General features: G+C 55.1%; 6 protein-coding genes and 1 long non-coding RNA gene across 22 annotated transcripts; 5 read left to right on the top strand and 2 right to left on the bottom strand.

The window, feature by feature from the left end:
- The first annotated feature begins 31,642 nt into the window (after positions 1-31,642).
- METTL27 (methyltransferase like 27) lies at positions 31,643-34,754 on the top strand. 6 transcript variants are annotated; one of them, XM_054084684.1, is made up of 5 exons: positions 31,643-31,815; positions 31,899-32,293; positions 32,372-32,464; positions 33,167-33,433; positions 34,247-34,754. In XM_054084684.1, the coding sequence occupies exons 1-5, from the start codon at positions 31,660-31,662 to the stop codon at positions 34,737-34,739; spliced, it is 1,404 nt and encodes a 467-aa protein (XP_053940659.1). In that variant the 5' UTR covers positions 31,643-31,659; the 3' UTR covers positions 34,740-34,754. The 6 variants fall into 6 exon arrangements, with proteins under 6 accessions (XP_053940659.1, XP_053940664.1, XP_053940661.1 ...); XM_054084689.1 differs by having other exon boundaries at positions 31,899-32,027; positions 32,158-32,293; positions 33,167-34,389; XM_054084686.1 differs by having other exon boundaries at positions 33,111-33,433; positions 34,247-34,385.
- A 184-nt stretch (positions 34,755-34,938) lies between these two features.
- Positions 34,939-40,139, bottom strand: LOC104060321 (uncharacterized). Its single transcript, XM_054084691.1, is given in 6 exon segments — positions 34,939-35,729; positions 38,770-38,937; positions 38,939-39,022; positions 39,025-39,066; positions 39,069-39,170; positions 39,172-40,139. Coding segments are annotated over 6 exon segments (1,347 nt in total). The 5' UTR covers positions 39,469-40,139; the 3' UTR covers positions 34,939-35,075.
- A 7,457-nt stretch (positions 40,140-47,596) lies between these two features.
- On the top strand, positions 47,597-49,473 carry CLDN3 (claudin 3). The gene has a single exon (XM_009562104.2). It carries the CDS (start codon positions 48,426-48,428, stop codon positions 49,068-49,070), a length of 645 nt encoding a protein of 214 aa, XP_009560399.2. The 5' UTR covers positions 47,597-48,425; the 3' UTR covers positions 49,071-49,473.
- A 744-nt stretch (positions 49,474-50,217) lies between these two features.
- ABHD11 (abhydrolase domain containing 11) lies at positions 50,218-54,999 on the top strand. 4 transcript variants are annotated; one of them, XM_054084693.1, is made up of 6 exons: positions 50,294-50,775; positions 51,447-51,582; positions 52,158-52,335; positions 52,735-52,901; positions 53,902-54,083; positions 54,390-54,999. In XM_054084693.1, the coding sequence occupies exons 1-6, from the start codon at positions 50,309-50,311 to the stop codon at positions 54,526-54,528; spliced, it is 1,269 nt and encodes a 422-aa protein (XP_053940668.1). In that variant the 5' UTR covers positions 50,294-50,308; the 3' UTR covers positions 54,529-54,999. The 4 variants fall into 4 exon arrangements, with proteins under 4 accessions (XP_053940670.1, XP_053940668.1, XP_053940667.1 ...); XM_054084692.1 differs by having other exon boundaries at positions 52,162-52,335; positions 52,731-52,901; positions 54,390-54,990; XM_054084694.1 differs by lacking the exon at positions 50,294-50,775 and adding an exon at positions 50,895-51,023 and having other exon boundaries at positions 52,162-52,335; positions 52,731-52,901; positions 54,390-54,963.
- Positions 55,000-55,296: 297 nt separating this feature from the next.
- LOC104060329 (caspase-1) lies at positions 55,297-62,712 on the bottom strand. Of its 4 annotated transcripts, XM_009562110.2 has the most exons (10): positions 62,251-62,710; positions 60,966-61,019; positions 60,260-60,532; positions 59,794-59,930; positions 59,405-59,581; positions 58,981-59,215; positions 58,734-58,886; positions 57,630-57,739; positions 56,704-56,809; positions 55,306-56,031 (listed from the first exon to the last, which is right to left on the bottom strand). In XM_009562110.2, exons 2-9 carry the CDS (start codon positions 60,970-60,972, stop codon positions 56,717-56,719), a joined length of 1,185 nt encoding a protein of 394 aa, XP_009560405.2. In that variant the 5' UTR covers positions 60,973-61,019; positions 62,251-62,710; the 3' UTR covers positions 55,306-56,031; positions 56,704-56,716. The 4 variants fall into 4 exon arrangements, 3 of the variants coding, with proteins under 3 accessions (XP_053940672.1, XP_009560405.2, XP_053940671.1); XR_008453079.1 differs by having other exon boundaries at positions 55,297-56,031; positions 56,704-57,739; positions 62,251-62,712; XM_054084697.1 differs by having other exon boundaries at positions 55,303-56,809; positions 62,251-62,711.
- A 245-nt stretch (positions 62,713-62,957) lies between these two features.
- MTMR4 (myotubularin related protein 4) lies at positions 62,958-123,195 on the top strand. 4 transcript variants are annotated; one of them, XM_054084681.1, is made up of 19 exons: positions 62,958-63,029; positions 84,268-84,341; positions 95,365-95,454; positions 99,267-99,383; positions 100,033-100,115; positions 100,325-100,491; positions 102,176-102,272; positions 107,367-107,480; positions 112,696-112,892; positions 113,148-113,276; positions 114,760-114,871; positions 116,002-116,197; positions 116,688-116,873; positions 117,609-117,779; positions 117,884-118,038; positions 118,377-119,619; positions 120,029-120,139; positions 120,430-120,518; positions 120,935-123,195. In XM_054084681.1, exons 2-19 carry the CDS (start codon positions 84,339-84,341, stop codon positions 121,110-121,112), a joined length of 3,438 nt encoding a protein of 1,145 aa, XP_053940656.1. In that variant the 5' UTR covers positions 62,958-63,029; positions 84,268-84,338; the 3' UTR covers positions 121,113-123,195. The 4 variants fall into 4 exon arrangements, with proteins under 4 accessions (XP_053940656.1, XP_053940657.1, XP_053940658.1 ...); XM_054084682.1 differs by lacking the exon at positions 62,958-63,029 and adding an exon at positions 63,610-63,817; XM_054084683.1 differs by lacking the exon at positions 62,958-63,029 and adding an exon at positions 67,584-67,795.
- A 6,844-nt stretch (positions 123,196-130,039) lies between these two features.
- Positions 130,040-134,033, top strand: LOC128854153 (uncharacterized). Of its 2 annotated transcripts, none has more exons than XR_008453083.1 (3): positions 130,040-130,172; positions 130,479-130,623; positions 133,912-134,033. It is a non-coding gene; the product is annotated as an uncharacterized LOC128854153 (long non-coding RNA). The 2 variants fall into 2 exon arrangements; XR_008453082.1 differs by having other exon boundaries at positions 130,063-130,230.
- Positions 134,034-137,141: the final 3,108 nt, after the last annotated feature.

The following is a 137,141-nucleotide window of genomic DNA, read 5'->3' as shown; positions in this document are numbered from 1 at the left end:
GTAAAGGAAGAGGAAAAAGAAGGATGTGGAGAGAAGGCTGCCCAGCTGCGCTCATTCAACACCTGGGAGCTAGAAGCCACACTCCTGCATGGTTCCCTCCATGGGTTGCTGCAGATCATTTTGAGCCCACTGGTCCCACAAAAGTCACTGGTCTGGCAGATTGTGGCGTTGTGGCTTCTGCTCACCACTGCTTCAGGGTGGCCAGAGGAAAGCACACATCGTGCAACCACAGGGCAGGGGCCTTTCCCTGCAGACTCACACTCACAATTGAGGCGTTGGGTCTGTGGTTTCAGTTTCCTCTCTCACTCTGGGCCCTTATGCCTGCAGACAGGAGCTTCCAGTAGCCCTGCTCAGCAAGAAGGGTCCCATCTCGTGAGACCCCGACTCAGATCTTGCTGCCCACAGTTCCCCTGAGGAGAAACTACAGGTTTCTAGAGAAAATCACATCACCATAGAGGCATGGCTCCTGTCTGGTGGCCCGGCCTGAAGGAACTTGAACACAGAGGTAGAGGATGTGGCTAATGAATAATAAGGTGCTAAGCAAATCCCATGAGAACAAACTGAGAGAGTTTTGGTTGTTCAGCCTGGAGAAGAGAAGGCTGTGGGGAGACTTTAAAGCAGCTTCCAGTACTGAAAGAGACTCCAGGAAAGCTGGGGATGTGCTCTTGATCAGGGAGGGCAGGGACAGAACAAGACGGAACAGTTTTGAGCTGCAAGAGGGGAGACGGAGATGAGATCTTAGGAAGTAATGTTTTGCTGAGGGTGGGGAGGGCCTGGCCATCCAGAGCAGTGGTGGCTGCCCCATCCCTGGAGGGGTTCCAGGCCAGGTTGGATGGGGCTTGGAGCCCTTGATCCAGTGAGAGGCGTCCTCGCACATGGCAGGGGATTGGAACTGAATGGGCTTTGAGATCCCTTCTGACCCAAACCATTCCATGATTCTAAATATCGTGGTTTCTCCTGTGGTGCCTGCAGCTTGGCAAAAAGGGAAGAGCTCATCCAACTAGGGACATAGTCCCTTAGCACTCAGTCCAGGCCTATGGACTCATTGTTCTCCTTACAGCTCAGATACCAGGGGCTTGGCTCTGACCGTGCCCTCTCTAACAGGAATATAGAACCCACATGAACCTTTTCCTACCTTTAAAACACCCACATTTTGCCTGGGGAGGGAAAGAGAGCATGTAAGATGTGAGATGGCCACTGATGTGGTTGTGTGACTGCCTGGAGGCAGGCAGGTGGCTGATGAGCATCATTGAGCAGGAGCCAGCAAGAGGGCAGTGTTGCTGTGCTCATGGTCTTTCAGGTGCACTGAATTTATGGCCATGAGGCCACAAATACGGCTTGAATATCAGAGGCCTGACAATGCTGCCTTGTGACCACGAAGAAAAGGAACTATCTTTTCACTTAAGATATACTGCTGGAAAGGTGGTGTGTCTGCATGTGACGATGTGAGGAGAATTCAGCCTCTATCCTCGGAGATTCATTCCGGTTACGATCAGGGTCCTTGTTTGAGCAAGTCCAGATTTGACACCCAGGTTTGGGGTGTCAAATTAATTTTCATATTAATTTCTCTGCTTCACCTGGGTCAGGGCAATCACAAGCACAAACCCAGGCTGGGCAGAGGATGGATTAGGAGCAGCCCTGAGAAGGACTTGAGGTGCTGGGGAAGGAGAAGCTCACTACGAGCCAGCAATGTCCGCTCACAGCCCAGGAACCAACCGTGTCCTGGGCTGCATCCAAAATAGCGGGACCAGCAGGGAGGGAGGGGATTCTGCCCCTCTGCTCCACTCTGGTGAGATCCCACTTGGAGCCCTGTGTCCAGTTCTGGAGTCCTCAGCACAGGAAGGACATGGAGCTGTTGGAGCAAGTCCAGACGAGCCCACAGAGATGATCCGAGGGCTGGAGAACTTCCTGTATGAGGAAAGGCTGAGAGAGTTGTGGTTGTTCAACCTGGAGAAGAGAAGGCTGTGAGAAGACCTTAAAGCAGCTTCCAGTGCTGAAAGGGGCTCCAGGAAAGCAGGGGAACGGGCTCTGGATCAGGGAGTGCAGGAATAGGATGAGGGGGAATGATTTTGAGTTGCATGAGGGGAGATTGAGATGAGATCTTAGGCAGAAATGTTTTGCTGTGAGGGTAGGGAGGCCCTGGCCCAGGTTGCCCAGAGCAGTGGTGGCTGCCCCATCCCTGGAGGGGTTCCAGGCCAGGTTGGATGGAGTTTGGAGCCCCTGATCCAGTGGGAGGTTTCCCTGCCCATGGCAGGGGGTTGGAAATGGATGACCTTTGAGGTCCCTTCCGACCCAAACCATTCCACGATTCTGTGAAATAAAAGAACTTCAGAGTACTTATTTCATGTTTTGATTTTCAAGGAAGCCAGCCTCACGCAATCTTGTGTCTGTTCCTTTTATCTTCCCAAGGTGTGAAGCCAACTCAGGCTGGTCTGTGGAAGGCTCTTTGAAGGACTTTTTTGAATTAGGCAGGTGTGGGGAAGCATAGAAACCCTGCAGGTTGCTCTTCCACTCCATAAAATTCCTCCAGGGAAGAAGGTGGGAAAAGCTTTTGTTGGTTTCCACCTCTTTCTAGGGCAGATGGTCTGGAAGAGCATATGTTACTCAGGTCTCTGTTAGCTCAGCTAAAATATTGACCCTCCAGGATACAGCCCTTTGGAAACATGCATGGAGCAGGACATCCAACCCACAAGCTCATCAGCCCCAGTAAGGAACAGTCCTGCAGGCTCCCATCCAGCCCCAACTCTGGCTGCTGCTCCTCTCCGCAGTGCGTGGTGCACCGTGCCTCGAGCTTTGCTGTCATGGGCAGCACTCGCTCCCCAAGGTCTCGGTGCCTCGGGTAAGTGGAGACCTCAGAGACCTCTCTCTGCCTGAGCAGCGCTTGGATGCTCCCACTCCCTCCAGAGTTCTGCATGCACTGCTGGCTTTTGCAAAGGGGATTTTCCAGGATAAACAGCTGAGATGAACTCATGGAAAGCTGGGGCTTCTTAACCTTCAGTAACGGACACCGGCTGGTGCCTGGGAGCTTGGGGGCCCTGCAGGGTGCAGACTTGGGGAGGTTTTTAGGGCGAGATGCTGGGCACGAGGGGCTGCGCGGGTGAGCCTGGCGATGCGGTGGCAGGGCTGGACATCCTGTTCTCCAGTCTTTCAGCCCAATTAACATCACCTCAGAATGAGGTCATTGTAGAGGCCAGACAGTCTGGGAAAACACTTTCACAGCTCCAGGAGGATTTCCTTTTTCCTCTTTTCAATTGTTCCTCTGTAGTGTTCCCTCAGCTCAGCCCTCCCCATCCATGTCCTCAGGCCTCCTTTGCACTTGGGCAGAGGGAGGTTTCTGGATGCTGCACTCACGCTCTTCCTTCAGGGTGGCAGGAGAGGCAGCTGCAGCTTGCAGAATGGCTTCTTGGGTGCCGGGGGAGACCTTAGCTGCTGCAGTGGATTCTGCTCTGCACATGCTGTTGCGTGGCCACGGGAAGGAGGCTTCTGGTTGCCTCTGGTCAGTCCCAACAAGCACGTCCTATCCCTGGATGTGATGCGGAGCAACACGTCCAGTTGCTTTGCCGTTATCCTCCTCTTGCTTATCTACTTAGGACAATGATGTCTGCTCAGTATGACAGAATGGAGGAACTCTATACTTTGTCATCAAGAACATAGAAGTCCTTGAAGATGGAAGTCTTCAGAGGAAATATTTATCAAAAACTTGCCTTGCATCAGGATTTGCCAGGATTGCAATGAGGGTCCTACTGCAAGTCTCAGATCTAGGGGTGTAAAAGTCTTGGAGATGTCCCTCAAGGTCTGTCTGTGTGCTCCCCTGAAGTTGTTTCTGTGTGTCTCCTCCAGAAACCCTGTGACCACAGCAGCCGCTGCCCTCCGGGACCAGGATCGGGCACCTGGCTGCCCACACTTGCTTGGGCTCCCTCTCCTCTGGTGTCCCTTCCACACCCGCACATGGCTGCACAGCCACACGTCCTCCCTGGTTCACTCCTTGGTAGGACCTAAGAGTTACTCCTACATTTAACAGTGACCACCATGTCCTCTATCCCCATGGTGCTGGGTGAGCAGGATGTGTCCTTGTGCAGGTGCTAGGTGATGCAGGACCACGCTGCAATGGAAAGCCCTTTGTGGGTTGGGAGCTAAACTGGAGGATAGGAATTGTGCAAATTCATTTTCCAAAGGACCTGCCAGACATGTCCATGGCTCCATCATGGCCCCAGGCTTTTGCACTCAAAACGCACTGCTGCCTCATCCTTTCTGCACCACGGTGTTTATTCCTCTCAGCCCCATCACCTCCCCTCACCTTGGAAAGTGCTCCCATATGCAGCATTGCTCTCCCCTCGAGCTCACTGCCCCCTGCTCCAAGAAAGCATTCCAGCGAGGCTTTGCCAAGCTGCCGTTAGACATGACCTCAGGCCAACGTGCTGCTTACTCCAGAGGTGCCTGGTTTCCTCTGGGGAGAATCTGCGGCACAGCTTGGATACAAGGATACACAAAGCCGGCTGATATGTTCAAAGAATTACTGAGCATCTGCAAGGAGAGGAAAAGAAAAACAAACAGGCAGATGAAAGGATTCCTGGAACATGACAAAAAGGAAAGAAAAGGAGACAGGGCTGAATAAGGCCACCCAGACAGGTCCCAGGCTATTCTGGGAGGGCACCATCCCCTGGAGGAGAGGTCCCTTGGCACCTCCTCGGTGGCCAGACTCTCGCCACCCGCCTGTATCCTCCGCTCCTCCTCTGAAAGGTGCATCAGACAAACCATTTTTTGCCACTTTACCGGTGAAGAGTTTTTCCTGCAAAGCAGGGACATTACTCCTTAACCGCCTGACCTCTGCCCTGGCCACTTGGAGCAGCTCATGGTTCCACAGCTACTAAATGAGCCTCATAGCTCATCCTGTCCCTCTCGCATCCTCCCCAAGGATTTTGCTTTCTTTGCACACAACATGCAGTCCAGGGCAGACTTTTCCTACTGTCCTTCGCACCAATCACATCCCATATCCACCCATCCTTCAGTCTCCCAGGGCTCGCTCCACTGATATTCGGAAGTCTCACAAATACTGTTCCACAACTCATTTTTCCTGTCTTATTATAAAACACGCGATTCCATTCTTAAAATAAAAAAAAAAGAAAATGAGGACAACCTGTGGTTTTGCAGGGAAACAAGAGGAGCCACAGCTCTGGCTGTACCCAAGGAGACCACTTGAGGAAGCTGTTGAGAGTGGTTTGCATCCCTCAGGAGATGCTCAAGACTGGTGTAAACCTCCACATTGCAGTGCTGAGTTCCCAGGCAGGGATCATAGAATCGTGGAATTGTTTAGCCCATCCTTAAAGCCCATCCAGTTCCATCCCCTGCCATGGGCAGGGACACCTCCCACTGGATCAGGGGCTCCAAGCCCCACCCAACCTGGCCTGGAACCCCTCCAGGGATGGAGCAGCCACCACTGCTCTGGGCAACCTGGGCCAGGGCCTCCCCACCCTCACAGCAGAACATTTCTCTCTAAGATCTCATCTCAATCTCTCCTCTTGCAGCTGAAAACCGTTCCCCTCATCCTCTCCCTGCACTCCTTGATCCAGAGCCCCTCCCCAGCTTTCCTGGAGCCCCTTTCAGCACTGGAAGCTGCTCTAAGGTCTCCCCTCAGCCTTCTCTTCTCCAGGCTGAACAACCCCAATCCTCTCAGCCTCTCCTCTGATGGGATCTTAATGCCGAGCTGCTGCTGTGTGGGACAGTCCTGCTGCTGCCGTACGGAGCCAAATAATGGAGCTGAACCACCTGGAAGCTGTTCTCTCTCAGGACTGGTTTTCAGCCTGTGCTGTCTCAGGGTGGGATTGGATGAAGGTGCAGGTGGATTGGAAACAGTGAGGGAACAGAGTTCTTGAGCAAGGGAGGGGCACAGACCCATTCAATGGCTTTAGCCTTCAGAAACAATTTACTGGCTTGTAAAACAAATCAGAACAGGCTTAAGAGAGCTGTCAGTTTGGGAGCAGCTCTGCCCAAGAGACTCCATGGAGGCTGGCTCTGGATCACAGGATTGCAGCATCAGCACTGGGGAAAGAGAGTCGGGTACGGACAAGCACCAGTGGGACATTGCCCAGTCCCTGGGAGCCAGAGGCTGTGGGGCACATGGGGAACGCCGAGGCACGTGGGGAACTCTCCATAGCCCTGTGTGCAAGCCCAGGGCTAACACCAGGTGCAGGTCCAGGTACTGTTCAATGTACACCTGGACAGCAGATGCCACTCAAAAAGGGGCAGAGGGCAGAGCATGCCTCAGGGTCTGGCTGGCACAGGCGATGGGTCCTGGCAGGGAACTTGTCCCCATCACCTATTGCCCATGTGCCCTCTCTACATGGACCTCTCCACTCCCTCCCCAGAGAACCCTGCGCTCACCTTTTGTCCTTTTCCCCACTGGGACTATCTGCCCAGATGTATTAATCCAGCAATAAGCTGATCTCCAAGGGATGTTGGGTGGCTGCAAAGCCTTTTTAGAATCATAGAATCATGGAATGGTTTGAGTTGGAAGGGACCTTAAAGCCCATCCAGTCCCACCCCCTGCCATGGATCAGGGAAGGTCTCATCTCAGCCTTCTCTTCTCCAGGCTGAACAACCCCAACTCTCCCAGCTTGCCCTCTTACAGGAGATGCTCCAGCCCTTGCATCAGCTCCGTGGCCTCCTCTGGACCCGTTCCAACACTTCCATGTCCTTCTTATGCTGAGGACTCCAGAACTGGACACAGGGCTCCAGGTGGGGTCTTACCAGGATGGAGCAGAGGGGCAGAATCCACTCCCTCCCTGCTGGTCCCACTGCTTTGGACACGGTTGGCCTTCTGGGCTGCAAGTGCTCATTGCCAGCTCATAGAATCATGGAATCATAGAATCATAGAATATTTTGGGTTGGAAGGGTCCTTAAAGATCATCTAGTTCCAAACCCCCAGCAATGCTCATACTGAACGTCTCATCAATCCGCACTCCCAAGTCTTTCTCTACAGGGCTGCTCCCAATCACACCATCCCCAGGCTGCCCAGGAAGGGGGTGGAGTCACCATTCCTGGAGGGATTTTAAAGATGGGTAGATGAGGTGCTTAGGGACGTGGTTTAGTGGCAGATAGGAATGGTTGGACTCAATGATCCAAAAGCTCTTTTCCAACCCGGTGATTCTATGATTCTGTATTGAACCTGTGGATTGCCCGGACCCAGGTGTAGGACCTTGCACTTGGCCTTGTTGAACCTCATGAGATTCACACAGGCCCACTTCTCCAGTTCGTTCTGGTTCCAGCTGTTTTGGTGGGTGCTGTTTGACCCCATGAAGTTGAGATCTTTGATGTCCTCTCCTGGCAGGAATGGGAGGAATCATGGCTGGGTGTGGTGTGCAATGGCAGTGTCCGCTAGTGCCAGCACAAGACAGCCTGAGCACTCCAGCTTAAGGACGACATTGGAGAAAGCAGGACATGGCCAGCACAGCTCGTACTGAAGCTCAGCGGCTTTGTCTGGGCTGCACAAACATCGGTGCTCCTTTTCCCAGGTTTGGCTCTTGAGTCAGTGAGCACCAGGACCATTAATAGCTCAGTGACTGTATTTAAATTGGAGCTATTACAACTGCAGACACAATAACTCCTTGTTCCCAGGAAACTGATTAGCAATGGCCCCACATTTTCCATCACCCTCTGTGGAGCAAGTGAGGGATGAGACTGGAAGGGAAAGTGTGCAAAGTAGACCCCTGTGGCTATGTTCTACCCTGCCATTGCCAGGTCCTCCCCTACCTCCCACCCTGCCATTGCCAGCTCCTTCCCTACGTCCCACTCTGCCATCACCAAGTCCTTCCCTACAGCCCATGTGGCCATCACCAGGTCCTTCCCTACATTCCGGTCTGCCTTCTCTAGGTCCTTCCCTATGGCACACCTGGCCATCACCAAGTCCTTCCCTATGGTCCACTCAGCGATCACCAGGCTCTTCCCTACAGCCCACCTGGCCGTCACCAGGTCCTTCCCTACATCCCAGCCTGCCATCATCAGGTCCTTCCCTATGATCCATCCTGCCATCCCCAGGTCCTTCCCCACATTCCACTCAGCCATCCCCAGGTCTTTCCCTACATCCCACCTGGCTATCCCTAGGTCCTTCCCTACATCCCAGCCTGCCATCCCCAGGTCCTCCCCTGAGGTTGAGCCCCAAACTCTCTCCCTCATGTCCGACCACTGCATCCCCTTCTGCAGAACTTCAGGGCTGCGCTGGGACTTATTGCAGAGTGTTTACTGTCATTGCCAGGGAGACATTAGTTCAGATTATGTCAAAACAAAGTTATTCCAAGCTCAGTCCTAGAGAAAAATATTATTGTAAGCAGTGATTGGCAAGGGGCGGTGTGTCCAGCGCCAGCAATCCTAAAGCCCAGGGGATGGGGGGAGATAGGATCTTTGTTTTTAAGTCAGGATCCCAGCCAAAAGCAGCCAAAGCTGAGGTAGAAAGGAGATGTTGTGAGGCAGCCAGCGAGTCAGGTCAAAGCTTCATTTTCTCAAAAAAAAAAAAAAAAAGAAAAGAAAAATTAAAAAAAAAAGCCCTTTAAACTGTAAAGAACAAGTCCTGTTCCAGCCCAGCCTCATCCAGGGAGCATCTGTGCCACATTGTCCAGGAATTGAATGTGAGGAATCCAGATATGCCATGTTATCCAAGAATCGCAGTCAGGAAATCCAGAAGTGAGTCGTTATCTAGGAATCGCATGCTGGGAAGCCAGACACAGCCTGTTCAACAGGGGCTTTATGCAAGGAATCCAAATGTGGCACATCAGATGGAGGCTGGATACGAGGGGTCCAGATGTGCTGCATTATCCTGTTGCTGCAGGAAGGGAGGAGGAACAGGCAAACATGTGCAGGCAGCACCAAGCCCAAAAGTGCAGGTACCCAGCTGGCTCCAACCTTAGCTCAGAAACAGATGAAAAGCACAAAGTAGCCTCAAAACCAGGGACTGTGAGTGGGGCCAGGCCAGGCACGAGCGAGCAGGGTGGGAGAGTGGGCAGGCAGCAGAGAGGAATGGGCTGGAGACAGCTCTGGGGGTTCAGAGACCAACTCTGGAGATGGGGGTCAGCAGGGACAGGTGATGGTCCTTCTCAGAAGCATCTCGGACATTGGCCCCAGGGCCACCAAAAGAGGTGCTGGAGAAAGAGGGGCCTCAAGGGCAGCTGTGGGAGGGAAGGAGATGCACCAAGTGGAGGAGAGGATGAAAGGCTCTAAATGAGCCTGAAGAGGTGCAAATAAGGACAGCAAAGTGCAGGCAACATCTCAGGAGACATTCCCAGACGGTGAGATAGAGCGGGCAGTGGACATCTCTCCCCAGCGCTGTAAGGAAATGGATGGGAGCTACAGAGCTGACTCCCTGGAGACAATGAGGGGACAGAGCTTGAGAGCAGCCTGGCGGGGCAGGACACCTGGCTGTAGGAGCCTGGGGAGCTGCATGGGGACGTCTCAGCAGGGTGGTCACCAACACTATCCCAGGTCCCATCTCAGGCCAAGTGGCGGGGCGTGGGTGGCAGCACCCGCTCAGCCAGAGGTGCAGGCACAGCATGAGGCTACATCTGCATAGGCGATCTGGCACAGATGCTGCCAGCACCCTGGAAGCCCTTCCACTACTCTGGGCTCCTGGAAGGGAAAGGAGACTTTCCCCAACATGCGTCCCTTGGGACCACCACTTAGTTCAGCTGGAGGGAGACACTTTTTGCAGAGGCACAGTCCCACTCCCAGATCTTCCTGGTGCTGCCAGGACACCTGCACAGAGCTTAAAAGCACCTGCTGCTATCCCTTGGCTACTGAGGTTCATCTGGTCCCACACCCAAGAGAGACTGGGAACGAGCCCTGTTGCCCCAGTGTTGGGGCAGCTCAGTGCCAGCCAGTGACCCAGAGCCTTGAGCTTCCCGTAAGTGCTCTACGGGGCCCAGCGTGCTGCTCCAACCACATCTCCTCCCCTTCAGGACCTGTTTTCTCATTTGCTGTTTCTCTCAGCGTGTTTTTGTTGCTCCTTCCTGCCCGTGGAACAAGAGTCACAGAAACAGAGCACTGGAAGCAGCCAAAGCAGGAGCTGTGCCCATGGCACCAGGCACAGTGCCAGGTACAGTTCTGGTGCTGGAAAGTGCTCTTTAGAGACTGGCCAGAGCCCTCCACTTCTCCAGAGTTCCTGGACTAAAGGGGACCCCCAGCATGAAAGTAAATTGTACCCCAGCCCCAGAGAAGCACAAATCCAGCAAATCCTTCCTGGTTTTTTGAGGTCAGGTCATAGGATGGGGCAGAGGAGGAGGGAGCAGGCGGTGGTGTGACAACAAGGATGCTCCTAGGCAGATGGGCAACATATCTGAGTACCAGGAGATGTTCAGGGAAAAGAGTTGCATCCAGTGCCTGATCCTGCCCACCCTCCTCTTGGGCATCACCACTGGGTGATGATGGGCAGATGTGGGACTGTTCCTCAGGCTCAGTGAGTTCCATTTGTAGACGCACGGGTGGCTGTCAGCACCACGAGCTGTGCCCTTGTCATAGAATCATAGCTGGTGGCCAGGGCCAGGGCCTTCCCACCCTCACAGCGAGACATTTCTTCCTATGATCTCACCTCAGTCTCCCCTTTTGCAGCTGAAAACCATCCTCACCAGAGAGGAAGAGGACACAAGCAGGCACTTGCTCCTGCTCTGGGAATCTCCTCCAGGCATGGTCTCGCTGCTATTGCTGGACAGCTTGGAGTGGCTCTCAGTGATGTGATGGTGCTGTGGCTCAGGAGCAGACTCCATGCCTCCCTCGCCTCTGCAGATTTTGGCCTCCCACTGCCTGGAGGAAGCATTCCCATCACCTTCCAGTTCAGCTCAGGTAAGAGAGCTGGCACCCTTTAACTTGTGTGCCTGCAGTGCTTTGCACGTGAATCACAACAGTGGAGGGGTGACAACCTGTGTCTCATCCAGTCTCGGAGCTAGGTCACGGCACATTTCCTCCCAGCCCTGGGAGCTGCAAAGTATTCACAGATCCTCCAGTTTAAGCATAACACTGTCTCTGTAACTTCCACTCTGGTGCTTCCTGGAACTCTAAGGTTGCTCAGAAACCTTCTTTTAACAAGAAGCTGTGTACACAGCAAGCACACCAGCTGGTTCCTCACAAGGACAGTAAAGGAACAGGATGAACACCACCATAACAGGACCAGCTGAGGGACATGGGGCTTTTTAGTCTGGAGAGGAGGAGCCCGAGAGAAGACCTCATTCCTCTCTGCAGATCCTGGAAAGAAGGTTGTGGTGAGGTGGGTGCTGTAACAAGTGGTGGGATGAGAGGAAATGGCCTCAAGTTGTGCCAGGGAGGTTTAGATTGTTTTTTAGGAAATATTTCTTTACTGACAGAGTGGTGAAATCCTGACAGAGGCTGCCCAGGGCAGTGGGGGAGTCCCCATCTGTGGAGGGGTTCAAAAAATTTGTAGACTTGGTTCTTTGGGACATGGTTTAGCAGGCATGGTGGGGTTGGCCTGACAGTTGGACTACAGGAGCCTAGAGGATTTTGCCAGCCTCAGTGATTCCATGACTCTATGATTTGATCCTCATCAGCAAAGGTTACCTGGAGAATTTCTCCTACAAGCTTGCCCAAAACCTGGCTTGCAGGAAGACATCATGTCACAGCGCTAAAGCTCCAGGCAACCATGAATCCTCTCGGCATCCAAAAACCTCCTCCAGTGCCTGGTGAGTATTGAGGAGTGGGAAACTACAACTTGTTTCAAGGATGAATTTCTCTAAATGAGGTTTCCAGCCAGTGGAATGTAGTGTACATTTGTCAATTCTCCCAAAAGCCACCAGGAAACATCTTTTTGTGCAAGTACCTATAAAAATGATGATGTCACCTCCCAGGCTTCTCTGACTGAGCACGATAAACCGAGCTTCACATCCTGCAGTTCATTTCCCAGCCCCCAAGGCTCCGTGAAGAGTGGACACCACATCAGGTTACATATTCCCCTCCCTGGGCCATCAAGCCCTGGCTCCTGGAAGGTCTCCAAGCCCTCGGTACTATCCTGTCTTTCCAAAACTTGTTCAATGTCAGCATTTCATGGACTCTTCCAGCAGCTCATTCCCAGCTCAAGAGTGTGAATGAATGGGGCCTGTTGGTCTGCAGTCTCACAGCTCCTCTGTCACAGGTGTTAACTCTGACCCCACCACGGCTGAACACATCTCTCTGCTTTCTCCTCAGCACAGGCTCTACTCATCTATTGAATATCTACGGGTTTGCTTGTTCCAGTCTGACACCATTTGTTTTGGGAGGGCTGGGATCAGGGGCTGGCTTGGTTTGATCATCCTGAATATGCATTTTCAAAGACTTCTCGCTGCCATCAGCCAGCAACAGCTTGTTGGTTTATTTGATGTCCCCTCCTACCACCTGCACTCTTTAAGCAGTGTTTTATTATGTCACTGCAGCCCTCCCTTTTCCCCATCCTCCTCGGACTGTTCCTGCATTTCCAGCCCATGAGATAGACATTGGGTTTCGACACATCCTAGGTTCTCAGCTTCCATGTTATCCATGCAGGAGGAGATGTATGCTACCTGCTCTACACAAGAGGTGGCAGGATAAATGGGAGCATCCCACAGACCAGATAGACTCTGAAATGCTAACCCTGGGTATTTCATTGTCTCACCTACAACTTTCTCCTGGACTGCCATGGAGCTGTGTCTGACTTTTGGGGATCTCAGGAAACCGAGTTGCACTGTTTTGGTGCTCAATAGCAACAGATGGGAGTGGCAGCCCCTGTGTCCGTCCACAGCCAGGCTGCCAGATCCCTTCCCAAGGTGGACAAGAGCTTGAGCCACAGCTCTTCTTGTCTCATCACACCTCTCTGATGGGACAGAGCAGCCCAGGGAGGAGGCTAGTAGCTCCTCTGGGTCTAAAGGCAGACCCCTCCTGAGGTCTTCACCAGCTGCCATCGACCTGTGATCCCAGGAGAGTTTTTTTTCTCATCCAGTGGGTACTCTGCTCCACACCATCAGCCTTCCCATCACCTGACTCTGGCTGCTCAGCCTGAGCCACTCCTCCAAAATGGATGGGTGAAGAAGAAGAAACAGGATGAGACAGAGAGGAAGGCACGCTGCCCCCTCTGAGACAGCAAAACAGAGTGAACGCTTCAGCCCTCATCCAGCTTCCTTCCCTCTCCCCCAGCTGCCGGCCAGGCTCCTGCCTGGTTCCCACCTGCTGCATCACTCTGGGCAGAGTCCTCCTCCTGCGGCTGGAGGCCACCACACTTACACATCCAAACCGCCTCTGACAGCTTCTTCCCTGGGAGAATTATTTTGGTCTACGAAATCATGTTTTTTGGTGCACTGCTAGGATGTCCCTGAACGAGTCCCAGCTTTTGCTAACACCTCCCACTCTAAATTTACAGTCCCAGCCAGTCATGCCAGCAATTGTTTCGCGTTTTCGCGAGCTGACCTTTCCGATGTCCAAATAAACACTCTGCTCATTGATGGCCAAGGCAGCCACGCTGCTCCCTAGTGCCTACGGATCCCCTGCACCTCAGCCCAGCAATTAGGCTGTCATACGCTGAGCACAGCCCACTTGCTTATTGTCCTGATGGTGTCCAGAGCTTTCTGTACTGACTGTCTCTTATCTGTGATGTTGGGAAGTTATGGTGCTGCCTGCACAAGGCATCCGCTGAGCCTCTACCAGGCATCTCCAGGGAAAGAGCTCTTTCCCTCCACAAGCCTTTCCTGTAAGCTGCAATCATGTTTCCCCTAAACAACCCTGTCTCTAATTAAAGCAGCTCGGCTTCCTGTGTGCAGATGCCAGAGCTACAGGCGATGGTGCCCGGTCCTCTCCTGCCCCTGGGTTGAGTCAGCGCATCCCCTGCAGCTGCCAGGTGCCCGGGGTCATGACTCTTCCCACAGTTCCAGTGCTTGAACATCCGTTGTTGGCAGCAGTGCTCCATTCATCCCTCATTCCAGTTCTCACTCCCTCTGAGGCAGGAATAGACTTTAACTTTGGGGTGGGTTTTTTTTGCCACAGCCAGTTCTACAAACACCCTGAGTTCAAACTGGTCCTCTGCCATGTTCTTGGCAGCCCTGAGCACCGAGACCCTCCCAGCTGCTCCTGCAAGCTGGTTTGTGTGCCGTGACTTGCTCAGTTCCTGGCGATGCTTTCACTAAACCAGCTGTTGTCACTATATTTGTGCCATGTGTTGGGCAATAGAATGAGGACACTGCGTGTTTCTAAAACCAGCTATTTTTGGGACATGTGTAGCAATGCTGTGGCTAAGATGAGACATCGTGGAGACTCTTCTACCACATCCCCCCTCATGGGATGTGCTCCGACACGCTTGTGCCCAAACCTGTGCCAAAGGGCTCAGCTCATCCACACAGGTCACTCACAGTGAGAATCACATGGCAGCAGCCAAACTGGGGTCCTCTGCCCACCAGGCTCCTGTCACTCACACATGGTCCACACGAAGCTCTCAGGGCCTCCTTGATCTCCCAGGTGGTAGGACCAAAAAGTTGGCAAGGTTAGGATGCCAGATTTCTGAAGTCTCCACATGGTGGGTGCTGGGCACACTTCTCTAGGCACTGGAGCTGGTGAGGTTAGCGCTTGCTTGTTGGTCACAGCAAGAGCAGTTGCTCCAGCAGGTGTCAATCCAACACTGCCTGCTGTTTCCCATCTCCATGTTACACAACAGCACATGTTCAATATCTTTATCAATGACCTGGATGAAAGCATTGAATGCACCCTTAGCAAGTTTGCAGACAAGCTGGGAGGAAGTGTCGATCTGCTGGAGAGTAGGGAGGCTCCAAAGCGATCTTAACAGGCTGGGCTGATGGTCTGAGACCAATGCCCTAAGGTTCAACAAGGCCACATGCTGGGTCCTGCACTTGGGGCACAAAAACCCTATGCAGTGCTACAGACCAGGGAAACCTGCACAGAGGAGAAGGACCTGGGGGTGTTGATTGACTGAACATGAGCCAGCAGTGGCCCAGGTGGCCAAGAAGGCCAACAACATCTTGGCTTGGATCAGAAACAGCGTGTCCAGCAGGTCCAGGGAGGTGATTCTGCCCTTGGAGTCAACACTGGTGAGACACCTCGAATCCTGGGTTCAGTTCTGGGCCCTCACTGCAAGAAGGATGTTGAGGCTCTGGAGCGTGTCCAGAGAAGAGCAACAAAGCTGGTGAGGGGGATGGAGAACAAGTCTTATGAGGAGCGACTGAGGGACCTGGGGTTGTTCAGCCTTGAGAAGAGGAGGCTGAGGGAGGCTGACCTCATTGCTCTCCACAACTGCCTGAAAGGAGGGTGTAGAGAGGTGTGTGCTGGCCTCTTCTCCCAAGTGACAGGTGATAGGACAAGGGGGAATCGCCTCAAGCTGCGCCAGGGGAGCAGGAAGGGTCATGGGGCACTGGCAGAGGCTGCCCAGGGAGGGGGTTGAATCACCGTCCCTGGAGGTATTTAAAAGACAGGTAGACGAGGTGCTCGAGGACATAGTTTAGTGGCAGATAGGAATGGTTGGACTAGATGATCCAAGAGGTCTTTTCCAACCTGGTGATTCTATGATATGTGAGTGGTCCATCAGCATTGGTGTAAACCTGACTCCAAGTATGTTGCAAAGACTTTTCCCTCTCAATGCATTGTCTGCGGCACCCAGACGCCTCCATGAGGAACAGACAGGTCAGAGATGCGGTCACTTCCTAACCCATGGAGCCACATCTGCACCATGACGTTCTACATCAGGCTGAACTTTCTGCACCATGTGGGAGAAGGTCAGATCCCACCACACCAAAATGGGCACTGCTGAACTGATCCTCCCATGAGTGGGAGGACAGAGGCCATAGCATCCCCTGGACCTCCTTCCCACACGTGCAGAGGGGACGGGAAAGCCCGTTGGCTCCAGCATAGTGCTGAACTTCTCCAGGAGAGCCCTTGTCCTGCAGGACAGGCCATTTACCTTGACTTTGCCTTCACCCTTTCACAGCTGAGAGCCTGCCAAGCTGTCAGACCCTGGGAGGAAAACCTAGGTACTGAGGGTGAGGTGGCAAGAGCCATGCAAGCTGCTGCTGGCAGCTGACAGGGATGTCAGGGGGGTTGTTGATCTTGCCAGATGCTGGTGTCCACCCGAGCTCCCCAAAGCCATGGAGCAGCTCCGTTCCATGTGTCCACAGCACATCTGACACGGAGCAGCCCCTGGGCCACAGCAAGGGGTTTTGGAGGTGTTGTGAGTGGCAGTGCAGGCATTGGTGACTCATGGAGTGAGAACAGGCAGTTCTGCAGGACCGGGGAGACCAGGGAGACAACAACAGTCTGAGATTTATTCCACAAAGCAGCCTGAAAACAAACCCGAGGAATGTTTATTATTTTTCCTCTGTGGCAGGGAAATAAAGCACGATTGTCTCTCGCCTGGAAATACTGGCATCGACACACATGGCTCCTCTGCTGAGATAGCGTCCACAGCTGGACACTCCCAGCCCTGAGTCAGGGCTGCCTTGCCATGGTCCGCGCCACAGAGGAAGGGAGATTTATGGAGTGACTGAATCCCTGGGACAGAGCCCAATGGGAAAGGTCATCCTGAGCTGCAGGAGCACCTGCCATGGATGTGGCTGCTTGGATTTTCTTTCCCTCCAGAACAGCCCCCAGGCTGGAAGTGATGGATGTGCACCAAGCAGGGAAGCCAGCACCCCTTCCCCAAGAGCTGGATCCCCCCTCACTGGAGGAAAACACTGGTGGCACAGACAGCTGGGACCTGCTGTGGGGCTGCCACATCGGGATGCTTGTGTCGAGCCCACACCACACATGCTGCCTGCTCCCTTCTTCGGCATTGTCTCAACCCACAGCTCTGCTCCTTCCCCTCCCTGCCCCCACTACTCCTCCTGGCTCCAGTAAAGGTCAAGCAAGGTAATGCTCGGGATACCATTGATCAAACAGCACCCACCCCATCCCAGATCCTCTGCAACCACCAGCCTGCAGTGCTGGAGCCACTGGGCAAAACCTCAGAGACACAGGCTGAGAGACTTGGGGTTGTTCAGCCTGGAGCATGGAAGGCTCTGAGGAGACCACCTTAGTGCAGCTCACAGTCCTGAAAGGGGCTCCAGGAAAGCTGGGGAGGGGCTCTTGATCAGGGAGGGCAGGGAGAGGATAAGGGGGAATGGTTTTCAGCTGAAAGAGGGGAGATTGAGGTGAGATCTTAGAGAGAAATGCTTGGCCGTGAGGGTGGGGAGGCCCTGGCCATCCAGAGCAGTGGTGGCTGCCCCATCCCTGGAGGGGTTCAAGGCCAGGTTGGATGGGGCTTTGAGCCCCTGATCCACTGGGAGGTGTTCCTGCCCATGGCAGGGGGTGGAACTGGATGGGCTTTGAGGTCACTCACATCTCAAACCATTCCACTCTATGGCATTGTGAGGAAGACCAGGACACATCCAGCACTGATGCACAGACACTCCGCAGACAGAAGATTCACCCCAACACCCAGCTGGTCTTGCCCAACACCAGATCCCATCCAGATCATAGAATCATAGAATCATAGAATCATAGAATAGTTTGGGTTGGAAGGGACCTTAAAGATCATCCAGTTCCACCCCCTGCCATGGGCAGGGACATCCCACTGGATCAGGCTGCCCAAGGCCCATCCAACCTGGCCTTGAACACCTCCAGGGATGGGGCAGCCACAACTTCCCTTGGCAACCTGTGCCAGTGCGTCATCACTCTCATGGCGAAGAAATTCTTCCTTATGTCTAGTTGAAATCTGCCCTTCTCCAGTTTATACCCATTGCCTCTCGTCCTGTCACCACAAGTCTTTGTGAACAGTCCCTCCCCAGCTTTCTTGTAGCCCCTTCCAGGTACTGGAAGTTTGCTATAAGATCTCCAGATGCTCTGCTAATACCTTATTTCTGCATCCTTTCCTGGAGTGCCATTCTCCAAAGGTACCAGGGCTGCAGACTCCTGGGATGTCATTCCCTAAGCTGCCCCCTTCCTTCCCCAGGAAGAGGAAGAGCAGCGCTGAGACTGGTGTGAATGGGGTGTGCATGGGCGTGGGGTGCAAGCACGGGTGGGAGAAGCGCTCTGGGAAGGGCAGGTGTCCGCACCACTGAGATTGTCGTCTCATCAAGATGCCAAGACATGTTAGCGTAGCCTCATCCAGGCTGGGAAACCGAGGAGGGACTGCTCAAAACAGGCAAATTGAACCCACTAAAAGTCACTGACAGGAAAATGAGGAATGGACTGGAGTGGTAGAACTCCCAGGTGAGGCGATGGGACCATCAGCAGCGCCTCCACCTTATGTTTTCCAGAGGTGGGTGAGGATGGAAAGCAGAAAGGCTGTGGGCACCGCGAGCCCCTTCACACTGCCTGCAGCTGCCCCCAGCTCGTGTTTTCCCTACGCTGCCGTCCCCTTGACAAGCCAGCCTGCGAGCCAGGTTCCTGCTGGCCAGGGGCCTCCACTGCGATGTGGTCTTGCAAGTTTTTCCAGCTTTGAGCTCAGTCCCGCTCAGCACACACAGGCCTTGGACGGCTGGAGCCTGTCCCGCTCCCTGCCCTGTCTCGCAGGACCCAGCCCTTTGCACATCAAGAACGTTTATTTTAAATAATTAACCCCCCCCCCTTGCACGGAGCTAGGGAAGCCCTGAGACAACAAACGAACATGAGTGTGAGACTCAGCTTCAAAAGGGCAGGCAGAACCAGTTTGTGCCTCATAAAATAATGAGTGAGTATTAGGAAAAGAGCCTTAAATACCACAGGAAACGAAAAAAAGCAAAAGCATCTGGCATGAACCGTTTGCAAAGAACATCTCTCGCCTGAGAAACTTCATTGTTTTGTCAGGAAGAATTACTGTACGAGGCCAATTAGAGCTGGGTTTTGGTTTGGTGCCTGCTCCGATGGCCTCAAAGATTAGCACCCACATGCATCCCAGTGTCCCAGGCGGCGTCACACCAGCTCTGGCCCAGCACATGGAGAAACACCTGCCGGGAGGCACAGGGCTGTGTCCTGGTTTCTGTGGCCTCCCGCCACCCTAGAGGGGGCACAGGGTCCGTTCCTGAGTGCCAGGGACACCAGGACCATAGGGGCTGGACTGCTGTTGCTCAGAGACAGGAGGGGAGCAGAGCAAAGCCCTTGACCCCTGGGGTCCCACAGCCACTCCATGGGGAAAGGATCTGGGATACCAAACTGTGGAAAGTGGTCCTGAAGCCTGGAGAGGGCAGTAAGGAAAGGCAATTTTGCACTGCGACAGGGAAGCAGGCTCACCCCCAAAGCGTGGGTTTGCACTCCCAGGTGTTGTGTGTGGGAGCAGCCCATCACAACCCATACTGGTATCCAGGGGAGGGTGTGCAGCTCCACCAGCACAGCAATGCTGGTGGGTTAGGACCATCCTGGTGCTGGAGCCAGGAGCAGGGTCACATCCCAGACAGGTATGCTGCAAAAATCAGGTTTAACTGGAGGCTGCAGTGAACAGACTGGGACTTGGAAACAAGACCAGGTTCCTGGGGCACACTTGGATAGCATGTGCCATCCTGAACTTCTCCACCTTTTTTCTTCAAACCTCCTTCATGGTTTGCCCCTTCTTTGACCCAGCGGTGCCATCTCTCAGTGCCTTCAGGAATGACTGTCACCTCACTGTGGGATTGTCCCTGTCCACAATCAGAAAACAACTGGGTAACTGAGGTTGGAAGGGTCCTGTGGAGGAGTCCAGCCCAGCCCTGCGCTCCCTAGAACAGCAGCTCTAATGGGATCAGGTTGGCTGGGGCCATATCCAGTCAGGTCCTGAATATGTCCAAGAGTAGATGTCCCACCAATCCTCATTCCCGCCTTTGACCACTCTCACGGGGAGGTCATCTCATTATGATTCCCCATCTTGCAACTGGTCCCCATCACTGTTGGTTCTCCCGCTGCAGCCGGGCAAATCAACGCTCCCAGACTGTGTGGGGCAGGGAAGGGGCAGCCCCCCACGCCCTTTCTCTCCATCTTCTGTCCTCCCCCTCACCCCCATGGTCCTGCTACCTCATCCCAGCCAGGCTCAGGGCCAAGAGAGCTGAGGGGACAGGTGCTGGTGGGAGCACTTGCCCTCGTGTTGGGTCTGGGTTTGCATGTGCAATGCACAGCTGCTTTGCCCTGACTGCACTGCAGGGGCTTTGAGCTCAGGGCCAAGGGGAGCCCTGAGGTCTGTGGGGGCAGCGCAGGAAGTTGAAAAGGGCAGAGACATGGAAAGATTTGGAACAGCTCTTGCTGAGGGAGGCATCCATTCATGGCAGACTGCAACCCAAAGTGTGATTGAAACCAGACACTGGCGGAAAGATAAGAGTAATTACAGTGAAACTGGAATTCCAGCCATGGCTTGTGATGGGACAAGGGCAGAAAAAAGTAACACAAGAGCACATGCACACAGCCCCGGGCATGGTCGGGCACTGTCCCAGAGAGCTGACCTCGGCAGGACAGGGGGTCATGGCCACGGTCAGATGGGGCTGCTGGCACCCAGGGAGGCTTTCGTGGGGTTGCTCATTGTGTTGGAGCTCTGCAGAGCACTGCCAGCCTAGGCAACACCCCACTGCACCCCAGGGGCTATGCTCACTGCCCCCACTGTGGGTAAAAGAGGGGTCTGACACCCCACACATGGCAGGGCTGAAAATGGTGCCCAGGACCTCCTTTATTTATTTAACAGCTGGAATTCTTTTTGCATCACCAGTTACAGTCGTGGGGTTGGAGCCCTGACAAAACACATCCCTGGTGCTTCCCAGGCCATGGTTGGTGACCTGAGGCAAATTTTTCCTCCAGGCTGCACCCCGTAACTGCACAAATCGCTGCTCTGTCTTTGGCACAAGCAGGAGGCTGAGGGCCAGGCAGGGCAGAGCCAGGGCGCTGAGTCCCCCATCAGCAGGGAGCAAGGGGGCAAGTGGCCGGGGGCTGGCAGGGTGGGAGCTGGAGTGACAGGGAGGAGAGAGCCTGTCCTCCACCCTCACTTCAACCTCAAAGCACCTTGGGATGCAGTCTGGAGCTCAAGCCTTCCCCTTGTTTCATACTGGGAAGGCTGTTGGTCAGGGCAGTGGGGAAACCAGCTGCCCCAGCCAAAGCCCCATCAGAGAGCTCAAAATGCCAACAACCCCAGTGGCCAGCAGGTCCCCAGTGCTCACTTTCTGTTGCAGTCCTGCTGCTGTGGCCTCGCCTCCTCCATATCGTCCATAGGCAATCAGCTGACAAGCCCAGGGACAGCAAAGCCCCTCACTGACTTTGCTCTGAGAGAAGCAGAGCATCCGCTGTGGCTGCACTGCCCTGAGCTGTGCCTCACTGGCATTTTTAGACTCTCACAACACCGCTCAGGGCTAAGCATCGGCGCCCACCAGCCCCACACCCCAGCACAGCACCCACACAGCAAGTCCTGGAGCAGTGTGCACCCCTGCACAGCCTGTCCCCCCATCCTAGGACACCAGACCCTTGCAAACAGTTATGCATCGGTGGTGGCTTCCCTGGGCAGGTTTCTGGGCTGGGAAGCACCCACCCTACCAGCCTGGGAACAGGGCAGCAAGGGGGCTGCACATTTGGGATTACAGGATGTATTCCTGGGATGTTGGACCCCGGCACTCTCATTGTGGGACAGGAAGCATAAAGTAGTCCCTGGGAAAATATGTTATAGAACCACAGAATCCCTAGGTTGGAAAAGACCGTTGAGATCATCAAGTCCAACCACACCTGTCCAGTACTAAGTCATATCCCTAAGAACTTCATCCACCTGTCTTTGAAATTCCTCCAGAGGTGGGGACTCCACCACCTCCTTGGGTACCCTGTTCCAGTGCTTGCTAACCCTTTCAGTGAAGAATATTTTCCTTGATGTCCAATCTGGACCTTCTCTGGCACAACTTGAGGACACTCCCTCTCGTCCTATCACCTACCACTTGGATGCAAAGAGCAACACCCACCTCTCCACAACCTCCTTTCAGGAAGCTGTAGACAGTGATAAGGTCTCCCCTCAGCCTCCTCTTCTCCAGCCTTCTCTTCTCTATTGAGGAGGAGGGTGCCTCGTCACCCCGACTCCCCAGGGTGGATAGGAGGCTGCCTCTCAGGCGCAGGGTGGCTCCATGGGCATTATCAGCCACAGGTGGCCACGAGCTCCCCTCTCACTGCAGGAGCACATGGTCCCAGGATGTGCTTGTCAGGAGGAGGAGAGCAGCCCATAAATCATTCCAGCTGCAATGGGAGCTGGGCCTTGGCCATGACTGTGGCAGCCCCTTTTGCTCCCCTTGCCAAAGGGAACAAGCAGGGCATGAGGGTGCTGGCTGCGCTGCCGCACGACGCAATCCGTCTGCAATGCTGCTCGTCCAGCCAGGGGGCTGGGCAGCGGCCGTGAGTATTTATATCAAACAGGGGGAAGGGTTGTATTTTTTTTAATTGTGGGTTGGTTTTTTTTCAGTACAGCAGGAAATAGCTGGGATGGTTATATACCTGGCGAGATAGCCAGGGGACCAGGGGCCAAGAAACATAGAAGATCTGGCATCACCCAAAGCATCTGAGCTGCACACAGCATGCAAGCATCCAGGGCTGTGTGTGTATCTGCGTGCCTGAGAGGGGAGCGGAAGGTCACGGTGGGGACCCCTACGCTTGGCCAACACTCTGGGAGCTGGTGGTGAGCATCCAGCTTGTGCAAGGTGTCCTGAGGTGAAGTGCTGAGCTCCATCCTCCCAGCAGTGAAGCACAGCTCTCCAGCGGGCTGCAAGCACATCTAAAAGCCTAACCACGTTCCCACCAGGGAGCAGGCTCAGACTCCCACCCACCACACCAGATGTATCTGCTGGCCCACAGCCCAGGAAGGGACCAGGTTTCTCCATAGCCAACAGGACTGTAGGAGAGAGGTCCAAAGCAGGAGCGCAGAGCTCTTGTGCTCCCTCCTGTCCCAGCCAGGGATGCTGCCCTCGAGCAGGTCACCATTCCTGTGCTGAGAGGGTGCTGACCACTGAGGCCCTGCACGGGACTAGGCATCAGGCTGGTCTCTGGTGGTGGCAATAGTAGAAAGTTGAGCTAGGAATCTCCTGAGGCCTCTTCTGTCCTCCTCTGCTGTCGTTTCTGTCCCACATGCAGCACAGTGAGCTCTGCTGTCCATCCTGGACACCCCATGGTGAAGCCCAGAGGAGACATCCCCCTCCAAGATTCACCATGCCAGGCAGAGAGTTGCTGCTTGCAGACCGGACATGGTGAAGGTCACCTGGCTGTGGCACCGAGGAGGGACCTCCCAGCCTCAGCCTCATGGCAGGACAGCTCCAGAGGAGAGCAGATGTGAGTATGGCTCAGTCTGTGAGAGGATGGCTGTCACTGGCTTGGCCAAGCATGTGATGTCAAGTGGTTAATGCCCAGGAGCAGGGATAGGAGGAACCTGGAGAGACCATCCTAGAGCTTTGAGCACAGAAGTCTCCTCCAACACTGGGACTTCACTGCTGCCTCTAACTCCTCGTCCTACCAGCTAAGGAAGCATGGTCTTCACTTCAGGGTGTTGAGGACTCCTCTTTGGGAACCACATTTGCACACTGATAGAACAGTCCCAGGTGATCCATGCTCCCTGCTGACCACTGTGAAACAGCATCCAACACCCTCCAGCAGGCAGTGATTGAGCATGGGCCTTTTCCACTTGCCTTTTCACATGCTGCAGAAGGAGATCCCTTGCCTTCTCCCCATGCTCAAGGGTGGGTGCAGTGCCCCAAGGCACCACGCATCCCCATCTATCACCACTGGCAGAAGTGAACGACAGAAACCCAGGACGCACACAGGGTGACACATCCTCAAATACTTTCCCAGCTTACAGCAGTTTGCAGCTCATGGACCTCCTGAGCCAGAGCTGAGCCTTTTTAATGTGTTAATCCCTGGGGGATTTTTCTTCCATGAACTCCAGCTGAACCCACCCTCTGAACCCACGTGAGCTCCTGGTTTATTTGTTCTCAAAGATAATCCACAGACAAGACTTCTTCAACTAGAGTTTGAAGGACCATGAGACAAAAAGTCCATCATTGGGCTTTAGAAAACACAGGGTTTACCTGAATGCCCTTCACCCAGCCCTCCAGCCCATCCAGGCTGAGCCCTGGGCCCCGCCAGGAGGAAGCTGTCTGCGCTCCCCACCCAATGCCAAAATAGAAAATGAAAGAAACCAACAAGCCATTCCAGAGCCAGACATTGTCACACCTCCCCAGGACTGCTGCGACCACCTCCACCTTCTTTGTGCATCCTTGGAAACACATCAGCGACCTCCAGCAGGTCAAGCTGCATCTGCCCACGCACTCGTGTTACCCCGTCTCTAATGATTTAATGCCGTTTCCGCTGTCTGGGTGCCTCCTCCTTGTTCTAGAGATAATTGCTGAGATTTCCATTTTCCTGGATTCCCAGCCTCTCTCTGAACTTACTCCCTCAAAGCTGTTTCTGCAGGACCAGGCAGCTGCCCCGCAGTGTCCTCCCTCACACATGCTTCTCAGGAGTTATTATGTAGCAGCTCGCAGTCCATAGGCTTCATTTTGCTGCTCTCACTCCTTCCTTTTCCAAGACGTTAATTGCACATCTTCCAGCTGCAACTGTGAGTTGGGATAAACCCACCACCAGACTAACCAAGTCATTTGAATCAGCATGGGCTGGAGAGTCCTGCATCCAGTTCTGGAGTCCTCAGCACAGGAAGAACAGGAAGCTGCTGGAGGGAGTCCAGAGGAGGCCACAGAGATGATCCAAGGGCTGGAGAACCTACTATACGAGGCCAGGCTGAGAGAGTTGGGGCTGTCCAGCCTGGAGAAGAGAAGGCTCTGTGGAGAAATGAGAGCAGCTTCCAGTGCTGAAAGAGGCTCCAGAAAAGCTGGGGAGGGGCTCTTGATCAGGGAGTGCAGGGGCAGGATGAGGGGAACGGTTTTGAGCTGCAAGAGGGGAGATCGCAATGAGATCTTAGAGAGAAATGTTTTGTTGTGAGGGTGGGGAGGCCCTGGCCCAGGTTGCCCAGAGCAGTGGTGGCTGCACCTGGAGGTGTTCCAGGCCAGGTTGGATGGGGCTTGGAGCAACCTGATCCAGTGGGAGGTGTCCCTGCCCATGGCAGAGGGTGGAACTGGATGGGCTTAGAGGTCCCTTCCAACACAAACCATTCCATGACTCTAGGATTCTCAGCACATTGCTCTCTGCTGGTCCACCCAAACTCAAAGCAACTTCTTTCTCTGTCTGTCCCTGAGTGTGTCACATGGTCCCTGCCCAGTAATTTGGTTCCAGTTTGAATTGGCAAAGCTCAGCCTAGGTTCAGCTCAATTAAATAAAACAATACTGGTTTGACATATTTGGCTCCACTCCCGTAGAGAACCCCACGGTTTGGGCAGGATGGGCAGGGAGTGAAGCAACAAAGGGATCTTCCATCCCTTCTACCAAAGGGTAGGTGCTGGGCCCCCAGCATAGCTGGGATTCACAGATGCCCATAAGAAAGGAACACCTGGGCTCCAGGACACGATGTAAAAGCCTAAGGATAAGATAAGCCAAAGTGCAGCAGCCCATCCTCCTTCCTGAATATCTATGGAGTTGAGTGCAGGCAGGAGGAATTACAAACTGCCTGTTGAGATTCAGATGCCCAAATGCCACGTAAGTCCCAATGCAGACAGAGTGGAGCTGGTTTGACCTCATCAGGTGTGCAGAAGTGCTCTAGGATCATCAAGATGGACTTCAACAGATAAGGTCCAGGCTCACCATGATGGCTGTGTGGGCTGCACCCAGTGTCACCAAGAGTACTGAGTCATCTCGTACAAGTCACAAGATATTGTTTGTTTATGACTGCTAAGCTGCTCATTAATTCCTGCTCCAGTGAAAATTTGTACCTTATTACTGAGCTGAACTGGCACTGACTCCAGCTTCCAGCCCTGGATCCCATCCAACCCATCCCTGCTGCTTTCCCAGGAGGTGGCAGCCACTTCCTGAGAGATGTGGGCAAGCCAGGAGAGTTGCATGAATGAGATCTTGGAGACGGGATGCTCATCTTGGGGTGGGTATGGGGAACTGCTGGGGTGCACCTGACAAGGGACACCAAGTCACAAGGGTGCTGTCTCATGAGGGACACTGAGTCATGGAGCTGAGGTCTGCCAGGTGTTCACAATGCGATGGGCCTGGGAACAGGAGGTGGCAGCATGGGGTGTGTGGCTGCACGAAGGGCTGGAAGGGAGGGGAAATGTGTAGGGGGCGTGATGGGGTGTGACAGAGCAGGTAGGTCTTGTGTAGGAGCTGAGCTGAGGGAACGGGCACTCAAGGAGTGCTGGACATGGCCAGAGTGGGAAGTGAAAGCTCCTGGTCAAGGGAAGAAAGCAGATGGCAATGGGGACAAGAAGAAGCAAGGGAGAAGGGGGAAAGTACAGTTGGGGCAGGCATGGGAGTGAGATCCATGGCCCTGGGGGCATGAGGTGAGCACACTACCTGTGTGGGGCTGCTCAGCGGTGAGGAGAAGGTTGAGCTGGGCAGCAGGAGCTCCAGCGAGAGCTGCAGGAGGAAGAGTCTATGCTGCAAGTGAGCTGCTGGCATTGGGGATAGGGAGGGAGGGAGAGAAACAGGAATGGCACCAGTGCAGGAGCATCATGTCCCCATGATGAACTGAGGTGAAAGTGCTGTGTGCTGGGGTGCAGGAGGGATGGAGCATTGTGATTTGCGGAGCAGGAGGATGGAGCATCGTGCACTGGGGTGCAGGAGGGATGTATTGGGGGTGCAGGTAAGGCAGGAGCACCATGACCAGAGGACATTCTCTGCATGTTGGGGAAGTCCTGCTGCGCACTCCCTGTGGAGCAGCCATGCGCAGATCCCTGCAGGGTGCAGGTCTCAGCCAGAGAACGTCGGCTCCCTGAAGGCTGCATGTGGCATGGGCACAGTGGATCACTGGCAGGAGGACAACCCTTCTCAACCACGCAAACAGCATGAATCAGCTGTGTGAGCTGCTCCCCGAGTCTGTCTCCCTGCTCCACCGGGCTGATCTCCAGCCAGCTCTGTGCCATGCCAGGATGATTTACATCTCAGCCTCCCCTTGCTACCTGGTCCTGAGCCATGCGGGTGTTGGGGCTGGTGCAGATGGTCTGGGACAGCAGCCCTGGCTGCCATCAATCATTGCAATGCTGGGATTTACGAACTGAGAAGTCAGGCAGGAGCCCAGCAAGCTGGGGGTGCTTGTCCTGCCGAGTTGTGTGTGTTAAGGGGTAAAATCCATTTGTCCCTGCACACCAGAAGGCTGGGTTTAGAGGATGACTGGACATTTCAGGGCTGATGGACTCTGACCACATTTGGACATGAGAAGAGAAAACGCTGAGTTCTTCAAGCATGCAAACATGGATTCGTCCCAGCCCGCAGCAGTGCTGGTGCACGTCACCCCACCAGTCACCCTGTTCATCCTCCTGTCCACTGCATTCTCGGCCACAGGGGGGTGCACCCTCCTGTCTCTGCCTCCCCATGCAAGCTCTCCAGGTCCCACCTGGCTGGCCCTGGCCCAGGTTGCCCAGAGAAGTGGTGGCTGCCTCATCCCTGAAGGTGCTCAAGGCCAGGTTGGATGGCACTTTGAGCAACCTGATCCAGTGGGAGGTGTCCATGTCCATGGCAGGTGTGTTGGAATTATATGATTTTTAAGGCTGCTTCTACCCAAACCATTCCATGATTCTATGATGATCCTCTACCCTCCCCGTTGAGGAGTGATGAGGACTCCCCACCACAGCAGTTGCACTGAGCTGGCCCTGCTCCAAGGTCCCAGCAGGATGAAGTGATGCACCCCATCCAGCCAAGGCACAGACAGATCCCCCGTTCCTGGGCAGGGGACAAGGATGTCACCCCAGGGACTGCACCATGGCAGCAGCACAGCGCATGCTCAAGCTGGAGCCCTCCAGTGCCAGGCCACATGCTAGGACAAAGTCTAGCCTCAGCACCGGCCATGGGGAAGCTCCAATGTGCCACAACCTGCTGCAACCCCTCATGGTGGTACTGTCGCATCCTCGTGAACAGGCTGGGTCTTCTGGTCCTGGCACCAGCTCTGGTGCTTACTGTGGCTTGTGGACACTGAGTCCAAGCCAGCTCAAAGCTGCTGTGCCGCAGGGCGAAGCTGTTTGCACAGTTGTGCACAGGGTAGCGGAGCAGCAAGCACCAGGACGGTGGTGTTTGAAACAACCCGACCAATCTGGGACAGGATCCACGCAGGTCAAGGCCCAGCCAAGGTGCAACACAGCTTGGAGTGGCTGAGGAAGGGCAGGGAGGGGATGCTAGTGGTACACACTGCCACGGGTTCCTCTTGTAAATGAAGGTCGGGCTTCATTAGTGGTGGAAACCACATAATCATGGAATGGTTTGGTTTGGTTTGGTTTGGTTTGGTTTGGAAGGCACCTCAAAGCCCACCCCCTGCCATGGGCAGAGACACCTCCCACTGGATCAGGGGCTCCAACCTGGCCTGGAACACCTCCAGGGATGGGGCAGCCACCACTGCTCTGGGCAACCTGGGCCAGGGCCTCCCCACCCTCACAGCAAAACATTTCTCCCTAAGATCTCATCTCAATCTCCCCTCTTGCAGCTCAAAACCATTCCCCTCATCCTGCCCCTGCACTCCCTGATCAAGAGGCCCTCCCCAGCTTTCCTGGAGCCCCTTTCAGTACTGGAAGCTGCTGCAAGTTCTCTGCAGAGCCTTCTCTTCTCCAGGCTGAACAACCCCAACTCTCTCAGGTCTCTCAGCCTGGCCTCGTACAGGAGGTGCTCCAGCCCTCAGATCATCTCCGTGGCCTCCTCTGGACTCGCTCCAGCAGCTGCATGTCCTTGCTGTGCTGAGGACTCCAGAACTGGATGCAGGACTCCAAGTCAGGTCTCACCTGAGCGGAGCAGAGAGGCTGAAGCCCTACCCTTGACTTGTTGGTCCTGCTGTTTTGGATGCAGCCCAGGACACAGTTTGGCTTTCTGAGCTGCAAGCGCAAGCTGTTGGTTCATGTTGAGCTTCTCATCCACCAGCACCCCAAGTCCTTCTCTTCAAGGCTGCTCTCAATCCATTCTCTGCCTGTCCTGTTACTTGTGCCTGTGATTGCCCCAAACCAGGAGCAAGACCTTGGCCTCGGCCTGGTTGAACTTCATGAGGTTCACATGATCCCAGCTTCTTCAGACTGTCCAGGTCCCTCTGGATCCATCGCTTCCCTCCGATGTTTCCACTGTGCCACTCAGATTGATGTCATCAGCAAACTGGCTGAGGATGCCCTCAATCCCACTGTCCATGTGTGCGACAAAGATGTTAAACATCACTGGTCCCAGTTCTGACCCCTGCAGAACATTACTCGTCATTGGTCTCCACCAGGACATGGACCATTGACCACAATTTTTGAGTCCCAACCACACCGAGAGGGCAAAAGCCACCACAAGAACCCCAGCCCCAAACCTGTCTGGTGTCTGTGAAGGAGGTCCAGAGCTTGGGGACAGGACTGGACCCACGTCGGTGGCTGCTGAGGTGACAAGGTGCCTGTGTGCGGTGGCCAGAGCTGTGGCATGACTGCAGCCCACGTTTCCCCTCCCAGAGTCTGACCCAGTCCCACACCACCCCTGACAACCCCGAGGGACCTTCCAGGATGCCACCGGGTGCTGCTGGCCCAGTGGTGGCCAAGCGTGGGTGGAGGGCTCCCTCTCGAGGCCCCCTGTCACCACTGCCCAGCCAGGGACACGGCCAGGGACACGCAGGACCACAGGGCACAGCCACCCCCACAGGTGAGCATGGGACACATCCAGACCCACTCGTGACCAGGGACACGTGCAGCCCCATGGGTGACCATGGAACACAGCCAGCCCCATGCGTGACCATGGGGCAGAATCAGCGCCATGCTTGACCGAGCATACAACCAGCCCCACAGGTGACCATGGGGCATGGCCAGCTCCACAGGTGACCAGGAAGAAAGCCAGCCCCACACATCACCGTGGGACACAGCCAGCCTCATGGGTGACCACGGGGCACAGCCACCCCTGCAGGTGAGCGTGGGACACATCCAGATCCATGTGTGACCATGGGCAGGCCTGGGGCTCCCAGAGCAGCTGGGTGGAGGCAAAGAAGCTGGGGTGGTGGCCAGGAGGATGCAGGGGCAACAGAAGAGCATCATAGCATCATGGAATCATGGAATCATTACGGCTGGAAAAGCCCTCTAAACTCATCCAGTCCAACCATCAGCCCAACCCCACTGTGCCTGCAAAACCATGTCCCCAAAGTGCCACATCCACATGGTTTTTGAACCCCACCAGGGATGGAGACTTCACCACTGCCCTGGGCAGCCTCTGCCAGTGCTTCATCACTCTGGCAGTGAAGAAATTGTTCCTGATATCCAACCTAAACCTCCCCTGGCACAACTTGAGGCCATTTCCCCTCATTCTATTGCTTGTTCCTCGTGAGAAGAGACCAGAACTCCCCTCACCACAACCTCCCTTCTGGGTGCTGCAAAGAGCAACAAGGTCTGCCGGTCTGCCCTGAGCCTCCTCTTCTCCAGACTAAACTCCCCCAGTTCCCTCAGCCACTCCTCATAAGACTTGTTCTCCAGACCCTTCCCCAGCTTCTTTGCCCTTCTCTGGACATGCTCCATGGAGCTGCACGAGGTGCCAAGCAGAGCAGGAGGTGATGAGAGCCACCAGCTCCTTCAGAGGACCGTCATTTTCATTAGCGGACGGGTTTGTGTGCTTCACTCCTGGAAAAAGCCAGAAGCCATGTGACGGCTCTCAACAGTTGAGGGTGGTTTTACAAGCCAAAGCTTCTCCTACATCCTCCACTGTGGACATCAAATTTGGTGTAGCAGAAGACCAGAGTCACCCCCAACGCAGCACAGACTCATTGAGTGAGTGACTTCCCATGCACAGCACCTCCAGTTGGGGTCCTTTCTACCCAAGAGTTAACGAACATCTCTTGTTAGTCAGCTGGATATGGCATGTTACCAGGGCTGGGCACCTGGAATCAAGGCAGAAGGCACCTTATCACATCCTCGTGCATTATCTTGGCACTCAGTGATGTTTCTTCTCCTGCTTCCCATGAGCAAAACCCAGACTTGATACAGCCAAGACGTTCTACCTCCTGCACAGCCATCCTGTCCTCTGCCCCTGAGCTCTGCCTGCTGCTACACCCCTCATCCACCGGCAAAGGGCAGCGCAGAATCACCACCCCGGCCGGCAGGAGATGGGGGGACATACCAGGCCACGAAAGAGCTGCCCTGGCGGTGGGCACCGTCTCCCTCGGCGGTGGGAGAGCTGCTCGGGGTTCGGATGTCACCGTTTCATGTGCTGGGACAGGATGGGCTCACCTAGGGACCGGAGCGCGGTCACTGCTGCTCACACGGGGTGGCGGATCGGAGCGGCAGAACGGCGGTGACGGGCAGCGCCAGGGCTGTGGGACCCGGACAGCGGCTGACCGGGGGGTGACCTCGGGCACCAGCGTGAGGGAGCCCTGACCCGGGCAGCGGATGGGACAGGGGACGGCCATGGCGCTCTGGGTGCTAGCTCGCCAGGGGCACTTGGTGCCATGATTCCCGCACACTCGGTCACCCCTTGGAGCACTCGGTGTTGTCCCCACGGGGCGCTCGGTGCTGCCCGCCCACCCCCCTCGGTCACCGCCGGGCGCGCGGTGGCCCCGTGAGGCACTCGGTCCTTCGCGCCCCCGTCTTCCCCCCCACTTGGTCGCGCCCAGCTCAGCGCGCGCCCCCCGGAGCGGGGCGAAACCAACGGGGAAGGGGGAGGGAGGAAGAGGGAGCCGGGACAGGACGGAACTCAGGGATGTGGGGGAGGGCGGAAACCGGAAGCGGAAGCGGCTCCGGGGTGGTGGCGATGCTGCCCGCGGCGGTGCGGGAGCGGGTGGCGGCCGTGCACGGCGCGGCGGCGCTGCCCGAGCTGCTCCGTCTGTACGACGGGTGGGCCGCCCGCTACGAGCAGGTGCCGGGCCGGGGCCGGGGCCGGGGCCGCCGCCGCCGCCGCCGCCGCCACCGCCACCGCCGCTGAGCTCCGTGTCCCCGCAGGACGTGGCCGCGCTGCAGTACCGGGCGCCGGTCCTGGCCGCCGCTGCGCTCGCCGCCGCTCTGCCCGGGCCGCCCGGCGCCGCCCGCGTGCTCGACGTGTGCTGCGGCACCGGGCTGGTGGCGAGGGAGGTACCGGCAGCGACCGGGCTCGGGCGTTGGGGAGGAACCGGCCGGGACGGGAACCGGGGCGCTGGGGCGCGGGAGGTGCCGGTCAGGTTCGGGGCCCGGAGCCCGGTACCGAGCGCGCCCCGTCCCGCAGCTGCGGCGGCGCGGGTTCGGGCTCCCAGACGGCGTGGACGGCAGCGCGGAGATGCTGGCGCGGGCACGGGGCGCGGGGCTGTACCGGGAGCTGCGGCGCTGCGTGCTGGGCTCGGAACCGCTGCCCGCGCCCGCAGGTACCGGCGGCACCGGGACTGGGGACTGGGGGCTGGGGGCGGGGTTGAAGGTCCCGGTGACCCCGCGAGTCCCCATAGGGCACTACGACGCCGTCACCGTGGTGGGGGCCCTGGGCGAGGGGCAGGTGCCCAGCGCGGCCGTGACCGAGCTGCTGCGTGTCACCCGGCCCGGTGAGCGGCTGCGCCCGGCGGGGCACCGGGGGGACGGGACGGGGTTGGCTCTGACTGCTGCCCCAGCCCTGCCCTATCCCTTGCCCACTGGCCTGACCTGCCCCGTCCCTTGTCTCGTCCTCCCCTCTGCCCCAACCCGTGTATCGTCTCCTGCCCGCTGACCTCATCTCCTGCTTGGTCCCCTGCCCCATACCCTGCCCCCTGTCCCTCTGACATGCCTTGTCTGGTGTCCCTTGTCCCATCCCCTGCTCTGCCCCATTCCATGCCCCATTCCCTTCTTGCTGGCCCTGTTCCCTGCCCTGTCCCCTACCTGCTGGCTTCCTGCCTTCTCCATCCCCTGCCATGATGCCTGCCCCATCCCCTGCCCACTGGGCTCATCCCGTGCCCTGTCCCCTGCCTCAACCCGTGCCCCATCCCCCTGGCTTCCTCACTTGCCCCATCACTGGTCCCATCACTGGTCCCCCCTGCCTCGTCCACTGCCCAATGCCCTACCCTGTCCCTTGCCCCGTCCTCTGCCAATCACCTGCCCTGGTCCCTGCCTGCTGGCCTCATTCCTGGCCCATCCCCTGTCTGTTGACCCTGTCCCCTGCTCATCCCCTGTCCATTGGCCCTGCCCCATCCCCTGCCCTGCACATGCCTTTTCCAGGGGACACCGTCTCCAGCAGGGACACTTGCCATGGGTGCCCCCATCCCTTCTGGCAGGAGGCATCCTGTGCCTGACGACACGGAGCAACCCCTCCAACCTGCGGTACAAAGCAGAGCTGGAGGCCACGCTGGAGCGGCTGGAGTCTCAGGGAGCCTGGGAGAAGGTGCTGGCACAGGAGGAGGATCGCTGGGAGAGGGCCACCTCAGAGGAGGAGAGCACCCAGGGCACCGGCTACATCTCCGGGGTGGTCTACATCTATCGGAAATGCCCTGTCCCCTGGCTTCCCGAGAGCTGAGAGCCAACGTGGGTCTGCGAAGGGTGGGGTGAGTGCTTGGCCCCTTGGAAACCAGCCCAGCCATCCCCCTCCTGGAGCTGAGGGAGACCAGGTTTGTTGGGGACAATCAGAGGTAGAATGTCACCGTCTCCTTGCCCTTGAGGTCCATGTGGGCGTTGTCTGCTCCTCAGCATGGGAACTGTCCCCTGGTTTCACTGGGGTCTTCTGGGTGCTACCATGAACTATGACATTCTGGTACTGCCCCCCATACCTTTGTCTTCACCACAGCATCTCGCAGGCCCACCTGGCTCTTCATGGCTATCTCCTCTCTGGGGTGCCTTCCCCCCACCATGTCCACCTCTCAGCCCTCAGTTAAAAATCTACATCTTTACCTTCCCAAACCCCCACGGTCTTCACCTGGGGACCATTCCATGATGATCCCCATCACCATGTCCTGTACTCTCCCATCCTGGTCCTCCCCAGTAGCCAACCCAGTGCCCCCTGAGGTGCAGGAGACCCCAGTGTCCCAGCCAGGAGCAGCTCTGCCAAGGTGACACACAGCTGGAGAAGCTTTCAGACTATCACATCCTCCTTTCATCCCATAACTCATTTTCCTACAGCTTTGTAGTTCGTGGTCAGGGTGGGAAATGAGGCTGGAAGGGACTTGAGGAGCCGGTGGTTGCTCCCCACCCAGGAGCCTTGCAGAGCTGCCGGCTCTGCCTGTTTCCCCAGCCGTGCTGCCTCCACCCTCCTCCACCTTGGGAAGGTTTTTACCCAAATCTCAGGCTGGGATGTTTCCTCTTCTCTTCCCCACGCCTGTTCCAGCTTCTCCCGTTCCCACGGGTTTCTTCCCTCCCCTCAGGTGCTCATCCCAGGCAGGAGGTGGTGTCTGTCCCTGTCCTCATGTCCTCCGCCACATCTCACATCTCCCACCCTCGCCCTCCCCATCACTCTTGCCATTCCTCGATGTTGTCCCCCAAGGACTCGGAGTCCCTGTACCCATCGTGGGAGCTGCCCTGCTCCTTGCTCCCCCCATTTGTCCCCACCATTGTCCCCTGGGCAGCTGCAGGCCATGGCTGCTCCCATCCCACTCTTGGCTCTGTAATAAACCCCGTGCTTGCTTTGCCTGCTTTGCCTGCCTTGTGTTGTTCGTGCAGCGGTGGGGCTGGGGATGTGCAGGAGAGGGCAGCAAGGACTCGGGGAGGGGGGATTTGGCCTCACTCCAGGGACCCCTTCCACCACTGGTGCGCTCAGAAGAGCTCTGGGAGCTTAGTGTCCCCCCTTGCACCTCTTGGCACATACTCCTTGCCTCAGTTTCCCTGCTGGGGGGATGTGTTGGGGAGTGCTATGGATGACCTCGACTGGACTCTTGGACTTGATGTTCTCAAAGATCTTTTCCAACCAAATGATTTTATGATTCTGTGACCCCCCACCACATCCCTGTGGGGACACATCAGGCACTGGGTCATCATCCCCTGAGCTGGCAGCAGCCGGGCAGGGCACAACAGCCATGGGACATGTCCCCATCCCCACATCCCCACACTGCATCACAGTGAGCCAAGGCAGCTTTGGTGTCACCAAGGTGTTTATAGACGGCAGTGAGCGCAGCCTCATTGTGCCGGGAAGGGCACAGGGACACAGTCGACACAGGGACGGGCAGGGCAAGGGTAGTGGTAATGCCCAGGGGTGACTCACACATAGTCTTTCATGGGGTAGCCCATCGGGCCACAGGTTTTCACGGCTCGATACTTCTTGGGGTAGGGATCCTGCTGGGATGACGGTCCTGAGTAGCACAGGATGCCCCCGCCAAGGAGCTGGAGGGCACTGGAGGCCCAACCGATATAGAGGGCAGCTCCCAGCTCCCTTTTGAGGGCCTCGGGCACCATGGGGTTGTAGAAGTTGCTGACAATGCTGTTAGCAGACCAGGAGACAGGGATGAGCATCATGATGCTGGCCATGACAAAGACGACACCTGCCACGACGGAGACCCTGGTCTTGTTGCCTTCGTCATCCATGCAGCGGGTACAGTCGGCGCCTGACATGGCAGTGAGGAAAGCGAAGAAGGACACGAAGATGGAGGTGACCACCAAGGCGCGGGCTGCTTGCAGGTCAGAGGTGAGCTCAAGCAGGGAGTCGTAGGCCTTGCACTGCATCTGCCCCGTGCTCTCATACACACAGTTCATCCATAGCCCTTCCCAGAAGACCTGGGCCACCACGATGTTGGAGCCGATGAAGGCCGTTACCTTCCACATGGGCAGTGCACAGGTCAGGATGGAGCCCATCCAGCCCAGCATGGCCAGTATCAGCCCACCCAGCTGCATCGTCATCGTCGCCATTGGTAGCACCTGCGGGGACAGGGCACAGCTGTCACGGACATGGGGCAAAGGGGCTTGTGGAAGAGAGTGACCTTCATGCGGGGCTCATCCTGTTCTGGATGGGAAAGGCTGTGGGATGGCACAGGGACACGTGTGGCATGGGGCATTCCTGCAGGACATCACGGGGATGCGTGTGGCATGGGGTATTGGTGCAGGACGGCACGGGGACGCGTGTGGCATAGGGCATTCCTGCAGGACAGGATGGGGACATGTTTGGCACTGGGCATCTCTGCCAGACACCACAGGGCCACTTATGGCCATGAACACCCAGGTGAGGTGCAGGAGCTCTGTGTGTCACATTACCGGCTCAGTGTCCCCAAAGCTCAGGGCTGCCCCCTGCCCCATCCCAGCCGGGCAGCGGGATGGATTGTGGGGAGCCAGACGAGAGGCTCACTGTGCCCATCCCAGCGTGCTCCAAAGCACAGGACCCCTGCCCCATGCTAACCCCATCTCCTGCCAGAGCAGCCACCCCACAGCACTGCCCCACTGCCCTGAGCATTGCACTGGGGGCATGGGCAGGAGAGGCAGCCCCTGCCCTCGCCGCCGCACCAGTTGCTCCTGCTTGAGGGCCAGCTCTGCTTCACCCTCAGCAGCTGCACTACAGTACCCTTTGGACCCAGGATTTCCGATCCGGAAGCTGGAAATGGGTCAGAGCTCTGGTTTGCCTGTGATCTCACCACAGTGCTCAGCACTTTCAGCGATACCCGCTCGTCCTTCACCCCCAGGAGCAGCACTGAGAGGGCACCTGGTGGCATGGGGACTACAGAACTACAGAGCCTGAGGTCACAGCCAGCATCACCACCGCAGGAGGGGTGGCCAAGCTGGGGGACACTGGCCAACATCTCCACTGTGGTCACACATGGCCACCGTGGCCCCAGGCTCAGCCCAAATGGCTGCTCCGCCCCATGCCAAGCCGAGCCCCTGTGCTGCCATGGGGCAGAGTGCACCCATCAGTGCTCGTGCCTGTGCTTGGCAGCCGAGACGGGCTGAGATTTTATGAGCCCTGAGAGGCAGGCGGGTATCGGCTATGCCTGGCACACCCTGCGGCACTGTGAGTTTCACTGTCCTTTCCCTGGTCCCGGTTTCAGTTTCTCCAACCTCTCCTTCCCCATTGCATCCCCACTCCTTCCCCAGCACCTTGGCATCCTGAGGGACACTCAGCACTGGGACTTTCCCTCCTCTGCTTCATGAAAGCTCTTTAGGGCAAAAATAAAGTCCCTCTCACTGCCAAAGGGCCACCAGCCTCCCAGGAGGCCAGAATGATGGGAAGCCATCCCCAGCCAGCAGGACACGGACCACCAGAGATGCCCAAACACACCTGCAGTGGGGATGAGTGGTGGCCCTACGGATTCTGACAAGGATGTGGGCTGGAGCATCATGCTCCCATTCCCACCTGGCCACGAGCACCATGGGGCTGCAGGAGCATTCCCAACATTGCCACTCCTGGGGGAAGGGATGGGGGAGCTGGGAGCCCTCAAGCCCCCAAACTCACACGAGGCACCAGCACCCTGAGGCACAGAGGCAGGGTGTTGCAAGCTGGCATAGAGCTGGCTGCACCCGGACACAGCTTGCTGTGCCAGGACTGAGATAGGCAAAACAGCCGGCATTGCCCACGCCGGCCCCGGGGTGCTCCCAGCCGGAGCTGCTGGGTGGCCCCAGGGCCAATGCACCCCAAGGTGCCCTCACCGCGTGGATCACTTTCTTCCTGCTCAGGCGTGGGGGAGCTCGTGCCAGGGTGGGTGTGGGACAGCTCCGACACCACCGCCGGCACCCGCTGTCAGCCCCTGAGGAGCCCAGGGAGACTCAGCGAGGGGAGTGTGGGTGATGCTGGGGCTGGAGCAGCGGTCACAGGGCAGATGGGATAGTGGGAGGCTCTGGAGAGCAGATCTGGGGGATTTCAGCAGGATGAGGGCCACAGGAGCACCAGCCCACGGAGGCAGCTGCTGCAGAGGGCAAAGAAAACGAAGCACAGCAGGGTCCGAGCGGCTGCCATTTAATGGGGGGAGGCTGCGATGTGGGTACGGATGGCAGCTGAGGGCACCAAGAGCCACCCTGCCCTGCCCTCAGCCCGGGGCGGCGAGGGGGCCGCGGGGCTGGGTGCACGACAGGACAGGGTCGGGTCCGGGAGAGGCACAGCCCCGCTCTGCTCCCTGCATCCCGACTGGTTCTCCCAGCCCAGCCACTGCCTTCCCACCCCAGGTTAATGATGCCCCCGCCTTGAGGAGCCGCCATGAGAAATCACACGTCTGCACAGCTGCTCCGAGGCCCGAAAGTAGGTCAAAGTTAAAAATGTGGAGACAAGCAGGTGAGAGCCCTCGCCGGCCCTCACGATCCTGCCAGGGTTTGCAGAGCCACCGCGTCCCCATGGCCACATGCGACAGGTTTGTTGTCCCCACTGACACCATCACCCGCTCCAAAGGACGTGTCCGGGGGGTGTTACGGGGCGAGCGCCCTGTGTCACCCGCGGGATGGGCTCCGGGAGCACCAGGAGCTGCGTCACCATGGGCACACCCCTATACCAGGGGCCAGAGATGCTCTGAGGGAGGACAGGGGGATGGTGGAGAGAAGATGCTGCACCGGAGTGCTGCGGGGGGAGCGTGGCCCCAGATGCAGGGGGCAGCCAGGACAGGATCTCCCTGTTCCCCAGCTGAGACTAAAGAACGAGCTTCAATCCCTCCGTGAACAAAGGCAGCTCTGTCTGCCTCCCTCACACACTTCCACCCCCCCTCCCCACCTAACACCCCCCTCCCCGTCCCGGCACCCAGCCAGCCCCAGCCCGGCCGTCAGCATCTGTGGGTCAGGAGTGGCCCCAAGAGGTCCTGGCTCTCTGGTGGGGCTGGAGGGGTCCAGGAGGTGCAGTGGCCTCCTCAGACATAATTTGCTGGCTGGCAGCGAGCGCGCAGCGGTGAAACTTGGCAGCGTCTCTTCGGGCTTTCTCGCCCTGGGGCGGGCAGGAGCAACAGAGGATCCCCCCTCCCAGCAGCAGGAGCGCAGCGGCTGCCCAGCCTACGTAGAGTGACGACCCCAGGTCCCGCTTCTGGGACTCAGTGACCATCGGGTTGTAGAAGTCCTGGATGATGCTGTTGGCCGACCAGGAGATGGGAATGAGGATGAGGATGCCAGCGATAACGAAGATGATGCCGGAGATGATCATGACTTTGGCTTTGGCGGTGTCATCCTTCCACGCAGTTGGTGCACTTGCCACCGGCGACAGCGAGCAGGGTGCCCAGGATGGCCAAGACGATGGCCACCACCACCATGGCGAACGGGCGGCTTGCAGGTCCTGCGGCAGGGCCAGCATGGAGTCTGTAGACTCTTGCATTGCATCTGCCCCGTGCTCTGCACCACGCAGTTCATTCCAACAGCCCCTTCCCAGATGATCTGGGCCACCACGATGTTGTTGCCGACAAAGGGCTGTCTCCCGCCACATGGGCAACGCGCAGCAGAGGATGGAGGCCAACCAGCCGATGACAGAGAGGGCGATGCCCAACACCTGCAGCCCCATGGAAGCCATCACTCGACGCTGGACACCTTGCCCACCTCCCGCAGCGCAGTGCTGGCTGCCGGGACCATGGCAGGTATTATAAGCCTTCGCCAAGGGAGGAGCCACCACCACCGCCGTCCTGCCGCTGGTACCGGAGGAGGGGTAAAACCAGTTTCCCAGGATTCCTCTTCTTGCATTTCTCCCCGAAGCAAAAAGACATTTCATATCCCAGCTGCTCCCACGGAGGAGGATTCAGGGACTGGGATCAGGCCACCCAGGTGCAGGAGTGCATCTACCATTGCCGTGGGCAGGAGATGCCCAGGGCAGCTGTCAGGGCTCAGTGTGGGATGCTCAAGGGGAAGAGTCAGTGTCCAGGCACCAGAATGTCTCTGCTATCACTGCCAGCACCAACTGTTCCATCACTCGGATGGGGTCCCTTCATGATTCCATGCCTCAGTTTCCCCCCAGCTCACGGGATGGCTGTTCCTGAAAAAGCCCAGATTCTGGCGCAGCACGCAGTCCCTGCCCCGCTGCTGGGCTCCGTGCCCGGCAGGACACAAGCAGCTCGTTTGTTCCTTGGCGTCAGTACCAGCGCTTCCCAGCCCTCCACCAGGCCTCAGGCAGGAGGTGTTGCCACTCAGACCCACAAACCAGTTGGAGCAGCTGCTTGTGGAGGAGACACGGCACTGCCGGGGCAGGGGCGGGGGCACAGACCCCAAAATCCAACCTACCTTGCGCTCCAGCACTGAGACGGTGTTCACTGAGACAGCGGCCTTGAATCCCAGCCATGCTGCCAGCACTGCCAGCCAGTGCGGGGGGGTCGGAGCTGCAGGCACAGAGGTGGCCCGGTGTGACACCCTAACCCGTTGGGGACAAGGGGAACAGGCGCAGTGGGACAATGGGGCCAGCAGGGACACAGGGGCAGGCAGTATTTTTGGCACAGCTGCCCTACCCCCTGGCCAGGCTGTGCCGAAAACAATGCTGGTGCTGACACCAATGCGATGCCAAGATTTGTGCGCTGCCAGACCTCTCCTTCTTTAATTCACGACCCTCTCCATACCCTCTCCCTGCTTTTCCTCCTGAACTCCCTTCCAGCATCCACACAGGCACAGCGCTAGACAGAGCGCAAGGCTGGACAGACGGACATTGCACTGTTTCCCCACCCCAGCCTAATCCCAGGTCCTGGATAAGATAAGCCTGAGATTATCTCAGTTTGCACTGAGTGCTGCGGTTGCTGATAGGATCCAAAGCTTGTGCTCACTGGGTGACAGGAGCAGGAGCTGCGGCTGCCCCACGCTGGGATGTCCCAGGCAATACAACCCAACAAGCTGGGCTGTCTGTGCCCACAGTGCCCCACAGTGCCGCTGAGGATGGGGATGCCAGGCTGTCCGTGCCCACAGTGCCATGAGGATGGGGATGCCGGGCTGTCTGTGCCCACAGTGCCGTGAGGATGGGGATGCCGGGCTGTCCATGACCACAGTGCCATGAGGAGGGGGATGCCGGCTGTCCGTGCCCACAGTGCCATGAGGATGGGGGAGTGCCGGGCTTGTCCGCTGCCCACAGTGCCATGAGGATGGGGATGCCGGGCTGTCCATGACCACAGTGCCGTGAGGATGGGGATGCCGGGCTGTCCATGCCCACAGTGCCATGAGGATGGGGATGCCGGGCTGTCCGTGCCCACAGTGCCATGAGGATGGGGATGCCGGGCTGTCCGTGCCCACAGTGCCATGAGGATGGGGATGCTGGGCTGTCTGTGCCCACAGTGCCATAAGGATGGGGATGCCGGGCTGTCCATGCCCACAGTGCCATGAGGATGGGGATGCCGGGCTGTCCGTCGCCCACAGTGCCATGAGGGTGGGGATGCCGGGCTGTCCGGTGCCCACAGTGCCATGAGGATGGGGATGCTGGGCTGTCTGTGCCCACAGTGCCATAAGGATGGGGATGCCGGGCTGTCCATGCCCACAGTGCCATGAGGATGGGGATGCCGGGCTGTCCGTGCCCACAGTGCCATAAGGATGGGATGCCGGGCTGATCCATGCCCACAGTGCCATGAGGATGGGGATGCCAGGCTGTCCGTGCCCACAGTGCCATGAGGATGGGGATGCCGGGCTGTCCGTGCCCACAGTGCCATGAGGATGGGGATGCCAGGCTGTCCGTGCCCACAGTGCCATAAGGATGGAAATGCCGGGCTGTCCATGCCCACAGTGCCATGAGGATGGGGATGCTGGGCTGTCCGTGCCCACAGTGCCATGAGGATGGGGATGCTGGTGCTGGGTGCAGAAGGAGCAGGCAGTGCAGAACCCAGATGCTCAGGGATGTTCACATCCCAGCACAGACCCTGACCCGTGGGGACAAGTGGCGGTCCTGCCTACCTGACCTGTGCAGGAGGAGCCGCCCACACTGGAATGCTGTGTTCGTCTGTCCATCCACTGGAGGCCCACATTGCCTCGCATTAGCAGCGTGCCCACCCTGGGGCCAGATCCTTGCAGTCAGGGACTCCCTTTAATCTTTGGGGTTCCAAGCACCCTGCCAGGGCCAGAGCGTGTCGTTGGCCTCCCAGCCACCTGCTGTAACCACCAACTGATTTGGGGTTGGAGAAAGGCAGGCGCCCACGTGCGTGCATACCTCGCATGGGCTGTTGCCCAAGGCGTGTGGGGACGTGCTTCCAGCTGGGGACAAATGGCAAGGTGGGGACAGGGAGTCCTCCACACACAGAGCATCAAATGCCCAAGCATCTCATCCTCCCCTTGGAGCCATGTCAGGCACCAGCACAGCCCCTTGAAAGCCAATTACTCTAATTAAAGACAGAACGTGACGTACATGCAAACCAGTGGCTGCCACCCAAAACCAGCCCCCGTGCACTTCCCCACAGCCCCCAGCACTGCCAGCACAGCCAGACCTGTGTTCCCAGGTCTGCTGGCCAGACAGACATCGGCAGAACCACTGCTGACGTCTCAGAGCACCACCCTGTCCCAGTCCCACTGAGCCAGAGGGTCAAGGTGCAGCATGGGTTGGAACACAGCACCACTGGGAGCATCAGCGTGTGCTGTTCACAGCTGCCACCACAGGGACATGAGCCCCACAGCCCTGAGTCCCATCCTGCACCTCCCAGTGCAACCCGCAAGGGGACACAGTGCAGGACACATAAAATTCTAGAACTGTTTGGGTTAGAGGGACCTGAAAGCCCACCCAGTTCCAACCTCTTCCATGGGCAGGGACACCTCCCACTGGATCAGGGGCCTCCAAGCCCCATCCAACCTGGCTGGAACCCCCTCCAGGGATGGGGCAGCCACCACTGCTCTGGGCAACCTGGGCCAGGGCCTCCCCACCCTCAAAGCAAAACATTTCTGCCTAAGATCTCATCTCAATCTCCCCTCTTGCAGCTCAAAACCGTTCCCCCTCATCCTGTCCCTGCCCTCCCTGATCCAGAGCCCCTCCTCAGATTTCTTGGAGCCCCTTTCAGTACTGGAAGCTGCTCCAAGTTCTCCCTGCAGCCTTCTCTTCTCCAGGCTGAACAACCCCAACTCTCTCATCCTGTCCTCATATGGGAGGTGCTCCAGCCCTCGGATCATCTCCATGGCCTTCTCTGGACTCACTCCAACATGTTCTGATGGGATCTGAGCAGGGAGCTCCTCCACCCCAGCCTGAGTGCTTGCCCCATCCTTAGCCTTTGCCACCCAGCACCTGCCCCAGCACCCGGCAAATGTGGGTGCCCTGTGCCAAAAACTGTGGGATTTTCAGGATGAAGGGAGTTGAGGTCCCATCACTGCTCCAACCGCATGCTAGCAGGGCTGGCAAGAGCAGAACTCCATCCCAGCACACCAGGCACTGGCTCTTCCATGTTCTGGGAATCTGCCCTCCACCACTTGTCCCTGCTTCATCAGGATGAGGGGCATGCTACCACCCCACTGCTGAGCAGTGATGCCTCCGTGGATACAGAGGTGGCATTAAACCCGGTGTCACCATGATGCTATGTGCGCAGAGGAGCCTGCGCTGCCCTGACCTACACAGGACAGAGAACATACCCAGAGGAAGAGCCGGGGCATGAATCTTTTCTGCCAAAGGGCTTGGGCACATCCCCACCTGGGACATGGGCGATGTTCCAACCTCACGCCCACCCCCAGCACTGGCCCAGCCCCCTCATCCCCCAGCCACCCAAACATGAATTCACCACTGTGGCTCCCTTCAAGGTCCCCCAAAAAGGCAGGTGAGACTTGCCAACAAGCAGTGAACCCCCAGGATCTCTGGTTGCCAGCAAGCAATGATGCAGCACTCCCGCTCCTGGAGATGGGCAGCCTCTCCCGCTGGCAGGCAGCGGATGAGTTCCAGAGACTGAATGTTCCCAAAAAAAGCCTTTGCCCCACATTAAACCCTCCCAGCCAGGTCAAATATGTGGAGTAGGTTTGTTTCCTGCACAGTCTTATCGGCATGGTCAGAGAGGAGCTGGAGCTGCATGGGATGCAGCACCGCAAGAGCCTCTGTGAGCAAACAGGACCTTTGCCCTGAAGTGGCTCTGAAAATACAAAGCCCTGCCGATTTTCTGAGTACGAGCGGCTCTGAACAGCAAAAAGGTGCTCAAGTGCTGCTTGTCAAAGGGGTAGGGGAGAGGGTGGCTGTGGCTTAGGAAAGGGGGTGCAACAGGGGATGCCCTCAAGGTGATGCTCGGATGCTGTGCAAAGCCTGCAGGGAGCCGGTCGGAAGCTGGCAGGGATGCCCCAGGCACGGAGCTGCCCAGTATGGACTCATCCAATGGGCTGGGTTGGAAGGGCCCATGAAGGTCATCCAGTCCAACCCCCCGCAGCAAGCGGCCCCCCAGGTGAGCCGCCAGCCCCCTGCCCTGTCCCGCCAGCTGTGCCCCCCAGCTCCATCCCCGCCCTGCCAGCACACAGAGCCACCATTGATGCTCGGAGCTGCCCTACCTGCTCGCTGCCGCTGCCGCCGAAGAAGTTCCAACAAAGAGGTGCCTGTGTGCCCTGGCCGGGGCAGAGCCAGCAGCCCCGCACCTGAAATATAAGCAGTCAAGGCAGCGTTCACTGCCCCGGCCCTGCTCCCCCAGGGGGGAACGATGCCGTCACTGCCAAGACCACAAAGGAGAGGGAACACCCCAAACGCTGTCCCGCTTCCTGGGCACGCATGAGCCGGACGCAGTCCCACAGCACCTGGGGCAGTTTCTGTTGTCACCTCCTGCTCCCCCCTCCAGGGCATTCTGGGGACACTGGGGACATGAGAGTGCCCGTGGTGATGTCCCCTCACCAATGCAGGTGTCCTTCTCGCAGCGGGGGACACCAGAGCAGTGACGCTCCTGTGCCCGTTGGATCTGACCTTCAGCTAGGGTCACCACGGCACAGTGGGGCAAACCTGGCTCCAGTGGCTCCCCGTGGCACCCCACTTTGTCCCCAGTGCAGACAAAGGTCCCCATCCCTTCCCAGCTACAGGGGAGAGCAGAGGAGATCTTGGCTGGGTGGGCTTCTGCCACCCCATGGCACCCCAAAACTCCTGTACATGGGCTGGATGAACTTCTGCCACCCTGTGGCACTCTAATCACCTCTGGGTCATCTGGGAGGGAAAACAGCAGAGGGAGGGATGGGGAGCATGACAGGAGGGATGGGGGGCAGATCGGGGGGGGATGAGGGGCATAGCAAGGAGGGATGGGGCGCACAGCAGGAGGAATGTGGGGTGCAGAAGGAGGGATGTAGGGAACGGCAGGAGGGATGGGGCAGATCAGGGGGGATGGAGGCATATTGAGAGGGATGGGGGCACGGCAGGAGGGATGTGGGGTGCAGCAGGAGGGATGTAGGGCGTGGCAGGAGGGAATGGGGCAGAGCAGGGAGGATGGGGGTGTAGCAAGGGGGTTTGGGGGGCATGGCAGGAGGGATGGGGGGTATGGCAGGAGGGATGGGGGGCATGACAGGGGGGACGTTGCTGCTCCTGAGCCCCCGCCGGGACGCTGGCCCTGCTCGCTCTTTGGAGCGCAGGAGTTGGCCGATTTACTGGCCACAAGAACGCACCCCGAAACCCAGTGATTTTGCCCCTGCCTCGGCCCTGAGTCAGGCAGCAGCAGCCGCCCGGGGCCGAGCTGCACCCACGCAGCCTGTACTTTGGACAACTTGGAATGAGGGAGTGGGGACGCGGTGCGCGGGCACTGATTGCAGGGTCGGGGGTTGTGTGGTCACACCCCATTCCTGCCCCACGGCATCCCCCACTGCCCACCTACCAGAGGGTCTCCCCCTGCCCCTCTCCCTGCCCCACACACTCCCCCTTCTCCACAGCCCTGACTCAGACATCCTCCCCTTCCCCTGCCCCACAGCCCTGTCTGGCTTATCCCCTGCCCCACAGCCCTGTCTGGCTTATCCCCTGCCCCACACACCTGTATGGGGTATCATCCTGCCCCAAACCCCTACCTGTCAGGTCCCCTCTGCCCCACACCCCTATCTGGAGTGGCTCCCTGCCCCACAGCCCTGCCTCAACTCTCCCTCCTGCCACTATCCCTGCCCCACAGCCCTGCCTGGGGTCTCCCCCTGCTCCTTCCCCTGCCCCACAGCCCTGCCTGGGGTATCCGCCTGCGCCACAACCTGCATAGAGGGCTCCCCCCCACCCCACAGCCCTGACCAGGCATCCTCTGCTATCCCTGCCCCACAGCCTTTCCTGGAGTGTCCCCTTGCCCCACAGACCAGCCTCAGGGTCTCCTCCTGCCCTGCAGCCCTACCTCAACTGTCAGCCCCACCACTATCCCTGCCCCACAGCCCTGCCTGGAGTGTCCCCATGACCCACAGCCTTGCTTGGGGTCTCCCCCTGCCCCACATGCCTGCATAGAGAGTTCTCCCCATCTGACTCAAGCATCCTTCCCTTCCCCTTTCCCTGCTCCACAACACCGCCAGGGGATCTCCTCCTGTTCCCTCCCCTTCCCCACAGCCCTTCCTGGGGTTCTCCTCTGCCCCATACACCTACCTGGGGTCTCCCCCTGCTCCTTTCCCTGTTCCACAGTCCTGCCTGGCTCATCCCTCTGCCCCACACACCTGTATGGGGTATTCTCCTGCCCCACACCCCTATTTAGGGTGCCCCCCCTTGCCCCACAGCCCTGCCTCAAACCACCACCACCACCACCACTATCCACCCATCATGTTCCTGTTTGCCTCTCCCTGTGTATGTTCATCTGTCTGTGTCTGTCTGTCTGTCTGCGTGTGCAGCTGTGTGTTGGGGTGTCCCTGCCAGCAGAGGGGGTGTGAGTTTGTTTGTGTGTGTCCACACGTGCGCCTGTGCACACCTGCACCCCGCGGTGGCTGCCACAGCACTCTCCAGATCTAACTCTCTTTGGGGTGCCATGGGGGTGGCCAAAACCCACCCAGCCTAGATACAGGGAGTTTTAGGGTATCATGGGTGGCAGAAGAAGCCCACCTGGCCAAGACACAGTGGGTTTGGGGTGTTGTGAGGTAGCAGAAGCCCAGGCAGCAGATACAGGGAGCTTTGAGGTGTCATGGGGTGGCTGAAGCAGATCCAGCCCAAATACAGGGGTTTTGGGGTATCATGGGGTGGCAGAAGCTGAACCATGCCAGATACGGGGATTTGGGGGTGTTTGGGGTAGCAGAAGCCCAGCCAGCCCAGATACAGGGAGTTTGGGGTGCCAGGGTGTGACTGAAGCACATCCAGACCAGATACAGGGGTTCTGGGGTGGCAGAAGCCTGTCTGGCCAAGATACAGGAGGTTTTGTGGTGCCATGGGGTGGCAGAAGTCCAGATACAGGGGTTTTGGGGTGCCAGGGTTGTCACACACCCACCTGGTGATGACACAGGGGGGCTTGGGGTGCCATGGGGTGACAAGAGCCCACTCAGCCAAGATACAGGGAGAGTCAGGGTGGCAGAAGTCCACCTGGCCAGTATACAAGGGTTTTGGGGTACCATGGTGTGACAGAAGCCCACCCAGCCCATATACAGGGGTTTGGGGGTGCCATGTATGCCAGCAGCTGACCTGACCATATTTGGGGTGTCAGGGTGCTGTGGAGTGGCACAAGCCGATCCTGCTGCCCACGGGAGCTCAGGGCACCCAGACAGATCGCGGGTTTTGGGGCACTGTGGGGCACCCGACCCCAATACCCTCTGGCTCTGGGGTGTTGGGGGGCTGTGGGGGAGTTGGGGGGCCTGCCCCAGCTGTGGGGGCTCCCCCTGTTGGGTGCCCAAGCAGGCAGGGCTCTCTCGGCATCACCGGGTGCCAGCATCCCGCTGTGGTTAATAAGTTGTAGGGGAGATTTCGGGAACATGAGCCTGTGTCCGACCACATTCCAAGGCCACGAAGGGGGTGGGAAGCGAACTACAAGCATGAGGACTTTTAATGGGGGGAAAAACCTGCCCCCCAGCAACCATAGGGCTGCGAGGTCAGAGTGTGCCTGCCTTGGGGTGGGTTTTCTTTTCCCTACGCCAGCTCGGGGTGACGAGGTGACGCTGCTGGGCGGTTCCACGTGTTATTTGCTTCCTTCAAGGCCAAAATATATGAGCAGGATGAGTAAAGGCATGGATCACGCAGGGATTCCCAGCAGGGTGGGAACAGTAGGGGGTCAGGTCAGCGGGTTCCCCCCACTCGACCCCCTCCTGCACCCACCCTGCCAAGCAGAGATCGCCCATGGGTGCCCTTCCTGGGATGGCAGCGTCGGAGCAGTGAGCATCATGGTGAGCTTGCACTTTGCACGGCCATGCAAAGGTGTGTGGTGTTCACCGAACCCTGGTTAAACGTGAGCACTGATAAGGCAATCCAGAAATAACCCAAACCCTGACTCGCCAGCACCTGCGGCACAGGGGGTGGGAATTGCAAAGCCAAGGGATTTCCAGGTACCCAAAGCAAGGTTGGGTGAGTGCAAATGAGCCCGGTAGCTTCTGAAACCACGGTGGTGGCAGGTGGCATCTCTCTCCCCCTCCCGCCCTCCTCCGGTAACCAGGCGCCATCTCTGCAAACAAAGGGGAGGGTGTGGGACGCGGGTGATGGTGACGGAAGAGCAGAGAGGAGCGTCCAGCAGTGAAACCCCACCCGGGGCGGGCGCTGGCATTGGCCCCGCCAGCCCATATAAAGTGCAGGTGCACCCAGGTGTAAGCTGATCCCCCAAGGGCTGCGAGCAGCGAAGGGTGACGGTGACGGTTTCGGTCCGTGAGTTCCTCTCCGCCATCGTGAGGAGAGAGGCAATCAAACCGACCACCATGTCGATGGGCCTGGAGATCGGCGGGGTCTCTTTGTCAGTGCTCGGTTGGTTATGCAGCATCATCTGTTGCGCGTTGCCCATGTGGAGGGTGACGGCCTTCATCGGCAACAACATTGTGACGGCTCAGATCATCTGGGAAGGGCTGTGGATGAACTGTGTGGTGCAGAGCACGGGGCAGATGCAGTGCAAGGTCTACGACTCCATGCTGGCCCTGCCGCAGGACCTGCAAGCTGCCCGCGCCCTCCTGGTCGTCGCCATTGTCTTGGCCGTCCTCGGCATACTGGTGGCCATCGTGGGCGCCCAGTGCACCCGTTGCGTGGAGGATGAGAGCACCAAAGCCAAGATCACCATTGTCTCCGGCGTCATCTTCATTCTGTCTGGCATCATGACGCTCATCCCCGTCTCCTGGTCGGCCAACACCATCATCCGGGATTTCTACAACCCGCTGGTGCTCGACGCGCAGAAGAGGGAGCTGGGCACCTCGCTCTACGTGGGCTGGGCAGCCTCCGCCCTCCTGATGCTGGGGGGGGCCCTGCTCTGCTGCTCCTGCCCCCCCAAAGACGACAGGTACCCCACCGGCAAGGTGGCCTACTCGGCCCCGCGCTCCGCCGTCACCAGTTATGACAAGAGGAACTATGTCTGATCCCCGCCGGTGCCCCTCGACGGCCCCTGCACCCTAACCCCACCCTGGCACCCTCATCACCCTCCGTGGGGAGCGGGGGACGGGGACAACATGGTGGAGGGGGGGCGCAAAGGAGGGGACGGGGCAGCCGTGGGGTCAGGGCTGGGCTGTGTAAATAGAGACGGTTTCGGTTAAACATGAGGCGGTTTCGGGTCGGCGGGAGAAGTGGTGCCCGAAGGTGTCCCTGCCCGACAGGACAGGATGGGGAAGGGGACCGTTTCCCCCCCCTTGGGTCCCCCCTGTCGCCGCCGGCGCGGCTCCGTCTGTCCCTGTTACGCGTGGTCTGTACGGTTACATTGGTCAATAAACCTGTCCTGTTTTGGTACTCGAGTGTCCTTGGAGCTGGGGGGGCAGATTCCACCGCGGGGGCAGCAGATCCCACTGGACAGGGGGTCAAGACAGGATCCCACCAGGTCCAGAGGTGGGGGCAGATCCTCCTGGGTGGGGAGGGGGGATAGGATCTCACCAGTCTGGGGTGGGGGGAAGGAGAGTGAGACAGGATCCTACAGGGCGGAGAGGCAGATCCCACTGGATTGAGGGGCTGAGACAGGATCCCACTGGATCTGGGGGGAGGGGGGGGGCAGCAGGATCCACTGTGTCTGGGCAGTGGGGGACAGGGTCCCACCAGGTCAGGGCACAGGGGGCAGGATCCCAGCAGGTCAGGGGGGGTGGAGCACGATCCCACTGGATCCAGGAGCGCCAGGATCCCATCGGGCCCAGAGGTGGGGAGGGGGACAGGATCCAACCAGGTCGGGGGGAGGACGGCAATACAGGATCCCAGTGGTTCTGGGGTGGGGGCAGGATCCCATCAGGTCCTGAGCAGTGGAGAAGGATCCTACCAGGTCAGTGGAGACGGGGTGTTGGGGGGCACAGGATCCCACTGGGTCCAGGGAGGGGGGCAGGATCCCACCGAGGAGTCGGGGGCGGGGGAAGAGAGGACAGGATCCCACCGGGATTGGGCAGGGGAAGCAATATCCCATTGGGGCCAGGAAGGGGAGCCAGGATCCAGGGTGGGGGGCAGGATTACATCAGGTTCTGGAGGGGGTGGCAGGATCCCACCAGGTACGGGCAAGGGAACAGGATCCACCGGGTCGGGGGCCGGCAAGCAGGATCCCACAGGGCGCAGGGAAGGGAGCCAGGATCCCATCAGGTCCTGGAGGAGGGGGCAGGATCCTACCGGATCCAAGCTGGAGGGGAGGATGACGGGATCCCACCAGGTCCCGGGGGACACAAAACACCCTCCGCTACGGCAGCGCTGGTGGCCCCGGGGCTGGCTTGGGCAGCCCCTGCCCGGGGGTTTAGGGGTCCCTGCCCGGCTTTGGGGGGTTCTCTGCCCGGGTTTGGGGCGTCCCTGCCCGGGTTTGGGGGGGTTCTCTGCCCGGATTTGGGGGGTCACTGCCCGCGCTGGGTCCGGTCTCGCAGCCCCACGCCCGGTCTCGACCCAGCGCGGGTCCCGGCGCGCCCCGGGCAAAGTCTGCAGCGGGGGGCGCGCCCCGGGCACGGCCGCTCCCCGGGACTCGGAGCCGCCTCCGCCACGCTCGAGCGGGCGCGGACAAAGCGGAGCGGCGCGGCGAGACCAGAGCGGCTGCACGGGGGTGGGGGCGCTTCTCCCTTCGGCCCGGCTCACCGATCGCACCGGGTGCCGCCGGGGCGGGGCCAGAAGCCGGTAACGGCGCTGGCAGAGACGGGGCGGGGCGGGGCGGGGCGGGGCGGGGGGAGGGGGGGGGGGGAGCGGCACCGGCGGGGCGGAAGCGAATGGCGCGGCCGACTAGGAGAGTGGCCGAGACAGGGGCGGGGCCAGGGGCGGAGCGGGGCCTACTCCCGCCGCGCACGCGCCGCCGCCGCCGCCGCCATGATGTTCTGCCGGGTGCGCCTGCCCCCGCGGGCCGCCGCCGCCGCCCGCTCTGTCGTGACGTAAGGGCCCGGTCGAACGCGAAGGGGGGGCGGCGGGGCCGGTCCTGGGATTGAGCCCCACGTATCCCTGTGCCCCGCTCACAGCCCGCGTGCCGCCCCGGAGCCCCTCGGGCATCGCCATCGGCGCTGGCCGCGCCCCCTCCGGCCCCGGCCCCGCCCCCGCCGCCTCTGCCGCCCTGGCCGCCCTCTGCCGCTCTCCCTCAGCGCCCTGCCCCGCTTCCCGCGCCTCGCCCCAGCCCTGCCTGTGGCCACGACCCATCCTTGGCCCCGCCCGCCCCTGGGCCCGTGCGGGGGTCACGGCCCTCAGGCCGCGCCCCCCGCCCAGTTCCTGCCCTGCAAGGCCGGGCCATGACCACGCCCTTCCCTGCTGGCCACGCCCCATCTCTGGCCACGCCCCCTCACCGGCCCCGCCGTGTCGCGCAGGGCCGTGTCGCTGTCATACGCCGAGGTTGGCTCCGGCGGGGCCCGCCCGCCTCTCGTGCTGCTCCACGGGCTCTTCGGCTCCCGCGTCAACTTCCAGAGCGTGGCCAACGCGCTGGTGCGGCGCGGCTGCGGCAGGGTGAGGGGAGTGAACAGCCCGGGAAAGGGGGACTTGGAGCCAAAGGGGGGGCACAGCCCTGGGGAGGGGGGACACGGAGCCGGAGGGGGGCACAGCCCCAGGGAGGGGGTGCACAGCTCCAGGGAGGGGGGCACAGCTCCAGGGAGTGGGGCACAGCTCAAGGGAGGGGGGACACAGCTCCAGGGACAGGGGGCACAGCTCCAGGGAGGGGGTGCACAGCATTGGGGAGGGGGGCACAGCCCCAGGAAGGGGAGGCACAGTTCCAGGGAGGGGGGCACAGCCCCGGGGAGGGGGTGCACAGCCCCGGGGAGGGGGGGCAGAGGGGGGCACAGCTCCAGGGAGGGGGACACAGCCCCAGGTAGGGGGTGCACAGGCCCAGGAAGGGGGGCAAAGCTCTAGGGGAGGGGGTGCACAGTCCTGAGGGTGGGGGCACACCTCTGGGGCGATTAAGAGTCCTGTGTTGGGGGGTGACAGCCCCAGGAAAAGGGATCCCAGCCCCACAGGGAGGGGGGTGACAGCCCTAGGGAGGGGTCCTGGGTGGGTGATGGCCATGGTGACGCGGTACTCCTGTCCAGGCAGGTGCTGATGCTGGATGCCCGGAACCACGGTTGCAGCCCCCACAGCCCCATGATGAGCTACGAGGCGATGAGCCTGGATGTGCAGCACCTCCTGCACCACCTGCGCATCCCCCAGTGCATCGTCCTGGGCCACAGCATGGGTGGCAAGACTGCCATGGCCCTGGCGCTGCAGCGGGTGGGGTCTCCTTGTCCTCTGCCCCACGGGAGGTGGCTTTTCTCCTCCAGGGTCTCCTTGCCCTCAGTCCCACAGGAGATGGCTTTTCTTCTCCAGGGATTCCTTGCTCTCAGTGCCACAGGAGATAACTTTTCTCCAGCAGGGTCTCCTTGCCCTCAGTCCCATGGGAGGTGACTTTTCTCCAGCAGTGTCTCCTGCTTTAACACTAAACCAGGCTGCAGGAGCAGGAGTGAGGCTGTGTCCACTAGCTCTGTCCCTCACTGAGCTTGGGGACCTCACGTGCCATGGCATAGGGACACAGGACCTCAGGAGGGCCTTGCAGAGGGGAGGCTGGATGGGACCAGAGCCCCATTCCTGGTCCTGCTGGCACCCATCTGCCCCACTTCTGTCCCCAGCCAGACCTGGTGGAGCGCCTCATCTCTGTAGACATCAGTCCCGTCTCAACTGCCTGCGTCTCAGAATTCTCTGCCTACATCGCTGCCATGAAGGCGGTGAAGATCCCGGATGGTGTGTCCCGCTCTGCAGCCCGCCAGCTGGCTGACAAACAGCTGCAGCCCGTGATACAGGTAGAAAGTGCTGCTTCTTGGATGGGCTTTCTGCTCCCAGCTCGTCCCTGGAACCAGAGCACAGAGCTTCAGGGCCACTCGTTCCATCCCTGCTCCCGCACTGCTGGCCTGGGCAGCGGGAGGACATCTTGGCAGAGGCAAGGGGAGGTTCAGTGAGGCCAAGTGCAAGGTCCTACACCTGGGTTCAGTACAGGATGGGGGACAATGTGATTGAGAGCAACTCTGAGGAGAAGGGCTTGGGGTGCTGGGGGAGGAGAAGCTCACCATGAGCTGGCAACATGTGCTCACAGCCCAGAAACCAACCGTGTCCTGGGCTGCATCCAAAGCCGTGGGACCAGCAGGTGAAGGAGAGGATTCTGCCCCTCTGCTCCGCTCTGGTCAGACCCCACCTGGAGCCCTGTGTTCAGTTCTGAGTCCTGAGCACAGGAAGGACATGGAGCTGCTGGAGCGAGTCCAGAGAATGGCTACGAGGATGATCCAAGGGCTGGAGCACCTCCTGTTTGAGGCCAGGCTGAGAGAGTTGGGGTTGTTCAGCCTGGAGAAGAGAAGGCTGTGAGGAGACCTTAGAGCAGCTTCCAGTACTGAAAGGGGCTCCAGGAAATCTGTGGAGGGGCTCTTGATCAGGGAGTGCAGGGATAGGACCATGGGGAATGGTTTTGAGCTGCAAGAGGGTAGATTGAGGTGAGATCTTATGGAGAAATATTTTGCTGTGAGGGTGGGAAGGCCCTGGCCCAGGTTGCCCAGAGCAGTGGTAGCTGCCCCATTCCTGGAAGTGTTCCAGGCCAGGTTGGAAGGGGCTTGGAGCCTCTGATCCAGTGGGAGGTGTCCCTGCTCTTGACAGAGGGATGGGCTTTGAGGTGCCTTCTGACCATTTCACAATTCTATGGTTAAGACAGCATGGGCGCTGGGCAGAAGGGGCTGCAGGGCAGGATGGGGCGCACCAGGACATCTGGAGCACTTGTTGGTTTTACTGAAGAATGTACAATCCCCTGTGTGGCAGGTCCCGCAGATCAGGCAGTTCCTCCTCACCAGCCTGGTGGACGTGCAGGGCCGCTACGTCTGGCGGGTGAACCTGGAGGCCATTTCCAACCACTTGGCAGATATCATGAACTTCCCCATGTTCCACAAGCCATACCCTGGCCCTGCACTCTTCCTGAGAGGATCCAACTCGCCCTATATGAGGTAGGACTGGAAAGAAGCGTTTCCGGGTCTGTGGTTTGATCCCTTGTACTCTTCTGCAGTTGCCAAATGTGGGAGGAAGTCCCTGAGATGGGGGAGGTTCCTGGAGGAGCTCTCTGCCTCCAGCAGCCGGTGACACCAATGTGCTGGAGAGCAAGGGGAATGGGGACAACCCCAAGCTTTCCCCACAGGGAAGGGGATGTGGTCAGACCTGGGGTCCCCCTCTGCTTGAGGATAGTGAGAGAAGGGTGGATGGACCTGGCTGGACCTCTGACCATGCTTTCCATGGCATGTTCCCCTGTCCTGCAGCTCCAAAGACTATCCAGAAATCCGGCGCCTCTTCCCCAAGGCCAATGTCCAGTTCATCGAAGGTGCGGGCCACATAGTCCATCAGGATAAGTTTGAAGAATTCATCACTGCTGTCCTTAACTTCCTGCCACCACCGTAGTGTGGGGACCCAGGCATCTGCAAACACCATGTGGGACCTGTGGAGCTCCGGGCAGTGACACAGGACTCCATGAGGAGGGGTGCAGCCTCAGTCGGGTTTGGATTCTGCCGGCAAAGCCTTCTCCTACATCAGGTCACCTGGAGCTGGAGAGGAGGGGCACCTCCATCCCACTGAGCATTCCTGCCACCTCGTCTGGTGGCACCAGGACGCTGTCCCCCCTGCACAGCCTGTCCTGCCTGCGCTGGGGTCTCTTGGAGGGGGCAGGAGAGCCCCCTTGTTTTCCTGCTGCCGGACCCACCTGTATATAGATCTGGTTGGGACTTTGCAAAACGTGTAATAAATCCAAGGCAGAAAATGGTTTGGGTGTGGCCATGGAGGTGAAGGGGCTGGAGCACAAATTCTGTGAGGAGCGGCTGAGGGAGCTGGGATTGTTGAGCCAGGAGAAGAGGAGGCTGAGGGGAGACCTCATTGTGCTCTGCGGCTCCCAAAAAGGAGGTTGTGGTGAGGTGGGAGCTGAGCTCTCCTCCCTAGTAAAAGGTGATGGGACAAGAGGAAATGGCCTCAAGTTGTGCCAGGGAGGTTCAGATTGGACCTGAGGAAAAGATTCTTTACCAAATGGGTTCTGAGGCACTGGCAGAGGCTGCACAGTGGTGGAGTCCCCATCCCTGGAGGGGTTTAAAATACGGGTGGATGAGGTGTTCAGGCATGGTTCAGTAGTGGACAAGTACAGTTGGACTCAAATGATCTCAAAGGTCTTTTCCAACCAAATGATTCCGTGATTCCATGATGGGGAGGGTGGTGGGAAAGGGCTGGGCCCGTATGAGCTATGGAGGCAGTGCAGCAGGACACAGCTTTGGAGATCTTTCCTGGCTCCCAGAGGAAGTCCTGTCATTCCTGCAGACTCCGGGGCAGACAGAGGGTTGAGTGGAGAGGAAGCTGTGTCCTGAGTAGGAGATGCTGCAATCCTGCCTGGGGAAGGCATGGAAATGCCCCCAGCATCCCCTCCTCCATGGGGTCCCTGCAGCAGCTCCTGTGGGCTGTGAGGACCCACAGAGGCTGCAGGCAGAGTGGGGGCCTCTGCCATGAAAATCCCTTCATGAGATGGGGGACAAAGCCAGAGATGGAGCAAAGCGACTGTGGGGGTGACAGATCATGTCGCAGTGGGGACAGGCTCTGGCCGGGGATAGCTAAGAGAGAGACGCTGCCCAGCTTTGCATGTGCTGCCTCAGAGCCAGGTGTCTTGGCTGCTCCCTGCCAAGAGCTCACTCAGCCTGTGGTTGTTTGGAGGCCACAAAAGGCAAGGAGGAAAGGAGACCAAAGACTGTTTTATTCAGTCAGTTTGAAGTGGCCTAGCAGAGGGTCACAAGGGGCTGGGCTGGGCTGGAGATAGCTTCTGACAAGCTGCTCTGGGCTTTTCCTCTTCTCTCTCACCTTGAGCTTGAGCATTCTGCTGTGTGACCTCCAAATCCAAATGCTTTTTGTGTACGTCTATTATGGTTTTGCCTTTAAAGAACATTAGACCGAGAAGCTCCTGAGACATAGGTGACTGAAATGAGTTCCTTGAGTGTGGTCATCTGGGAGATGGGGAGATGGGGATGGAGCCAGGCCACTGCCCAGCGCTGGCTACCAGCACACAAAGTCTCATGAAGAGCTGAGGGCCCTGTGGCTGTCTAGCCTGGAGAAGAGGAGGCTGAAGGGAGACTTCATCGCGCTCTGCAGCTCCCAGAAGGGAGGTTGTTGTGAGGTGGGTGCTGGTCTCTTCTCCCAGGCAACAAGTGAATAGACAAGAGGAAACGGCCTCAGGTTGTGCCAGAAGAGGTTTAGATTGGATATTAGGAACCATTTCCTTAACAGACAGAGTGGTGAAGCGCTGTCAGAGGCTGCCCACGGCAGTGGGGGAGTCTCCATCCCTGAAGGGGCTCAAAAACTGTGGCCGTGGCACCTGGGGATGTAGTTTAGCAGGCACAGTGGGGATGGGCTGATGGTTGGACTGGATGAGCTTAGAGGGCTTTTCTGATACTAAGTCCTTTGGGTTACTGACTGAGCTGTGAGGTCTAGAGCTCAGGAGTGGTGGGGAATTTGGGGAATTTCTCCCTGCTCCTCCTCACTTGCTGGGTGCAGGGTCTGGGGCACAGACAAGAGGCTGATGAAGAGGCATGAGGTGAGGAGACTTACTGTGGGCAGGAGATCAGCATCCTGGAAAGAGATAGAACTTGCGAAGCATTGTAACCCGTTCTTGTGCTGGCAACTGCCGAGGGAATTTTTGAAAGGAACGTTGGACCTGGGGTGAGAGAGAGTGGAGAGAAATGACAGCAGCTCTGTTCCCAGCATGCAGGCAACCAGAAAGTATCCTCAGGGGCTTCCCCAGGTGTGTGTCTGGTAGCACAAGGGTTGCCATGGGCTGTGCCAGCATGCCGGGCTCCTGCATGCCCACCGTGTGGCAGGGTACTGATGCCTCCAGAGATCCAGCTGACTCTCTAGGCTGAATCATAGAATCACTAGGTTGGACAAGTCCCTTAAGATCATCAGTTCCAACCGCACCCATCACTACTAAGTCATATCACTAAGCACTTTATCTACCTGTCTTTTAAAACCCCTCTGATGATGGGGACTCAACCACCTCCCTGGGCAGCCTCTGCCGGTGCCTGAGAACCCTTTTGGTGAAGAAATTTTTCCTAGTGTCCAATCTAAACCTGCCCTGACGCAGCTTGAGGTCGTTCCCTCTTGTCCTATCACCTGTCACTTGGGCGAAGAGACTAACACCCACCTCACCACAACCTCCTTTCAGGCAGTTGTAGACAGTGATAAGGTGTCCCCTCAGCCTCCTCTTCTCCAGGCTAAACAACCCCAGCTCCCTCAGCTGCTCCTCATAACCCTTGTTCTCCAGCCCCTTCCCAGCTCTGTTCCCTTCTCTGGACGCACTCCAGACCCTCAATATCTTTCTTGTAGTGAGGGGCCCAAAACTGAACCCAGGATTCAAGGTGTGGGTTCACCAGTGCTGATTACACGGGCAGACCCCTTTTTGACAGAGCCTGCTCCTGAGGGGCCTCTCCTGCCTGACATTGTGCTCTCAACACCTGCAGTGAACTACAAAGCCGCACCTTTTGGAAGAGCTCCTGTACGTCGTTGTTCCAGGCATGGTTTCGAAACTGCTCTATCAGGCGCTGGATGAAAATGGAGCCGGTTACTGAGCTTCTCCAGGAGACAGTATCTGCGGAGACAGAATGCCATGAGTGATTGCCCTGGTGTCCCTCTGCCACAGCAATGAACGCTGAGTGCTGGAGCAGGAGATTGTGGTGCCCTCTCCAAGATTGTTATATTTGGCCCACCCAACCCACAGCATGGGCAAAGGACAGGGCATCCCAGGGAAGAGAACACCTGAAAGACAGCACAGTCATTGCTCCCAGCCAGCAGGAGTTCACAAGAGGAAGGGCCTGCTTGACAAACTCCATTTCTTTCTAGTTGCTTCTACTTGGAGGAGACTGAGGGGAGACCTCATCATGCTCTGCAGCTTCTCTGTGGTGACCAAGGACAGGAGCCGAGGGAATGGCAGGAGGCTGTGCCAGGGGAGGGTTAGGTTGGACATGAGGAAAAGGTTCTTCCCACAGAGGGTGGTGGAGCCCTGGAACAGCTCCCAGGGAAGCAGTCACGGCACCAAGGCTGACAATATTCCAGAAGCGTTTGGCCAATACCCTCAGCCCCACGGTGTGAATGTTGGGGTGTCCTGTGCAGGGACAGGAGTTGGACTCAATGAGCCTTGTGGGTCCCTTTCAACTTAGGATGTTCAGAGATTCCAGGAACACGGAAGTGACATGAATATTCTCTTCAGGCCTCTCTGCTAGCACGGCCTGGAGCCATCTGTGACCCAGAAGAAGACAGTTTTCCCCCGCTAGCCACTGCAGAGAGATAAGTTGGCTAGGGAAGGAGTGTGGGCAGAGCTGGTAAGGAAGACTGGAGATGGGGCAAGGGAATGGGCACAAAGCTCTGACCCTGGTGCCACTCAGAGGGATCTGTGGGTGTCCTGGTGCAGCCTTGTACCCTGGCATCAGGGGACATCATTGCCTTCTCCAGAAGCTTTATTGGAGCAATGCCCAAACAGGTCAGAGGGGACCTGCACCACGGAGGAGGCCCATGGCATCAGGAAGGGGAGTCCTGTGGCCCTCACCTGCCTTTGGGTGTGGCACCTACCTCCAGGGGCTGCTTACCAGGTGTGGAGGAATGTAAAGTGGCGAAATCACTCTCCAGGTGGACTTCACAGACTGCATCATCTTCCAGCCCTGCAGGGATTGTGGGAGCGGAGCTGGGAGCGGGCATGGCAGGGTCTGCGGAGTCACTCACCATCACGGATCCTACGCGGCCTGGGAAGGCAGGGTGGGCGTCAGCAATAATGGGGTGTTCCGTCCCCGCTTGGGGCTCACGTGCCCCAGAAGGCACCTCCTAGCGGGGCCTCACCTCCACGGCAGGCCTGAATAATGACGACTTTGGGTTTGCCCAGCAGCGCCTGGCAGTGCTTGTTATTAAATTCTTTGTAGATGGTGTCGAGGGAAAGGATGTCTGTGGTCTCGTCTCTGCTCTTCGTCCCGCATAGCCCAGCCCTGACCCCGTGGGACATGAAGACCAGGAAGGTGCTGTCAGAGGTGAGGTGCTCTTTGCAATTGGCAAAATCCTTCATGACCGTAGCCATCTCCTACGAACCAGCACAAGGAAGGAACATCAAGATGCGTGGAGGCCCAGCCACCAGCTGTGGGCAGCAGCCACTGCCATAGGGGAGAGAGGTGTCCCCAGGGTGCCTGGGCCCCCCCATCACCACCACATGGAAGGAAGGTTTCTGTGCCACTCCCAGGGCCATTGGCAGCTGCTTTGTGCAGCCCTTTACCTGAGAAGTTAAGTTGAGATGGATGTCCACCATGTAGCCCAGCCCTTCCAGCAGCTTCGTCATGCCCTCCACATCCACTTCAGCCCCACTGCGCCGGCTTAGGTGCTCAAACTCAATGTTGCAGATAAGCAGGGCCCTGCGTGTTCGTGTCTCCTGGGGTAGATGGATGGGATAGATCTGCGAGGAAGGCAGCACTTAGTGGGGAGTGGATGCAGGGCACTTTTCGCGGGGGGCAGCTAAGAGCAGAGAAGGCCCATGGGTGTAACAACCACATTGTGTTGTCCCAGGGGCATCTCCCCACATCTGCCCTGCTCCTGGGTCAGGGAGGACCCTGGCTCCCCTCAGAAGCCACTGCCTGCTCCAGCCCCCCTCTCCTCTGCCCGCAGCACCTGATCTGCCTGTGTCTCCCTGAAGCGCTGGTACTCGCCCGGGCAGCACTGCTGGATCCACTGCTGGCCCTGGGAGCTGGCGCGGGGCTCAGGGGGGACCTTCGGGTAAGGGGAGGCCAGCTGCGCACCCGGGGGCCCTGCAAGCAGAAAGCCCCACCGTTACACTGGGAAGCGCCTGCAGCCAGACGGGAGACTCGGAGGGTCTGGACAATGGAGAGCTGCTGGGCTCCACCCCATGGGGGACCCCGTTCAGCCCCACTGGGGTTGGTTGCTCCTGAGAGCACTGTAATTGCAGCACAACGCGGGGCTTGGCGCCACAGGGACACCAAGGATCCCCAACCACCCCTTCCCTTCATGCTCCGGCAGCTGCCAGGGCCAGCTGCCCTCCGGCACCCACCGGAGGCACTGGGAGCCCCAGTGTGGCTGGATGCACATCATGGCTTTGCATCGGCTCTGCATCTCTCACCCATGTCATCAGGCAGACCCAGCTCCTCTGCCAAGGTGCTGTCATGATTCCTGAGGCTGGTGATGAAGATCCTGCTGGCCTTGGAGCCCTTGCGGCGTACGCTGTCGATGAGGCAGCGGGCCTTGTCGGCGCGCACCTTGTGTTCAGCGCGCACCTCGTCCACCTCCTCGAGGTTCAGCACCCGGTGCTGCAGCAGGTCGTCCAGCAGCTCCAAGATCACCGCCCTGCTCACGCGCTCCACGAAGGACTTCCGCACCTTCAGGAGCAGCTCCTCTGCAGGGTGGCCCCATCAGTGCCCAGAGCCCCCATGCCACAGCTCCTGCTGCCCCACCACCCGCTCTGGGTGCTCCCCTCCCCTGTCGCCTCCCTGATCCCTTCCCTATTGAATGCCCTGGCTGCCGATCTCTCTCACCATGCACCCTGGCCGCTCTTTTCCCCTCATTGCTCACCCAGCGCGCTGCTCCCTCCTTCAGTGCCCATCTGGGGGGTTCCCCTGCCATCACCCATCTCCCCCTTTCCCCACAAACCCACCGAGAGCGCCTCAGGGAGCACATTGGCATGGAGCAGGGCCCCAGCTACTGAGGCATCTAGTGTCCTGCGTGCCAGACCGTGTCCTTGGATGAGCAGGATCTGAGCAGGGTGGGGGCACGACCCTGTCCCATCACACTGTCCCACCACCCAGCCCCAACCCGATGGCTGCACTCACCCGCCATTGCCTCTCAGCCCCGTGGAAGAAATGGCAAAGTTTACTACTGCTGCGCTGGGAAAAACGAAACCAAATGGAAAAAAAAAAAAAAAAAAACTGCTTTAGCTTCACTTCCTTCCTCTTTACTCACTTGTCTGGGCCTGTGCTTCGGGGCCACTGCCGTTCCACACCCACAGCCCAGCGCCACTGTAGCCCACTGACAGCTGGACCCGCGCTCCTTGCAGCCACGCTGGAATTTCCCCCCGGACAGTGGGACAGAATGAGCGCCTGCAACTGGTCCCAGTGCTGCAAACTGGGGTGAGGAGGGACCCTCAGCCCTCCTGCACTCACAAAGGCACCAAGCAGTGCTGCTCATGGCCCCAGTGCCAGGCAGAGGTGGCCGGGCTCTGCTGGGGACAAACGTCCCATTATCATGGAATGCTTTGGGTTCAAAGGATTCAAGGTGTGGCCTCACCAGCACTGAGGCCAGGGGACAATCCCTGCCCTGGTCCAGCTGGCCACTCCATGACTGATGCAAGCCAGGGTGCTGTTGGCCCCACCGTTCAGCGTGATGCCTGCATGCACCAGGGCGCACACAGAAGGAAAACCCCGCAGAGTGGCCTGTGTCACCGGAAGGGTCACTCCACCGAGCTCTCTTGAGCTCTCAGAGTCTCTCCCCACTGTTCAGTGTGATGCCTGCATGCACCAGGGTGCACACAGAAGGAAAGGTCACACGGACTGGGGAAAAGCACAACTGGCAATGGAAGGGGAATTCTTCACAGTAAGAGTCATTGGGCACTGGCAGAGGCTGCCCAGGGAGGGGGTCGAGTCGCCTTCCCTGGAGGTGTTTAAGGAATGGGTGGATGAAGTGCTGAGGGACATGGTTTAGGGAGTGTTAGGAATGGTTGGACTCGATGATCCAATGGGTCCTTTCCAACCTTGTGATTCTGTGATTCTGTGATTCTGTGAAGAATTTTTTTCCTAATGTCCAGTCTGAACCTGCAACTTGAACGGTGCAACTTGAGGCCATTTTCTCTCATCCTATTGCCTGCCACTTGGGAGAAGAGACCAGCACCCAACTCACCACAACCCCCTTTCAGGCCATCGTAGAGAGCAATAAGGTCTCCTCGCAGCCTCTTCTTCTCTAGGCTAAACAACCCCACCTCTCTCAACCACTCCTCACAAGAGTCATTCTCCAGACCCTTCCCCAGCTCCGTTCCCTTCGCCAGACATGCTCCAGCCTCTCAGTGTCCTTCTTATAGTGAGGGGCCCAAAACTGAACCCGAGATTTGAGGTGCGACCTTACCAATGCCAAGTCCAGGGGCACAATCCCTGCCCTGGTCCTGCCGGCCATGCTGTTTCTGATCCAAGCCAAGATGCCATTGGCCTTCTTGGCCACCCAGGCCACTGCTGGCTCACATTCGGCCACTGTCAACCAACACCTCCATGTCCTTTTCCACCAGGCAGCTTTCCAGCTGCTCTTCCTCAAGCCTGGAGCTCCACGGGGCTGTTGTGGCCCAAGCGTTGTACCCAGCAATCGGCCACGTTGAACCTTGTACGCTTGGCCAGAGATCCAGGCTGGAACATCGATGGGGGAACCCGGTGGCTGTTTTTGTAGCACCCCTGCTTCACGGGGCAGGGCGAGAACAGCCTGGGAATGGGAGGCTCAGGGTGGGAATGGGAGGACCAGCATGGGAATGGGAGCCTCAGGATGAGTATGGGAGGACCAGCATGGGAATTGGAAGACCAGGGTGGCAGTAGAGGAACCTAGATGAGAACGGGAAAAACAGGATGGGAGCGGGCGTCACCGGACACACCGCCCCCTGCCTCCACCCCGCGGTCCTGTTGCTCCGGGCCGGTCACGTGACCCCCCGGTCGCGGGCAGGGCCGCACCGGCGCTGATTGGCTGCAGCGGGACGCGCTGTGATTTCTCATTGGTCGTCGCGCTCTGGCCCCGCCCCCGCCGCGCCGCGATTGGCCGCGGGTCGAGGACCGGCGCTGGGCGGGGCCTCGCCCGACGCTCTCATTGGCTGCGGCGCGCGTGGGGGGGGCAGGGCGGCAGCGGCACGCGGCGGCGTTGGCCAGGTGGGACCGGGACCGGGGGAAGGGGCCGGCATCGCTGCCGCCGGTTCCGGCGGCGGCGAGAAACGGGCAGGTCCCAATGCGGTGGTTTCGCAGCTGCCAGTTCTGCTTGGGGAAGGGGCCGGGCCGGTTGCGGCGGGGCAGGCGTCGGTTCCACCCGGTGCCGGTTCTGGGGCCGGGGAAGGGTCAGGCTCTTCCAGTGCCGCCGCGGTGCCGGTGTTGAAGGCCGGAGCCGCTGGTTTCCGCCGGTGTGGGAGCCCCCGCGCAGCGGCCGCCGCTCGGGCACCCCCCGAGGAGAAGGCGGGGACCGGGACCTCTGGGCAGCGGGGCTGGGGGAGCCCCGGGGGCAGTGGGCCGCGAACCGCCCGGGGCGGGGGCTGTGCGATCTGGGAGGAGAGGCCTGCGGGGAGACCTCGGAGCAGCTCCTGGTGCGAGAGGGGCAGCGGGAGAGCTGAGGGGGGCGCTGGATCGGGGGGGCAGGGGCAGGGCGAAGGAGGGGCTTTAAATGAGAAAATATGGTTTAGGTTAGACGTTAAGAAGAAATTAAGATGAGGGTGGGGAGGCCCTGGCCCAGGGTGCCCCGAGCGGTGGTGGCTGCCCCATCCCTGGAGGGGTTCCAGGCTGGGTTGGATGGGGCTTGGAGCCCCTGATCCAGTGGGAGGTGTCCCTGCCCATGGCAAAGGGTGAGATTTTGAGGTCCCTTACAATCCAAACCATTCCATGATTCCACTTTAACAGCCTCATGAAGGTCCTGCTGCTGATTTTGTGGGTGGCCCGAAGAAGGCTTACAGGTACAGCTGATGGAGCACACCGTCCATGCGGGGTGCTGAGCAGGGAATGAGGGATTGGGATGCGATACTGTGGTCAGACTGGCTTGGCACTAGACTTTTGGCAAGGCCAGGCAGATATCGGCAGAGAAAACAACCTTCTCAGACCAAGTCCTTGACAAAGAGTGACACAAGGAGGGAAGGAGTGAGGCCTGTCCTCGGGAGCAGGATGTTCGTGTGTTCGTGACTCTGCTGAACACAGAGCAGGGCTGGAGGTGGTGTTTGGGACTTCACTGCACTGTGGAGAAGGAGACAGTGCAGTAGCTCAGCTCTCACTGATGCAGGTTCTACTGCACCTGGGTTTGTTGCCCATGTGTGGTGCAAAGTGGGCAGAGTTCGGAGGTGATGTATGGGGGCGGGATTAAAGGTGGAAAAAGCTGTTGTGTGGTGGCTAGTATTCCATCTGCATCCTTCGATGAGATAATTTGCAGAGGACTTGCAGAGGATGGAGTTGGACTGTGGGGTTCCGGCGTAGCTGTAGGAGGTACTTGAGCATGTGCGTAGAAACCAAAGGATATATCTTTAAATGATAGAGAATGAAGCAAGAGAACAAACTTTCCAAATGCCAGGGATGACTTTGTATTTGCTGGCAGCTTTTACATCAATCCTCAATACTTCCTTTTTTTTTTTTTTTTTGATAAAAGCAATGGCAAGTGTTGCAGGTCAGCTGTCAGCCCAGGAATCCTGTGGTTGGCTCTGCTCAGGAGTCTGTAAGGCGACCATAGCATCTTTCGGGGTATTCACTGGGAGATGAAGTAAACCAATTGGGATGAAGACTGGGAGATAAATTCACAAATTTTTCTTACTAATTCTGGGAAGGTTTGGTTTCCCCTTTCCTTTGCTGTGGTCGCAGAGCTCTGTTTACGCTGGCACTGAGTTATTTTTTCTGAGGGAGCTTGAAGAGGGAAATCTCCTCAGTGGTGTTGATGCTGTCAGTGTAGCAGCAGTGTCCTTCCTGCCCTGCTGCTATGTCAGCTGTGTCGCTCAGCTCTCAGGTTCTTGATGAGGAAAAAACATTTTGGGAAGCTCTAGGACTTGATCTTACCATGATAGAGAAAATGCCACTGTGCTGGCATTTATTGTTATCTCGTTCTACCCAAATATGTGTTGGCTTGCTTTTGTTTCTTGCTCCCATGGTTTTTTTTTCCAAAGTGACCCTTGTCCTGGCACTGGTGGGAGTGATGGAGATGCTGTGCACTGCGATTTCCGCTACCGGTGGGCTGTGTCTCGCTGAGCTTCACATACCTGAAGGCAGGCACCAGGCCTGGATGGCTCCTGCACACCCTCTTGGTCAGGATTGCTCCAAGAGGTGGATGCCTCCTCCACGAGATGCTGCTTTCATCTGATATGGTCTGAGGCAGAGCTGTCTCCACTCCAGCTCTGACCGCAGCTCATCCGCAGAGGCTGCTGCCAGCCGAGGGAGAGAGTTGTTCTTGGTAGTGTTGTGGGAAGTGACTAAAAGGGAGGTTTGAGAGAAAAGGAGCTGTTTCTCAGGTGTGTGGCTGCATTGGAAGCGTGTGTGCAGTTGCGTTGGAGGTGACTGAGCATGGCGTAACAAGAACATGGAGCGGTGGAGCCCAGTGCAGGTTGTTTTGATCAGGGAGAGACGTGAGCAGGAGAAAAATAAAGCAGTGCTGTGTGCTTGCACATCATGTTCAGCTTCCCAGGAGAGGAACGCTCACTGGGAATTAACAGCGAGCAAGCAGTGATGTAAGTTCATACCTTTCTCTGCCACCCTTGCTCGCCCACCCTCCGAGGCAGCTCCATCCAGGCACAGCTTCCTGCTTGTTGCTGTGTTTCTGGATTTCCGTGCAGGGTTTTTTTTTTTGCGAGACTCCTCTGTCGCTGCTGCAGGGAAACAACATTTGCAGAGACAGATCCCATTTTAGATAACGGTGAATGGAGAGGAGAGCTATTTGAAAAATTACTTTGCTCTTAGCAAATCAGTGTAACAGAGTAATCCCCGCTCTAATCCCTGGCGTGCCTGCCAGGAGGGTGCCTGCGCTGTTACGGAGCAGAGAGGCATTTTGTCCGGGCACTGTGAGGGAGCTCCTCACTGATATAATTGCTTCCCTCTGTTCCTCCCTAGTGGAGCCTGTGCAGTTCCGAGAGCTCTTCGTGGCCCGAAAGGATAGGATTTCCCTTGGGAGGGATCAGGTGATGGGTTTATAAATAGCAAATGCCTGTTTGGGCCTAGTGTTTGGCTGCTGCCTTGCTCTCTGCCTTTGCAACAGCCACAACCGCATCCACACCTCGTGGCCCAGAACCAAATCCAAGGAAATCAGGCATACTTTCTGTCATAGTGATGAGTTTTTGTGAGGAAGGAAGCTGCCCTGCTGTGAGGTGCTTTAGCTCTGCAGACAGAGCTTTAGGGTGATTTGGAGGCTCCAGCAGCAACAACAGGCTGTGCTGCTGCATATACTGGGAAATTGGCTCTTTTAACTGGGAATGTGGGCTCAAATGAAACTGAAGCACGTTCAGTGGTCGAATCCCATTTGGAATGAGCCCATGCTGGTGCTGGAGCATATGTGATGGTACTGGGCAGCCCTGAGGTCGTGGAGTCCTTTCTGAGGTGAGCACAGACACGTCTCCTTATCTGGCATCCATTCGCATCCAGCTTTGCTTTATTTATCTCTGGTTTGGTTGATCTGATGGCCACTGGGATGGTTTGATGCCTGTGAAGGTCTATCCAGACTCCCCCCAGTACAGCTCCCGGCTCTCCTGCTGGATTTGTGCTCAGCTTTCCTCACGTGCAGGTGCTGCCATGCAGCCTCCATTCTCTCCCTCTACCATGCTTTGCCTCGGAGCCGGAGGGGCTCCTTCCCCAGGATGCTGCGAATGGGGATTGGATCATGGGAATGATTTGCATGGGGTTGGCTTTGCAGTGTCTCTGCAGACCCGAGTGATCTGTGTGGTAGATGGGATGCAGCGTTTTCCCTTTCCGAGGGAGATAAAGTTAACGGACAGGACAACAACAAAGCGGAACAGGCAGTTCCTGCTCTTGGCAGTGGGCAGGACTTTGCTGTTACTTTCCATTTTGATTTTTTTTTTTTGCTCTTTCTTGGCTGAGAAATGCTCATAAATCTCTTCTCCTGGAGGGAGAGGCCTTTGAAGGGCTGATCCCAAGCAAGTTATGGGTCTGTATGTTCTGTTTCGACATTAGTCACTGTACCAGCCTTAGAGACTTCCCTTTTTGTTGTGTGAATTTGTAGGTGCCTCCTTCCGATCTCTGATCTAGAGGAACACCAATCTCTCTTCCCTCCTGGATTGTGTGGTTTATCTTCTAGGAGGAGTGTTTGCCCAGCAGCGCGTTTGGCAGCGCTGCCCTCTTGCACTGTGAGCCCCAGGAAGGCTGGCTCTCCTGGGCACGCACAATATGGTTCTGCTTTTGCCAGTATTTGTTGTCCTGGGGGAAAAATAACTACACTGTCTCTTGCAAGGGTGAGGATTGCATTGGCTCACGCTATGGGGCACAGCATTTGTGGGTGGGATGGCAATGGGGACTGGGTTTTGTCTTGGCCTTGGGAACAGATTTAGCGAGGAATGGGGTCCTGCTGGTTGCAGAGTACAGATTGGGCACCTCTGTCTGAGACCAAGTGGTCTCGGAAGCTGAATCTGGTGACTCTGGATACAGCTGCTGCCCACCGTCAGCTCCAACCCTCCCTGGAGAAGTCCTGGCAGGAGGCAGAGGGAGACACGGCTTATAACTTATCTACTCGGGGGCAAAGTCTTGGATCTGAACTTAAGCCCACATTCCCGGCAGGGTGTGCTCCAGAGCTCGGCTTTTTTCCCTTCCATGGTTGGGACAGCACTGGCTAGAAAGTGGAGTTGTTGTTCCTTTTCCAACCTGACCAGTTCTTCGCTGCAAAATGATATTGTGGAAGTGTTTGCTCTGGCAGAACGTGCTTGGACATGGCACTGCTTGCGAGTGACAGCTTTATGGTAAGGACCCTCAAAGTGTTTCTGCTTTACAGGCAGCTCAATAGCTTGGACTCTGCCAGGGTCTCCGTTGGCCTCCACTGAAGCTGAGGGCTGCTCCAAGCGAGGGTGCAGTTCCCATTGTTCTCTCTGGAAGCTTCAGAGGGTTTTGTTGCTTTGTTTTATTCTAGAAACTTGCTGAAGTAGCGGGCTTTCTCTAAGTGGATGTGTGCCTTGTGGCAATCCAGCATAAATCCATTCTGTTGCCCCTGCTGTTCCAGCTGTGCTGCCAGGACTCACAATGCATTTGTTCAGAGATGTTTCAGAGCCATCGGTGCTTTGCTGGCACGTCGCACTCGGTACCACCAGCGCACAATGTGTCGCAGCCAGGTAGAATGCTGTGTCACTGCTTTAACATGCATGAGAGAAGCCGTTGTCCTGTTCAGGATCTTGTAGATGAGGTGACTGCACCCCGCTTTGGGAGCATCACACCGAGGATTGTGCAGAGAGCGTGGCTGGCTGCCAGCCTGGTGGTGTGTGTCGGTGCCTCTGCTTTCTCAGGTACTGCTGGCAGCACCCTCATTTACAGGGCTGCTTGCAGCCCAGGCTGTTTATTTGTAGGTTTAGGAGGACATGAGGAGCCCTAGAGTGATTGCTTCTCGCCCCAGTCAGTTATTTGGGCTTGTTCTTGCTGCTGCTTTCTGGCCAGGCTGTGCAGCCCCTCCTGTCTCCCCCGGGCCAGGGCTGCAGCTGCCCCACTGCTGAAGGCTCTCCTGCCTCCCTTCCCAAACCACAGGCTGAATTCCTCAAAGGCCAAAATGCTTCATTCTTGCTCAATGTCTTGGAACTAGTGTATGGCATCTGGATGCAACCCGAAAAGCTGGTGCTGCCCTGAAGGCCAGGCTTGGGTTGGAGGGGTTGAGTCTGCAGGCCAACAGCTGGCAAAGTGGCGGTTAGATGCGTGCAGTGGGGCAGGAGGTGGTGTCTGGAGGGAAGAACAGCTGCAGCGGGTCGGAGGTCTCCTGGGGAGATGCACAGTGAAGTGAGGTTTGATGAGCTCCTCTGGAAGCATCAGGGGTGTTTTAAAGTAGCAGACACAGCATTCCCAGTGGTCCGTAGAGAGTCTTAAGACTGTGTCCCAGCTGTGCCAATGACCTGGGGGTTAAAGCTTCCTCTGGCCATGCAGAAGCACAGTTTGTGTTCTGGAGCCCTGCTGCCAGCATCCCTGCACCATATCTGCCCCTTGTTCCCTCTCCAATGTGGCAAGTGGGGTGACTCCAGTGTTTGCCACTGCCCGCTGCTTTCAAGCCCTGTGTATATAGGAGTTCTTTTCCTTAAGGCTAGAGCTCAGTGCTGTTTTCTTTCTAAAGCTGAGGCCCTCGTGTCCTGGGAAGCTGCTGCTGAGTTCTGGTGTGATGAGTGCCTGCCCCTGTCTGCCATCCCCTCACTCCCAGTAGCACAGTGGGGTGACTGGGATCCCTGCAGGGTGATCAACTTCTGCTCCTGTGTCTGGAGTATCGGCTCTTCTTTCTGTATGCATGAATTCTTTATGCTTCTGGACAGTGGGCCTGGTTCTTCTCTGTCCTCTGGGAACATCTCGCCTGCACAAGGCTGTTACCTGCCTGGGGTGGTGGGGAGATCTTGTGCTTCTGGAAGTGCTAACGCTTAATAGTTCTCTGTCAGGGGAGATAGTGCTTGCATTTCTCATATCCGTGCCCTGTACAAGCAGCTGACAAAGAGGCCACTGCTCTAGGGGAGGAAAGCTCCCAGTGGCCCTGGCTTTTGCACACCTTTTCCAGCTCCCTGGTGATAGCCGGCAGCCATGAGTATGGATGCAAACACAGCAAATAACTGTGGGTATGGAGGGACCTGTGGAAAGAGAAGTCTCATCTTGCTGGCAGCAAAGGAACTCCTGCATCTGTGGACCTCGTTCCCAGGCGCTGGGGGCTCTGCCTGCTGCCTCGTTCCCTTTTGCAGGGAGAGGAAGGAACCCTGTGTCCAGGGAGAGGACGGAGCTGAGGTCAGCATGGCTCTTGCAAAGAAGAGCTGATGGACCTGGTAACCAAATGATGGTAGATTTTGGTACTGATGCCAGTGTGGGCTGGTGCTGGGGCTCGTGCAGTAACAGGACCTTTCTGAAGTAGTTTTATCGCTCAGTTTATGGAGTTTTATCGTCCCTGAGCTAACTCAGCACTGTGTATCTGTTCTGTCCCTCCCCCAGCTCCTGCGCTATCCTTACTCGGGTAAGTCCTCCTACTAAGGGCTTTGTGGCAAATAACTCAGGAAGGTGAGAAATACATTTTCATGTTTGGCTTTAGCTGCTGATGGGAAGAGAAAGTGCATTGGTTTCAGCGGAGAAGTGCTGGTTTGGTCTGTGAAGTCCCTGTTTTCCCAGGGGTTTTCAGCCTGTGGCACGTCATCATGGTGGCGGTTCTAACTAAAGGGCAGAAATACAGAACTGTTTCGCTGGAAGCCCTGCGGTGAGGGATGGGATGTGGCGGGAGACTCCAAGGTGCTGGGGGCACGTCCAGAAATCCCTGAGGGGACCGAGGGCAGGGCCCAGAGTTTTCCCTGGCTCTGCTGGATCGCGCCACTTCCAGGGCAGTGTCAGGCCTGCTGTGCCTGTAGGAGAAGCATCACCTCGCAGCTTTCCTCAAGTCCTTCTGCTCATGTTAGCCTGAAGCTGTGACAGCTTCATTTTTGCTCCTCAGCTGGGCAGCTGTGAGCCTTCTCGTGGGTGTCTGCAGGGCCTGGTGAGAATTCTAAGTAGGAGTACAGGGCAGGCGGTGTCTTTTGGAGAGGTGACCTAGGCAGAATTACTCTTTTCCTTAACTGCTAAGTGATGATGTCTCTGTGTTTGTGTGATGCTGGGATGCTGTGAGTTGCCTGCCCTGAGGGAGCCGATGCTCTCTTTCTGTTGACAGCAGGACAGCAGGGGGGTGGCACGTAGAGCTAGGCTTTCGTGCTTCCCAAAGGTGACAATGAGACTTGGCGGGGGAAGTGGTTATTAATGGAGTTGCCTCAGGCTGAGAGAGGAATGGGGCCTGCGGGGCAGCCCCTGCAGTACTCGAAGGTGAATAAATGATCACAAGATCCAAATAGACAGATGTGCACGTGTCTGGAGAATCCATTCTTGTGCCCGGGGCTGACTCACGCTACCGACTCTTAGTGGAGCCGGTGGCCTCCGGCATCCAAGGCACCATGCAGTTTTGGGGCAGCCTGGGGACTCATGGCAGACGGCTGCTGCAAGGTGCGGAGGGAATGCTGTGCTACCGGCAAGCAGCCAGCACAAACTGGATGGGATCCTCAGGGAGACTGGATGCCAGGGCTGGTGAGTGACAGCGAGTGAGTGACTCACACCCCTTGCACCTGTCCTTTGCACTCCTTGGGCTGGCACAAGATCTGGCCATATTGGCTTTGTTTTTGCTCACTCCCCTCTCCGCAGGTTATAAATGCTAATCCATTCAGGCTGTGAGTTCTGCACACTGGGGAGTGTTGCCTCTCCTGGCGTTTTCAATATAGGATGGGGGATGATGTGAATGAGAGCAGCCCTGCGGAGAAGGACGTCAGTGCTGGTTGATGAGAAGCTCAACATAAGCTGGCAATGCACACTTGCAGCCCAGAAACCGACTGTGTCTTGGGCTGCATCAAAAGAAGTTTGGCCAGCAGGGCAAGGGAGGGGATTCTGCCCCTCTGTTCCTCTCTTGTAAGACCCCACCTGGAGTATTGTGTCCAGTTCTGGAATCTCCAACATAAGAAGGATACAGAACTGTTGGAACAGGTCCAGAGGAGGCTACAAAGATGATCTGAGGACTGGACCACCTCCCATACGAAGGCAGGCTGAGCAAGTTGGGGTTTTTCAGCCTGGAGAAGAGGAGGCTCCAGAGAGACCTTATAGAAGCTTCCAGCACCTGGAGGGGGCTACAAGAAAGCTGGGGAGGGACTTCTTAGAAAGGCGTGGAGTGATAGGGTGAGGGAGAATGGCTTTAAATTGGAGAGGGACAGATTTAGACTAGACCTAAGGAGGAAATTCTTCACAATGAGGGTGGTGAGGAACTGACCAAGGTTGCCTGAGAAAGCTGTGACTGCCCCATCCCTAGAGGTGTTCAAGGCCAGGTCGGATGAGGCTTCGAGCAGCCTGATCCAGTGGGAGGTATCCCTGCCCATGGTAGGAGAGTTGGAATTAGATGGTCTTTAAGGTCCCTTCCATCTCAAACCATTCTATGATTCTACCTTTCTGTCTGTTCTTTGTGCTTCCATTGGAAAGAGGGATACTGGTTACGATGATCGAAAATGCAGCCTGTTTTGTTCAGCAAGGACAGTAAATTGCGGTTATGTGTTAATGTAAAGCTGTTGGATGCAGAAGTTCTGTGCGGATCTTGGAATGACCTTGTTAGGAAACAGCAGGCAGAGCTTTCCTGGCTGTTGCTAAAGGAGGTGAAAGAGGAAGTGTTTCAGTCCTGTAAAATGGGCTAATGGGGCTTTTATGTTAAAAGACAGAGTGGATGAGAAGTGAAGCTCCCTCTCCTGCTGTATCTTTCCCTCTCCATTAGGTGTTCCTACTAGAGGAATCTCCAGGAGTATGAGAGGAACCAGAGCCTGGCCTTCTGTTATTGAAACACAGGCAGGAGTTACAGGCAGAAGTTATTTGGATTCCTCAGAAGAGGTTCTGTAGGTCTGGTCCTCGGAGGAAGAGGAAGTCACATTTCAGCATGTTTTGTGAATGACGAAGCAGTGGAAACCAACACCGAAGCAAGCACATGGCTCATCTGCAGGAGGTCCCTGGGCAGTGGGACCCCACTGCACCAGGGCTGTGGACACTGAGCTGCTGCTCCCACTGCCTCCTGCCCCCAGAAAGCACAGAGCAAAGGGTGGTTGCTGGAGCAACAGTGGGACGCTAAAAAAACTGTCTGTGTCTTGGATCATCTTGTCCGGCATCCAAAGGTGCTGGGCTCCCCTCTTCCAGATGCATTCCACAAAGCCAATGTTTCAAAGACAATGGGGCGTTTGTCACCTTTGCTGGAACACCGGAGTCCCCTCTCTTTCGCCAGTGCATTGCCACATATGCAGCTGGAACCCCAGAGCTGCAGGAGCCGGCAGCAGATCCTCAGCCGGTTCTGCCGGGGCCAGGCTCTCCCTAAACCGCTCACTCATCTCTGCAATGCCAGCCAGTGCTCGGGGTGCAGCACAGCTGCTCTGGGGGCCACAGGCCAAGCACAGCCTGAGCACAAGCAGTGGTTTCAGAAGAAATTGGAATCATGGCACTGGAGGAGGTTGCCATGGGCTTCCAGCTGTGCTGGCAGGAGAGACGGGACTCTTGTGTTTGAGCAAAGGTGACAAACACCTCATTGCCTATTGAAATCTGGCTTTGTGGGGATGCAGTTAGACTGATGCATTTCATTTTTGTCCTAAACCCTTCAGAGGTAGGAATTTGATCCTTGATGAGCTTAATGTTAAAATAAGAAATCCCAGGCTCTGCTCCTAGCACTAAACCCACCTTTGTGAATCGCAGCAGATGAGTGTGAACCCTCTGGCTCCTCTCGGCGCTGAGCCTGCTGCGTGGTTGTCTGCGTGGCTGTCTCCGTGCCCAGCCCCACTGGAAGCCAGCAGTGGAGCAGGGAGAGTGCCTGTGAGTTTGTGCTGCTCTCGCTGCTAGATAAGCAGGGAGCTTGCTATATATATCGCATTGCCTTCTCTTTCCTTTTATCGATCGGCTGGGGATTTCCCTTTCTGAGAGCGCCTTTGGGCGGGCAGTACTGGGTTTAGAAACCATTCGGCTCCTGGCTGAAAGTGGAGATGGCAGCAGCGCTGTTCACCTGAACTTGCTGTCCTGCCCGCGGTGCTCGAGATGGGTTTATTAGCGAGCAATGTGCCAGGCCACCCCTCTGCATGATTTCCTGCTGCTGAAGGGCAGAACATTTTTGAAGGCTATAGATACCTAGAAATCGAAGACCAGAGGCTCCAATGCAACAGTTTTAAACCAGAGATCTGGGGGCTTGAGGTGGGAAAGGGGACTTGCTAAAGGCCAGATTAGGTGTTGCTTGTATTGGAGTGGTAAAACTTCATGAAGGGCAGGTTTTGGAGTTCAGTGCCTGGTTGGGAAAAGCAGCAGTGACAACATGAAGCCCTGAGAGGATTCCTCTTTGCGGTTGCAGAGAGAAGGGAGATGTCCAGGCTGCCATCATGACATACCATCCCAAGAAACTGCCCACAAACCCAGCACTTTCGCAGGAGCTGGCAAGGCTGACCGTTGGGTGATGACACTCAGCAAAACACCAGAGACTTAAGCTGAACATGTAATCGAAAGTGAGCTCTGAACTTATTAATAACAACTCTCAAGGGCTTTCTTCTCTTTTTGTGGTCATCTGTCTTCCTGCAGCTTGTGGGTAGGAACCCCAAGATGATGTTCATCACTGATTTAGAGACGTCTCCCTGCAGAGGGCGGGTTGTGTACTTTGCTTGCCAATGGGGCAATTATGGTGAGTTTTGGAGAGGAGCTGAGTTTCCCCGGGAGCAGGGAGGAGTGCTCAGCAGAGACAGGTGTTTCTAGCCTTATTTCAGGGGGTTGGGCATCGCTGTGGGTGCTGCAGACCCTGGCACAGGGTCTTCCTCTCATCGGTGTGTCTGGATTTGGGATGGCAGCTAGGGAAATGGGCTTGGTGTGGGTGAGTCAAGAAGAGGAAACTCGATGCCGTGTTGTCCTCTCAGACTGTTGTAGCTCTTTCACCTCCATGTTTATGTGGGTAACTAAAAAATGCTTCATTTTATTCCCATAGAATAAAACAACCCTTGGAGAAAATGAGTTCTCCTAGAAATCTTGTGTATAGATGCTGATGGTGTGGACTCTGGTCTGAGGTCAGCAGAACCTGTGGAGCAAGCCTGGGGGTTTCCATGCTGAGGAGAATGACAGAATCATAGAATGGTTTGGGTTGGAAGGGACCTTAAAGTCCATCCAGTTCCAATCTCCCAAGTTCAACACCTCCCACTGGATCAAGGGGAAAAAAAACTCATCCAACCTAACCTTGAACACCTCCAGGGATGGGGCAGCCACACTTTTCTGGACAACCTGGGCCAGGGCCTCCCCACCCTCATAATGAAGAATTTCTTAATAATGTCCAATCTGAATCTTCTCCCTTCCAATTTAAAGCCATTCCCCCTTGTCCTATCACTACAGACCCTTGTAAAAAGTCTCTCCCCAGCTTTTCTGGAGCCCCTTTCAGTACTGGAAGCTGTGCTAAGGTCTCCCTGGAGCCTTCTTTTCTCCAGGCTGAACAACTCCAACTCTCTCAGCCTGTTCTTATAGCACAGGAGACACAGCTAGAGCTGGAATCGGAGTCACCTGGGGGCTATCAAACCCGGTGGTGTTGCAGGACCACTACAGAGCATATGGTCCCCTAGAATCACAGCAATATCATTCATTTTCAGACACTGTTTCTGTTGAATCCCAGGTGGGATTTGGACCCTTGCAGACAAGCGCCCGTTTGGATGCCAGAGGTGTCCTGCCTGGCTCCCAGTTGCCCTTACCCAGGGCACGGTTCCCTTGTCTATCACAACCTCAGGTTGGAGGCAGATGCTTCAGAAACCTTAGGACTTCTGAAATAATACCAGATGAGTGTGTTTATGCACCCATATTAAAGAATAACAAAAGTTGTATGCGTAAGAGCACGTGGCTGAAGCTGTGCTGCTGCTGTGCAGTACCCAGAGGGTGAGTGTGAGCCAATTGCAGTCGGGGGCTCGGAAGAGTTGTTAGCAGAACTTGGGAAAGCTGGGGTGGATGGAGAAGGGAGGCAGCACCCTTCAGGCCTTGGTCTTGTGGTTGTTCATCCTGGAGAAGAGAAGGCTGTGGGGAGACCTTGGGGCAGCTTCCAGTCCTGAAAGGGGCTCCAGGAAATCTGGGGAGGGGCTCTTGATCAGGGAGTGCAGGGATAGGATGAGGGGGAAGGATTTTCAGCTGCAAGAGGGGAGATGGAGATGAGATCTTAGGAAGAAATGTTTTGCTGTGAGGGTGGGGAGGCCCTGGCCCAGGTTGCCCAGAGCAGTGGTGGCTGCCCCATCCCTGGAGGTGTTGAAGGCCAGGTTGGATGGGGCTGGGAGCCCCTGATCCAGTGGCAGTTGTCCCTGCCCATGGCAGGGCGTGGGACTGGGTGGGCTTAGAGGTCCCTTCCAACCAAAACCATTCTGTGATTCTATGATCTTTTGATTTCTGAGCCTTCTGGTGCAGCTGGGTTGCATGTGAGAAGAAACGAGTGTTGTTGGCACAGAGGGCAGTTGAGACTGTTTCTCCAGCCGAGTGGCTTGGGATGTGATCCCAGGCACTGTTTTCTTGAAGCTTTCCTGAGACAGAATTAAAACCTGAGCATGGTGCAGTGTGGAGAGGTGCCTGGGTGAGAGCGGGCCAGATGCCCACATGTCCCTCCAGAGCTACACGCGGAGGAGCAGGAGCAGCAGGAGCCTGGTTTGCAGCTGGGATGGGTCCATCTGTGCCGCTTTGGGTAGGGCCCAGGCAATTGTTTGTGCTTGAATAAAGGCTGAATTGTACAGGGAATGTCCCTGAGTGCTGCGTTAAAGGAGAGCAAACAACGCTGGAGAGCAAGGGGCTGGAGTTAGAGGGGGCTTTGGAGGTGTTTGCCAAAGCTGTGCTTCCTGTCTCTGCTGGTCTGAGGGTTGTGAAGTTCAGCTCAGAGCCTTGGCTTCAAGTCCCTTCTCTGTGGGTGTGGGATGAAAGGCCTGGAGGGTGAGGATGGCGCTGGGGCTCTCCAGGTCCCTGGTTCCTCCATGTGCTCTTGGAATGAATGAGGGACTGTCTTGCTCTCTGCTGGAGTCTGGGCTCCTTGCTGGCTGCGGTGGGAATGGAACCCTGTGATGGCAGGGCCTCTGCCTGTCCCTGCTCTCTGCCAGTTGGCTCGGAGCAGCCCTGCTGTGCTGCTGCCACCTGGTGCCACCACTGCCCTGGCCCTCGGCTGCTCACCCACAGAGCGAGGTGTTTTGCTGCCACAGCCTGGGTCTGAGAAAGGAGCTGGTCTGGAGCCCTCACTCTGCCATTTCTGGGGCTTCCTGTGCTGCTCCTGGGTTCTACCTGAAACTTTGATTTCACTGCCCTGAGTGTAAAGAGTGCAACCGGCTGATGGGCAGCACGCTGCTGACCCGAGTTATGCTTAACATCCTTAAGCCACAGATTGTAGCGCTCCTCAGGGGTCTGTCAAAGCCCTGGGCTCCTTTCTTTCCCCTCAGTCCTGTGCCCCTTGCTGTCATCACAGTGCTGCTGCTGGAACCTCTGAGCTGGAGTCCATCAGACTCCGCCCATGCACCATGGTCCAGAAGTGTCTCCTGGCTCCTCTCTGTCCCTTTCCTCTGACTCCTGGCTGAGAGAGGTGTGGCAGGGCTGCCTTGGTATAGGAGAGGTGGATGGTCCTACAGAAGCGGTCCTGCAGCTTGGATGCACCATAAAGATCTCCCCCTCCCCTTTTTATTTTTTTCTGCAGAGGAAGTTATTATTGGAACACTTTGGTGGTGCCCCAGGCTGAGCCTGGCCTGGAGGTGGAGATGAGGGACAAGGTTTTACCCCTCCCTTTGGGCCCAGCCTCTCAAGGGTCGTGTTTGTCAAATTCTGGTGGGGCTTTCCTCCCCCAGGCTCTAGCCTTGTTTGCCCATTTCCAGCTTTCTCCACACCCTCTTCCAACATTCCTGCTCCTTCCTACCCTGGCTGATGCTTTCCCATCCTTTTCCTCCAGCGTCTGGACCCCAGAATGTAGCTCCCAGCCGAGCCCACGGGTTCTGCGTTGCTCTCCCCAAGCTCTCCTGCCTCCAGCCCATCTCTCATTTATTGACTTTCCCAATACTCCTCCTGTTTGTTCTCATTTTTGGCAGTGGCTCATCCGCTGCAGTGCTCCAGGGCTGCGGTGTGGACTCAAGACTCCAGTTGGATCTGCTCTACTCTTTGTTAAACAAGACCTTTGCTGTTAGTCATTGCACCTGTGGCTGATCCAGGCAGTTTTGCCTTCTCCCCTTGTCTTCCCCCCATCTTTTTGCTGCAGAAGATGTTTCTTCAGAGGGAAAAAGACAAGATGCTGTATCAGTGTCCCCTCCCACCTCCTTGTGTTTTCCACTCTTCTCCATCCCTGCCCCAGGCACAAGCTCTCCCTGGTTCCTCCTCTTCCCTCTTACCCTGTACTGTCTCTCCCTCTCCACCCCACCATTCTCCTTCCCCTTTATTCTCAGTTTCCACCGTGCTGTGTAGTTTTTCCTTGTCAAAGGCAAAGTTCCCCTCTGCTCCTGCTTGCTGTCTCTGCTCATCTGTCCCACGATCCTGGTGCATAGCCGGTCGGACTGCCAGCCCTTGTCTCCTCGCCGCCCTTGCTGCCTGCCCTGTAACTGCTCCCTGCCCTGCAAACCTGAGCTTGGAAAAACCTCCACGTGACTCTCACCCCTTCTCCATTGGGGAAGTTTGGCTCTGGCAGTCATGCTCCTGAAATCCCTTCCCTGAACTCCATCTGCCTGGCTTCTCCCTCGCTCTGCCGCTCCCTCGGCACTTCCTTAGGGATTCGCTCTCCCAGAGTGGCTTCTGGTTTCTCTCCTCCTGTTGCTCTGTGCTCTCTGAAACCTTATCCAAGCAGACATGTCCAACTGCCCCCCTTGGCAGCTGGCGCTGGCACATGCACATGCGGTTCCTATCCTCCTTTCCTTGCTGTCAGCCCAGCAGGACTGGATGATCTGTCCTGGTGTTACTGTGTGGCTCTGTGACCAGGAACTGTGCTGGCTTGGAGAGTGGCTTCTTTATGGCTTCAAGGTGCAGCAGAGCAGGTTTAGATTGGACATTAGGAACAATTTCTTCACAATTTCTGCCCAGGGAGGTGATTGAGTCTCCACCCCTGGGGGGTTTTAAAAGATGGGTAGATGAAGTGCTTAGGGATATGATTTAGTACTAGACAGGTACGGTTGGGCTTGATGATCTCAAAGGTCTTTTCTAACCTAGTGATTCTATGATTGTGACCTCTTCGCTGTACTGGTGTGTAAACTTGGACTGAGAACATGTGTGAGGACTGGCACACATGAGCCAAATCCTGCTTTGAGGGCCAGAAGGTGGATTTCTTATGTAGGAGGGTGCTGTGCAGTCATGAGTGTTTCTGGCTGCATCAGTTTTGCTCCAGATCAGGAGTTGGGTTTGGCTTCCTGCTGCCTGAGCTGTGGCCACCCAGAGGCAGCTGGAGCTGTTACCTCGCAGCAGTGGGACAGAAATGACATCGATTCACCCTTTTTGCTACTTTTAGATGTTCTTGCAGCAGACTCCTGGCCTGCTCCATGTCCAGCAGCTTGTGCAGAGCTGACTGTGGGGTCCTGTGATGTAGATGACCCAGGGACCAGCAGCTCTTCCAGCCTGGACCTCTCCATCTGTGCCCTGTCTCTGATTACACCCATATGCAGTTCATGATGATCTCTTAGCATCGCAGAGTCACCCGAATAATATTCAAAAGAAACAGCCCGTGGACCTGTAATTTTGCTTCAAATAACGAAGACCACTGGCATACATCTGCTTTGCGTGGGTCTGCGTGGTCTGACAACTACAATTTTAGCCTCTAATGAGTTGAGAGGCTTGAGATGGCTGTTCTGTTCCATTTGGGATCAAAATAAGGCCAACACGGATTCTGGTTGTTGCTTCTACCCCCCTGTTTTCACTGTGTTACCATGCAGGAGGAACTCCGCTGTTTTAGCTGAGATGAAGAACAGAATCCATCCCTGGGGAAGGCACTGGGCGCAGGGAGCTCTGCTCTGACTGCCAACAATTGGGGAAGATTTATATGCAGAGCTGCCAGTGGGGCCACCCACCTTGCCTGGGTGCTCACCGAAATGGCATCGTAGCAGCAGTCCTGAGGCTGGAAGTATCATCAGTGCTTGCTGCATTTTCCACCTCTCCAAAGCTCCACATATGCATCTGAAATGCCTTTGGGCACCCTGACGGGCATCCTTCCTGCCTGCCAAGGAGCTCTGCGCCCCACGGCATGCCAGCGCCTGGGCTTTTCCTGGCTGTTCCTCATCTCCTAGGCCTGGCTCCCTGCCAGGTAGTGTGTTTGGCTTTTCCCAAGCTTTCCTGCAGGGCCACTGTGACCACACGCTGGTGGAACAGCGAGGTGCTCTCCTGGCACCTCTGGGAGATGTGGAGAGGCAGAGAGAGATCAAAGGTCTCCTCTGTTTTTTTGACAGCTTCTTTGTTTGCTCGGAGAGCTGGGTTTTCCAGCGCTCGTGCTATTTATCATGTCTTGCCTTGGTGAGGCAGCCGGGCTGGTGAGTCCTGAGCTGTGGCTCAGGCAATGGAGAGGAGTCGTTGTGAAACACCTGGTGTGGGTGGTAGTGGGGTCCTGGCAGAGGGTGGTGGTGCCAGTGCTGCAAGCACAGCTCCCTCTGCACAGGTCCTTTCCTTGCAGCTGCTGTGGCTCTGCCAATGTCTGCCCAAACGAGGGCAGAGGTTTCAGAACAACCACTGCGCCGGTCCCCGCTGCTCTCTTCCGCACTGAGAGGGGCACAGATCCCTGGAGGAAGCACTGTGGTTGCCTAATGGAGCGTGCAGCAACCTGGGGTGTGCAGTGACCCGCATGAGTCACTCGGGCAGAGGCTGCGGGGAGAGCAAAGGACGGGTTTTACAAGTGTTCTAAACTGAGACACTTCCTTATTATCTGAGGGTTTGGCTCAGAGTTCCAGGGTAGAACATGGGCTATAAAAATGTTCCAGCGAGGCGAGTTGTTTTCCCTGCTTCCCCCTGCCCAGGTGTGTTGGGCGGCATCACCCAGCCAGCAGGACCAGTGCCAGCCTGTGCCTCCCTCTAGCCCAGCAACGAGAGGGCAGTGGCCACCAGCTTTGCCAGCCCCCAGGCCCACGATCACACAGCATGAGGCTCCAGGCTGTGGTTCCCATCCATGCGTGAATGGGCATCGTGCTCTTTTGTCTTTTCTCTCCAGTTTCATCATTTTTGCCTTGCCTTTGTCTCTATTTCCCTCTTTATATAAACCCGCAGCATCAGCCTCTGCCCTGGCTGGGTGCAGTGGGTGCCCAGCTCTAGCCCATCCTCTGACTGAGGTTTTAAGGGGAGCTTCTGACATGGATTTGGGGGGAATCCAACCTTCGTTTCCATGTGAAACTGCTGCAAAACCATGCAAGAGGGTCCCTCCCGAGGGCTGGAGAGTGCTTGGCTGGAAGCCACAGCAGCAGAGCTGGGAGCTGGGTGAACACAGTAGCCTTTGAAAGGAGGAGCAGCACAGCCAGCCCTGGGACAGGGGGGTGTGTTGGAGTTGCCAGCGGAGGAGCATGTGGAGCTGCACCAGAGCAGGGTTGCCTGTGCAGGGGTGGGATGGGATGGTTGTGATTCAGGCAGGGCTGGAGGCCCCAGGCTCTCCTTGGTACAAGCAGCACTTGGGAGTTTTGCCATCTCCTGGCTCCGATCGCCCCGTTAATCCTCATCCCGTTCAACTTCATCACCACTCTGGGGTGGAGGAGCAGCATTCCTGCAGGCTGAGCTAATGCTCTGGGAGTCCCGGCTGGCTGAGCTGCCTTCCTCTTGGTCAGCTGGCTTTGGAGATCATCCTGGCGGTAGGAGTGAGGAGGAGCACCTTCAGACATGGCTCAGCCAAAGAGGGGTCCAGGTGCTAGCAGTTACTGCCTTCTCTGGTGGGGAAGTCATTAGCAACACAGTCATTAGCAGCTCTGCCAGGGGAGTCATTAGCAACACACAACCCTGTTGGGTCACAACACCCCTATGCAGCTCCAGGCTTGAGGAAGAGCAGCTGTAAAGCTGCCTGGTGGAGAAGGACCTGGGGATGTTGGTTGACAATGGCTGAACATGAGCCAGCAGTGGCCTGGGTGGCCAAGAAGGCCAAGAGCGTCTTGGCTTGGATCAGAAACAGCATGGCCGGCAGGACCAGGGCAGGGATTGTGCCCCTGGACTTGGCATTGGTGAGGTCGCACCTCAAATCCTGGGTTCAGTTTTGGGCCCCTCGCTACAAGGACACTGAGGGTCTGGAGCATGTCCGGAGAAGGGAACGGAGCTGGGGAAGGGTCTGGAGAATGACTCTTGTGAGGAGTGGTTGAGAGAGGTGGGGTTGTTTAGCCTAGAGAAGAAGAGGCTGCGAGGAGACCTTATTGCTCTCTACGATGGCCTGAAAGGGGGTTGTGGTGAGTTGGGTGCTGGTCTCTTCTCCCAAGTGGCAGGCAATAGGATGAGAGAAAATGGCCTCAAGTTGCACCGGGGCAGGTTCAGACTGGACATTAGGAAAAAAATTCTTCACTGAAAGGGTTCTCAGGCACTGGCAGAGGCTGCCCAGGGAGGTGGTGGAGTCTCCATCCCTGGGGGGCGTTTAAAAGACGGGCAGATGAAGTGCTTAAGGATCTGGTTTAGTAGTGGACAGGTACTACAGGGCTGGATGATTTCCAAGGTCTTTTCCAACCAAACAATTCTATGATTCCAATGGTTTAATAAATGCGTACAAAGCTGCAGGGAATGTCTTGCGTGTCACTTGGTGTTATTCAGGTATCTTCAGCTGAATGAACGAAACACACTGCACGTTCCCCTTCCATTGCCAGTTGTGCTTTTCCCCAATCCGTGTGACCTTTCCTTCTGTGTGCACCCTGGTGCATGCAGGCATCACAGTGAACAGTGGGGAGAGACTCTGAGAGCTCAAGGGAGCTGGGTAGAGTCTAGGCATGAAGGGTGTTGTTGCAGTGCTTGGCTCTTACTGTTTTCTTAGGAAAAAACGTGATTCCCATTGTGGGGGTTTTCATATTTCACTGAAACTCAGTGCTTTGCTTTGACACGCCAGGTAACGCAGGGCATAAGGTTGGGGTCCTTTCTGTACTGCCATTCCGTTCTCTTGCCCTTTCTCATCACGTGCATGGTGGGATGTGAGGAGTTACCTGGAAGTGTGAGGTTGGTGATTCTTCCCTGGCAGTGCAGCTGGAGCAGAGCAGGAGCTCCCTCCCGCATCCACTTGCTCACGAGGAAGTTTACATTTCAGACCTGAGTCCTTAGTGCTGGCATTCCGGATGGCCTTCTAACACGTGGGTGTCACATCTGGCTGGGAGAGAAATCCCTGACTGGAAGGATAGCGTTGAGCAGGAATTCAGAAACTCCTCTGTAGCTGCCCCGATTCCTACCTGGCGAGAGGAGGAGAAATCCTCAACCAGGCCTGTGCTGTGTGAGGTGTTCAAACAGTCTCCAGTTCCACATCTGTTGGCATTTGGATTTCATCTAAGTAGGAAAAAACTTTACATCAAGTGGTAGGACAAGTTCTCAGAGGCTGGGGATTCCTGGAGCTCCGGCACTCCAGTACCTGGCCGGGATTGGCTGTGTTTGATGAGTTCTGAGCAGTCTCCAGGCTGGGCTTCAACACTGAATGTCCCTGCTGGAAATGGGGTTGGTTTAACAAAACCCTGGGCCACATGCATGGAGATTTCCATGCTGCTCGTGGACATGGGGAAGGGGCTGTGCACTGGGTGATCCCCGAGGGTGCACGGAGCAGCTTCGGAGCTGTTGACCCCATTCCAACCACAAGGTTGTTTGTGTGTGGGGGTGGGAGAGCAGAGCAGAGGTGGGTTTTGGGAGAGTGGGTTAGAAAGTGATCCTGTAGCAGGACCTCAAGGAAGCAGGGGAGGGGCTCTTGATCGGGGGGTGCAGGGATAGGACAAGGTTTTGAGCTGTAAGAAGGGAGACTGAGTTGAGATTTTGGGGAGAAATGTTTGCTATGAGGGTGGGGAGGCCCAGATGCCCAGAGCAGTGGTGGCTGCCCCATCCCTGGAAGTATTCCAGGCCAGGTTGGATGGGGCTTTGAGCAACCTGATCTGGTGGGAGGTGTCCCTGCCCATGGAAGGGGGTTGGACTGGATGGGCTTTGAGGTCCCTTCCAACCCACACCCTTTCATAATTCTATGAAGGCTCTCTTCCTCCTTGGAAACCCCAGGATCCACCTGTGGGACCATCCAGTACGATTGGAAAGGGTCTTCTCAGAGCAGGACCTTGCTGCTTGGCTTTCTCCCTCCTACAGAAGCCTCCTGTGACTGGTCCCACCGGGGGATGTGTGGGATGTGTGAAGAGGGAGTTGGCAGGGGAGACTGCTGGTTTTTCCATGGCACTTGGAGCTCTTGTGTCCTGCCCCAGCTCCTGGGCATCTGAGATTTGATTGTAGAGGCAGTTTTACCCAAAGATAACAGCCAGCTTCTCCAAGCATCCAGGCTTTGTATGAAAAAGGATCCTCCTAAGGTTCTTGAACCATAATGGCCCAGTCTTTCTCCCTCTGGATCCCTGCTGCACTGCCTCAAAGTGGCTTTGTACCCCTGGGGCGCTGGCTGGGTCTATGATGGGCTATGTGTCCCACACACACATAGCATTGGACCGAAAGGGTTTGGTGTCCCTTAGGGATACTTCTGAGAAGGGCCTGCTGTTTTTCCTGTGTATCCATCCTGCAGTACCGTTCCTGGTGATATGAACTCCTCTGGTTTATCTGTCATTTGCTGCAGGTGGAGGCAGTGGAAGATCTGGCAGGGACTGAGCTGTGATCGAACCAAGGGACGGTGGACAGTGCCCAAGGATGGTGAGTATCCATCCTGCGTGCCTCTGTTCTCCATGGGCCGCTTTGTTCGTTTTTTGTGAGTCTAGATCCTGTACAGCTGCGGGATGTATGGCAATAAACACAGGAATGGGGAAGAAGCATGCTCCTATATTATATCAGGTATTATATAGAGTAACGTCACAGAGAGAGTTTTCATTGTTGTGGCCAAGGTGCTGTTCATAGAATCATGGAATGGTTTGGGTTAGAAAAGGACCTCAAAGACCATCCAGTTCCACACCCTGCTATGGCAGGGACACCTCCCACTGGATCAGGGGCTCCAAGTCGCATCCATCCTGGCTTTGAACACCTCCACGGGTGGGGCACCCACCACTGCTCTGGGCAACCTGGGCCAGAGCCTCCCCACCCTCATCATGAAGAATTTCTTCCTAATGTCTAATTTAAGTCTTCCCCTTTCTAATTTAAAGCCATTTCCCTTCATCCTATCCCTGCACTCCCTGATCAAGAGCTTGTCCCCAACTCTCCTGGAGCTCCTTTCAGTGCTGAAAGCTGCTCTAAGGTCTCCCTGCAGCCTTCTCTTCTCCAGGCTGAACAACCCCAACTCTTTCAGCCTGGCCTCAAACGGGAGGTGCTCCAGCCCTCGCATCATCTCCATGGCCTCCTCTGGACTTGCTGCAACAGATCCATGTCCTTCTTATATTGGGGGTTCCAGAACTGAACACAGGGCTCCAGGTGGGGTGTCACCGGAGAGGAGCAGAGGGGCAGAATCCCCTCCCTCCCTGCTGGTCCTACTGCTTTGGATGCAGCCGAGGACACGGTTGGTTTCTGGGATGTGAGCAGACTTTGCTGGCTCATGTTGAGCTTCTCCTTCCCCAGCACCCCAAGTCCTTCTCCTCAGGGCTGCTTTCAGTTTAGCCCTCATCTTGTTATTGAAATATACTGGGAAAAAGTAAATAAGACAGAAATGCCCTTTGCCCGCTTGGAGTCCTGACGGGCATTTTGTGGCTTACTCCTTTATTTTTACTCTAAAACTTAACGGCGAGGTTTCTCATTCTGTTCCTCTGTCACCTCTCAGTGGAGGTTTGACACCATGGTAAGAATGGGTTCTGGTGCCTCCAAAGTAGCAGGAATTTTACAATAATTAGTCACAGAAAAATGTAGGATAGAGGAATCTGGAAAGACTGAAGCACAGCCAAAGCAGCTGGATTGCTGAGGCACTTGGATACAGTGCCTCTGCTGCCTCCTGCAAGGAGTGACCCAAAATGCACCTGACCTGAGGAGAGGAAGAAAGCTAGAGACCAGGAATGCTGAGAGCTATGCTGGGAGTGTTGTTAGGGTGATGGTTTGAGTCAGATTTTAGGGTGACATGGGGATCTTGAGCCGTGGGTGGGCACGGAGCCCATGTGTTGCTGCTGTAACCCATAGTGTCAGCAGCTCTGCGCTCGCCACTGCCAGGGCGCTCCGTTAGGGTGGAAGGAGCACAGAGGAGAACAGTGGAAACAAAGGCCTGGAAATTGAGGACATGTAAATTTAGGTTAAACATGTTAAAAAAATGAAACCTGGCAGACTGCTTGAGGAAGAAGCAGCGTGTCCTGTAGGATTGTCCCCGTGTGACCTATTAACAATGGGAACAGGAAAGGAAAGGTGCTTTCTGCATTAATGGAAATGTCAGCACAAGGCAGTTTTGGTGTAGTCCCTGTCCTTGTGCTCACTCTTTGGCTTCAAGATCTCTTGTTGGAAGAGCTGCTTGGCACACTCAGAGCTTGCTCTGGGGTGCAGAGGTGACAGGATTCCAAGTGACCCAGTAAAGTGTCTAATGCATTGATTGGAATCACCCTTGTGTTGGATGGGAAGCGTGACAGACGCAGCAACTCCTCAGTGGGAGACTGAGATGAGAGCAGTGCTGGTGTATCCAGATAGGGATGAAAGGTGAATAAACACATTGCAAGTGTATCCAGAAAGGGAGGAAAAGTGAATAAACATATTGAAAGTGTATCCAGAAAGGGATGGAAGGTGAATAAACACATCAAAAAAGCATGCAGAATCTCTGGAGGCTGCTTGGAGAAGGTGAGGCTGCGGTTGTTGGGGGCCTGGGACACCCCCAGGTGCTGGGGCAGCAACTCTGGTGTGTGCCCTCACCTGTCTGGTCCAGCAGCTCAGGGAGTTGGGAACCCAGGAACAGTTTATGGGTGTTCTGGGAGCCCTTAGCTTTCTTGCATCCATCCATCTGGCTGCTCTTCCAAGCCAAGGAAAGATTTGTAGCAGCGACACATTGTGTGAGGCAGCCACTCTGGCTTTGCTCTTGATCCTGCCCTGTGTTGTTTGGGTTGATGTTCCCAGTCCTTTCACTGGGAGCAATGTGGGATGGTGCCACCTGCAAGCGTCTCCATGCCCTTTGGGTTTTTGTAGCTCTCTGTCGCATTCCCATTAGACATCAGAAGAGCTCCAGACTCTTAAATGCTTCTTGGTTGAGAAGCCATCTTTAACCCTCTGTCTCTGGAGCCCTGCTCTTCCCAGGGTGCGTAGACTGGAACTTTGGACTGATTAGAACATGGAAGCTTTTGCTTTTCACTGTGCTCCTTCCCTGTGTCTTGGCAGGTGCCTCTGCCCTTAGCGGTAACCACAGATGGTTTGTTTTTTTCTAGACAAGAGAGGTTTCTGCTCCTCATGACTACCTGAATGTGACTTCACAGTTTCTGAGGACCTGCTGAACAGGATTTTTGGGCTTTTCATATTTTATTAAAATGTTCCTTTGGGTTTTTTAGACTTCTTTTCTCTTTTTAGGAGAAAAAAACCCCAGCCAAATACTACCCCCACTCTCCTTGCATTGTGAGGAGAATAGACTTTCTGTCTCCCTTGGTGAGGGAGAGAAAGCAACTTAAAATTGCAAGCTGAAGAAATAAGCACTTGCCTCTACCTTACTCACCTGAGTGTCTGTCAGCAGCTGGAGGTAGAGAGGAGATGTAAACTGTCGACAGCCTCCTTTGAGTCCCTTTGTGACCTCTGGAGGTGTTGAAGGCCAGGCTGGATGGGGCTTTGAGCCCCTTGATCCACTAGGATGTGTCCCTGCCCATGGCAGGGGGATAGAACTGGATGGGCTTTGAGATCCCTTCCAACCCAAACCATTTCATGGATCTCTGGAGGGCTGTGATTCCTGGGTTAAACACAGAGTGCAGGGAGAGCTGGAGGTTGGTGACTGGTTAGCGTGTGCTACTCAGGGATTTCTGCTGACCCGCTCGAGGCTGGACTCATTCTGCCAGCTGCTGGGAGGGCTGGCTGGAAACTGCTGCCTGCAGGCACACCAAGCGTTCTGTTAATTCCCTGCGCTCTCTGCAGTTGGAAACACAGCACCAATGCCCTGGTTCCTAGGGGCGTGCCCAAGGCTTCTCCCCGTGCATTCCATGCTGCTTTCCCCTTGCCACTGCTGCAGATGTGGGATCTAATGTCAGTTGAGAGCAGTTTTGCTTTGCAAGACTCCCCCCATTTCTTACCCAAAGCCGAGCAGCTGCTAAAAATGACCTTGAAGACAGCATCCATAGTGGTTTAATCCCTAACTCCTGCTCATGGGACTCCTAACAAGCACCCAGCATCACAATCATTACTTAAAACTAACCCATCGGGTAAGTTAGTGTGAGCTGTTGCGCTGCTCTGCTGGCAGCTTAGGGCTCGGCTGTTACACATGCTGCCCAGCTCCACGGCAGTGCTTTCCTCCTCACTGCTGGGGGTACTGATATGTAGACATCAGGATTTCCAGGATGGCTCATCCCTTTTGGAGGGGGCTGTGACTTGATCTAGGTGGGATTTTGTAGGTCAGCCATCCCTCATTCCCTCGTGCTGACGTACGAAGTTGGTAGATCTTGACTTCTGTCCTTTCATGCCCCTTCCTATAGGCTTCTTGTTCCATATTTCTGAGGTGCTCACCTCAGTCCGTCTTTCTGCGGTGTTAGAGATCTATGACCTCTTCTGTCATCTTGTGAAGATGAGAAGGTGGAACTTGCCAGCCGTGTCGTCATTTACGGGCTGTAAAACAGTGACTTCTCTTCGCAGAGATCTAGGGCTTTATTTCTGGGAGACCACCTTCATGGCTCCTCTGCCTTCCAGCTCCCTCAGGACTTCCATAGGCTTTGAGGAAATGAACTGGCTTTCTAGAGGGACCTGGAACAAAGATGCTCCTCATGCAACAGAGGTAGAGGAGGTGGAACCTTGGCCACAGGCAGTCAGCCCTGTGCATCACCTTATGCAGATCCCAGCCTGGGCAGTGGAGAGAAACAGGAATACGTGTCTGCATGCAGATCCTCTCACCCCACTGTGGGAGTCCACTAGGCAGGAGGAGAATAAATTTGAAATTCTAGGGTGAATGGGTTTTAGGAGAATGCATTGGGAGCAGTTTTGAGGACATGGGCCTGGGGTGCTGGGGGAGGAGAAGCTCCACATGAGCCATATACTTGCACTCACCGCCCAGAAACCAACGGTGTCCTGAGCTGCATCCAAAGCAGTGAGACGAGCAGGGAGGGAGGGGATTCTGCTCCTCTGCTCCGCTCTGGTGAGACTCCACCTGGAGCCCTGTGTCCAGTTCTGGAGTCCTCAGCACAGGAAGGATATGGAGCTGTTGGAGCAAGTCCAGAGGAGGCTACAGAGTTGATCCGAGGGCTGGAGCACCTCCTGTAGGCGGACAGGCTGAGGGAGTTGGGGTTGTTCATCCTGGAGAAGAGAAGGGTGCATGGAGACCTTAGAGCAGTTTCCAGTGCTGAAAGGGGCTCCAGGAAAGCTGGGGAGGGGCTCTTGATCAGGGAGGGCAGGGATAGGATGAGAAGGGAACAGTTTTGAGCTGCAGGAGGAGAGATTGAGATGAGATCTTAGAGAGAAATGTTTTGCTGTGAGGGTGGGGAGGCCCTGGCCCAGGTTGCCCAGAGCAGTGGTGGCTGCCCCATCCCTGGAGGTGTTCCAGGCCAGGTTGGATGGGGCTTGGAGCCCCTGATCCAGTGGGAGTTGTCCCTGCTCATGGCAGGAGTTGGAACTGGGTGGATTGTAAGATCCCTTCTGACCCATACCATTCTGTGATTGTTGTGGCTGGGAGAAAACAAGTGAGGTTTCTCTCTGTCCCTGCACATGTCCGACACTTGGAGAAACTCAGTTATGTGGCAATAACCTTTTCTTCCTTGATTGCTCTTGTGGCTGTTGATAACAGTGAGTGCTGGCTGTTCTGCCAGGGACTGTCTGAGGTGACGTTTAGGGAATCCCTCAGCTCTGCCAGCTGACAGAGGCTGCTGGTGCATGGTGTTCTTGCGCCTGGGCACCCTGGCTGCCTGGCACTACCCCTGTACTCCTCCATGTGACCGCATGGAGATGAGAACAGGTATTTTGTGAACTGCTGAAGGAAGAGGTGAAAGTGGTAGTGTTTCGATATGGTTCCTCCTGAAACCTTGAGAGCCTCTGAGGCTCTGAGCAGGGCAAAATCTGCTTCTGCTCCTCACAAGGCTCAGCTTTGGGACAGAAGTTCCTAAGCCACGTGCAAGGCTTTTTCTGATGCTAAAAGTGCAAAAATATCTCGGTGGAAGTGATCTCTCAGTGGAGAAGATCTATTTGTGGGTGTTCAGGTCAGCTCGGGTTGGGAATTCAAAGTGATGATCTGATGAGCAGCCTTTAAACTGCGCAGCTGCAGCTCAGGGTTCCAAAAGTCCTTCTGCAGCCTGAGCTGGAAAAGGTCCCTGTGCCAGGCCCGGAGCTGAGCGCTGGTCCTGGACTCCACTGTGGGTCAGAGCAGAGCTCTCACCTGCCCTGTCCATGGTTTTGTCTGTTATAAACCCTGGTCAGGTGTGACCTGCATTTAGGGTAAATCACAGCTCCTGATGCTTCAGGGAAAGAACACTTCAGTTTTTCAGCTTTTATAGAATCCCTCTAATCTCATCCCATCCAACCATCAGACCAACCCCGCTATGCTGAATAAATGATATCCCGAAGTGCCACCTCTGCGTGTGTTTTGAACCCTTCCAGGGATGGAGACACCACCACTTACCTGGGCAGCCTCTGCCAAGGCTTCTCCACTCTATCAGTGAAGAATGTTTTTCTAATATCCAGTTTAAACCTCCCCTGGCACAACTTGAGGCCACTTCCTCTCATCCCATCCCTTGTTCCCTGGGAGAAGAGCCCAGCACCCACCTCACCACAGCCTCCTTTCCAGAAGCTGCTGAGAGCAATGAGGTCTCTCCTCAGCCTACTCTTCTCCAGACTAAACAGCCCCAGGGCCCTCAGTCACTCCCAGAACCCCTGGGCTCCAGACTATTTCCCAGCTCCGTTCCCTTCTCCGGATGAGCTCCAGACCCTCGATGTCCTTCTTGTAGAGAGGGGCTCAAAACTGAATCCAGAATTTGAGGGGCAGCATCACCAGCACCGAGTTCAGGAGGACGATCCCTGCCCTGCTCCTGCTGCCCACCCCATGGCTGATCCAAGCCAGGTTGCTGTTAGTCTTCTTGGCCACCTGGGCCACTGCTGGCTCGTGTTCAGCTGCTGTCGGCCAGCACCCCCAGGTCTTTTTCCAAAAGGTACACTTTCTTTCCAATATGGAAAGGTTCCTCCCACCTTTTGCCGCTCAGGTTTCTCAGCAGCTCTCTGGCTCTCAAGGAGACCCTGTGAGGAGCAGGCACCTCTCCTGCAGGTTAGGTTTTGCCAAGACAAATCCAGAGCCTCCTTTGGCTCTGCAACACAAATGTGTTGAGGTTTTTGGCTGTTCCCAAGACTGGGCGATGCCTGACATATGCCCACCATGCACCACCTAAACTGTGGAGTGAGGGTGGGAATGAGATTTCCTGACTTATCTCCAGGCGTAGCCATATTTTCTTTTAGGGCTTTTACCCTTGATCGGTGCAGCTGGCGGGACCGCGGCTTGTGGAGCACTCAGTGTGTTTGGGTTCCTGACAGGGAGGTTCCTTGAACAGTTTTTGTCCTGGGCGCCGCTGCCCAAAGGGCAACAGGTCCAGGCATTGCCAAGCTGGCACATGCTCGAAGCAGCTCAGAATAACGATTGACTGAGAAATTGCCAAATCATGGGATCATAGAGTGGTTTGGGTTGGAAGGGATCTCAAAGCCCATCCAGTTCTACCCTTTGCCATGGGCAGGGACACCTCCCACTGGATCAGGGGCTCCAAGCCCCATCCAGCCTGGCCTTCAACACCTCCAGGGATGGGGCAGCCACCACTCCTCTGGGCAACCTGGGCCAGGGCCTCCCCACCCTCACAGCAAAACATTTCTCCCTAAGATCGCATCTCAGTCTTCCCTCTTGCAGCTCAAATCCGTTTCCCCTCATCCTCTCCCTGCACTCCCTGATCAAGAGCCCCTCCCCAGCTTTCCTGGAGCCCCTTTCAGCACTGGAAGCTGCTCTAAGGTCTCTCCGCAGCCTTCTCTTCTCCGGGCTGAACAACTCCAACTCTCTCAGCCTGTCCTTCTACAGGAGGTGCTCCAGCCCTCGGATCAACTCCGTGGCCTCCTCCAGACAATCTGGCCAACGTTTTATCTAACCTGAAAGCCCTTTTGAGGTGCTGTTGGTGTTGCTGGGTAGAGCTCCCTGTGATGTCCCTGGGGCAGGCAGGTTGAGGAGGAGCTCCATGGCTGCAGTTCATGCTCTGCTCTGTGTTCCAGGAGTAAAAAAGCTGGAATGATTTTAACAAAAGAGTTGGGCGTGGGCCTTGGACGTTGAATGAACATTTTAACTTTGTCTTTTAAGAAAGTGTTTCTGAATCTGGCTTGGTGGAGGGCAGAGCTGTGATGGACACGGTGATGATGCTGCCCATCAGAGTGGCTTCTGAGGTGGGCTGTGACCAAGGGAGGATGCTGCTTGCTCCTGAACTCAACAGGCAGTGACAGTCACCTCTCGGGCTGTGGGTGTTCGGCCCACAGTATTTCCTGCATACCAGGCATTGCCCCAATCTCTGTGGGCGTCACTGAAGCAGAGCTGGTGAAACTCCCCAGGGAGCAGACCTTCCAGGGGCAGTGAGGGTGGCAGTGGCCCTGGGGAGCCCTGTCCCCACCAGGGACCAGACTCTGACACATGGGTGCTGCTGGGAGCCAAGGGCATCCAGGTGTGCCCTGCATGCATGGGAGCTCCTGGGGCGGAGGACTCAACGGCTTGGGAACATCTGCAGGGAGGAAGCAGCAGGGCAGCCCCTTTGTCCTCCTCTCCTGGACCAGGCGGAGGCTGGCAGGAGGGTGGCAGGGAGAGGTTTGCAGCAGGAGACTCCAGGCTGAGCATCCGACAGCAACAGCCAGGATGGGGGGATCTGTGCCGCTATTGTTCCCAGCATTCCCATCCATGCCATCTATGCAGCACGAGGCAGTTGCCGGCAGCAGGGAGGAATGTCATGGCCGGGATTGCATCTCCTGGCAAACCGCTCCGCTTGGCCACTCAGCATTGCTGGCATCGCCCATCGGCAGGGCACCGATGGGGGGAATGCAGCGGGAGGCGATGAGCCATCCCTCTGCCTGTCTCTCCATTTTCTGACTCACTTGTCAGAAAGACACTAGGATGGCAGATTCCTGCTTGGAGGCCTTGGGAGGGAGGAGGAGCCTGGCTGTCCTCCGCCCTCCCACCCGCCATTGTCAGCGGCGAGCGGTGGTGGCGGGCACCTGCTCCGGCCGCCGGTGGCAGGGATGCTCCTGCTCTCCGCAGTAGAGCGGGCAGGCTGCAGAAATCCCAACGTGACGCTTTCGGAGCCGCTGCCGGCAGCAGCAGAAGGTTGGAAGAAGGAGATGCTGCTTACGCATGCCTGGCCCAGCTGCCGCCTCGGGAAATGAACATGAGTCTGCCAGGCCGTGTCTCCTGCTCCATGCTCAACTGCTTTGTAAGTGTGGCTTTTATTTTCTGCCTCTCCAGCTGAGTGCCAGCCTTTCTTCAGCTCTGTGCTGAGCCGGCTGTCCTTGAGGCAGGGCTGCATGCGCGTCTTCCTGCCCTGGACCCTCCCGGCACAGCGGGATTCCCTCTCTTCCCTCTGCTGGAGGATGCTTTGGCCACGGGCGTTGCTGTGTTGCCCGGGTCCCGTGGTTTGGATTGGACATAAGGCCCTGGAGGGAGCTTCTGTGCCATGCAGGCTGCTGCTGGTCTGTGCCTGGAGCTGGAAAATTACCATGTGAGAGCAGCCAACCCCAGGGAGCCCCACGCTCCTGCCATGGCTACCGTGTGCATGGCCACCTCCTGTGCTGGTGCGGCCGGGCTGGTGCCGAGGTGGGAGGAGTTCTGAGCTCTGGACCTTCAGGGAAAGGCATTCTCCTGCTCAGAGATCTGCCCCCCCCGCCCCTTCCTGCAGAAAGTCTTTGTGGCCGAATGGGCTCTGAGAGCTTTGGGAGATGACTGGCTTGGGAATAGAGCGAGGTCCTGAACCTGCAGCCCACCTGATGCCCTGGAATGGGGCTGGGGCAGGAGATGCTCGGCCTCCAACCCGCCCCACTCTGCAGGTGAGGAGAGACTCAAGGATATCCGGGCCAGTGGAGAGCTCGGGTGGCCCCATTCCCGTTCCCAGCGCACAGGGATTGCTTTGCCAGCTGCAAAGTGGTGATGGGGAGGAGGACACCTCTGCTACTCAACCACTGTGCCGGCACACACCTGCCCTTTGTGCTCTCCTGGGCCGATGTTTCCCATCGGAGCAGGACAGACCCTCAGCCCCTGTGGTCTCTGTAACCGGCGGCTGCTGGAGCAGGCACTGTGTCCTGTGTTCCTTGCAGCCACAGGCAGGGACCAGGGGGTGAGGGCACCTTTGCCTCCAGCTAGGGCTGATGCTGAGTTTGGTGCTGGCTATGGGCAATGTGTGCCCATTTGCCTCTGGAGCTGGCGTTGGGGTGGGCAGCGAGGGATCTGGCTGCCCCAGCTGGGGGTCACGGGGTGCTTTGGGCCAGGCTGTGCCTGTGGGTGCTGAGCTCTGGGAGACCGTCAGCAGCATGAGGAGGATTCAGTGTCATTTTAAACACAGCCAAGCTAAAAGGGTCAGGTTCTTGTGTCTTCAGGTTGAAATCCAGGGTTCTGGCTGGGGCAGCTTATCGGGACAGATCTTTCCTTTTACAGTATTTAACGCTTACAGCACAGAGCATTCCCCAATAACTGTGGGAACCCAGAGGAGCTGCGAGTAGAGAGCAAGTAGCATTCTGAAGGAATCCCACACCAAATATGTGTGGAATTCAGGCCATCCTGGGCTCCCCACAGCAAGCATCTCTAGGAGATGTCTGGGTGCTGGTCAGTATGGTGGACAGCGTCTGACAGTGTGGGGTGAGAGCTGGGGAGAGCTGGGACCAAGGTTTCAGAAGTGATTTGGGATTCCCAGGTTGAGACACTCCTCACTTTTCCAAGGGTGGCATGTCCAGGCTCCATGTGGCCTCTCAGACTGCTTCTTGGAGGCTTCTATGGGCATTCCAGGGTGTCCATATGAGCAGGGTAGGCACATTTGGATGCCCTGAGGGTGACTGCCCTGTGTGATGTCCTCCCCAGTCCGCAAGCTGTGAATTGAGTGTGCTTGGATGCCGTGGTGACAGGGTGATGTTCCACACTCATGGATTCTCAAAAAGTTTCAGCCTCTTCCCGGATATCTTGGGGCTAAGAATGAAAATGAAAACTCCCCAAAGGAACCAGTCCTCGTGAATGTAAGAGGAGGAGATGAAAGCTGGACCACGGGTGGAAACCCCCTGCGTTAAGGTGTTTCTGCTATGGTGCTGTAGCAAAGGCAATGGGAAACGTTTGTCATGACAGATCACTGCCACATCAGTTCAAGATCTACTGCATGGTCAAGGTGGCTCGGCTTTCCAAACACCACGCAGCTGGAAGAGACAGGAGTTGGAGAGCTGTTTCAGTCTTTCACTGTGCTGTGGGTGTTTTGTAGCAGCCAGAGGAGCTGCTGGGGTCCTGTGATGTAGGGAGCACTGTCTAGAGGCAGAACAGGCCTCTCCCTGCACAGGTCCAGGGGATCCCCAAGGTATCAGGGTGCCAAGACTATCCAGCAGCTTTAATTTTTGGCTTTTCATAGTGTGTTCTGGCTGGGCCGTCTCAGCATTTGTTTTCTTTGCAATGCAGGGTGAGGAAGGCCCTCCCAGTTTGGAGTACATCCAGGCCAAGGACTTGTTCCCCCCGAAAGAGCTTGTGAAGGAGGAAGAATCATTGCAGGTAAGCAAGTAAGAAAACCAGAAAGGCTTTGGGATGCGACCAGGCTCACCTCTGACAGTGTGAAACCTGAGAGCAGTTCCCCAAGCCCAGGGTGTGCTCTGGAAGCTGCGGGCTGGCTGGAGCTGTATGGTACATTGGGATTGGCAGGTCCTTCTGTAAGCGTTTCAGCTGCTGCCGGCAGCTCTGTGCACCCTGGCCCTGCATTCCCTGCCAAGGGCTTCGGTGTGTCCAGCATCACATCTACTGCATGCTCACATTGGCCGGAGCATGATGCAATACAGAGCCGTCCAGGCATTCCCTATCCTATCTGTGCCTGTGCCGATGGTGAGAAGCTGCGACGTGGCCGGTGTGGCTGTGTGCAGCAGGTGGGCACTCTCTGGATAGACTTGAGTACCAGGGCCGGTCTGTGCTACTTGCAGCCAGCATGCGCAATTGTAGCAGCTGATTTGGCCCCACCACACGTTGCTCCTGGCATTTTCCTGCTGCGGAGCTGTTGGAAAGAGAACCCAGCACATGATGCCAGCCTCCTGCTGCAAAAGGCCTTCGGGAGAAACCTGGCCCTGCGGTTGCTGTACAGTGAGGGTGGTGTGGAAATGGTGGGAGCCAAAGCCTCCTGGTGTTCGTGGCTTCCTTTAACGTATCCCGTTGCCACCATGTACCGGTGCTGCTCGTCCTCCTCCCACAGCCGGAGCTCAGCTCACACTGAGCATTCCCACTGCCGCTGCGGTGTTCCAGTCTGCTCCCATCAGCAACGTCCTGGTGAACAGTGCTGATGGAAGCAAGGGTTGAAATGTGGCAGTGGAGGGTCAGCTGGAAGGAGCAAATGCTGGGGAGGAACACGGGGTCAAGGCTGTCCGGCTGTGACCTTCAGGGACGAGGAGCTGTGGAGACTGCCTGGAGTAAAGCAGAGTCTATGTTAGTTCTGCATGGAGGATGTATAGTTCACCTCTCCCAAAGGATTCTTTGCCTCGAGTAAACTGTGCAAGATGAATTCTAAAAGGACACCACCGTCCTGGAGTCACAGAATGATAGAATCATAGAATCACTAGGTTGGAAAGGACCCACTGGATCATTGAGTCCAACCATTCCTAACAGTCCCTAAACCATGCCCCTCAGGACCTCATCCACTCGTCCTTTACACTCCTCCAACCCCCTCCCTGGGCAGCCTCTGCCAGTGCCCAATGACCCTTTCTGTGAAAAATTTTTTCCTGATGTCCAGTCTGGCCCTCCCCTGGCGCAGCTTGAGGCCATTCCCCCTTATCCTGTCCTCAGTCACTTGAGAGAAGAGCCCAGCTCCCTCCTCTCCATAACCTCCTTTCAGGTAGTTGTAGAGAGCAATAAGGTCTCCCCTCAGCCTCCTCTTCTCCAGGCTAAACAACCCCAGCTCTCTCAGCTGCTCCTCGTAAGACTTGTTCTCCAGCCCCTTCACCAGCTTTGTTGCTCTTCTCTGGACACACTCCAGAGCCTCGACATCCTTCTTGTGGTGAGGGGCCCAGAACTGAACTCAGTATTCGAGATGCGATCTCACCAGTGCTGAGTACAGAGTGAGATTCACCTCCCTGGACCTGCTGGTCACACCGTTTCTGATACAAGCCAAGATGCCATTGGCCTTCTTGGCCCCCTGGGCACACTGCTGGCTCATGTTCAGTCAACCAACACTGCCAGGTCCTTCTCTTCTGTGCAGCTTTCTAGCCAGACTTCTCCTAGTCTGTAGCACTGCACAGGCTTGTTGTGCCCCAAGTGCAGGACCCGGCATTTGGTCTTGTTGAACCTCATGCCATTGGTCTCAGCCCAGTGGTCCAGGCTGTTCAGATCCCTTTGCAGAGCCTCCCTACCCTCCAGCAGATCCGCGCTTCCACCCAGCTTAGTGTCAACCCAATGCACACTGTGCTGAGTCCTCAGCACAGGGAGGACATGGAGCTGTTGGAGTGAGTCCAAAGAAGACCATAGAGATGATCTGAGGGCTGGAGCACCTCCTGTATGAGGCCAGGCTGAGAGAGTTGGGGTTGTTCAGCCTGGAGAAGAGAAGGCTGCGGGGAGACCTCAGAGCAGCTTCCAGTACTGAAAGGGGCTCCAGGAAAGCTGGGGATGAGCTTTTGATCAGGGCATGCAGGGGTAGGACAAAGGGGAATGTCTTTAAATTGGGAGGGGGAAGACTTAGATTAGGCATTAGAAGAAATTCTTCATGATCACAGAATCACTAGGTTTGAAAAGACCTCCAGGATCATTGAGTCCAACCACAATGAGGGTGGGGAGGCCCTGGGCCAAGAGCAGTGGTGGCTGCCCCATCCCCGGAGGTGTTCCAGGCCAGGTTGGTTGGGGCTTTGAGCTACCTGATCCCATAGGAGGTGTCCCTGCCCATGGCAGGTTGGAACTGGATGGGCTTTGAGGTCCCTTCCGACCCAACCCAAACCATTCCATGATTCTGTGATTCCATGATCCTGAGAACAGGCTGCATTCAGGCACCTCCCACTTTATCCCAGGGCTTCCCTCTGTCAGTTCTTGCAGTTTTACCAACCCCTTTGTATCCGTCTCCCTTCTGTTGCTGTGTGAAAGAGCCACATAAGCAGAAGAAACACTTGCCAATCGTGGTGAGCGTGCATCAGTGGCAGACACAGAGTGGATTCTCTTAATGTCAGATCATTCCCTTCTTCCCACAGTTCAGGCCAGGCCGGGCTTGAGGGGTTTGGTTTGTGGAGGTGACTTGAGACGGGAGACATTGTGAGCACGATTGTCATTTGAGGTCTGAAATCCAGGCTATTAGGCAGCACAGACACTGGCCAGAGGAACAGCTTAGAAATAAAGGCAAGGTGATGTGGCTTGGACTAATTACAGTGTAATGAGTGGTGTCATCAGCCACCCTCTCCAGCAGGTACTGAGCTCTGCCTGAAGTGATGGATCTTCCTGACAGGTGTGCATAATTGGTTCCTGACAGCAGCGGTGTGGGTGGCATTCAGGGCACAGGGAGGAGGCTCTTCAGCTCAGGAAAAGGGGCTGAGAGAATTTTAAGCTGTTCTGCCTTCTTGTTTTTTCAAACACAAGAAAAGCAAAGTCAAATTCAGCCTCCTGTCGGGATCCCCTGTTTCACAAACACAGCTGGGCCGAGGGGGGAACCAAAGGGATGCTGTATTACCTGGATTGTTCGATAAACTCTAATACCAGCAGCTAATGAGCTTTCGTCAGACGTACAGATAACCCTACACAGAGATTCCCTCAGAGCTTCGTTAGCAGAAACTGGGCAAAACTGATTCATTTTCTGACCTGGTTTGATACGAGCGAGGCTGGTGGTGCTGCTCAGAGCCCCCTCACAGAGGCAGCAGGACTGGGAATGCGATGCTGCCTGGGGCAGAGGACTCTGTGTCAGGCTCTGCCTAGAGCCGATCGAAGCGCTCCCCAGCTCCTGCCTGGTCGATGCTGGAGGCTGTGTCCCTCATTGTGCCGCTTGCGCCAGGGCTCTGCTTACCCTTTCTGAAAAGCAGGGGCTGTAAATCCCTCTGCCTCCGTGTAGCACCCTCGCTGTCAGATGCCTGCAGTTGATTTGTGGTCATCTCTCTCCTCTGCAAGCCATTATCTGTCAGGCGGTGCTCGGTGGCTCCTGGAGCATCCTTGGAAGAAGACCCACCTTATGGAGCCAGGCAGAGAGTACCAGTGCTGTTCTGAGCTGTTGTCTGCTCGCAGGGCACAGAGGGCACGTTGCTGTGAATGTTTTCCTGCAGGAGATGCGCTGCAGAGGTGTTAGGAAGAGTGTCTCTGGTCATTGATGGTGCACAAAGTACTCTGTGTGTCCTGAATTGGTGGTGTCTCCCTTCTAGGTCCCATTCACAGTGCTGCAGGGTGAGGGAGTGGAGTATCTTGGCCATGCGAATGATGCCGTGATTGCCATCTCCAACTACCGGCTTCACATCAAATTCAAGGATTCTGTGATCAATGTAAGTCTGAACCTGCCTGTTCCTGCTGCCTCAGCCAGGATCTCACTATTCCAGGCAATTTCCGTGGTCCGTGGTGGGAGCTGTGCCTTTTGAAGGATGCCAGACCCGGCACTGTCTGCAGACGCTGCTGCTCATGCAGTTGCTGTTTTGCTGCTGCATTTTGGGGTCTGGATGGTATTTTCGTTTGGGTAATAATTAGGTCTTTCCTTTGCTGTTCTTTTTAAATCCCAAGGATTGAACTTGGCAGTTTTAAGACCGTTACGTCTCTTGCAGGCCAGCTTTAATGAGGCTTCTCCTACCTGCAGGCCAGCAGCCAGGCAGCGGGAGATGGAAGCTTTCTCACGCGCTCCTGACTTGCCGTCTTTTATTGCAGCTTGTTTGACGCGGTTACATGTACTTACCTGGATGCGATTCCATCAGGAACTGCGACTGGGTGGGAGCCTGCTCAGGGGCAGGGTAGAAATTGGGGCAGTAATTGTTGAAGGAGGCTCCATGCTGGGTCATGAGGCTTTGTAAAGCTCAGAGTGGATTTGTAGTGCGAGGGAGAAGTTCGTGCCTGTTGCTAGAGCCGTGGCTGTGTGGTGCCCAGCAGGGCTGCTGTGGCTGCTGTGCTATATGGTCTGGTCATGGCTTGTGTCTGTGCCTCCAGGTGCCTTTGAGGATGATGGAAAGCGTGGAGTGTCGGGATATGTTCCAGCTTCACATCGTCTGCAAGGACTCCAAAGTGATCAGGTACCCGGTTTATTGCTGTGTTGTAGATGCCGCTGCAGGCCGGTTGGTGTCTCCTCTGCACTGACATTGGGATCGAGCTGTTTGTGGCCGAGGTTGCTAAGACTTGGTGCTTTGTTCATTTTCCTGGTTCAGTGGAGCAGAGCTCCCTGCCTGTGTGTCTTGCCTGGATGAACGTACCCACTGAGGACCATTTACGTTTGGGTTTGCAGGTGCCATTTTTCCACCTTTAAGCAGTGCCAGGAGTGGCTGAAGAGGCTGAATCGAGCCATTGCCCGCCCTGCTAAGCCTGAGGACCTCTTTGCGTTTGCCTACCATGCATGGTGCTTAGGAGTCTGTGTTGATGAGGAGGATCAGCATGCACATCTCTGCCGTCCAGGTAAGCTCCTGGCCTGTCCTCTTCCTGTTCTTCTGCCCAGAAGCACAGCAGTACAGTTGGAACTGAACTGTTTTCCACAAGCCAATGTCCAACAGTGCCTTAAGCTCTGTTGTAGCCATAGCCCGGTTTCCTTAGGCTGAGGGTCATCCTGGACTTGGCCTACAGGTCCAGCTGCTGACCAAGTGCAGCTGGATAACAGGGAATGATAGTAATAAGCACATGAGGAGGGTTCTGAGCCACAACACTGCTTCTCCTTTTCTCCTTGTGAACCCATACAATGTCCCAGACTCTAGTATGCTCGTGATAAGATAGCTCACGCAGTCTTTCCCTGGGATAATAAACATCAGCAGCTATAAGGCAGCAGCATTAGTGCGAGGCCATCTGCATCTCTGCTCCAGCACCTGGACACGCTGGGACCTTCCCATAGTCAAGCCTGCGGAGATGTCTGGCACGTCCTTGCGTAGGCACAAATAAAATTGTTGAATCCATGAAGAGGAAACCAGAGCTGCAATGGTGCCCTCATGTGGATTGGGAGTTTCCCTTCTCTGGGAACACAAAGGTCGCTGACAGTTGCTTTGTTTGAACACCTTCAGCGTGGAAAAAAGGGATTAAAATGAGTGACAAACCTGGCTTTAGAGTTAAAAGTGTGCTGGAATGAGAGGAGAGCAGCAGTAGCCTGAATAAAATGTTCAAACACAGGTTGGGATGAAGGGACAGGGTTGAATCGTAGAGCTGAAAGAGAGCAAAAAGCAGCTGATGGAGAAAAGGTGACCTACATGTTCTTACCCTGTCCCAGACACCAGCAGTGAGGAGATATTTGAGGCTTCTCCTTTAGCAGAAGGATTTCTCTCTAGTATAAATAAACTCACCTGTAGAAGTTGTTGCTGCAGGGAATGAATGCATCGAGGAGCTTTGCAGTGTTTATATATTAACGACACTTGACACTCGAGCAACAAAGACATCCAGGGTTGGTAAGGCGAGGCTGGGACATCAGAGAGCGAGCCCGGAGTCAGCCTCTGAGGGCACAGTCTGGCAGGAGGAACCACCTGGGGTGGGCGCTCAGTACTCACTGCTGTTGGCTTCCTGATATCCACTTTGGAAGCTGTCTCTGTCAGAGGGGTGCAAATGGGTTAAATTAACTCCCACAGGGACGGGGGAAGACTCTTTCCATGCCACTCTGTGCCCCGAGATGGAGAGGTGATCCAATCTGACAAAATAAGCAGAGGAACCCCTGTGAGGGACAAGTCTTCTTGGCTTTGGAAGCAGGATCACTGCTGTCCTGCTGTCCTGTAGCATCTCCAGCTGATGAGAGTTGCTGTCATAGATTTCAGACCGAGTTGCCCTCGTTGACATGATGAGCGAGTTGGGGTTGTTCAGCCTGGAGAAGAGAAGGCTCCAAGGAGACCTTGTAGCGACCTTCCAGTACCTGAAGGGAGGCTCCAGGAAAGCTGGTGAGGGGCTTTTTATGAAGGCATAGAGTGATAGGACTAGGCGGAATGGCTTTAAATTGGAGAAGGGAAGATTTAGACTAGACATAAGGAAGAAATTCTTCACGCTGAGGGTGGGGAGGCCCTGGCCCAGGTTGCCTCTTTAAAGTCCCTTCCAACTCAAACCATTCCATGATTTTATGATTTCATCACTTCTGCCTCACTGTCAGTAAATCCCCTGTGCTCTGCTCTTCCAGGAGACCATGTGAGGTACCGCTTTGAGATGGAGCTGGTGAGGATGGGCTTCGACTTGCAGAATGTATGGCGAGTCTCTGACATCAACAACAATTACAAGTGAGTGCTTCACCAGCAGGCCTTCCCCATTTCCCGTATCTTCTTCCCTGCCTAATCCCCGTGAGGAGCAGTGGATGAGTCAGATTCAGTGAATCCTCCTCCCGACCCTCAATAACCCTCAGGCAGATCAGCATGTGAGCCAGATCCCCTTTCTTTCTGCCTTTCACATCACGGAATTGAAGAAGGAAAACAGCCGACACATCAGAGCCAGCCGCAGTTGGGAACGCTGACTCAGGTGGTTTATAATGTGGTGGCCATAACTCATCCTTGAAGACATTCTGGAGTCTTGGAGGCACTGTCCATTGTGGGGCTGCCTTTCTAGTCAGTGTTGTCTCTAAAATGCTTGCAGTGTTTGAAATGAAAACCACAAAGTTTTCATAAAGCCGGGCAGCTCCTCAGCTCTGTTGGGACATGGCGGGGCGAGGCAGCAGAGGGCTGGCAGAGTGCATGTGGGGAATAAGCGAGGCTGGTTCCATCCAGCGCAGCAGAGGCTGGAGGGGGATCTGCTGGCAGGTCCCAGCTGCTGGGGGGGATGTCACGAAGCCAATGGAGTGAACCTCTTCTGAGAGTGGTTGGCAAGAGGCAATGACCAGAAGGTGCAGCTTAGGAGGTTCAGACTGAGCATGGGAGAAGAACAAAATCCTTCACCAGGAAGGTGTTGCTATGCTGGGACAGATTCCCAGGGAGGTGGTGGTTCCAGGCTCAGATGATCTGGCATTGGAGGCGATGCCCTGTGAGCAGGTGGGTTCTTCCCATCTGCACGTCAGAGATTCTAGCCGGGCTCACTCCCGGAGAAGAGCACAGGAGCTCTTGCGGAAGTGCTTCTGCATTGCCTGCAGCAGGTGGCATCAAGCAAATGGGTTTTATTAAGCTTTGAAAGATGTGTTTTTCTCTGCATTCCCTGAAATCTTTTCATTGGAACGAGTGGTATCCCTCAGCCTTTTCCCTATGTCTCTGCCAGTAAAGCCATCCCCATCCCCAACATATTGGACAGTTCCAGGCCACCAGTTTCTTCTGGAGACCATGAGAAGCCTCAGAATCATGAGTCTGGGGAAATCCCGGCACAGTTTTGCAGTTTGCTGCCTGTTCTTTTCTCTCTTCCTCAGGAATCCAGGCAGCCAGCACATGGTGTGGGGTGTGACGTACAGTTTCTGCTTAGCCACTCTGGCCACATCGTTGCTTGGGGGCTGTGAGCCTGACTGATGGCATTTACACAGTTTCTCCAAGAATGGAGAATCATGGGATGGTTTGGATTGGAAGGGATCTCAAAGCCCATCCAGTTCCATCCCCTGCGATGGGCAGGGACACCTCCCACTGGATCAGGGGCTCCAAGCCCCATCCAACCCGGAGCCCCTCCAGGGATGGGGCAGCCACCACTGCTCTGGGCAACCTGGGCCAGGGCCTCCCCACCCTCACAGCGAAACATTTCTGCCTAAGATCTCATCTCAGTCTCCCCTCTTGCAGCTCAAAACTGTTCCCCTGATCCTATCCCTCCACTCCCTGATCAAGTGCCCCTCCCCAGCTTTTCCTGGAGCCCCTTTCAGCACTGGAAGCTGCTCTAAGGTCTCTCTGCAGCCTTCTCTTCTCCAGACTGAACAACCCCGACTCTCTCATCCTGTTCTCATACAGGAGGTGCTCCAGCCCTTGGATCATCTCCGTGGCTCTAAAAATATGGATGTCAAGTAAAAACTGTTTTTGTAACTGCTCAGTTTTGTGTGCACAGCCTGTGGGTCCCTGCCAGAGGCAGAATCTCTGCCTGTCTTTGAGAGCAAGTCAGCCTTCCCCTGCTGCTGGGTTTCAGGCCGTGGTTCCCTCTGACTATGACAGTAAGTCCAGCTGAGCCTGACCCGTTGTGGTTCACCTGATGGCAGTAAAACACAGCAATTTGCCAGCTTCTCTTGAGACAGATGTATTTTCAGCCAAACTTGGGTAAAAAGAACTTGACAAAAACCTCAGCAAGGTCTGGGTTTGGTTTCCTTCACCTACTGTGTTCCTACGTAAAGCTCCTGTCAGGTCATAGCTTCCTGTAGATATCCTGAGATCCTAAAGGTGCTGGAATTTGCTTGGGCAACTCAGAAACCAATTCACGCCTGCTGCTTTGGGGAGGGTGTCTTAAAATCCTGCCTTGGCTTTTGCTCCTTGCCACCTGCCTGCATTCACAGGAATTGGGTTACTTTTTAACTGCTCATAGTCCTTTTATCTTTTATGTCCCAGCATTAGCAAAGCTGTGCTGTTAGACAGGATATGCCAAGGTAATGGCTTTGTTTGTTGTCTTTCAAGTCTGTTCTGAGATGGTTTTATCTGGGAACCATTATCTTTTTCCTGGTGACAGCCATCATAAAAATAGAGCAGTACAAGCGTACAAGAACCACTCCTTCCACCCTGAATGCAGTGCACTGCTTCAGTATGTAGTGATTGTAAAGGACTACACGGTCTCTGTGGCACTCGCACTGTCAGGTTTTGTGCTCCAGGAGAAATGGACACGGTCTGGTGTTCTCCATGAGGTGTTCTCCAAGAGAGGAGATGTTCTTTATCAGTCTTATATTCCCCTTCCCTTCACTGTCGATCACAGAATCATGAGGTGGTTTGGGTTAGAAGGGACCTGAAAGACCTTCCAGTTCCAAGTCCCTGCCATGGGGTCCCAATGGGTCAAGTTGCTCCAAGCCCCATCCAACCTGGCCTTGAACACCTCCAGAGATGGGGCAGCCACCACTGCTCTGGGCAACCTGGGCCAGGGCCTCCCCACCCACATCATAAGGAATTTCTTCCTAACGTCTAATCTAAATCTTCGCTCTTCCAATTTAAAGCCATTCCCCCTTGTTCTATTCCTGCACTCCCTGATCAAAAGCTTATCCCCAGTTTTTCATGACTGGAAGCTGCTCTAAGGTCTCCCTGCAGCCTTGTCTTCTCCAGGCTGAACAACCCTAACTCTCAGCCTGGTCTCGTGTGGGAGGTGCTCCAGCCTTCAGATCATCTTCATGGGCTCCTATGGACCCGTTCCAACAGATCCATGTACTTCTTATTTTGGGGACTCCAGAACTGGACGCAGGGCTTGGGGTGAGATCTCATCAGAGTGGAGCAGAGGAGCAGAATCCCCTCTCTCCCTGCTGGTCCCACTGCTCTGGATGCAGCCCAGGACACGGGGTGGTGGTTTCTGGGCTGTGAGCACACTTTATTGGCTCATATGGAGTTTCTCCTCCCCCAGCACCCCAAGCCCATCTCCTCAGGGCTGCTCTCAGTCACGTTGTTCCCTAGCCTGTTTTCAAGAGTTACTCTTTCACAAGTGGACCTCCCTTCAGTCTGTGAGCAGCCTGGGAAAAAGCCACCACCAAACACAGCAAAAACTCACGAGAACCCTTTCTGAGCCTCCCAATCCACATCCAGCCACGAGCTTTTTAGGTGTGGTCGGTGATGTTTTCAGGCCATTTCACAGCTGTGGTGCACAGCCTCCCTTCCCCAGTGCCCTGTGTTCACCTTGACTCGGACAGACAGTCACTTCGCACAGGCGTCAGACTCCGGCGGTTTCCCACATTCACCCCAGAACGAGGGAACCTACATGTTTTTACAAAGTTGGTATCATGTTTGCCAGCTTCTGCTCCTCCAGCACCCACAGCAGTGCAAGCGATTGCTTGCATCTCGGTTAATCATTCACTATTGTCTTTGGGTCATGGTGGGAATGGTGAACATTATGAGCAGCTGAGGGCCCTGTGGCTGTTCAGCCTGGAGAAGAGGAGGCTGAGGGGAGACTTCATTGCTCTCTGCAGCTCCCGGAAAGGAGGATGAGGCAGATACTGGGCTCTTCTCCCAAGTAACAAGTGATAAGACAAGAGGAAATGGCCTCAAGTTGCACCAGGGGAGGTTTAGACTGGGTATTGGGAAACATTCCCTATTGAGAGTGGTGAAGCCCTGTCAGAGGCTGCCCAAGGCAGTAGGGGAGTCTCCATCCCTCGAGGGATTGAAGGAATGTGTGGCCATGGCACTTGGGGACATGGTTTAGCAGGCACGGTGGGGTTGGGTTGGCGGTTGGGCTGTATGAGCTTAGAGGGCTTTTCCAATCTTAATGATTCCATGATCCATGATTATCCAGTCTTGGGGATGAGTGACTCCTTCTTCCTAGCAGATGCTTCTTAAAGTTCCCTTGCAGGAGTTTCCACATTGACCTCTTCCTGTGCCCGGTTCCTTGTCAAACAGGATGAGGCCTGGAAGCTTCTTCATGGGCTGGACATGAACACAGAGAGTCATGATTTTTTGCTGTGATCCTGCTGTTCTGCTCGACTTCGGTTTTGGGAGCAGGCTGGTACCCCTGAGGTGTTTGGAAAACATCTCCAGAGTTCAAATCTTCATAGAACCATGGAATCACTAAATGGTTTGGATTGGAAGGGACCTTAAAGTCCATCCAGTTCCAGCCCCCTGCCACGAATCAGGTTCCACTCTGACTGTTCCAGAGTTTTTTGGGCATGCTGCGAGTTTTCCGAAGGGACTGAATCTGTAGGGACTTGCCCATCCCATTCCTCTCGCTGCTGACTTCTGTTCAGATGTTTCTCAGCAATCCAATTGCTGAGACCCACCACACAAGGTGTTCTTTTAGATCTCCCTCAGGTCATTTCCTCGTAGCACAGGTGGAATCTCCACTGCCATCTTCCTGCCAGAGAAATTGGTAAAGCTCATCAGCGCTGACCTGTTTTCTGCCTGGCAGACAGCAGTCGATCATCATCACCAGCAGCTCTGGTGCGTTTCTGGGGCTGCAAGTGCTGCAAGAAAACCCAACCCCCACTTCAATTACGGGTTGTTCCCCAAAACCCTCATGATTTCTTAAATCTGGAGAATGTTCCAAAGGAAATGTTGGGGTACTTGCTGTGGGCCCAGAGGGGAGGCCTGAGGGGAAAGGATGTTGAACTGGCTCATTCCTGACAGTGGTTTTTGGGTTGCTTTTCCCACTCTGAGACTGTGCTGAGATGGATGTGAGGAGGAAGAGCCACAGTCCTGGAGTTTGGGGAGCTGTGAGCTGCCCCCGCCCTCTCTCTGTGCAGCTTCCCTGGTGCAGGGTTGTGCTTGCTGAGGCCTCATCTTGCCTTCATGCTTTCTCTTATCCAGGCTTTGTTCCAGTTATCCCCAGAAGCTGCTGGTCCCTGTCTGGATCACCGATAAAGAGCTGGAAAATGTGGCTTCATTTAGATCATGGAAGAGGATCCCTGTGGTGGTGTACAGGTAGGCACAAAACCACCCCAGTGCTTTCCCCCAGAGCCACTGCCATTTCCCTCGCCAGCTGGCGCAGGTGCTGGGAAGCCAGGTTAGCAAAGCCTGCACTGCGGAGTGAGGCAACAGTGAGAGCTGCATCCTGGGCCTCACACTGCCTCTTCCTTTTGCCTCCGCCTGAAAATGTGCTGCTCTTGGGACTCCTCTCCTCCCAGCAGGCTCTGAGTGGTCCGTCTGTGGTGGTAACACAGGGGGTTCTCCAGAAGGGAGAAACGGTTCCAGGAGATGTTGCTTCTTCCCCGCTTGCAGTTAGATATGGAGATGTGGGTGACTTTCCTCCTATGGGAGGTGCAGCGAGAAGCCTGCGTCCAGCTCAAGTTCTCTTCCTTTGAGCTTCAAAACCTTTTCACAGGCTTGTTCTTGCCTGGCTGCTGCTTTGAAAAGCAGCCCTGGCCAAATGGAGCCTGCTGTGAGGCTCTGCTCCAGCTGGATGTGCAGCCCTGGCGTGCCTTTCAATACCCAAGCGTGAATCCCTTCTCTTCTGACCCATTTCTGAGGGTCTGACACCATTTCGGTAACAGTGCCAAGTTTGCACAGAGCTGAACTTTGTTGATTTGGTAGCTGGCAAATACACAGAGTTCCTATTCCTTGGTCAGCATTCCCAAAGTAACCAGCGCAGGGGGAAGTGGAAGCTGGGCAGCAAATAAAGCTGCACTTGTCAGGGTGGGGCGGTTTCTCATCAGAAATCTCTGCTGGGAGACTCATGTGTTTGAAACAAAAGGAGACCGGTTGAAGAGGTGCACTCAAGTCAGCATATGTGTTTTAACATATGCTGTGGTTTCTGGCCTGCATCTCTGTTGCTGAATCCACATGGAAATAAACTTTGGAAATATCAGAGCTGCACAATGAAGGGCAGTGCTAGGTGGTCCTAAAGCCAGGATCCAAACCCAGAGGATTCACATATCCCTTAATTCTACATCTCTACAATGCACGTTTTGCTGTTGGAGGGTGGCAAAAAACAGTGTAGGACTTCTTTGAGAAGAAAACTAAATTCTACAACAGAGTGACACTGAAGTGTGGAGCCATTCCCTTTTTGGAGCTAGCTAAGCAACTCATATTTGTGACTGCTGTTGCTGAAGAGGCCTGGGGCTGGACACTGTCCTGGTGTGCCTCCTGCCTAGGGGTAGAGACGTGTGGTTCTGCTATTTGGACAATCAGTTTGTTATTTGCATTATAAAATCACTGTAATCACCCAGTACTTTACAAAGTGACCTGCAGGCCTGGAATCAGAGCAGAAGATACTGACAAGTGATGGTACAGGATAGAACAAGCACTTGCCCATCTGTATCTCCTGGTTTCATGTGCTTCTTTGCCCTCATGGTGGAAGTGGTTTGGCCAGGAGGGTCTCTGAGGGCAATGACTGTTCCTGGAGTGCCCCTTGCTGTGTGGAAGGGGAAGGGAAGCAATGAAAAGCCTCACACTTGGCTGCTCATCACCCATAGTTCAGGAGAGAGCAGACCAGTGGGCTCTGGTGCGTGCATCCCAGGGGCTGGGTGACCACCGGACTGTTTGGTAGAGTCCAGAGCTTCTGGACAACAAGGCCTTCAGGTCGCAGTCAGATCTGTAGAATGTGGCACCATTTTCCTATACAAAGCGTCATTTGACTGGTGAGCAAAGCAGGAGTTCAAGTCTCCATCTCTGAGTCCTCAGTAGAGAAGAGGAGCCTTCAGGCACAATTTGCTTTTAGAACAAGGCAGAGGATGCGATGAATGACTCAGCTGACTGCAGCAGCAGACAGGCGCTGTGCGCCAGCCGCTCCGCGGTGTTGCTGTCTGCACAGCCACCTTCAGGAGACCTTGGCGAGATGATGTTGGCGAGAGAGCTCCTCACCGGTGCCCAGCATCGCCCTTGCCTGTGTCCGTACTGCAGTGGCCACTGGGGAATCTGCGGGCAAACAGCAGACGCTGCTCCAGCCACATGGAAATGACACCATGTGCATCTCAGTTGCAATCCTTTTGGTGACAGCTCTGTAAATGCTTTCGCAGCTCTTTAGTGTTTTGAGCTGAGCTGTGTGACTTCTCATTGTGGATGAGTGCTCTTATGGCCAGGAAATGAGAGAGGAGGAGCTCGAGAGATGTTAGTTAGTGCTTTCTGGGTTGGTGGGTTAAATGGCACCTGCTGACACCATCGGGTGTGCTCTTACCTTGTGCTCTGACTGAATCTGAGGGTAAAAGCTGATCTGACAAACTGCAAAGGCACCTAATGCTCAGGGCTTGGGTTATGAAAGGGTCTCAAGTCATGGAGGCTGAACTGTGGGTCCCTTAGGAGTGATTCTGTCCATGGCATCTTCTGCCAGTCCAGTTCTTTCTTTGAGGAAAACCTCCATAAAAATCCCCAGTAAGAAAAGACCTGCAGGAAACGCTCATGTGGGGAGGTATGCAAGGACACAGAGTGGACCAGTCCTCATTGTTGTTCTCACTCCAGCTCCTCTTCAGAGCAGTGCTGGGACAGGGAGCAGCAGGTGCCGGTGAGGTGAGGAGCTGAGGTGCAGGGCTGGCTGGTTCCTGTCCCGTCTCCCAGAAGGGCCAGGCACTGGAAACAGCATCTCAGGGAAGTGTAACGAGCAGGAAGGCATGCAGGCGTTCTTCCCTGGTGTATCTTCAGAGCGTCTGGTATCAAAGAGATACTCAGGAGAATGTGTGATTGCATTTGGTGGAACCACCTCCTGTGACTTCAGTGTGTTCGGAAGTGATTTCTGCCTCCATGCTGCGCTGTGGCAGCAAGTCTGCTGTTCACGTATGCTGTCCAAAAACGCTTCTTGTTTTTCTTAAACTTGTGGCATGGCCTTTCCAGGGTTCTGTGTTTCTGTTGGGGAACAATACAACTAGTTTTCCAATCTCACTTTATATCATTTGTGATCTTTAGTGCCTCTCATCCTTTCCTGTTCTTCTGCCATGGTGAGGACCTGCTTCCCAATTCAGCTGTCCCTGCAGCAAAGCTCCTCTGTCCCTCTGCTTCTCCTGGACACCCTTGCTCTGGAGATCCGACTGCTGTGTTATCCTTTTGGAGATGGATTAGTGAGAAATCTGTGTCATTTTGAAGATGTATCAGATGTGGTGCCATAATGATCTCCATTTCGTCCTTTCCCAAGTAACTGTTACCACATCCTTAACCTTTTTGCCTCTCTTGAGCTTCCAGCTGTATGAGAGGTCCATGTGACTTCAGTGCCTTTGAGATCTGGCAGGTGATTTTTACCAAGCTGCTCTGTGTTGTAGCCAAGGTTACTGTTTGATTACCCATAAACACTTCTTGGTTGTTAATGCTAAATTTCAGGCTCTGTTTTTATCAGCCGGTATCATAGGACCCTTTGCCACTTTTTCCAGAAGCCATAGACCCCTCTGGACTATCCTGTGTCCCCAGCAGCTTTGTCACAGAACCGTCATCCCCTCTCCAGGAGGTTTGTGAATGCCTTGGCCACGATGTTCATGTGAAAATGAGTACTTCTTCCTACTTCAGGCCTGCCTCCAGGTGTCAGTCGGCAACAGCCAGGAGAGAGTTCACGTCTTAGGGGCTATTCATAAGCAGCAGCTCAGGCCTCCACCCCAAATGCTCTTATGCTGGGGGAGCTCGACCTTCTGACGAACCAGCAAGAAATGAAACATTTCAACAACCAGTGTGTGCTTTAGGGGAGGCAAAAAGAAAGAACAGGAGAACGGAACAGTATTAAGCTTAGTAACTATTACCTTCCCAAAGCATAGCTGTAGTTACTTAAAGTTCTCCTCTTTGTTTCGATATATAAATATCTACGTATCTATGTGCAACTGTTTATATTTTATAGAGTGTGTGCTGACAGATAACAGTATCTATTGATTTAGCAATGTAAATCAAAATACCAGACCAGTTTGTAGGGCAATAGTGAGAGCAACAGCAACAGAAACACCCCATTCATTATAGCGGCAGTAGAGTTCCAGGTCACAGCCGTCGATCCCAGAGGTGACTTCTCAGTCACTGCAGCCAACCTCGGAGTTGCCACCATCCACTGGTGCCAGTGCAGCAGCCACTGCCTCCTCTGCTGTCTTGTTTTGCCAGCGGCGCCAGCTCCATTGGTGCTCCTGTGCTGCTCACAGCTGTCTTGACAGGCTGAGAGAGTTGTAGTCAGCCCTGCGCATCAGCTTCGCAGATCCCAGCCTGGGCAGTGGAGAGAAACAGGAATACGTGTCTGCGTGCAGATCCTCTCACCCCACTGTGGGAGTCCACTACGCAGGAAAAGAATAAATTTGAACTTTTAGGATGAATGGATTTTAGGACAATGCACTAGGGGCAGTCTGGAGGAGATGGGCCTAGGGTGCTGGGGGAGGAGAAGCTCCACATGAGCCATATACTTGCACTCACCACCCAGAAACCAACCGCATCCTGGGCTGCATCCAAAGCAGTGGGACCAGCAGGGAGGGAGGGGATTCTGCCCCTCTGCTGCTCCCTGGTGAAACCCCTGTGTCCAGTTCTGGAGTCCTCAGCACAGGAAGGATATGGAGCTATTGGAGCGAGTCCAGAGGAGGCCACGGAGATGATCTAAGGGCTGGAGCACCTCCTGTACGAGGCCAGGCTTGAAAGAGTTGGGTTTTTTCAGCCTAGAGAAGAGAAGGGTGCATGGAGACCTTAGAGCAGCTTCCAGTGCTAAAAGGGGCTCCAGGAAAGCTGGGGAGGGGCTCTTGATCAGGGAGAGCAGGGACAGGATGAGGGGGAACGGATTTCAGCTTCAAGAGGGGAGATGGAGATGAGATCTTAGGGAGAAATGTTTTGCTGTGAGGGTGGGGAGGCCCTGGCCCAGGTTGCCCAGAGCAGTGGTGGCTGCCCCGTTCCTGGAGGTGTTCCAGGCCAGGTTGGATGAGGCTTGGAGCCCCTGATCCAGTGGGAGGTGTCCCTGCCCATGGCAGGGGGTGGAACTGGATGGGCTTTAGTGTCCCTTCTGACTCAAACCATTCCATGATTCTGTGATCTTCAGCTTCTCCCCACTGCAATGTGAGCGACAGCCTCTGTGTAGTGGCCTGTGTTAGGAATAACGGTTCTGGGAGCTGCCCTGCCCTGTTCCACCGCTTGGATGCATGAGTGAATGCAGCAGAGGAAGCAGTGGGGAGAGTATGCGGGTGCGAGCCGTGCAGAGGTGGAGATGGCCGGGGTTGATCCCCGCTGTTTCAGGGGGTTTATGAGGCTCTTGCTTCCTTTGCAGACACGTGCGCAACGGGGCAGTGATTGCGCGCTGCAGCCAGCCTGAAATCAGCTGGTGGGGCTGGCGGAATGCTGATGATGAGTATCTGGTGACATCTATTGCCAAAGCCTGTGCCTTGAACCCTGGAGTAAAGGTTCCTGGTGGCGTGCCGCACAATGGGAGCAGCGACGGCAGTGAGGCCTGCGAGACCGACTTCGGTGAGACAGCCCACTCCCTTCCACGCTCTCCCAAATACGGGAATCATTCAGTGCTTATTGCACCTGAACGTTGCTGGCAGTGCTAACGGGCTGTTACAGTGCGAAGTTTAAAACTGAAATCCCCATGGATCATCGGGGCCCTGTCACACCTCGACCCTGGTGTGTGGGATGGGTCCCTGCTCCCGCTCGCAGGCAGCGTTGTCTGTCGTAGGCAGGCGGGAGGTGTCGGGAGCTCAGTCCGTGCTGTCTCCGCAGACTCGTCTCTGACTGCATGTTCCAGCGTGGAGAATGCAGGGACGCCTCAGAAGCTGCTGATTCTTGATGCCAGGTCCTACACGGCGGCTGTGGCCAACAGGGCGAAGGGAGGCGGATGTGAATGTGAAGGTACAGAGGGCCGAGCCCATCCCAAACACTTCCTCTGAAACCTCTTTGTCGAGAAGGTGCTAGAGCACAGCTGGGGTCTGGCTGTCAGTGCAGTGCTCACTCTCTGGGAGCGTGTTCAAAGCTCATGCAAAGCCCATTATTATTGAGAGCAGCCCTGTGGAGAGGGTCTGGGGGTGCTGATTAATGAAAAGCTCAACACGAGCTGCCAATGCGCACTCACAGCCCAGAAACCAACCGTGTCCTGGGCTGCATCCAAAGAAGTGCAGCCAGCAGGGCAAGGGGGGGGATTCTGCCCCTCTACTTCACTCTGGTGAGACACCCATATGGAGACCTGCATCCAGTTCTGGAGTCCTCAGGCACAGAAAAGTCTGTTGGAGCTGGACACTGGAGCTGTTGGATCGGGTCCAGAGGAGAACTACAAGGGTGATCCGAGGGCTGGAGCACCTCCTGTATGAGGCCAGGCTGGGATAGTTGGTGTTGTTCAACCTGGAGAGAAGCGAAGGCTTCGAGGAGATCATATAGGGACCTTCTAGTGCCTGAAGGGTGCTACAAGAAAGCTGGGGAGGGACTTTTTACAAAGGCATGGAGTGATAGGACTAGAGGGAATGGCTTTAAATTGGAGAGGGGAAGATTTAGACTAGATACAAGGAGGAAGTTCTTCACGCTGAGGGTGGGGAGGCCCTTGCCCAGGTTGCCCAGAGCAGTGGTGGCTGACCCATCCCTGGAGGTGTTCCAGGCCAGGTTGGATGGGGTTTGGTGGGAGGTGTCCCTGTCCATGGCAGGGAGTTGGAATTAGATGATCTTTAAAGTACATTCCAACTCAAACCATTCTATGTGTTACCACAAGAAGGATGTTGAGGCTCTGGAGTGTGTCCAGAGAAGAGCAATGAAGCTGGTGAAGGGGCTGGAGAACAAGTCTTACGAGGAGCAGCTGAGAGAGCTGGGGTTGTTTAGCCTGGAGAAGAGGAGGCTGAGGGGACACCTTATTACTCTTTACAGTTACCTGAAAGGAGGTTGTGGAGAGGAGGGAGCTGGGCTTTTCTCCCAAGTGACAGAGGACAGGACAAGGGGGAATGGCCTGAAGCTCCGCCAGGGGAGATTCAGGCTGGATATCAGAAAAAAGTTCTTCACAGAAAGAGTTATCGGGCACTGGAACAGGCTGCCCAGGGAGGGGGTCGAGTTGCCTTCCCTGGAGGTGTTTAAGGAACAGGTGGATGAAGTGCTTGGGGTCATGGTTTAAGGGAGTGTTAGGAATGGTTGGACTCAATGATCCGGTGGGTCCTTTCCAACCTGGTGATTCTATGATTCTAGGATTCTATGATTCTAGGATTGTATTCTAGACACACAGGTTCTGACCCCCAAAGCTTTGGCAGAACTGCCTGCCTGGAGACCAGAGCTGATGCTGTGCGGGGAGGGCTGGACAGCATGTCTGGAGGCAATTGCAGCAGCTCTCTCTCAATGTTTCTCTCTCTGTTGTGTTTAGAGTATTACCCAAACTGTGAAGTCGTGTTTATGGGCATGGCCAACATCCACTCCATCCGGAACAGCTTCCAGTACCTGCGTGCTGTCTGCAGTCAGGTGCCAGACCCCAGCAAGTGAGTGCCTGGTCTCAAGCCAAGTTCATGTCCTGGAGGGATTTCCCTTCTTTTTCCTGTCCCAGGTTTCTGTCTCAGAAAAAGGAGGGATGGCATCATGCAGACAGTATTTGAATGCTGCTAGTGTTGAACCCTGGTAACCTAGGAGGGGTTGCAGCACTGCTGTGGTGTCACTTGGTGTGCGTGTCCGCTGAGGGTTCTAACGTGCAGCTGCACCTGGAAAAATTGAAATGAGGAGTTGGATTCCTTCCATTTGTTCCCAGGCTGGCTCCTCTTTAATGTATTTTAGGAAGGACTGATTTTCATTGAGGAGTCAACTTAGGTTAAAATATATAAAATAGTAGGTATTATAAGTATAAAATAATGGATTGAGAGCAGCCCTGAGGAGAAGGACTTGGGCTGCTGGGGAAGGAGAAGCTCAACATGAGTCGGCAATTTGTGCGCACAGCCTGGAAATCAACCGTGTCCTGGGCTGCATCCAAAGCAGTGGAACCATCAGGGAGGGAGGGGATTCTGCCCCTCTGCTCCACTCTGGTGAGACCCCACCTGGAGCCCTCCATGCAGTTCTGGAGTCCTCAGCACAGGAAGGACATGGAGCTGTTGGAGCGAATCCAGAGGAGGCCATGGAGATGATCCAAGGCCTGGAGCACCTCATGTACAAGGCCAGGCTTAGAGAGTTGGGGTTGTTCAGCCTGGAGAAGAGACAGCTGTGGGGAGACCTTAGAGCAGCTTCCAGCACTGAAAGGGGCTCCAGGAAAGCTGGAGAGGGCCTCTTGATCAGGGAGAGCAGGGACAGGACGAGGGGGAACAGATTTCAACTGCAGGAGGGGAGATAGAGATGAGATCTTAGGGAGAAATATTTTGCTATGAGAGTGGGGAGGCCCTGGCCAAGGTTGCTCAGAGCAGTGGTGGCTGCCCCATCCCTGGAGGTGTTCAAGGTCAGGTTGGATGGAGCTTGGAAGGGCCTGATGCATTGGGAGGTGTCCCCGCCCATGGCAAGGGCTTGAACTGAGTGGGGCTTTGAGGTCTCTTCTGACCCAAACCATTCCATGATTCTGTGATTCTATATCTTTATTTTCCCTACTGGAGTGCTCAAGCGACCACTTCCTTGCTTTTCTCCTGTCTTCCAGCTGGCTTTCCGCCCTGGAGAGCACCAAGTGGCTGCAGCACCTTTCGGTCATGCTGAAGGCAGCGGTGCTGGTCTCCAATGCGGTTGACAGAGAAGGACGCCCAGTGCTGGTTCATTGCTCCGACGGCTGGGACAGAACTCCGCAAATTGTGGCGCTGGCAAAGATCCTTCTGGATCCCTACTACAGGACCATGGAGGTAGGAGCTGTGCTTTGCTGCTGGTTCCCGTCTGTTGAAAAGTTAAAAAGCAGCTTTGGTCTTGGAGTCTCCGATAAAGGTTTGCACGATAGAGGTCAGCTTGGTGCCATTTCAGAGCTGTTACTGGAGGAGAGGAATTTTCCATGTGCTCTTCTTGCCTGTTTTCGGTGATCTCTGCTTTGCTGCCCTGCCCAGCGTGGTGAGGCACTGGAGCAAACAACCCTTAGTGCTCAGAGTTCAGCTGCTTCCTAACTCCGATTGTGCACATTCTCCAGGCTGTTTGTTGTATGGAAATAATGACTATTTATTCATGTTTGGAAAGCTTGGACATCGCGGTGCTTTGCTCGCAGACCGCACACTGGTGCAGCCTCTTTTCCAGCCCCTCTGGAGCGCTGGGTTTGCCTGGCGCTGCTGGTGTATGGCGCTTGCTGTGTCCTGCTCCCTGCCTATGGCAGGGCACCCACAGTTAGGTTGGTTCTTCTGTTTCCAGGGCTTCCAGGTGCTTGTGGAATCAGATTGGCTGGATTTCGGTCACAAGTTTGGTGATCGCTGTGGTCACCAGGAGAAGGTGGAAGATCAGAATGAGCAGTGCCCGGTTTTTCTGCAGTGGCTGGACGCTGTTCATCAGCTCCTGAAGCAATTTCCTTGCCTCTTCGAATTCAACGAAGCTTTTTTGGTAAGAAATACGCATGCAAACATCTCTTTGTCCCTTGTGAGCAGAGGCAGAGAGAAGGCCATGGTATTTAACAGTGTTGCAGTTGAAAGAAACCAAAACCTGCATTCTTTAACAACGAGGAAGTGTCTGGTGAGGTTTGGGCACTGCTGGCATTCCCAGCCGCCCTGCACCATGCAGCTGCAGCTCGGCCTGCCACTTGCAGGGCGTTTGACCTGATTCTGGATGTGTGATGCTTCTGCTGATCTCCGTTCAGCTGTGTGCAGTCGTCTCCTGCTCCCAGTGGGTGCTGCCACCCAGATCACACAGCGATGTGTTCATTCTCTATGTGTTCTCAGTAAATTCTCTGGTTTCTTTGGGTCACTTCTTCTGTGGGTCCCCTTCCAGCCCAGTGAATTCAGATGCCGCCAGCAGCGCTGTTCTGGTTAGAAGTCTAGTTTGTGTTTCTCAGAGCCATTTAAGTCTGGAGCTTTTAAAAGTAATAAATTAGGGAAATGAAAGCTCTTAACCTCTGTGTATCCAATGACACAGGTGAGGGGTACAGAGGGGCGGGTATGGGATCCGTGGACAATTTCACTGATCCAAGTGGTGCCTGTTGCTGTCCCCTCCGTGTCCCACCCAGTGGAAGAGCAGACAGCAGCATTGTCACTGGCCGGGTGGGAGCTGCCTGTGCCATCCCAGAGGAGCAGGAGATGTTTCCCAACAGCCCTGACAATTGTTCTCCTCCTGCTGCTTCAGGTGAAGCTGGTGCAGCACACGTATTCCTGCCTCTATGGGACCTTCCTTGGGAACAGCCCCTGCGAGCGAGAGTTGCACAACATCTACAAACGTACCTGCTCTGTGTGGTCCCTCCTGCGGGCGGGCAATAAGAACTTCCACAATCTTCTCTATATGCCAGGCTCTGAGCAGGTGAGCAGAGCTCCTAACCCAGCTTTCTAGGCTCTCTGCCTGCTGGGCATGGTTTGGAGAGATTTCCTTTTGCATTCATCCCTGATTGTACTTGGTTGTTGCAGGTGCTGCATCCAGTGTGCCATGTGCGAGCGCTGCATGTCTGGACATCAGTGTATCTCCCAGCGTCCTCGCCGCATCCTCTGGGACAGGAGGACATGGACATTTACCTGCCCTCTGGATCTCAGAGCCAGGAGTTCAGTGGCAGATGTTTGGACAGGTAAGAGCCTGGAGCTCCAGGCCCGGAGTGCTGCCTGCCCAAAGCACTTCTTTCTCTCCTCGCTCATTATAGTTGCTCTGTTTCACTTGTTTTCACCTTCTCTGTGGAGACCAAGAGCTCTATAGCGTTGCCCCAACCCTGGGAGGAGACCATGTACAGCCCCCTGCACTGCATGAGGCGGAGGAGCCCACGCCGTGGTTCTGTGCCCTTTGGCTCCTGGCGCACCATCCCTTCCCTCCCACCCTGGAATCTGTCATTAGGAGTATTTCCTTTCTCTCATCCCAGTTTTGGCCCAAGTGAGGGAAGTTTCAGGAGCTTTGTTTACTTTGGGGTTCCAGATTACCAAAGACAAGATCAATGGATGACCTACTCTCAGCCTGTGACTCCAGCAGCCCGTTGACCCGCACATCCAGCGATCCAAACCTCAATAACCACTGCCAGGAAGTCCGGGCAGGTCTGGAAGCCCGGCACGGCCCCGCTGAGGGTGCCGAGCTGCTCTTGAGTGAGGGCAGCACACTGGCTGCAGGAGAGAAACAACAAGCAGAGGAGCGGGAGGAAAGCAGTGCTCTGCGAGCCAACAGTGCCGGGAGTAGCCGCGCTGAGCATGAAGGGCACAGCAAGCAGCCGAGCAGCCGGGCTGCGGTGCCAGTGAGCAGCGTTCCTCTGGAGGCAGAAAAGGGAAGCGGAACACACACAGTGGAACTGAATGGTGCAGGTCCAGCTCCAGATTCCTCCAAACAGGAGAATGCTGACAGGGTTTCCAGCAGTTCTGGAAAGCAGGTAAAAACTGCTCCCCAGAAACCCATGAAGGCTTCTAGTGTGTTGTCCAATGGAGGAGGATGCTCCAAGACGAACACCACCTGCCAAGACATTCCCAGCCAAGAGTCCCTGGCACCAAGCGCCCCTTGTCAGGACATCCCAAGCCCTGCCCTGGGCATCCCATGCCTGGATGAAGACAATGGCAAAGGCAATGCTGGAAGGATGCCCTGCGAAGAGCCCGGGTGCCTGGGGAGAGTCCCACTTGAGCAATGGCGTAAACCCATTTCCCAGAGCCAAAGCAGTGACTTCTCCTTCCTGGGATCCAACTGGGACAGCTTTCAAGGAATGGTGACATCGCTCCCCAGTGGGGAGCCTGCCCCTCGACACCTCCTCTCTCATGGCTGCTGTAGCAAGAGGCTGAGCGGCAAAGTGCTGCGGGCGCCAGGCCTGTGCTTTGGGGGCCACTGGGCTGCCCGTGAAGATGCAAAGCCCTCCGTCTGCTCTGGCCGCGTCAGGACGCATTTTGCAGGCCCTGCAGGGAAACCCAGCCACTCATGGCAACCTTGCTGCCTGAAACAAGCATCTGGCCCCAAGCACGTGCCACCAAAATGTCCTTCTCCTGTGCCTCCTCTCTACCTGGATGACGACGGGCTGCCCTTCCCCACGGATGTGATTCAGCACAGGCTGCGGCAGATCGAGGCCAGCTACAGGCAGGAGGTGGAGCAGCTGCGCAGGCAAGTGCGGGAACTGCAGCTTCGCTTGGACATCCGCCACTTCTGTGCCCCTCCAGCCGAGCCCCCGATGGACTATGAGGATGACTTTGTAAGTAACCACCTCTGGTACCCAACTCCAGCAGCACAGCTCGGAGATGACAGTGGTCTCTGCACCCCCTCACGCTGTCCCTGCACCCCTCACACTGTCCACACACCCCGTCTTGCCATCCTCACCAATCCACAGCTCCCACTCTCTTCCTCTGCAGGGGATGGTTAAGGTTGTTGCTATGTTTCCCTGTTCCCATCCTGTCTGTGTGCTGTGTCCTCGTGCCACCAGGGGTATCGCTGCCTCTTGAGGGCCGAGCAATGGCTCCTGCATGGTCAGGACTGCTTTGCCTCCTCGTATGGGGAGCTGTGGTGCCCCCCATGTGCCCCTCACAAGCGTGGGCAGAGCCGGTGATGCCCTTGACCGTGACTGAGGCAACTGAGGGCATTTGTGACTTCATCTCTTTTTGCAGACGTGTTTGAAGGAGTCGGACGGCAGCGACACTGAGGATTTCTGTTCTGATCACAGCGAAGACTGTTTGTCAGAAGCAAGCTGGGAGCCTGTGGATAAGAAGGAGACAGAGGTAGGTGTCCCATTATGGCAGCTCTGAGGCAGCAGGAGAGGTTGCTTTGCAGCTGACAGTGGTGGTTGCGGCAGCAGCGCGCGGGCTGGGAGCAGAGCAGAGACAGCACTCTTGTCCTTTAACACATCCTCTGCTGCCACTGTGATTGATAGAAGGGAACCTGTGGGGTGGACATGCTCCAAGCTGGGGGGGGGTACGTCAAAGCCACATCTCCCCTGTGCCAGGGTCCTGAGAGCTGATGGTTATGGTGTCACAAACCTAAAGCTGATGAGAACCGATACTTGCCCTAGGTGACACGGTGGGTTCCGGACCACATGGCCTCACACTGCTTTAACTGCGACAGTGAATTCTGGCTGGCCAAGCGGAGGCATCACTGCAGGTAAGCAACATTGTCACTGCAGTTCCACTGTTCTTCTCAGCCTGTTTCTCACAAACTGCAGAAAATGCCTATCTGCGATGTTTGTTCCCTTCCATGCCCAGGAGAAAGTCTTTCCTTTATTTACCAGGTCTCATAAATTCTCTGCAGATTTCCATTCAGATTTCCAGCCTCTGTTGTTCCTGGTTCTGTTTTCCCTAGGCCTTTCATCCTTCTCCTTGGTAGCAAATGCCTGTTACATGCTTTTCAGCGCTCACCAGCCAGCTTGTGCTGCAGAGCGCAGTGTGTGCTTAAGAAACACCTTGACAAATCATAAGTAAGGCTGGTGCTTCAACTCTGGACTGGATCCTTTGTACTTGCTGAAGTTTCCCTGTGGTGTTCCCAGCTCTATTTTCACTGGATTTCTTGCTTCTTGACAGGAACTGTGGGAATGTGTTTTGTGCTGGTTGCTGCCACCTGAAGTTGCCCATCCCCGATCAGCAGTTGTATGACCCTGTCCTCGTCTGTAACTCCTGTTATGACCACATCCAAGTGTCTCGTGCCAGGGAGCTCATGAGCCAACACCTGAAGAAACCCATCGCCACAGCTTCCAGCTGAATTCCAGACATGGGACCTGTCTGAGCCCAGCCTTTTCTCTCGGGGTTTGAAGGGTGACTCTGCCTCCACTGCACTTGTGTGAAGGCTTTCGGTGCAACACTTGGACACCAAGCTGGAATGCACTGTCTCCAGCAATCTCACTGTCGTTCTGGAGCAGAGGAGCTCCCATGGGAGCATGGTGTGTGTCTGGGTCCGCACACTGCAGACTGACACCTGGGGCTGAGAAGGGGGTTGCACCCTCTTTCCTTTGTGGGCTGGAAAGCAGTGTTTTCACAGCTATTGCCTGTGCAAAGTCCCCCTAAAGCAATAGGAAGGCGTGTTTAGCACAACTGCCCCTGCAAAGGCTGCTGGATGAGAGTGAAGAGGGCCGACTCCAGGTGGCACCATGGGCTTCCAAAGGGCCACAGCCTGGAGCGGCTCTGTAGATTCTCTTTCCATGAATGCGATTTGCGGTCAGCTTGGTGAACAAGACTCATCAACCACCACAAATTCATTTTTTTTCTCTTGAGCGTAGCAGAGCAATTAATTCAGGCTGGAAACGGGCCGAGCAGGTTTTGCCTGTTTTCACGCTCTGCTAGGATTGGTGAATGCCCCTGACTTTGCCCCTGCTCCCAAACACTGCCGGGAGACTGGGGGAGATTGGCTTTTTCACTTCTACTCTGCCCGGCTGCTTTTTGTGCGGTGGTGTCAGCCTGGTGCTAACACGGGAATGGCACCTGATCCTCTCCTGGCATGGAAACAGAGCTCATGTTCCTGTGTTGCTCCTCCTCCCCTTTTCTGCCCTCAGCTCTCCACTTCCTACTGCTCTTTATCCTGAAAACTTGATACCTTGAGGGTTTAGGCCATAATGTGTTGTTTTACCTCCTGGAATGTGCTGTCTGGTGTACGTGAGGGTTTCAGTCCAAATGCTGCTATCTATTTCTGTGCACTTAATGTAACCCGAAGAAGGGGGAATGAAGCATCTATACCAAAACAGGGGTGGGAAAGGACCCTGGCTGACACAGACACTCTGGTCTGCGCTTTTCACTTGCGGGAGTACAGCCGAGCTACAGCGATAAACAGTGAGGTGTGGAAACAACCCCTCTGACTTGCCCCAGCTTTACCTAAAATGCCTCTTGGATTTGACTTTTTTTTTTGTCTCCTGTGCAGTGGTCAAAGTTTAGAGTTGCCAACTTGCGATTGCCTCTCTGCTTCTTCAGAATAGAGAGCAGGGATCACAACTCATCCTAAGGAAAAGGAACTGGCTTTAGAAAGAAAGAAAGGTTAAGAAAGAAAGAGGAAGTCCAGGACTGAAGGTGGACCTTCAGGTGGACTTCCAATCCCTAGATCCCTTGGGGAGTCTCCATCCTGCCTCCATTCTGAGAAATCTGCGGGTATTAATGAGGAAGAAGAGATTGGAAGTGGGCGTTTCTTGGCAGAGTTGCAGGTTTTTGTTCCAGCCAACTGAAAATGTCTGATGTGTTCTGTACCTCAGGAGCTGAGACGCTGGGGGCGGGGGGAGGACGTGTGAGGACGTTCGCTCTGCTCACAAAGCAGAGTTCTTTATACCGCTGTGAGTTCCCAGGTGTTTTGCAAATGGTTTGACAACATCAGAGGGAATGGAATCGTGACCCTTTCCTGCACTTTGCTCTGTCAGCCTCTGGTTTTGTAAATCCCGTAGTGCAAGCAAAGCTAGCGTCATCCGAAGAGCCTGGCTTACTGGGACTCTGCTTCTTTTCCATACTGGGAACAACCAATGTGGCTTTGGGATGAGAAGGCACTTTGCTTCAGATTCTCCCCTGCCTTGTACCTTGCAGTCATTGCCAGACGTGGAAGAATGACTCTTGGGCTGGCAGAAGAAACCTGGATTTGCTCCTGATTTGCACATGTTGGAATGACTGCAAGCAATAAGGAAGCCAGAAACCAGGCCCTCCTGGCCCTTCCATTCAGGCCACTGGGCCAAACTGCTTCTGGCTCTGGTGAGGTTCAGCATCACAATGTGATGACCAGACACTCTCAAATCAGTTCGATGGCATTGTGACAAACGAGGTGTGCTGTACAACTCAATACAGGCGAAATAAAATCTCTATATTAGTGCTGCTGGGTCTGGACCCGTTCTTCTGTTTGTGATGAGTTCTTGCACCGCAGCGCCCAGGCTGCTGCTGCTCGCTGCCCTTCCCCTTGCTTAAGGGGTGTTGGGAATTCAATATCCTTGCTCACAAAGAATCAAGTGTAGGACACAAAGCTCCGTACATGATGATCTGCCACTCAGAGGCCCTCTGCTCTCATCTGAACAAACCTGCCCAGGGTACCTACCCCTTCCAGCCTCTCCCATGAGGACTCAGTGAGGAATTTCTCTTTTCCAAGGAAGAGCTGTTAGAAGGATTCACTGACTCCTCACTAATGAGTTTAGAATCATAGAAACATTGAGGTTGGCAAAGCCCTCTAAGGTCATCCAGTCCAACCCCACCGTGTCTGCTAAACCACATGATGTCCCCAAGTGCCACAGCCACACATTCTTTGCACCCTCTAGGGGATGTCCTTTTTTACAAGGAAAGACAGGCTATGGATTAACTATGGGTTAATCCCAGGCTCCAATCTCAGCAGCTGCAGCGCAGTCCTGCCAGGCAGTGGGAGGCTGGTGCTGGGTCTGATGCGTGACCCTTGTGCTCCGCCACCAGCCACTCCAGCTCTTCAGCAGGATACCCCTGTGTGTCCAAGGCTGAGGAGAGGTGTTTCCGTGAGACACTCATGGCTGTCACAGTGTCAGGTTGGCCCTGCCAGCACCGGGCACTGAGTGCTCGTATTTAGTGAGCACAGGCGCAGAACCAAGGAATGGTTTGGGCTGGAGGAAATCTTAAAGCTCATCTAGTTCCACCCCTGCCATGGGCAGGGACACCTCCCACTGGATCAGGGGCTCCAAGCCCCATCCAACCTGGCCTGGAACCCCTCCAGGGATGGAGCAGCCACCACTGCTCTGGGCAACCTGGGCCAGGGCCTCCCCACCCTCACAGGAAACATTTCTTCCTAAGATCTCATCTCCACCTCCCCTCTTGCAGCTCAAAACTGTTCCCCTTCATCCTCTCTCTGCCCTCCCTGATCAAGAGCCCTCTCCAGCTTTCCTGGAGCCCCTTTCAGCCTGGAAGCTGCTCTAAGTTCTCCCCACAGCCTTCTCTTCTCAGTCCTTCCCTTACTCTTCACAGGTCATTTCTCAAAGCCGGAACGATGTGTCTGATTATTGCTTTTTTTCCATCGAGGCATCTCTCACATCCTTTGAAAAATTTCCACTCTTTGAAGGGTGTCCTTTGATTTCTAAAATCCTTTTGTTCTGTCTTTAACTCTGCCAGCTCTTTCTGACCTTCGTGATGCAGTTTGTGACCATTGAACAGCACTTTTCAATCACCACCATGTCAGCTGCAAGGTCCCTCCTTTCTGAAACTCATTGTTGCTGTCACAGGAGGCTTTGTATCCTCTACAAATGTTGTTGAGTTCTACTGCGTGATGAGTGCTGTAACACAGGGAGTTTCCAGTTACTCTTCTTCAAGCAGCTAAGGACCACAGGAGGTGTGACGTGGGCTCGAGCTTTGCTGGTAGCACCAGGGAGCCGCTGTTTGTGTTGAAAAACATCACCTTTGTTACATTACTGTGATGCTTCTACATTTTATGTGGGAGCAGCCCAGGTTTGCCACGGCAATTCCTGCCCTTGCAACCCTCCCGAGCCTCTCCACGCCCCTGGCCCCCAACATGCGGCTGCTGCTCCCTGGCTTCCTCAATCCCAGTGGGTTCCCAGCCCGGCTGTGGGACAACGCAGGCATTGGCTCCATCCTCTGGGCTGGGCTGCCCACGGCGAGGGGCTGCTCGTCACACAGTGTGGGCTGCCGGGCGCAGGGCTGGCTGCCGGTGCCGAGGCTGCCAGCCACTGGCGTTGTCAGGACCAAGAGCTCCAGCAGCTTCATTCCCCAGGATCTTGTGCAGAGACCGGAATTGGACTCGATAATCCTTATGGGTCCCTTCCAACTTAGGACATGAGCTGATGACAACTGCAACTGTGTGGCTTTCGGGAGGTGGGGCTGGGGCCGGGTCCTGGAGCTGGCAGTGGCAGAGCTGATGATTCCATTGGGTTCCGCACTATGTCCAGCAGCCCCACTTTCTCCCTGATCTCCTTGTTCACCTGAAGCTTGATGATCTCAAATGTCTTTTCCAACCTATTGAGCCTATGATCCTAAGGGACCCACCACAGAGCGAAGTATGGAGGTGTCCACCCACACACTCAGCTGCTCCCACCCACCACTCGGCACCTCTCGGAATGGGGACAGCAGAACTGGGGAGGCGAGGGGGCCATAGGGGCTGCGCTGGGTGCGAGGACCCCTGAGGAGTATGGGGTTTGGAAATCGGGGTCCCCGGAGGGTGTAAGGTTCCCTGTCCTCTCTGGTGGGCTCAAGATTCACCCACTGTGGGAAACACACCAGTGCTCTCAGAGCTGCTGTCAGGGGTTCAAGACACCAAAGCGTCTGATAGAAATGGGACAGGGCCTTGGGCAGCCTGATCCAGTGGGATGTCCCTGCCCACAGCAGTGGGGTTGGAACCAGATGATCTTTAAGGTCCTTTCCAACCCTGACTGTTCTACGATTCTATGATTCTAAATCGTGCTGTGATGGGATAACAGCCAATGCTACTTTGTGAAATAGTAACTGACTGAAAGAAGAACAAACGGCATAGCTAGGAATCACAAAATCAGGGAATGGTTTGAGTTTGATTCTCTGAATTTCCTGGTAGAGCTGTGGCCTTAATGCCTGCAGCAAAGGTCGTGATTGATTTGTTCTTCCCTGTTGACACCCACAGAATAATGGAAGGGAGGAATAACCTGAAGTGGAGGAAGATCCATTTCTGTAAGAATGGGATATTTATATTGTCACCCCTCCTCCAGCTACATTTCCCTTGATTACTTTTATGCAATTCACCCAATTTTTCCAGTGTTGAGAAAAGAGGATTTAGCAAACGCCTCCACCATTCTCCAGTGGGTGGTTCTCTGCTCTGGAGAGAAGGAAGCTGAACTGGTCAGACTGAGTGCCCCTGTCACTGACCATCTCCTCTGACACAAATGCCCAAGGAGAGCAGAAGCAGAGTGAGCCTGAGCTGGAGCTTTTCCAAAACACTCTAAAAATCATAGAATCATGGAATGGTTTGTGTTGGAAGAAACCTTAAAGATCCTCCATTTCCAATCCCTACCATGGGCAGGAACACCTCCCACTGGATCCGGATGCTCAAAGCCTCATCCAACCTGGCCTTGAATGCGGGCTCAGGGAATGAACAAAAGATAACAGGAGCTGCATTTAACAGCCCACAGTGGATTTCACAGCCCTGAACTTGCCCATTTCTCCCAACCCATGTTGGTGTATACATCAGTGACAAAGACCGTGTTCCACAGCTTCATTGCTTTTTGTGCAGAGCCACCTCTTCTTGTCTCTTTTGACCCCATGGCATGTTCATTAAACCTCCGTGTTTTTTTTGTGTGAATGTGTGCATGTCCCTGCACCCTTCTTGATTTCAAATGCTTCTCTCTCTACTCCTTCCATTGTGTTTCCTCTGGGATGGAGAGGCCAGCCTCACTGAGCTGTTCCTTTGGAAGAGAGCTTGGTCCATCACCCACGGTGCCTCCCCTGAAACCCGCTCTGTTCTGTTCTCATTGAGATACACACAGTGCTGAAGCTATGGGTGAATGATGGATTTATACAGGGGAGCAATAGTTAGACTCGGGGAAATAATGGAATCGTTAAGGTTGGAAAAGACCTCTCAGCTCATCCAGTCCAACCATCAGCCCAACCCCACCGTGCCTGCTAAAAGATGTCCTGTGCTTTTCACTGATGGACGCAAAAGTCTGTGATGACAGAGTTTCTGTCTGCATGCATATTGATTTTACAATAAATACATATTTAATACACTTAAGCATATATTGGAATAATTTTTTTTTGAGATTATGAACTCTGTCTCAAAATCTCTTGGGAACAGGGAGTGCTTTTCTGATAATTGGTTTACTGTGTCGTTGTTGAAATGTTTAATCAAAGCAATAGAGCTCTGCATAAGAAACATGACTTCTGGCAGGCTGACAGTTGTGTGTGACGTCTCCCAGGTGCCCCGCAGAGCTGTTCCACCCCATCCCGCACTGATCCGCTGCCTGGCTGTGCCCGTTCAGCAGCTTCGCCCTCCACCCACTGCAGCTCCTACCAGGTGAGTGTGGCACCTGGACGGCAGGAGAAGGTGGAGAGACCATAGGAATGAGCTGTAGGGTTATGGACCTCTGGAATGGAGCACATCAATCTGAAAATGGATCTGCTTGAGAAAGCAAAAGCAATGTGTGTTATAAACCCTTGCTTCAAAGAGCACTGAACATTAACAGTGTGGTTTTGTCATTCGAGTCAGGTTTCAGAGCAGCAGCACAGTGGGTGTCCTCAGCAGCAGGGTGGGCTTTTTCTGTGTAAGTTTTTTGCTTGGCTTCACCAGAATCCATTTTAGTCTGCATTTATCTTTGAAGAATGTCTTTGCCTGGACACAAAGAGATTCTTTAATATTGTGAAAATACTGAGCAACAGCTCCACAGCTCCATGTGTTTGTCTCAGGGAGCTTTCTGCAGCCCTGAGTTTCATCGGATCATTGAATCATCACAGAATCCTGGAATGGTTTGGGTCAGAAATGACCTCAAAGCCCATCCAGTTCCAACCCCCACAGTGGGCAGGGACACCTCCCGCTGGATCAGGGTGCTCAAATCCTGACCTTGAACACCTCCAGGGGTGTGGATGAGAAAAACTAAGGTGATGTTCGGAAGTGGCCCCACATCAGAGGTATCATTAAAGACAACTACAGTGCTGACTGGAAGTGTTAGAACATTCCAGTGGAAACTGCCCCTTATTTGAGGACCTGGCTTATCAAATGTCAAAAGACCTGAAATACAAATACAAGGACTTCCTTTTATATTACAATGTAATGCATGTACCATTTTTTCCCTCACAGAGGGCAAGCACAGCAAGTTCTGCTCAGGCATGTTGAGAAACGGCTGAGCTACCCAAGCTTGATCACCCAGTTCCTGTCTTGCAAATATCTTACAACTTTTTAATATGAGCTTATCCAAGATATGACCAGATGAACATGTTGGTTATTGTTATTATCCAGGATAATGTGTTAATACAAAGAGCCAACAGCCAGTCTTGCCATTGGTATTCCAGAATTTCTTATTCACACAGTGTGTCTTTGTCCACTCACTTTCATCATGAGCTGCTTTTCCATCCAGGACCGCCTAAGTGATGGGAGTTACAACCAAATAACTTTGGCCAGGGAGATGGTCGAGTCACCTTCCCTGGAGGTGTTTAAGGAACAGGTGGATGAAGTGCTTAGGGACATGGTTTAAGGGAGTGTTGGACACGATGGTTGGACTCGGTGATCCAGCGGGTCCTTTCCAACCTGATGATTCTATGATTCTATGAACTTCTTATCTCATAAGGCTGAGATCCACATTCAGGATAGCAAAGGAGTCGTCGAGGGTGGTGGTGTGGCTGGGTTGGAAGATGCTATGACTATGCTGTCCAACAGGCCTAGTGAAAACCCATTGTTTGGAGAAGTATGGGCAGCTGGTGGAGTCAGAAGAGATCCAGGCCACTTCCTAGCGGCAGTTTTGATAACACAGCTCTAACCAGGACACTCCAAGTCTAAAGCTGCTGGTGCATCTGGGCAAGAATTGCTGGAAGGTATTGTTATGATGATACCATGAGGCTCTGGGCGAGCAGCTGAAGGTGAGCAGTGGCATCAATCAGTTCTGCCAGGTCAGGAGCTGGCTGTGAGAGGGAAATGCAATTCCCTCGGTTTGCTGGCTTCACTCATCCCGTGTAGCCAAAGGTGGTGATGGCTTTGTCGAACTCAGCAGCATCTCCAAGTCCCTTGTGGAAGCACCACTTCACAGTGTTTCCAGGCCGCTTTTGGCATGAAGGCCGGGAATAATTTCTTAGTCCTAGTTCCCCAGTGTTCATTTCTTTTTTTTGTTATCAAACAGTGCAGTTTGATCTCTACAGCCCCTGGCTGATATTGCTCTTCAGGTCACAGTGTATCTGTTTTTCTCTTTTGTTCTTAACTAATGAAATGTGTAGAATTATTTCTTGAACAGTTGTCCTGTGGAATATCCAAACAAGGATGCTTCCTTGAGAACTATTCCCTCCTCTCACAAGCTGGTTAAAGTTGTTTACTCCTTGTTCTAGAACTGTTTATTGTGTGAATCTCGCAGGAATGGAAAGGTTACAACCATCACTCACGAGCTTTGGAGTTGTGTTGGTGAAGGCTGTGAGCTCCAGTCATTCTTCCTTCTCCTTGCTTTTATGCCTGGGAAGAGCTGTGGTTCAGGTGTCGGACAGAAGGCGTTGCTGGCCAAACAGTTTTCACACGGCCTTGTTAACGCCACGAGTGCAACACAAGCAGACAGTGCCTTTCAATATTTTGGAAGCGCTTGGCCAACACCCTCAGCATCGTGGTGTGAATGTTGGGGTTGTCCTCTGCAGGGAGAGGAGTTGGATTCTATGAGCCTTGTGGATCCCTTCCAACTCATGACATTCTGTCATTCTATGTGTCTACGAAATATTGCAGGCCCTGAACAATCACACATCTTTAGCACATTGATTGCTGGGATATTTGCAAGAGGAATGAATATTCTAGAGCCGGTGGCAGTGAGAACATCTTCCTGGTGACAGGTAAACGCCAGCTAGAATAGAAACAGAGTTTGGGTGTTTGGCACTTTTTCTAAGCTACAGCTTTGTGTCACACGATCATGGGAACAAACCGGTTCAGGGAACAGCTGCCTGCAAAATGCACATGGAGCAGCAGCAGAGGGCTCCAAAAAGCAAGCAAACAACACATTATAATTTGATGTCTTAACAACTGGGTGGGGTGGGGTGAGATTTCCAACCAGAAATGTGTGGCTCACATGTGTAGTTTTGCATCACACGTCTCTTTTGGGTTCTTTGAGTGAGATCTGTCAGCACTGACGCTGCGTTGGCAGCAGTGGATGCACCGGCATTTCTCCTGGCTGGTTTCTTACAGCTGGTATGATAACCTGGTAACCTGGGGAGAGCTCAGACTGGAGAACAGGTGCCCTGGCTTGGTGTGTTCCAGTTTTCTGAGTTCATGTTTTGCTTCATCTGATATTTCGTTAGAGCCGGAGTTTCAATTTGGCAACCTTAATTCTGAGCTAAGAACCCTTCTTATCCGAGCCATCTGGGTTCAGCACTTGTGGGATGTCCTTTTGGAGTGGGAGTGGAGAGCAGTTACCATGTTCTACCTGAAGTCATGAAAAAAAATATTGAGTGATCTTTGGGTTTATTTCTTTTTTTGCTTTTTTTTTTTTTAAAGGACATTACTGGAGTTCAATGTGAATTCATTGGACAAGAGACAGCAGAGAGACTGTTCGCTGCAGGAAACAAGCCTGAGGAAGAGTCAGCAAAACCCTGGTGCAGGTGAAGATGACAGAATTCACCCTGGAATGGCAGCTTCCCTGGTAAGGAGTGATTCTACGTTTGGTTTAGAGATTACTGAGACAGCTACGCTGAACTTATTATGGCAAGCAGTGATCAGAATAGCTGAGTTATTATCTGCAGTGCAAGTGCTTTGATGTGCCTTTAGTTAAAATATCGTGCTCGTACAACTCACAGTGTCCTTCCCAACACCCTTCTGTAGAGCTGCTTATGGCAACCCGTCTCATGTAGAAAAGGGTGTAAATTCTATCAGTAAATAAACCCTGAATTTCTGGGGGTTGTTTTGGAAATCTGTTTGTCACAATGCTGAGATGAAGTGCATCGATGGTTTTGCGGGAGGGCTGTGAAAGGAGCGCTGAGCAACGGGTCGCTGTTGATGTCAGGGAAAAAACCCACCAAACTGATGAAGTTGGGATAGAAGTCCAGAGTTTTTGTCTCAAATCACTGAATCAATTTGGTAGCAGTGGCTGGATCTAGATCCTGAAATATATGAGAATACCAGCAGCAGAAATCTGAGGGCAAAGAGTTCACAGATTCTGGTAACTAAGGAAAAAACCTCCGCTCTCACACATGAGAGAGCCAGAAGAGGGCACAAAGAGCACTTGGGATCCACTCTGAGGATGACTTGGTGCAGCCTGCAAGTCTCCAAACAGCTCTTTCCCTTCAGGCTGCTCCTAAGAGCTGGCTGCAGAGTTTGAAGAGCCGCTGCTATGTCAAAGGGCAGTTTCCAGATTCCAGAGAGTGATATTGGTTAATTATTCAGCTCATATCACCCTCAGTTTTCAAACAATTAAGTAAGGAATAAAGTCTTTTTTTCAGGAAACTGAGGAAAAATGGTTGGATGCCATCCTGAAAGAAGAGAGGCTTTTGTTTAAAAGTTGAGAGTTGAGTTCAGTTACTTCCTGCAGTGGCCCAGGTGCCAAGAAGGCCAACGTCATCCTGGCCTGGATCAGCCATGGCGTGGGCAGCAGGAGCAGGGAAGGCATCGTCCCCCTGCACTCGCTGCTGGTGACACTGCACCTCAAATCCTCGTTGAGTTTTGGGCCCCTCTCTACAAGAAGGACACTGAGAGGCTGGAGCACATCCAGAAAAGGGAACGGAGCTGGGGAAGGGACTGGAGAACAGGGGTTGTGGGAGCAGCTGAGGGCCCTGGGGCTGTTTGGTCTGAAGAAGAAGAAAGGAGGTTGTGGTGAGGTGGGTGCTGGGCTCTTCTCCCAAGAAACAAGTGATAGGATGAGAGGAAATGGCCTAAAGTTGCACTAGGGGAGCTTTAGAGCTGGATATTAGGAAAAAATTCTTCACTGATAGAGTGGAGAAGCCCGAGGAGTGGTGGAGCCTCCATTCCCAGAGGGGTTTCAAAAAGCATGTGGCCATGGCAGTTGAGGTCATGGTTTATCAGGCACGTGGGGGTTGGTCTGAGGGGTGGACTGAGCTTAGAGGGCTTTTCCAACCTAATGAACTGTGATTTTATGACTACTGGTATCATGGACAACTGGCAAACCTTTCAGCTTCCACATCTACGGCAAAACATTTGCTTAATGTGCTGGTTGTGAAGTGATGTACAGGGACATTTTGGAAAGCATTTCCATGGGATTGTGCTACAGAGATGAAACACTGTTATGCTAACGCTAATTAGTGACAATTAGCAAAGTCTGCTTCTCTGGGCAATGTGATGGTCTGTGCTGCCCCTGCTGCTGCCCCTGCTGCCGCCCCTGCCAGGCTGTGGTGCACATGGAAAGGGCAGAGCCAGGCTGAGCCGAATCTGGCCTGGCTCAAGTTGGACCAAACCAAACCGGGCATGTGGTGCCGCACAGGAGCAGGCACAGCCCAGCAGCATTCAGCTGGGGAGCCTGGAGCAGGAGGTTTAAATGTGACCAGGCTGCTGTTGCTCTGACTGCCTGTTCATCTGTTTAGTATCTCCTTTCCTCCGTGAGCCTTTGGAAACCACTTTTCTTTGAGCTTCTGTGCTACACTGTTGCATGGCGATGATTTCCAAGTGTTTTCTTCACTACTTCTCTGAATGAGATTAAGTCCATTTGTTTTTCTCTTTTCCTTCTGCACTCCTTTGCAAGGTTTCTGAGACACACTTTGATATCTATCAAGCTGTAGGAAAAGGGTTTTGTTCTGTCTTTTCTGGTAGCCTCTTGTCAGGATTCACCTTTCTTTGTCATGTGTGACGTCAAGTTGATATATCCCGCAGAGAGTGTCAGCATCCTGTGGTACCAAAGGCCAGTGCAGTTGAGATAGAAGGAATAAGTCCCTTCTGTGACCAGGAGCAGCTTTGGATCTAAACCAATTGAAAATCATAGAATCTTTACGTTTGGAAAAGACCTCGGAGATCGTGAATTCCAACCATACCTGTCCACTACTACATCATATCCCTAAGCACTTCATTTCCCTGTCTTTTAAACCCCCCTGGGATGGAGGCTCCGCCACCTCCCTGGGCAGCCTCTGCAGTGCCTGAGAACCCTTTCTGTGAAGAAATTTGTCCTTATGTTCAATTTGAACCTGCCCTGGAAGCAGCTAAGGTCATTCCCTCTTATCCACCTCTCACTTGGGAGAAGAGACCAACACCCACCTCCTACAAGCCTCCTTTCAGGCAGTTTGTAGACAGTGATGAGGTATCCCCTCAGCCTTCTCTTCTCCAGGCTTAACAACTCCAGGTCCTCAGCCACTCCTCGTAAGACTTAAATCTGTATAACGAGCCAGGAATCAACCCTTCCCATGTGGTGCACTTTTCCTAAGCTGTGAAGGTGGTGTTTAGAGATTCGATTTCACCAGGGTGACGGTCAGCAGTGGTGGTGCTGTTGTGTCTTTAGCAGGGTCCTCCTTCACTTCTTGGGCACTGAGACTCCGGCCGTATGCTGGAATATCTCTGTGTCACTGTGGATCAGGTCATTGGTCACAAAAGGAGTCTCTTGTTGATCCTGTCTGTGACACCACCAGTTGCCTCCTGGCACCAGGTGTGGTGTACAGCGAGGCAGCTGTGCCTTTCCTGGGTTGATGAAGGTGCTTGTCACAAGCAGAACAGGCATTTCTGTGGATCCTGCCAGGGTTTTCCAGCAATGGACATTCTGTGATTGGTATCTGTGGACCTTGGAGAACAGGAGCACTTCACTTCCAGTTTCTTTTATTGTGGTTTCTATATTTAAAGTTTTGCAAATTAGAATAATTCCTGTTCTTTTCTCCTTTTCCTTAGGTTGTGAACAGGCCATATTTATAGCACCTGACAGCAGAACAATTGCTGGTGTGTCCGTCAAGGGAGATGTAAAGCACGGCTGAGATTGATTCAATATCCCTTTTCTTCCTAGATGTCTGTCTGTGGGAAAATCCACCTCACTAGTGATGTGCTCTGCAAAAGGAAGAAATGAAGAGAGAGAAGGATGTGGAAATCATAGAATCATAGAATGGTTTCTGTTGGAAGGGACCTCAAGCCCATCCAGGTCCAAACTCCTGCAATGGGCAGGATATCTCCCACTGGATCAGGGGCTCCAAGCCCCATCCAACCTGGCCTGGACACCGCCAGGGATGGTGCAGCCACCACTGCTCGGGGCAACCTGGGCCAGGGCCTCCCACCCCCTCATCATGAAGAATTTCTTCCCTATGTCTAGTCTAAATTTTTAACACCCTCTTCTCTTACATTTCCTACCTGTCTATGTTCAGAGTATTTAATCTGAAGTAATTAACTTGCTGCTTCTGTTTTGTTTTAACAATTTTCTTCCAGTTCAATTTTACCTGTATTATAAGTTATTTGTTGTTTTAAATTTTGTGTTTTTTAAATAGGTTTTCAAAATAAATTTTCAGGTTTTAAATGTGGTTTATATGATAGTTCATAGGATAGTGTTATCAATATTAGATCTAAAGTTTTTAGCAGCTCTGGCGGTTTATGTTTCTCTTAAAATCCTGTTTGAAGGCCAAAGCGAACACATTCTATTAGTGGCAGACACCAACCACAGATTGAAAAGGTCCTTTAGCTGGACGTACTGAGAATCACACTGAACTAAATCCCTTCAACTCCGCCCATCCGGTCCCAGCACCAGCCTCTTATTTGTCTCTTTGATGTTCTTAGAAATTTCCTTCACTTTCACAATTTCCTTCGAATGCTGAGTAGTCTGCCAAATTACTGGTCCTGAAAGTCCCCAAGTCCTTCGATGTTCCCAGCGACTCCCTTCTGGACCTGAATACCATGTGAACCTCACCCACTGGGATGCCATACTAGGGATTCCATGTCATCCAGGATGATGCTGGCAAGTTGTCCTCTACTGAGATAAAACAGCTACTGGAACCTTAGGAACCGCCCTTTCCTTGGGGCTTTCTACTTCAGTCACTCCTTTGGTGGTCCCAAAAGATGAGTCCTGTGGGCCAGTTGTGACTTTTCACCTTGGTTCATTTTCAACTCAGAGGACCTCACCAGCAGGCACGAAAAGCAGTCCTCCATTGCCTCATGAACCAACGGTGATAGAGGTTCCATTCCCTCAATAATTTCAAATGCATTGTGAAGAATGGACAGCCTTTCCATAACGGGACCTCTGCTCCACAATCAATCAATTTATTTGTGTTCTTACTTCAAATGGTACCTTCTTTTGGGTGGGATGCCATAATCCATTAAAACATTCCTGTAGCTGGATGGGCCAAGATGCTGCTCCAGGCTGTTTTTTGCTTGTAAACACTCAATTGTGTTCCTCATAGAAAAACCCTTCTGCCAAGGCCAGTTCCAGTACCGTAACCCCCTTGCACTTTGGGAACTGGCAGGCAATACTATGATGTTTTACACTCAGCCTTCCACATATGGCACAGTGAAACAGTCTGTTTCCTCCCATGAACTTCTCTCAGATGTTGAGTCAGTCCCAACATTTTTCTATGCTGTCTCCCACAGCATAGACAACGTGGGTTTTTATCCAGGACTGTAACCATTGATTTGCTGATGGTAGCTGGGTCAACGTTCGAGCCCAGGATAGGTGTTGCTCCAGAGGATGAATGTCATAGAATCATAGAATCACAGAATAGTCTGGGTTGGATCATCTTAAGGATCACCTTAAAGATCATCTAGTGCCAACCCCCCTGCCATGGGCAGGGACATCTTCTACTGGATCAGGCTGCCAAGGCCCATCCAGCCTGGCCTGGAACACTTCCAGGAATGGGGGCAGTCACACCCTCCCTTGCAACCTGTTCCAGTGTCTGACGACTCTAATGGTGAAGAAATTCTGCCTAATGTCCAATCTAAATCTGCCCCTCTCCAGTTTATACCCGTTCCCCCTTGTCCTATCACTACAAGACTTTATGAATAGTCCCTCTCCAGCTTTCTTGTAGCCCCTTTCAGGACTGGAAGCTGCTCTAAGGTCTCCCCGCAGCCTTCTCTTCTCCAGGCTGAACCCCAACTCTGCTAGCCCATCCTCATAGCAGATGTGCTCCAGCCCTTGCATCATCTCCATGGCCTCCTCTGGACCCGTTCCAACAGCTCTATATCCTTCTTACATTGAGGATTCCAGAACTGGACACAATACTCCAGATGAGGTCTCACAAGAGAGGAATAGAGGGGCAGAATCACCTCCCTCGACCTACTGCCCACGCCTTCTCTGATGCAGCCCAGTACACGGTTGGCCTTCTGGGCACATTGCCAGCTCATGTCGAGCTTCTCATCAACCAGCACCCGCAAACCCTTCTCTGCAGGACACATATCATCCCCCATCGTGTACTGAAAACAGGGATTGCCCAGACTCAGGTGTAGGGCCTCGCACTTCGCCTTGTTGAACCTCATGAGGTTCTCACAGCCCCACTTCTCCAGCCTGTCCAGGTCCCTCTGGATGACATCCCATACTTCCGGTGTGGCAACTACACCACTCAGGTTGGTGTCATCTGCAAACTTGCAGATGTTCCCTATCTTCCTCTTCCAATGCCTCTACCAGGCATTGGCTGGCAGTAGAGCCCAGGATGTTTGGAGATCTAGGAGACTCACACACCTCCAGCAATCTGTCGAGGCTGTTCCTCCAGGTGGGAAGATGGTATCCCTCACATCCATCACAGTTAACACACTCCTTTCTGTCCAAGTGTATCCCTTCATCCACCATTTTCCTGTGGCCATTGATGGATTTCACAGCCACCTCATTTCACCAGTCTAGAAGACATATCTGTGTGGCCAATGACAGGAAAGCAATCTGTATCGGAAAACCCGTGTTCTCAATCCAATTTGAGGGATGACTGAGCTGTCGGCACCATTCTCAAGGTAGCCGGGCTGCGCCCGACTATTACCCATGGCCACAGGCTTTGGGCATTGATCCCAGGTTAGTGCCTAAACTACGTTTCACCAACTAATGCCACCAATCAGGTGGTGAATCCGTTTGATCAGGAGGAAGTAACGGTAATTCCACTGCACTGGGGCAAATGCCAACTTCGCTATCCTGAAAAGCATCCAGCGGGAGACCAAAGAGAAGTGACCTCTACAGCCATGCCCAGCTAGTGACTGTGGTCCTGCCTGAAGAGCACCACAGTTAGTCTGGCCTGGGATAACCCCATAGAGCTCTTGGGGAGCTCTGGGCTGGAT

Source organism: Cuculus canorus, chromosome 20 (assembly GCF_017976375.1).
Source record: "Cuculus canorus isolate bCucCan1 chromosome 20, bCucCan1.pri, whole genome shotgun sequence".
Classification (NCBI taxonomy): Eukaryota; Metazoa; Chordata; class Aves; order Cuculiformes; family Cuculidae; genus Cuculus; species Cuculus canorus.
The sequence above is the reverse complement of the archived record's forward strand: the minus strand, read 5'-3'. Positions and strand labels throughout refer to the sequence as shown.

What these genes read in the sequence shown, in the direction of transcription:
- METTL27 (XM_054084684.1), top strand. Translation starts at nt 31,660, where the DNA reads ATGTGGGGGAGGGCGGAAACCGGAAGCGGAAGCGGCTCCGGGGTGGTG. An exon ending in ACCGCTGCCCGCGCCCGCAG is followed by an intron (nt 32,294 to 32,371) that starts GTACCGGCGGCA and finishes GAGTCCCCATAG; the next exon opens with GGCACTACGACGCCGTCACC. An exon ending in GCTGCGTGTCACCCGGCCCG is followed by an intron (nt 32,465 to 33,166) that starts GTGAGCGGCTGC and finishes CCCTTCTGGCAG; the next exon opens with GAGGCATCCTGTGCCTGACG.
- CLDN3 (XM_009562104.2), top strand. Translation starts at nt 48,426, where the DNA reads ATGTCGATGGGCCTGGAGATCGGCGGGGTCTCTTTGTCAGTGCTCGGT.
- ABHD11 (XM_054084693.1), top strand. Translation starts at nt 50,309, where the DNA reads ATGACGGGATCCCACCAGGTCCCGGGGGACACAAAACACCCTCCGCTA. An exon ending in CGGGGCGGGGCCAGAAGCCG is followed by an intron (nt 50,776 to 51,446) that starts GTAACGGCGCTG and finishes CGTGTCGCGCAG; the next exon opens with GGCCGTGTCGCTGTCATACG. An exon ending in TGCGGCGCGGCTGCGGCAGG is followed by an intron (nt 51,583 to 52,157) that starts GTGAGGGGAGTG and finishes ACTCCTGTCCAG; the next exon opens with GCAGGTGCTGATGCTGGATG.
- LOC104060329 (XM_054084696.1), bottom strand. An exon ending in GGGTCTGCCTGATGACATGG is followed by an intron (nt 59,931 to 60,259) that starts GTGAGAGATGCA and finishes TTCTGCTTGCAG; the next exon opens with GGCCCCCGGGTGCGCAGCTG. An exon ending in GGGAGACACAGGCAGATCAG is followed by an intron (nt 59,582 to 59,793) that starts GTGCTGCGGGCA and finishes CCTTCCTCGCAG; the next exon opens with ATCTATCCCATCCATCTACC.
- MTMR4 (XM_009562105.2), top strand. Translation starts at nt 93,101, where the DNA reads ATGAACATGAGTCTGCCAGGCCGTGTCTCCTGCTCCATGCTCAACTGC. An exon ending in ATCCCTGTGGTGGTGTACAG is followed by an intron (nt 107,481 to 112,695) that starts GTAGGCACAAAA and finishes CTTCCTTTGCAG; the next exon opens with ACACGTGCGCAACGGGGCAG. An exon ending in ATATGCCAGGCTCTGAGCAG is followed by an intron (nt 117,780 to 117,883) that starts GTGAGCAGAGCT and finishes TGGTTGTTGCAG; the next exon opens with GTGCTGCATCCAGTGTGCCA.